At 38.3% G+C, this 144,179-nt stretch overlaps 1 protein-coding gene across 2 annotated transcripts; it reads left to right on the top strand.

The window, feature by feature from the left end:
* The first annotated feature begins 74,725 nt into the window (after positions 1–74,725).
* Positions 74,726–135,461, top strand: LOC128863467 (GTPase-activating protein CdGAPr). 2 transcript variants are annotated; one of them, XM_054102632.1, is made up of 6 exons: positions 74,726–75,594; positions 124,545–125,851; positions 125,991–127,886; positions 127,963–128,395; positions 130,336–132,863; positions 134,947–135,461. In XM_054102632.1, the coding sequence occupies exons 1-6, from the start codon at positions 74,977–74,979 to the stop codon at positions 135,020–135,022; spliced, it is 6,858 nt and encodes a 2,285-aa protein (XP_053958607.1). In that variant the 5' UTR covers positions 74,726–74,976; the 3' UTR covers positions 135,023–135,461. The 2 variants fall into 2 exon arrangements, with proteins under 2 accessions (XP_053958607.1, XP_053958608.1); XM_054102633.1 differs by having other exon boundaries at positions 74,727–75,594; positions 130,339–132,863.
* Positions 135,462–144,179: the final 8,718 nt, after the last annotated feature.

Here is a 144,179-nt window from a genome sequence, read left to right as displayed (position 1 = left end):
ACATTTGCGCATTCCATCAAATTTGGCACGCACGCAATGCAATGCTCGAAAATTTGTTACAAGCACACCTACACATGTGTACATACACGTACATACATACATACATAACTCTGGGTGCAGACAAAGGTGACACCAACCATAAAGTAAAGAAGATTTTCTTGCCAAGAAAAGTTGCCAACAAAAATGCACACCTGTTGCAGGCGGAGGCGTGCAAATATGCAAACGAAACTTTGCAATTTTTTAATTGATGTTTTTGGAATTTAACAATTTCATCACAAATATAAGCAAACACTTTTTAGAAAACAATGCACACACAAGATTTTAGGAGGTTTGCAATAAATTACTCTTCTACATATCTAAATTATAAAAATAAATTAAATTTTTCAAATTCAAGGGGAAGTAGTTTATTTGGTTTTTTTTTGTGGGTTTTTTAAGATGTAAATAGTATGCAGGGGCGGCATGCACGAGGAATGGAGCAACATTTCGCGTTCTCTACATACCGCCGTCGAAGAAGAAATCGGATTCCGGCGAGCCCGAAAAAACTGTTGGTACGACGAGGGATGTCATGCTGCCGCGGAAAGAAAGGATGCCGCCTATAGAGCCACGCTGCGATGGGGCGTAACGCGAGCCATGTGGGATCGCTACAGAGAGCTAAAAATGAAGAGACACGTATTATCCGAAAGAAGAAACGAGAGACCGAAATACGTGAGTGCGAGGAGATTGAGATGTTGGCCAACAGGAACAATGCCCGAAAATTTTACCAGAAAGTTCGGCGGCTTACAGAAGGTTTCAAGCCCTATAACAACAAAGACGGCGAACTGGTGACTGACATCCAGAGCAATCTTAAATTATGGAGGGAACACTTCTCGCACCTATTAAACAGTAATAGCTGCGCATGTCACAGAGAATGTGAAGATCCCCATACCCCAATCGTCGACGACGAAATTGTCGTTCCGCTACCCGACCATGACGAGGTGAGAATAGCGATAACGCGGCTAAAGAACAACGAAGCCGCGCGCGCCGACGGACTGCCGGCTGAGGAGCTGGCGGCGAGGAGCTGGTAAGGTACATGCATCAGCTTCTATGCAAAATATGGTCGGATGAAAGAATGCCTGCCGATTGGAATTTAAATGTGCTCTGCCCAATCCATAAGAAGGGCGATCCTGCAATCTGTGCCATTGGACCTTATCAGTGTTGCTCTAGATCTGAAAAGTCTACCACCGACCAAATATTTACAATACGCTAAATCTTGGAAAAGACCCACGAAAGGAGAATTGACACACACCATCTTTTCGTCGATTTCAAGGCTGCATTCGACAGTACGAAAGGGAGTTATCTGTATGCCGCGATGTCTGAATTTGGTATCTCCACACGCTGTCAGAATTGGGAAGGACCTCTTCGAGCCGTTTGATACCAAACGAGGTTTCAGACAGGGTGAGCCGCTGTCGTGTTACTTCTTTTACCTGATGTTGGAGAGCATCGTACGAGCCGAAGAACTTAATCGCTCAAGCACAATATTTTATAAGAGCGTGCAACTGTTGGCGTATGCCGATGATATTGGCTTCATCGGCCTTAACAACCGCGGTGTTAGTTCTGACTTTTCCAAACTGAATAAAGAGGCAAAGCGAATGGGTCTGGTGGTGAACGAGGACAAATCGAAGTACCTCCTGTCTTCAAACAAACAGTCAGCGAACTCGCGTATCGGCCCCCACGTCACTGTTGACAGTCATAATTTCGAGGTTGAAAAAGACTTCGTTTATTTAGGAACCAGCGTTAACATCGATAACAATGTCAACCTTGAAATCCTACGTAGAATCTCTCTTGCCAACAAGTGCTACTTTGGACTAAGTAGGCAACTGAGCAGTAAAGTCCTCTCTCGACGAACAAAACTAACACTCTACAAGACTCTCATCATGCCCGTCCTAACGTATGGCGCAGAAACGGGGACGATGACAACATCCGATGAAGCGACGCTTGGAGTGTTTGAGAGAAAGATTCTGCGTAAGATTTTTGGTCCTTTGCACGTTGGCGAATATCGCAGACGATGGAACGATGAGCTGTATGAGCTTTACGACGACATATACATAGTGCAGCGAATAAAGATCCAGCGGCTACGTTGGCTGGGTCAAGTCGTCCGAATGGATACAAACGCTCCGCCTCTGAAAGTATTCGATGCGGTACCAGCTGGTGGTAGCAGAGGAAGAGGAATGCCTTCTCTACGTTGGAAAGATCAGGTGGATAAGGACTTGGCTTCACTTGGTGTGTCCAATTGCCGCCGTTTAGCAAGAAAAAGAAACGACTGGCCCGCTTTGTTAAACTCGGCCAAAATCGTCTAAGCGGTTATCGCTCCAATTAAGAAGAAGAAGTATGCAGGGGCGAGTGTTCACATCCGGGTAGGTGATCGGCTTGCAAATAAAGCCCAATTATGTCTGGTAGGTGTTGTATTTAGCAGGAAAACTTTTAACTTGCATGCAAGGTAGGGTAAAAAGTATCACCCTATTTGAAGGCGCTATAATTCGTTCTTTTGGCGGTTAAAAATACTTAAATCTATAAATTTGTCAACCTGTATAAAAATATGTGACAATCTGTGAAAAAATTTTGGTCAGGTGAGAAGAAAGAGAAATTTTGAACCAGGTGAAAGTTATAAAATTTATTGTGTTCCAAAATTGTATAGGGTGCCTAGAGTATTTGAGGACAACTTTAGAGTAAAACTAATTAGCTCTTATTTTGAACAAAATTTCTCGATCCGGGACCGGATACGATTGCATGCCCGAATCAAAAGCTCTTTATTCGTATTCACCATAACGGTATTAATAAATTGCAGCCTTCAGAAAAGAAATGGTGTTATGAGGATGCTTACTGGTTTCATTCTCAACTACACCTCATACGTTGTACTCCAAGGGATTAAGGTCTGGCGGCCATAAGTACGGTGTTATGTGATCGTGGAAAATTTCAGCCAGCCAATCTTGTGTCGCCATGCCTTTGTGGGAAGAAGCAGAGTCTTGCTGAAAGATGTATGGGCTGTCACAGCGTACACTATCAATCGTGGGTTTCACTACTATCTCTATAACCTCGATATATGCAGCAGAATTCACGCGAATTCTTTGAGTCAAGAAGTTTGGTGGCATGACTTGTCCTTTGTTGCTCACAGCACCCAAAACCGTAACCGTGGCTGGAAACTTCGTGTGCATGACAACAGGAACCTGTGTATGATTGGATCATATCCATCTGTCATTTCTGCAGTTGGTTTTTGGGTTTTGGATAACACTTTTTTTCGTCAGAAAAAACCCATAACATCTCAGACGCTTCAGGGTGTTTAATTTTCTATAGAATGCGTTTTGATCGGATAACTCGCTGTTCTCGTGTATGCTCCGACACAAACTATCTTCTGCGCGTTCAATGTTTGCTAGTAGTGCATCGGATCATTAGATAGTTCGTTTGCGTATCCCGTCAACTACGCCGCAGCGAAACCTTATCGCATATCAAGAAGTCGTTTCTCTTCCCTAAGCAGGTGCAGGTGATGTTTTGGCGAGTTCAGAGTGCAGCATCTTGTATTGGTATTTCAATGTGGTTTTTGAGCAACTCTTTTACTAAATAAAAAAAATTAGTTTTGTATGATGTAAATCTCTATTTTTACCTTTCCGCGCTCCATAGCTTATCTGTTTCTATCCCTCTGCTGTCTAGTTGAAAGTGTCAAATATGATTGACGGACAACGCCTGCCCGCATAACCATTTTTCGGGGACTGTAGAGTGGAGGAAGAAGTAGAGTAAGTAGGTAGATGTCAAATGGTTGAAGTACCACTCTGACACTCCCCAAGTAGCACTAATGTGCTATTTTGATATTTTGTAGGACTAGAACTATAAAAACCTTCCCTGGGATCACAATTGGCCTTTGTGGCCAAAGTGGGAACTTTTTTTAAGAATAGCCTTTCCTAACATAACCCAGAAAAACAGAAGATAATTTAGCTGATCTACCTATCTATTCATATGAAAGTGTTGAGAACCACCAGAAGCAGCAGCAAACTGGAAGCTGTTGTTTGCTTCCTTGATGCTGCTTTGATTCTAAATCCTTGTTCCTGTCTTCTAAAATTAAGGTCACCAACTTTCAATCGTCTCTTAAAAGAGAAAGTTCCAGGGTTAATTGTTATTGACAGGTTGCCGCAGTGAATGGTTTCATTGTGGGCCTCGCAAGCGGCAAGAGGTGCAGAAAAGCTGCCCAACATTTGGCAGGGTACGCGATTTAGGCTCCTGCTATGAGAGACATATCTGCAGAGTTTGCCATTGTAAATGAGCCATGGAAATTACTCCTCTGCCTTAAAAGAAATAAAAAAAATAAAAATTGGCACGTACACTTCTGTTAGGTCTTTGACCGAGGTCCTCCGCCTATTTTTGGCGTACGTCTTGATGTTGTTCGACAAATGAAGGGACCTACAGTTTTATGCCGGCTCCGAACTTTGTTAGACAACACTTTTTTAAGCATTTTGCTGTTTCATGCACGGATATTTTACATACTACCGAATGGTAGTCACGCACCAAGCCAGGCTACGAAATGTAAGAAGAAGCTTAATTCTGTCGCAAGGCAAAAGATGCTTGTACTTATATGGGTTCCGGGGCACTGCGGTGTTCAAGGAAACGAAATCGCCGACAAATTGGCCAATCGTGGATCAGCGGTGCCCCCACAAGGGCCAGAGCCAATAATCGGAATCAGTTCCACAGGAATCAAGAATTGGATCAGCGAATTTGTAGGCAATCTACATAAACAGCGATGGTCCGGTCTGGAACGCTGCAGAACTGCAAAGTGTTTTGTGACAAGTCCGAACAGAAAACTGGCAAACTTTCTAGTAAAACTTAGAAGGAAAGATATTCGGTTGATGGTCGGCATCATTATCATCGAGGACCCGGTATGCCTGTCATGCTTGGAGGAAACGGATAGCACTGAACACTTTCTCTGTGAGTGTCCTGCCTTTGTTAGAGCACGGCTACGAGTATTGGGTTCCGATGTCATGAGAGTGAGTAATATTCGTTCTCTAAAACTGGAGGATATTTACAGATTTGCCAAAGAATCTGGAAAATTCTCACAGGACTAGCTATCTCTATCTCTGTCTCTTTTCTTTCCTATCTCTTTCTCTGATACTTTTCTCCTTCCCTCCTTGACTATCTACCCCCTTTCCAGAGCTTTAAATACAATGAGCTTTTTAGCCTGAGTGTTTCAGGAGCCATCAAATCTCCTGGTACTCCTTGGCTCGACCTTTTCTAATTTCAATTAATTTCAAGCCAGGCTGCGGCGACCGCTGCCTCCAAAAGCCAGCTATATTTCTCAGTATTGCCATTGTCTTATAAAATGACATCTGGGCGAGTTCTGGGAACACTACTAACTTAACCTACCCTAACAAACGCGTTCCGTCTTAGTGGCCATATCTGGGCAAGCCAGTTCAGCCTAACCTATGATCTGAAAGGAGCCTTAAAATGCTAAAACTAATATTATTTTTATATTTTATTATCACATAAAGTTGCACTTTATAATTTTTTTAGATTTATTTCAATTGTTCCCCAGCGTATAAAAAGCCATAAATCAATTAAAGGTTAAGCTTCGGTGGCAAGCTGACGACGGCGACAAAGCAACGCTGTAAAGTACGATAAATCTTCGCGCGAAGAAAACAACTAGTTACTTTAAATTTTTTTTGTTGGCTTTTTTAAAATTTCTGCAAACTCGTTATGAGTTTGTTCGTTATTTTTGCTATTATCGTAATTTCCCTTTTCCCTTGTGTTGCATCTTTTGATTTTTAATAGATTTTTAATTTTGCCATTTTAAAAAGCTAAATGCAACAATAAGAACAATGCAATATACACATACATGCATACATAGATACATAAAAAGTCAATTTATCATTTATCAGCGCTTGCGCATCGCTTCATTGACAAAGCGACTCACTGACTGAATGACTGACTGAGCGCATAAATGATGATTACATGGCTAAATCATGCACATCCGAACATACTCGGACATAAGTGTCTGCTGTACTCAAGTACTTATAATTAGGTTCTTTGCTCGATGCGCATTGGTTCGATGCCTAATTTGTAAATGAAACATTAAAGTGTGGGCTTAAAGAGCTTTTGGACAGACAATCAAGTGGATTTCTGCCATAAGAGATTTTCTAATATTTACAAACGATCTTCCCATAAGAAGTAGCCTCTACATAGCCCTCCACTCGAAAGAAAAATTATTACTCCTACCATAATCTATAAAAGAATATCGGCCCAAAACTATAAAGACTACATGCGCCAAATTATTCGATTTATTGTTGTACATGTGAGTTCAAAATAATAGATACACTGACCTTTTAGACAAGTTAAAATAGAAAATATTGCCTTTGGTATGTTTTAAAAGTTTTTTGGAATGGATATTTTCTAACACACCTATCAGTAAAATATTCACGAAGAGATCTATATGTAAGCATATCAAACCATTTAAAATCCTTGAAAATTCGTTCCCAAAACCCGGGTTCACTCACTAGACTCTCGAGATTACAAGTCGAAAACGCCACTGTTTGATGGAATTTAAGTCACGAGACTCTGGAAATCTCATTACATCTCGAAAACATCATTGTTTGACGGGATTTACAAAACTGGGAGTTAAAACTGAAGCTGATATAAATTGTACCATCTATGGTGAGTGGTACAGGTTCGCTAAGCCAAACCGCCGTAAGCGGAGCTCTTTTAAAACAGAGAAGCTACAAACCTCGATCCGATCTTGTACTAAATCTCCGGACCGGCATTCAAAATCCATCCCATGGGGGTACCTTTCGCAACTTGTAAGCTTCTTGTTATGGACGCACTAATCGATTCTGTAAATCAATACCTTCCAATACCTATGAAATTGCTAGCAAGAATACTACAAAATTGAGTAGACTTCAAATTAAGACCTTAGTAGAGGTCCTCGCAGAACATTGTCTCACAGGAAATCATGCAAGGAGATTTGGTGTTTACATGCTTGATTTCTGTCGTAGCTGTAGGAATGAGTTGGTAACAATTCAACACCTTTTCTACTCATGTCCGGCTCTAGCCAGGTATCAACAAACTTTTACGCTTTGTTCAAAGCTCAGAATGGTTCAATCTGGAAGGGGATATGTATCTCAAGCCCTGTGGCTCACAACGGAGCCATTTCAAGGTCTAAGTGGCGTCGCTAGGTGCTTATCCTACCAAGAAACTATTACTTTATCACGACGAACTTCAGGAACGGAATGATGATAGACGAACGCAGTAGGAAGAACAACTGCCGTATTGATAAAATGCAGTAAGACGAACAGCAGATGAATGTAAATGACGATTGAGCTTATCGCTGCAGATGTAACTACCAAATGGGTATCTCCGCAAGATGAACTGTTGGACTTGTGGTGTGTTTAGTGGCGTTAAAGTCCCACACCACTAAGGCTTTCGATTTCTTTTAACACCTCGTATAAAAAGCTCTGAACTCTCTATGTAGTTAAGCATGTTTCCTCTTTGATACAGCCAACTTAACCTTATCTAACTCAGCTTCTGTAAGTGACCTCAGATGCATATAATGCGAAGCACCGAATGATGACGCTGATCACATGTTCTTTAATTGTGAAAGATGGCTCGAGGAAAGATATGCGAAAGATTGACGACATCGCGCCGACCTATGTGATCGGCAAGATGCTTGAATGCGAGGATAATTGGAACGTTGAAGACGGGAGTCTCACCAGAAGAAGAGGAGGGATTGTTTTAGTGGACACACCACACGACGCGGTAGCCGAAGCTCGCTCTAAGTGCGAAGGCATTTTGAAAAAAAAAAAAAAAAAAAAAAAAAAAAAAAAAAAAAAAAAAAAAAAAAAAAAACTCAGCTTCTGAAATATGATTTAATCTCACCCTATAAAACGCATTTTGGTCAATTTCCATATATTGAGTTTTTGAAGTTAAAAATAGCTCATATCCAAATTGGTCCTATTATTTTGAGAATTTGTGTATTTATATATAATACATACATATAATATATACTCGTATTTGTACTTATGTGTTTGGTCCCAACAATCTTGCCATGCCTGCTTGGCTGGCCTGCCGGTCTCGACACTCCGCATCCGTCATCCATGGCCCAGTAGATGCGACTCGATGCGCCGCGAATCATGCAAACATTGGATATGCCCATACATTATCAGCTATGTTGCACATTTTCTCAATCTCCGCCTCGCGCACACCCCCTTTTTTCCTTGCGACCATCCGGTTGCTGTTGTTTGTTTACTTTGTTGCTTCATTTTTCTCCCTGCCATTAATTTTTTTCTTCTACTTATATATTTCTTCTGTTGTTTGTTGCATGGTCTATAAATTTCGCATTCATTTTGCTTGTCTCTGTGACTCGTCTCAGCCGCTGCAATCCCTATGCAATGCGCGCGTCCCCAGTCAAGCGGTACATTCACATACTCGTATGCATATGAAAACTCGGCGTACACATTCACATGCACGTGTGTTTTTTCTACTCTACTCAATTCGTCGTTATCTTGCGCCCATCGCTTCAAAGCGTACACTACGTAGTAGTTTCACATTGCATGATAGGCTAGGTGGCCTTCCCCTCCTACTTTTTCGCCTCCTTCACAGCTCGCTGTCTCCTTGCGACACTGTCGCTATCGCTGTTGCTATTGCTTCTGCTGCCGCAATCATTTTCATTTGGCCCCGGTCGGCAAACGCCATTTGCTTGGTCTATCGCGGTTCTATAAATAAAATCGTCTCTTTGCCATGCATTTCCAATGTCTTCGAGGTCTTTGCTTTATTACCTGCTCAAGCTTTTGCCTCCTCTTCCATTTGCAAGCATTCATATATTGTAGTTGTCTCACATGTTTTTATTGTTGTTGTTGGTTGTATTGTTGTCATCGTCGAAGTAGTTGACTTTTTGTAATGACTTTTTCGTACTCACATACATATCGCCTGTTGTTTTGTTTTTTGGTTTCCCTTCTTATTGTGTTCTCAGTTTTTCCCTTTTATTTCATTTTATTTCAGTTTATTATAGTTTGTAGCCCTTTATTCATTTCCCATCTTCATCCATCGTTTTCAATTGCTGTTGCTTCTATTTCGATGCAGCTTTTCCAGTTCTTGCTTTTCCTTAACCCCAACCAGTAATTCTTTTGTGCAAAACCATTGAGTCTGACTGCGCTCGCTTACTCATTGAGACAAAGTTGTCGTCTATAGATAAGTTTACAATTTATTCGCAATTCAATTAAAAGATAGTCAAGTTATTTTGTGGCAGTTGCAAACTTGCCTTAATGACGCTGAAGATGTTCCGATTGAGTAGAAATTTCTTCATTGTTGTTGCCGCGAATGTTTGGGCTTTTTAATTTCCTTAGTTTGACGTTTGTTGGAATGTAGGTTGATTGATTGGACAATTTATTGTAAAATACGAAAAAATTAACCTTCTCAAATTTTTGATTTGTACTGTAGCCGTTCAGCAACATGCTTACTGGTATAGTTTTGGAAAATAAGTTCTAATTTCCTCTCTCAAAACACTCATATATGTTCCTTATTTACTGAAATGGCCTAGCGGAGTTAATTCGGATTAGACCCCGCCAGGGCAATCAGTCGATAAAAAAAAACAGTCTATAAAATTTTTTGTTTTTCGTTCCCACGAGAGTCGGTTCTGCATTACCGAAAGGACCTTGGCTTTTATCCGGCAGAAGACTGACAATCCAGCTGCATTCCCCGTACATGCAGGGCGAATGTTTATGATGCCAAGAACAACTTAATATAGTTCCTTATGGACTTTCCCGTGGGCTTTGGGCTTTGGCTCATCTGGTTTGGCTGAAGTCTCAGCAGATCATCCAATAAAACGAGCATAATGAGAAACTAACGTAGATTGGCTGTAGTGTTGACTAAGCTAGCCTAGGACGCGTAGTGGGAGTTTGTAATAATTGGACGAATACATCACTTTACTACACTTTCTCGGAGAACCTCTGATTTCAGAGTTAAATCCATAATATTTGGACTCGCCTGTCAAACCCCAGAGGGTTCAAGGATCAATTCTCGGTCCCGGATTGTGGGGCCTTAACTATGGGGGAGGCAGACGATATCGTAGCAATCATCACAGCACGAAAACTTCAAGAAGCTCGTAGAAAACTTAACAAAAACATGATATAGACATTAACGTGCCTATATTCACGTGGTCTCAAATTAGCCACAAAAAAAACGGAGTTAAAACTTTTAACCAAGAAGCACATTCCACTAGAAGTTTGCATGCAAACTTGCTTCAATACGACAACTACGAATAATGGTTTAAAGTACCATGACTAATTTTCTGGCCCAAATAAAACGCGTCTCAGAGAAAGCCACTAAGATGGCATCCCAGGCAAACCTAGGAGGATCAACCCAAAAGAAACGAGAAATAAGTATGGCCACCACGCTCTCCGTTCTCTTGTACGAAGCTGAACTGGGAGCAAATGTGCTAAAGGCAAATCGCCGGTGCAAGCTCCTAGTATTGGTACAACAATCGGCAGCTCTGAGAGTTGTATCGGGTTCACTTACTAGCCTTGGAAAGGAAAAAGTAGTCGACATTAAAGAACGAGAGGATGGATGAAGGAGATATTAACCCTACAGAGCGCGAAATAAAAGACGAAACGCTAAGGCTATGGTAAGACCGCTGAAAAAACACGCGACAGATGGACGGCTAGTCTAATAAAAGATGTCGCTACATGATACAATAGGATCTTCGGTGAAGTCAATTTTTATACAATCCAAATGCTTTCGGGGCGCGGGAAAAGTAAACACCATACATACCCGCTGATGCAGCCAAAAACTCCGCTGAACACACCATTTTCCATAGCACGCGTTGGCAACAAGAACGTCAAACATTGGAGAGTGCAATCAGTCATAAAACCACCGAAAATATAATATAATTGACAAGATGCAAAGCAGCAAGGAAACTTGGGAAATCATCAGTGGATTCCCGGAAGATATACTCTGGGACAGCGGAAAAGTTCGTCTCGAAAAGTAGGACCTGGACGCAGGCACATAAGTACATATTTTATACTCAGAAAGATGGAACGCTACTCTGAAATAATGCGAAAGCGGCTCCAGGGTGGCCGATGATTCCCAACGAGGTGAAGTTTTGGGACTATAGTGCATACCATTACCGCGAAGCCAGCTTTGATGACGTATTTTAAAACTCACTATCCACGAAAAAATAATAATATTCGGGCTTACCGATGAAGCTTCAAATGTCAGCCATGGAACAGATATAGGGGATGTGGCATTCTGCTTCACTTCACAAATTGACAGTCCTCTAACCACTAATTATTTGTCTAAGAGTAGGAATAGAAACCTTCCTAACATTGATGTACATTTTTTTATTTTTATGGTGCTTTTTGTTTGTCAAGCTGATGACAAGCCCGCTTCTTGAACATCTGAAAATATGTTTTCTTTTTGTTCCTCTTCGAGATTAGTATTCTACATCGGTAGTACTTCTGTATAAAAGTGGCTAACTGAACTTGAAAATTGTAACTAAAGAGGCTTTGATTTGTCGAGCCATTGGCATATGGATTTCGACCCTTTGGGATATGGGTGGATATTTGATAAGTTTGATGTGGATTTTGACATACTTTTGAAATCCACCTTTTCAGAATGGCTGATGAAAGAATATCCCGCAAAGTTTTGGATGCACACATTTTTAAAAGATGGTTAGATGCCCTTGAAGACGATATGAGAAGTATAAGGGCTACCAACTACCGTAGTATGGCTATGGAGGAAACTAAGGCTCACACCGAGCAGTAGTGCTATGCTATGTTCGCTGAAGAAGGTGTTACAAGCTCCTCGTGACGTTTTATCGTTCCACGTCCATCTCATTTCTTTTTAAGCGTTGATATTGACCCCTATTTTTGCAAGTACTATATGAGCTTAGTAAGGGAACCCGAACTCTATGCGGACACACAAGGCATTCTTGAATCGTTTGGCTAAGTCATAAATGTAAAAAAGGGATCTTTTTATAACTTTGGTTTTTTTTTGTACTTTAAAATCTTCAAAATTTCGTATTACTAGAATTTATTTATTTAATTCAAATAATTTATTTATTTTATTGTCTTTAGCAGACTTCATCTAATTCTATACCTTCTCTTATTTCAGGTCTAATTTGCCATGGTAAGTATTACAAAATGATTCCAGTTTTTACTTTGGACTTAGATGACTTAGTATTAATTTCTATTTAATAAAAAATATACGGTTCTACATATTTGAGCTGATACTTATTATCGTCTTCCGTATGTAGATTTTAAAGCTTAACCATAAATAAGAAATACAGGTTTTGCTTCCCATTAAATATATTTTTTTATCACTTCCAAATGAAAGAGATTTAGAGAAATCACTTTTAAAGAAGCATAAAATGTATATAAGGTGCGGATACTTCTAGACGATCCAACTATTAGTCGATATTAGTATTACTATATTACTTTCAGGTTTTTCCTGAGTTCTATCCCAGAATTAGGTAAAAATGATCCGCATTACGGAAGGACATGCCATGGGTCTTCCACCAAGACAATTCCGCTTTGTAGTTCAAGAGGTTTCTAGCCAAGTACAACACCTCAGCCCGTGTTAGATCATCTGCCTATTCGCTGGATCTCGCGTCGTTCGACTTCTAGCTTTTTCCCAAATTGAAGTCTGCATTGCAAGGAACAAGATTGAGTCCATTGAAGCTGTAGAAGAGAAAGCGGTAATTATTCTAAATGAGATGAAAGGATAATGAATGAAAAGATTACCAGCGGAAGAATCGGGGAGTGGTTCAACATAAGCTATTTTATAGTGTCAGCTTCGTTATTTATTAGCTATTCCACGCATGCTGGATAAGAGATTAATTTAGCGATGCTTTGTTTTTGGGGAAAATAACCTTTTTACGAGCAAAATGCGGTAGGTTTAACTTCAAATCGACGTTCAATCGATCATGCAGCTGTGCACCAGATATGCGTTGGCGATCATCGTTCCGTTTACAAGATAATCGAAGTCAATGACACCGCGCGTGTTGCAAGGAAATGTCGCTGTGAGCTTGTTTGTAAAGGGTTTTCCAATAACAAGTGTTACAGGTGAATGGATTGCGCTATCGAGAGATGATTAACGATTTTTTATGGCGGGAATTGGATGGTATTGATCTGCCCTTTAGTTAGATCCACTATGGCCTTCTTCTGCTTCAATTTAAAAGGATGAACTACAACTTTTATAATATTTTTCAAGGTCTAATTACTATTGCTATTGGGCCATAATGCACTGCGACCTCCTCTGATGTTGTATTTTGTGTTTGACCCCAAGCCTGTAATTGGAGACTTCTGATGAATTTAGGTACCTCCTCAGGCTTTTTGTTCCATATCACTAATTGTTTTACAGTCGCGCCACTTAGGTGTACGATCTGTAAAGTAGACTGGGTGTAGTGTTGCCTAAATGCTTACCCTTGGACGCGTAGTGGAATTTTACTATACCGTTTTGTAGAACATTTAAGTGCTTAATCTAGCACCTAATGGGGACATTTTATTACAGTTTCTCGAGAGAATCTCTGCTTTCAAAGTTAAATGTAATTTCAAAATATTTCAGGCTTATCGATGAAGCTACAAATGTCAGCCATGAATAAATTAACTCAGCAATCTTGCACTGTTACCGGACCTCCAGCCAAATTATACTGCTATTTGCCCGAATTATATATCAGTGAGTGAGGACCCAGATATTCAAAATACGCCAAGTCTTGGAAAATACCCACGAAAAGAGAATCGACACACACCATATTTTCGTCGACTTCAAAGCTGCATTCGACAGTATGAAAATGAGTTATCTATATGCCGCGATGTCTGAATTTGGTATCTCCGAGAAACTAATACGGGTATGCAAGATGATGTTGCTCAATACCAGCAGCGCCATCAGAATTGGGAAGGACATCCCCAAGCCGTTCGATACCAAACGAGGTGTCAGACAGGACGACTCGCTGTCGTGTGACTCCTTTAACGTGATGTTGGAAAGGATCGTACGAGCCGAATACGCGTCGAACGATCGTACTTAATCGCTCAGGCACAATATTTTATAAGAGCGTATAAGTGTTGGCGTATGCCGATGATATTGACATCATCGGCCTTAACAACCGCGCTGTTAGTTCTGTCTTTTCCAAATTATGGTGGATTATAGTTATGATTTCGACCTTGTAAGAGTCTTTGTTTATCTAGAAGCCAGCATTAAAACCGATAACAAGGCCAACCTTGAAATCTAGCGGAGAATCTCTCTTGTTCACATCTGCTACTTTGGACTAAGTAGGCAATTGAGTAATAAAATCCTCTCTCGAAGAGCAAAACTAACACTTTACAAGGATCTCATCATGCCCGTCCTGTCGTATGGCGCAGAAGCTTGGACTATGACAATATTCGATGAAGCGTCGTTTGGAGTGTTTGAGAGAAAGATTCTGCGGAAGATTTGCTTTGCTCATTGGTGAGTATCGTAGGCGAAGGAATAATGAGCTGTTTGAGCTTTGCGGCGACCTTTACAGAGCGCAGCGAATAAAGATCCAACGGCTTCGTTGGCTGGGTCAGGTCAGTCGAATGGATGCGAACGCTCCGGTTCTGAAAGCATTTTATGCGGTACCAGCTGGTGATAGCAGAGAAAGAGGCCTGCTCTGGTGCCGGTTAGCACCAGCAAGAAATTACTGGCGCGCTTTGTTAAACTCGGCTAAAATCGCGTTAGCGGTTATCGCCCCAAACAAGAAGAGGAATAAAGCTTATCGTCGATGAAGCTGATGACAACCTTGCTTTTTGGTCATTCGAAAATATGTTTAACTGAGTGCGAAAATTGTAAATGGCGTTTCATCATGCAGAAGCTTGTTTCCACTAATTATAGTTTTCTAAAATGATAATGAAGGTTACACCGTTCCTCTTAATATCCAGTGAAAGTCCGTAAGCTCACTCAATTCAGGTTTAGTAGCCTATTTGATGATTTTCTGGAAAGAAGTATAAACTATTTAGCCTGCCGCTGTCCTGGACTCTGCATTACTTCAGCTTTTTTTTATTCAACAACGAGATCGGGCTTCTTACCTTGATCACTACTAAAAAAATTGTTAAGTTCATTCACCTATCAACTCTAAATTTAATAGCACAAATTGCAAAAGTAATCAACTCGATCAAGTCGCAACATCGATCTTATTTCGTGTGTGCATTTCTTTGCCTCGATTTGCTAAGGAAATATTTACACTTAAAATATCAATCGATTACTTTTACCACTTGACAGTTTGACATGTTTTTAAATTGTTTTGGCACATCGCAATGAATACTTGCTCTTACGTGCATATTTATATAGTAAATATGTATATGTATACTCAGTGTGCATTTAAGTAGCATCTGCCTGTAAGTTTGTATGTGACACAGAACGGCGCTATTTTTAGTGGCTACGCACTGGAATTACGATTTCTTCGATCGCGATCTGTTACGATAATGCCACACAGATGCATAAATATATAAATATGTATATACACACGCATACATACATACATACATGCATGCATCCATATCGTATTCTAGGACATAAATGATTGTTGCCGATACTTCGACGATGCGGTGAGGCTGTGCTCTGGTTACAAATTGTGGAATTATCTCAAGTGTTCACCGCTGCTCACACATGCACACATCCAAGTGTGCGCGAAATTAATCGGTCATGCTAAGTGTTCGCTATTTATTCATCAATTTACATATAAACCGATTTCTGAAACCGAAAACTATTGCGCGCCGGAATTTTGTGTTAATTGGCCATTGGCGCACCGAGCGGTAGAGACACATGAGGAGTCTGCCCATAGCCACTACAAACATACATACATACATAGGTATATATGTACGAGGGTGGCTTGAAAAGTCCGAGCTAAGTAAGAGAAGAAAAGTCGAACCAAGAAGCACTCCTAAACCACTCAGGCTAAAAACCCATTGCATTTAAAGCTCGCGAATTTGAAAGGGTAGATAGTCAAGAAGGAAAGGAGACAAATAACACAAGGCTCAGTGCTATCCGGGCTCAGTGCACGGGCATCAGCTGTCTGTTAGTTGGCTAAATGACAGTCCAAAGTATTGTTTTTAAGCGCGCGGAAGCATTATGTCGAGAGTAATTGCGAAAAAAGAAAATCAGTAATGGATTTCAAACGTAATAGTGTGATTGCATTTTGCTGTAAAATCACATCCAGCGATTGTTCGAGAGCTCGAGCGATTCAAAGTAAATAAAGTTTTTGTTTATCGCACCATTACTCGTTACAATGATACTAGTAGCATCACTAAACGTCATGGAGGTGGTCATCAAAAGACTGCAACGTTATGTGAAATGGTTCAAAAAGTGAGGAAGTGACTTGAATGAAATCTCCGACGAAGTGCCATTCAAATGGCGAAAGAACTGAAAATATCTGACCTTAACATCACTCGCATGCGGAAAAATGATCTCAAAGTGAAGCCTCACGAGATCCAAAAGACGCGTGGTCTCACACCAAAGCAGCAACAATACGGACTTGAGAGAGCAAAGGAGTTGCTTCTCTTGGCCGAAAACGGTCAACTTCCGAACATTGTGTTTTCTGACGAGAAAATTTTTAAAATTAAGCAATTCGTAAACTCCCAGAACGATAGGGTTTATTTGACCGACCGTTCATACGAGAATATGAGTAATCGATTGGCCACCAGCAGGCAGCACCCGCCACAGCTAATGGTTTGGGCCGCCGTAACCGCAGATGTGCGCTCTCCAATCGTTTTCTTCGAGTCTGGCGTCATGGTAAAGGCGAAATATTATCGGGAAAGTATTCTGGAGGTTGCTTTGAAGCCGTGGACAGACAAACATTCGGTGGCAGACCATTGACGTTTCAACAGGACTCGACACCGTCTCACAAAGCTGGAGTGAACCAAGAGTGGCTAAAAAACAATGTTCCGAACTTCGAAATGTTCACAAAATGGCTATCAAATTCACTAGACGTGAATCCGATGGATTATTCTCTTTGGGCTATTTTGGACAGCAAAGTCCGACCTAAAAAATTCACCAGTCTCGAGGCGCTGAAAAAATCCATTTTCCGCACGTGGGCTAAAATACCTGCAAATCACATTCGAGCAGCTTCCGATTCTTCTCTGGAATGTCTCAAGGCCATAGTGAAGGCAAAATATGGTCATATTGAGCAAAGGTAAATTGATTCTTAATTTTGACTTGTTTTACACATTTTTTACTTTGAATAGAATAAAAGAAGTTTTCGAAACTAAATTTTTGGCCATTTTAATTGGTTACACTTCGAGTGCCGGAACCTGTATTAACGACCATCAACCGAACGTCTTTTCTTTCAAGTTACAAAACACTTTGCAGTTCTGCAGCGTTCTTATTTTTGGTTAGTAGCATCTCTGAGAAGAACACAAAGCACGAAGTTTCAGCTGGATTGGTCCATTTCTTTGTGTTTGGCATTCGTTTGAATCGAGAAAGTGGAGTCAATTTTCCATTTTCATCACCGCCACTAACATCCAGCAGTTGTGGTCGCAAAATTAATAGAAATGGGGTTCCAACTTGTTTTGCAGACTTGGCTCCTTCGGAACTACGATTTGTTCCCCAATTTGAAAAATGGCTAGTGGGAAAAAGATTTTATTCAAACCAGGAGGTAATTACAGAAGCGAATGGCTATTTTTCAGATTTCGCCAAATCCCAAATCTCGGAAGGGATCAGCAAACTAGAACAGCGTTGGGCGAAGTGTATAAGCCTAAAAGGCGACTATGTCGAAAAATAAAAAAAGGCTTACCCCAAACAATTAAGAAGCATTTTTTTTCGACGAACTTTTCAGTGGACCCTCGTACATACATAAGTAGTAGCTTCGGAAAATGTTTGTGTGATAGCTCTCCATATTTTCCTAAATAGTACTTGTGCGTGCTTATAATGCGAGGGCCAGTAAGCCAGTATTGAACTGATAGACGATTCCTTAAAATATGTACATTATTATATCTTCTACATATCTTCATACAAACACAAACACGTACATACATTTGTATGATATATATGTATGTATGTGAAATTGTATTTTCTCTCTCACAAATTTCCTCCTGCTCTTCTCTCACTTCAAAAAACATTTTTTGGCGCTTGTTCAAATTTCTAAATTTGGCACTTTAATTGCCAATGACTGATGTGTTCCATTCTTCCCTATCGCCGCCTTCCATACCGTCTTTTAACACGTATTGTTGTTCTGCTTTTCTTGTTCCTTCTGTTCCCTTTATTTTCAATTCGATGCTGCCATTTTTGGTATGTTCCCCCTTTACGGCGAAGAAAATCACGTGTTTTGGTGTTGAAAACACACTTCTGACTGTGTGGAGTGGAGCACACACACACATATGCAGAGTCTATTAATGAATTCGAAATCGAAGTATTTCCTGCAGGAAAATCCATGGGCAGCGAATTGGTTCATTTCCATTTTTCATAAAATCAACGGATGAATGCTACACGACGATGTACTTGGAACTGGCAATCGATTGTTGTTGTTGTTGTTGTTTTTGTTGTTGTGTAAACCTAAGTTTATTTAGCTAAGTAAAACATGAGTTATCCCAAGATTCTTCACTATACTTTTCTCTTTCTATACTTTGCAACTAGTAGTTTAGATTAGATTAGATTTTCTTCGAAGTTTGCCCACTGCTCAGCACAGTACCTCATCCAGACCCGATTCCCTTATGAGACTCAGGATCGAGCTGTGTTGGATTGAGCGTATGTGCCTTTCTCCTGACTGCAGTTGGCCGTGATGTTTCAACCTTCTCCGCGCTATAGCGTGAAAACATTCGATGAGAAGGTGCATTGGAGTCTCCGGGGATTGGTCGCAGAAACGACAAGAGGCAGTGGGTCATATCCCGATCATGTGCACAAGACCACGCAGTCTGCAGTGGCTTGTAAGAATGCCCGTGAACATTCTCAGCTTATCCTTGGGGAGGGTTATAAGTCTTTTAAATCACTTTTGGTTGTACCCTCCCAGTAAAGATTTCGTTTGGCGTAGCTCCATAGTTTGATGCCACAATGTTTCACCGCGTTCTTTGATCCCAATTAGTCGGATACGATTGTGCATTCCTGGTAGATTCAGTTTTTCGATACACTTAAAGACTAGTGAGGACTTAATCTTACAGGACGATAGAGCCTTGAGTGCCGCCTCACTGTTGCTCAGAATGGCAATTCGCTCATTCTGGAAATTTCTGTCTAAGTTTATCTCTGCACATAGACAAATGGCATACATCTCCGCCTGGAAGATGCTTGAAAAAGTACCCATCGGCGCTGAACGCTTGTTTCTGAGGCCGAATATTCTAGCGTCTATGCGTCTGGACTCTTCGAGCCATTTGTGTACCAGAGCGGTGTACACTCGTGGAGTTTTTTTTCAAATGCAGGTCTATTTTGGTTTAACTTATCGTCCAGTTCATTTCTGAACTTCTTTTCGAATTTGATGACTTAGTGATATCATCACTGGGTAGCTGGGTAAGGGGTAGCTGAAGCCTCAGCAGTTATCGGCTACACCTCTGCATTCTGTACCCCAAGCAGTGGATGAGATTCCTATAACGCGAAAAGTATCCGGAATTTCAAAAACCGTACTTACTTTTTTGATAACCAGATAGCTTTGCAGTAAAATTGATTTTAATAGTTCAAGTTTTTCCTGCAGGGTGCATTCAAAATTTGCTACATAAACGTATTGAAAGAATTTATTTTTAATTAATTTAGTAACAACTTGGTGTCGAAGAATGTATAGCATAAATTCTTGTTATCATACGAGTCTCTTCAACTCTTTGATTTTGCTTTGTTCTTTTTGCTTTAGCTTCCACTTCAACATGTGTTTGGTTTTCATATTTGATATTTTTTTTATATTTATTACAGTGGGTTTTGGGGTATTTTTCAATATAATTGAATATGAATTTTTAATAAATTTGCCATCGTGATTAGATTGACTTCTGCTAGGTTATGTTTTACGTTTCTGCAAATAATAAAATACTTTTGTAAGTTGGGTTTGGAAAAATCGAGCCTCAAATGTACTTCTTATTTTTTCTTGACATCGAAGGTAACAAATTTAGTTTACCGGATCACTGCTGAGTGTTCCAAGTAGCGCCAGCCGCAATCAAAAAAGCAGCTGGTTGACGTAAAAACTGTCAAGGAAGTAAATATTTACTGCGGTAGCCAAGCTCAATGACGGTGCATTCGGAACTGGTTAGGGAATGCCAGTCTGCTCATCTCACTCAGCTCATCTGGATACTTGGTCATAACTACATTGAAGCAGTGAGTTAAGGTTGCGAAATCATTCTAACAACGTGTGGATCGGAGTCGTTAGAGTGATCTTCTGAGGATGACAAAATCTCAGTTCTCAAACTTCGTGGGTGCTCTCACAGATTACTATACACGCGTGGTATGCACACCATGGGATTTGGAATTACTTCGAGTCCTTTTTGCGTCAGCTGCATGCTGATATAGCAGGCCTTGTTATAAAAAATCTGATGAACTTCATCAGGTGCATAAAGCGATTAACACAATCTCGAATCATGGAGGTGGTCATCAAAAAACTGCAACGTCATGTGAAATGGTTCAAAAAGTGAAGAAGTGACTTGAGCGAAATCTCCGACGAAATGCCAATCAAATGACGAAAGAACTGAAAATATCTGACCTTAGCATCCGCAGCATACTGAAAAATGATCTCACAGTCAAGCCTCACAAGATCCAAAATACGCATGGTCTCACACCAAAGCAGCAACAAGACAGACTTGAGAGAGCGAAGTAGTTGCTTCTCTTGGCCGAAAACGGTCAACTTCCGAACATTGTGTTTTCTGACGAGAAAATTTTTCAAATTGAGCAATTCGTATACTCCCAAAACGATAGAGCTTATGTGACCGACCGTTCATACGAGAATATGAGTAATCGATTGGCCACCAGCAGGCAGCACCCGCCACAGCTAATGGTTTGGGCCGCCGTAACCGCAGATGTGCGCTCTCCAATCGTTTTCTTCGAGTCTGGCGTCATGGTAAAGGCGAAATATTATCGGGAAAGTATTCTGGAGGTTGCTTAGGAGCCTTGGGCAGACAAACACTTCGGTGGTAGACCATGGACGTTTCAACAGGACTCGACACCGTCTCACAAAGCTGGAGTGAACCAAGAGTGGCTAAAAAACAATGTTCCGAACTTCGAAATGTTCACACAACGGCTCTCAAATTCACCAGACGTGAATCCGATGGATTATTCTCTTTGGGCCATTTTGGAGAGCAAGGCCCGAACTAAAAGATTCACCAGTCTTGAGACGCTGAAAAAAGCAATTGTCCGCGAGTGGGCAAAAATACCTGCAAGTCACATTCGGGCAGCTTGCGAATTATTTCTTGCCGTCTAAAGGCCATAGTCAAGGCAAAAGGTGGTCATATCGTCCAAAATTAAATTGTTTCTTAATTTTGTATTATTTTCACACACTTTTTTTACTTTGAATTGAATAAAAATAATTTTCCAAACTAAGTTTATGGCCTTTTTAATTGTTGACACTTCGTGTGCCGGACCCTGTACATATAAAGTTTTTATTATTTGTGTGTTGGCTATGCTTTTTTTTCTTATTTATTTTCTGCTTTTAACGGGGGCTTTTTTAGCTATTATCTTTTTAAACAGTTGGTTTAAACAGCTGACGCACGTTTCGTGTTTTGTTTCACTGTCAAACATCTTCAGTTTGGTCTAATATATAATTTAACCATGAATCATCTTACAAACGAACAACGCAAATCGCATTGCAAACGCATTGCAAATCATTGAATTTTATTATAAAAATGTGTGCTGTGTTAAGAAAGGTTATCGCGCGCTTCTTCCATTTTATGGTCATTTCAATCGACCCACTGAAGCGGCTATTCGAGCTATTGTGACTAAATTTAGGATTAAATTTACATTATTGGACATCAAACCACCAACACGCGTAGAGTGCGAACTGAAGAAAATATCGCAGCTGTATCGGCCAGTGTTAATGAAAGCTGGTGCAAGAATTGAAGCCGAACGACCTACCGCAACGCGGAATTTTTGGTGAATGGGCTCTTGGAAAGTTGGCCTAAGATCCACTTCTTTATCGAAAAATTGTGTTCAGCGACGAAGCTCATTTTTGGTTCAATGGTTACGTAAATAAGCAGAATTGTCGATTTTGGAGTCAAGATCAGCTAGTAGAATTGCAAGAGCTACCAATGTATCCAGAAAAGGCCACGCTTTGGTGCGGTTTATGGGCTGGAGGTATCATTGGACCGTACTTCTTCAAAGATGCTGCGAATCGTAACGTAACTGTGAATAGTAAGCGCTACCGTGAAATGATATCCAACTTTTTTTCGCCCAAAATGCAAGAGTTTGACTTGCATGACATGTGGTTTCAGCAAGACGGTGCCACATGCCACACAGCACGCGTAACAATGGACTTGTCGAGAGGCGAGTTCGGTGAACATTTTATTTCACGTTCGGGGCCTGTCAATTGGCCACCCAGATCGTGAGATATAACGCCTTTAGATTATTTTTTGTGGGGCTATGTTAAAGCTCATGTTTATTCAGACCAGCCTGCTTCAATTAACGCATTGGAAGACAACATTAAAGCATTTATATGTGAGATACCGTCCGAAACATTGGAAAGAGTATGCCAAATTGGACTAAGCGGATGGACCATTTGAAGCGCAGTCGCGGTCAACATTTGCATGAAATAATCTTCAAACATTAAATTATATGGACTGTACTATCGATTAAAATAAAAATTTCATGCATTTTTCTGAATATTACGTGTGTTTTTTTGAAAAACTTTCCTATAGCTCTTAAAAAATCACCCTTTGGTTTGTAGTATTTTCTTGAAATTAATTTGTTTTCCCAGTATTTTGCGTTTTTTCGCATGCACGTTTTTGTGTTGTGGGCATTCTCATTATCAGCGCCCTGTAAGATTTTTCTTTATTTCTACTTAGTTGATTCTTTTGATTTCGTATTTTGTTTCTCTCATCATTGTCATGTCATTCAAGCTAAATGTCTACGCGTTTTTTTGCTAACTTTTCTAGGTCAACAGCAAGCATTGTTTCCATTTTTTTTGTGACATTTTTTCTGTAATGCTGCTTAATTATTTGTCAAAGCAGAAGTTCTTGCAGTAGACGCTGTTTTGCAGGGCGACATTAATTCTGAATACATGTAAATTTTCATAATTTTTATTTCATGGATATTTCATTGAAATGCAAAGTATAAGTACACAGACATACATATGTATGAATATGCAAATCTAAACTCCGTATCTGAGCACAGACTCTCGGCTTGTTATATACACAAGCAAACTACTCAAAAGGAATTACATACTAATACGTTTTGCTCTAAATTTCGCTCTGATCATAAACATTTAATGCAAATATCAAATTTTCCGAGACACATGACTATATAAAAATACCTACAAGTTGCATCCCTCCACCCTCAGTTGCTGCGCCTCATTCTGGGTTGCATTCATTGCGGTATCGCTGGTCGCCTTATTCACCCAATACGTATTTTTCTGAGCTTTTGCAGCTGGTGTTTATTCGTTTAATTGATTCCACCTTCAGTTAAAATTTTTGCATTTTGTTTATTATATTTGTTTTTATTTCTACGTTCACACTTATTGTGCTTTGCTTATGTTTCTACTTATGTCGTTTAAAGCGCAATTTGTTAGAAATATTAGCTTACAGAATGTTGGAATGTAGACAATTCTTACGGTAGCTCGAAGCGGTTTGACTTGAGCTGTAGTCGGTCTGTCACTCAGTGTGAGATAATTTTAATTAATGATTGCGAGTAGTTTGCATATTTAAATTGTATTATATGAGAGTAAATTTAGAAGTGTCAAGTTGAAGTTTCTAAAATGATTCTTAATGATACCGAATGTGGTGTATAAGTTTTTTGGCCGAGCCAGTCATTTCTTTCTCGTGCTAACCGGCGCCAGTTGGACATACCAAGTGAAGTCATGTCCTTCTCCAACCGATCTCTCCAACACAGAGGAGGCCTTCCTCTTCCTCTGCTACCACCAGCTTGTACCGCATCGAATACTTTCAGAGGTGAAGCGTTTGTACCCATTCGGACGACATTACCCAGCCATCGAAGCCGCTGGACCCTTATTCGCTGCGCTATGTCTATGCCGTCGTAAAGCTCATACAGCTCATCGTTCTATCCCTTGCGATATTTGCCATCGCCAACGTGCAAAGGTCCAAAACCTCCCACAGAATCTTTCTCTCAAACACTCCAAGTGACGACTCATCGGATATTTTCATCGTCCACACTTCTGCACCATACGTTAGGTCGAAGATAATGAGAGCCTTGTTCGTCGTTGATGTTCGTCGAGAAAACACTTTATTGCTCAGTTGCCTACTTAGTCCAAAGTAGCACTTGTTGGTAAGAGAGATTCTCCTCTTTTTAAAGATTTGGCGTATTGGGAATATCTAATCGATTGTGGATTTTCCAGGTCGGAAGCCACATTGTTAAGGTCCAATCAACCAACTGATGGACTTCAGCCTTTCACACAATACGATCGCTAAAATCTTATATGCGATATTTAGAAAACTAATTCCGCGGTAATTGGCTCAGATTACATAATCACCCGTCTTATAGATTGGGCAGCGCACCCTTAACTTCCAATCGGAAGGCATGGTTTCATTCAACCATATTTTGCATAGAAACTGATGCATGCACCTTACCAGCACCCGCTGCCATGTTAGAATAGCTCAGCCGGCAGTCCGTCGGCTCCCGTGGCTTTGTTTTTTCGCGTTATCACTATTTTCACCTCCTCTTTCTGGGCTTTACAACTTCTGCAGTATTAATACGAAAATATTCCTAGCCTAGAAGAGTGACACAAGCCACGATCTTCGAGATGTTTTCTCTTGAGAGGCTGAGCAATTCTCTTGAGCTTTTCTTATCTATTTGCGGCCAAATTAGTCTGGTTGTAACACAAGGATTTTCTTCTCTCCATGAGCTATTGGCGTCTTGGATAATATTATTTTTTATCCCAAATTTGCAACTTGCCATAGGAATTCCAATATTTCCGCTTTTTTCAAGCAGTTGAAGAATAGTACTCTTTCTGGCAAGCTCATCGCCCTTGCAATTTCCTTCAATATCTCTATGTCCCGGAACCCTTACAAGGTTAACCTTCAAGACGGTGCTAATATCGCTTACCCTTGATATTAGAATAACTGCCTCCATTAGTTTTATGGCCGCATGGCTATCCGAGAAGAAATTTATCGTTGTTTTGTCACGGCGTCTATGTTAAGGTACACAGCTACGAGTACATACCTCCTTTATGGCTAAGACTTCTGTTCTTCCGTTTATTTAGTATGTATATGAGAAAATGCGTGAGGGATTCTCTAACCACAAAAAAATTTGAACGTGAAAAGATGTTTAAAACTGATTTATTTATTAAAAAAGAAGAAGCGGAAGTAGTTATTGTATAAAAAAAAAATCAAAGCCAAAGACTTTGTGCAAGGCATTTGCTTGCAATTAAAGACATCTTTGCGATTGTGATTATCTCATTTGCTGCCTTATTATTATCAATTACAATTTACGTACATATATATATGTATGTATGCATGCACATATACATACAAGCATATATTCCATCCAAAGGTAGAAAACTGAAGAAAAATTCCGCACCATTAAATTTATTTGTGGTTTTGTGATTTTCGATGCCATTTACGCCACATTAATTTCGCATATGATTGCACTACTTTTTAGCGCACATAGTACATCCATTCATATGTACATACATATATATGTACATTCGTCTTTACTAGTACTAACTACACTAGAAACCTTTCAGGTCTTTGTCAACATTAACAATAATCGTCTCTCATTTACTTTTATAGGAGTATTGTACGTAAGTATATATGCACATATGTATGTATGCATGTGTGGGTGCCTTTTGTCATAGTTAATTTATTTGCTACGCTTGCAATTTAGTTTTTTTCTTACAATTTGTTACGATTTCACTTCACTAAGTTCTAATTATGCTGTTACCTAAATATTTTTTCATACTTCATTTTTTTAATTTTGTTTTTTTGGCCACATTGCGCTTCGGAAGGTCGTTTCCCTTAAAAAATAGAATAAGAAAGGGGATTTTATTGAAAATGCGTATGCAGGTACTCAGCATATTACTGCAGCCAAACCCAGTTTCCTTCTTAAACTTAAGGGGTTATATACAATTAGAAGGCCGAAAAAAGGGAATTTTCTAGAAGTTTTTTCTGAGGAAACTTTTAAATTTATTGATGTAAAAATTTGTACACATAATATGTTATCTTTTAATTGTATTTTAAGACTTAGTATTAGTAAAAATATTTATTTGGAAAGGAACTAAAGCTGATCCTCGGGAGATCCTCTCAAAAAAGATGTTTTGCGGTGACCACTATGTCTGTGAACTGGATCCTCTCAAATTAAAAAGCCAAACAGTTTCGTTAAAGTAATGTTAAATCTAGTAATTAATCGAAAGAACAAGCCAAAAAATTTTTTTTTGACAAAATGGTGGTTTCTCAAACAAAAAAATCGATTTTTGACCAAAATTTCGGCCTTAAATAGTTTATAAAAAAGAAATATTTATCGGTGAGAAAAAATCTTCAATTAATTACTAAAAAATATTTTTAAAAAGCTCGTGTAAAAATTTGAAACTAATCGGTTTGGCCGTTTTCGAGTAATGTTCGTCATCGACTTTGAGAAAAACGCGTTTAAAGTTTGAAAAGCATTTTACAAGCACTCTGAAACTCCTTTTCAAATTTGGGTGTAACTTCGAAAACATTCACCGGAACGATATAAAATTGGCTGTGTATTTTTCAATATATATATATATTTATATGTACGAGGGGTGCCTTTTATATTTCGGGATTTGGCAACCCTGATGTTGCAATCTGGCAACTGACAGCTGTATCGCAAAGTTTGACATTTTTTGGCTTTTACGTACTCAGAACGTTTTGAAATACCAGCGCTATTTGTGTTGTTTACAGTAACTTAAAAGATTCATCTCGGTCCAAAAATGGAATTAAATCGTAAACTTTCGACGTGGATTAACTCAGCAACATTGCATGGATGAACTTAATTCATTTTTTGGCGATGAAGCTCCATCAAGGACCAGTGTTTATCGATGGTATGGTGAATTCAATCGTGGTCGTAGTTCACTCCAAGACGAATTTCGTGAAGGTCGTCCAAAATCAGTTGTTGTTCCGAAAACCATTGATGCTGTGCGCGAACTGATATTGCAAGATCGTCATGTGACCTATCGTGAGATTGAGACAATCTTAGGCATTAGTGGGACCAGCATACATTCAATATTGCATAAACATTTGACTGTCAAAAAAATTTGTTCGCGTTGGATCCCACACAATTTGTCAATCGCTCAAAAAAAGGCTCGTGTCGATTGGTCGTAGGAAATGCTCAAAAAACACGATCGCGGGGCTTCGAAACACGTCTATGACATCGTGACAGGTGATGAATCATGGATTTACGCGCATGAGCCCGAAAGTAAATAGCAGTCGACTGTATGGGTGTTTCAAGATGAGCCAAATCCAACAAAAGTTGTTCGCGCACGAAGCACTTTCAAGCAAATGGTCGCGTGTTTTTTCGGAAAAACTGGGGATGTCGCAACCGTGCCACTAGAACAACGCAGAACAGTAAATTCTGAGTGGTACACAACCATTTGTCTTCCAAGAAATTGAGAAAACCAATCGCCAAAGACGGATCACTCTTCACTAGGACAATGCGAGCTCTCACACATCGGCTCAAACAACTGCATTTTTGAGCACCCAAACAATCGAATTAATGGGTCATCCGCCGTATAGTCCTGACTTGGCACCGAATGACTTCTTTTTATTCCCGTACGTAAAAAACAAACTGAGAGGTCAACGTTTTTCGACACCTGAAGAAGCGGTTGCGGCATTCAGAATGCATGTTTTGGAGGTACCTCATTCAGAGGGGCAAAAGTGCTTCGACCATTGGTTTAAACGCATGCAAAAGTGTATAGATCTTCATGGAGAATATTTTGAAAAACAATAAAGTGATTTTCGATGATTAAAATTTGTTTTTGTTCTCTAATCCCGAAATATAAAAGGCACCCCTCGTATATATAATTGGTGCGTACACCCTTTCTGGATGTTTGGCCGAGCTCCTCCTCCTATTAGCGGTGTGCGTCTTGATGTTGTTCCACAAATGGAAGGACCCACAGTTTTAAGCCGATTCCGAACGGCAGGTATTTTTTATGAGGAGCTTTTTCATGGCAGAAACACACTCGGAGGTTTGCCATTGCCTGCCGAGAGGCGACCGCTATTAGAAAAATGTTTTTCTTAATTTTGGTGTTTCACCGAGATTCGAACGTACGTTCTCTCTGTGAATTCCGAAAGGTAGTCACGCACCAACCCATTCGGCTACGGCGGCTTTAAAAAAAAAACTCGATTTTTTGAAAATTCTAACTGTATATAATCCCTTAAGATAGAGCTGGGTTGGGATGAGCGTATGTGTCTTTATTCTGGCTGTAGCTGGTCGAGATGTTTCAACCAGGGAACCTAAGCAGTTGATGCGTAGTTGCAATAACTCAAGAACGGAGCGTTTATATGAGATATTTCTGCTGCTTTCTGAACAGAGGTTGTATACATACATACCTTTGCATGTGTGTGTTTGGAAATAAACTTAAGAGATGTACGTCAACGTCCACTGAGAGCAAATATAATTATACATTTGGAAATTTAAACGAGCATTTAGCGACAGGTAAGCAGAAGACAGCTGATATTTAGGTGAAGGTGAAAATATCGAGGCCGCCGTGGTGTGCTTGTGTGTGACATAAAACCTGTGGAAAGGAAATATTCTTAAGGAATACAGGAAAGAAAAATTTTAATTGAACAATTTTATTACAAGTTTTCTGCAAAAGAGAAATACATTCCCGCATTTGCTATAATTTTGATATGTATTAGAAACTGATTGCAAACAATATAAAAACAGAATTTGCATCATAAATCCAAGTAATTCAATTAACATCTGAGAAAATCCAACCACATTTTTTATGTCTTTTCATTTGTTATTTTTTTATATATTTTTTCCCCCTTTAACTCCCCATAAATTGACCCAGTTTAGAAAATATTGGCAAATGGTACGCGCTTTACAAAAAAACAAAAATGCAACAGCCACGCTGTAAAGCTCGAAAGAAAAAATATGTAAAACAACAACAAAATTGGCATAAACAATGCACAGCAGAAGAAAAGCAAAATTTTATTAGCCATTAAAATAAAACATAAATTATACGCGCACACAAAATGCATAAATGCACAAACTAAGCGAAATTTGTGTCCAACTTTTTCTTGCTTTGTTTTTGCTTTTTTTATTTGCTTTTGTCTTTGTACTACTATAAATCGCCTTCAAATTTGAGTAGCCATAAAAAATGAGAAAAGCAAAAACGAGCGCATAAGGCCACAAATATTTTGTAAATATTTGGCTTATAGCCAAAATATGCGAGGCTATGTACGAACGGCCAGTCTGTCAACATTAAGTTAAGTCAAGTCAAGACGAATCATCATTATGGACACTGGCGAAACAATTGACAGCCCAGCTATACGTGATGTGTGATTGTGTGTATGATTGTATGTACGTATTTACTATATTATAGAAAAAAAGCAGTTCTGGAAAATATTTACAAAAAAAAACAATAAGTTAGCTTTTCATTCGAGTGGCGACAATTGGGAAGGCAAAAGAGGTAGAAAGGAATGAAAGTACAAATATTCAATATGCAAGAAATATAACTCCAGGAAGGATAGAATACAAGACTACGTACATATATTTAAGTGAAAGGGTAAAAGTAATTTTAGTATAAAATAGTGGCGGAAACACTTCTTGAACTAGTTAAATAGTGATAGCTGCGCATGTTGCAGAAAATGTGACGATCCCGATACCCCAATCGTTGACGACGGAATCGACGTTCTGCTACCCGACCATGCAGGCGGCCATCAAATCAATGGAGGCAGTTGAACTAAGATCAAAGTGTGCTTAGGAATGCAGCTCTAAATGATATTAGTGCCGTCTTCAAGGTCAGTCTTATAGGGGTACCAGGTCATAGAGATCTTGAAGGAATGCCAATGAGCTAGCCAGAAATGGTACTAATCTTCCACTGCTTAAAAACAGAGGCAATATGGGAACTTGCAGATTAAGGATATAAAGTAACACTTTCCAGGAGGTCAATAGGTCATGGAGAGAAGAAAATACTTGTGCTACAACCAGACTAATTTGGCAGCAAATAGATAAGAAAATGTCAAGATAATTGCTAAACCTCTCAAGAGAGAACATCTCGAAGATCGTGGCTTGTGTCACCGGTTATTGGCTGTTAGGTAGGCACTCTTCTAGGCTAGCAATATTTGCGCATGAATACTGCAGAAGTTGTAGAGCCCAGGAAGAGAAAGAAACAGTAGAACCCTTCCTCTGTAATTGTCCAGCCTTAACTAGGCGTAGAGCGAGGTTGTTAGGAAAATACTCTTTTGATTCTCTTACTGAACTATACGGTGTTGGAATAAAACCTATTCTACGCTTAATAAGAGCGTTTAAATGGTTCATTGATGAATAAACATTGAGTCCCCCGTGTTGCACAGTGGTACCACAACGGACCTACGTAGCCTAAGTGAGTTGGCTACTCTAAACCGACTGCCACAGAAACCTAACCTGACCTAAATGAAGTGAAATATTTTTCGCAAGATTTTGAAATAAAATTGCTGTAGTAAAATTGTATGTGTCTTCATCAGGTGCTGTAACATTCGAATTCAGTTAAGCCCTTTTGTTCCGAAAGGAGTGAAAAAAGAAATTCAAAAGCTAAGCGTAAGCTAGCGATTCACGGCGGGATGAATATTAATTACCGTCTATATAAAGAATTATATTATCGAAAACTATTAAAATACCAAACTAATATTACAAGATTAAATGCTTAAGTATGAGTTAGAAGTTATTCACTATTTTTCAAATGTGAAAATAAATACCTACTAATTAAATGTTTTATTTTATTTTTTTCAGGTATGCAAAACACAAAGAACTTTCCCAGAAATATGTACTAAGTGGTAACTGTAAAAATAATAAATAAAATTTATTTATATTTTATTAAAAAATGCGTCCAAATTAATAGACGTAGCGCTTGAAACCATTTGGAGTGAGATTAAAAATTACGAATCTTGACATTACGATATTTACTTTTTTCCGCTAATATTTTAATATATTACAAAAAAGATATGTTGAAAAATCATAAACACTTCTGTTCTCACTTGTACTTGGGGAGTTTTATGACACGAAAAATTTATTTTTGATAGTTTTTTTATGTAAAGAACAGCTAGATAGCGGTGCAAGCAAATTACATACACTTAAAGTATCCTTCAAAAGTGGCGTCTAGATGTCAGTAGTAAATAAATCCTAGACGGTACCTCTTTTCATGTCATCTTAATAATTTTGTATCTGTAGTATCAATTGCCGGCACTGGTCATCTTTGACATTTGCGAAGTAGAAAGATGCCCAATTTTACATGATAGAACAACGCGTTAAAATTGTTGAAACTGATAATGTAAACGTTCGATGTTTAAGAAAACATTTCGCAAAATTACTGATTTTTTTGGTGGAAACTAGAGGTTGAGGGACGTGCTAGGGCAACCTTTCCAAATAGGCAGAATTGGAACAAGGGGAAAATCTGAACCGAAGCTGGTACCTCTGATTTCATTTACGACTCCAGGATGGAATCGGGAGTGGGAGCAGGGGTTTTCTCTAAATCAGCCAATTTATCTATCTCCTTTAAACTGCCGAATACTGCTAGTGTTTTTCAAGCAGAATGTTTAGGGAAAGTGGGAGCGAGGGAGATATTAACATTTTCTCCGATAGTCAAGCCGCGATCAAGGCTCTGACGACGCCATGGTGCAGAACGAAACTAGTAAACTCCTGTAAGGAGGAGATCAAATCTCTTGGGTGTGCAGGTAACTTTTCTTTGATCTGGGTTCCGGGACATAGGAACATAAAGGGAAATGAAATTGCTGATGAGCTTGCTAGGAAGGGGCTGAATTGACCTCAGAGACCTCCTACCCTATCATCGGCATCCCTTTGACAGTTGTTAAAGGGGAACAGCACAAATTATTTCTCAGGAAAGCGTAGACTAGATGGAGCTCAATTTCTTCATGTGCTATTTCGAAAACCCCTTGGCTCCAGTACAATATACGAAAGGCTCAGAAAGTCCTTTGGACTTCGCTCCATTCGATTTCCAAACTCGTAGCTGTGTTTACCGATCACTCGACGATCGGTACACACGCGGAAAAGCTAGGGCTACCATTTAACACCCATTGCAGAAGGTGCGGGGACCTTTCAGAGAAGGAGACTGTTGAGCAGTAAATATCTGTAAATATCCGGGTTTGACAGCTAGATGATGAAGGGCACTGGATACTCCTTTCTTGAAGGTCTTATAATGGTATTAAAACGGCGCTTTAGTGCTACTTGAGGAGTGTCATTTCAATTAACTACCTACGAGGTGTGTTCAAAAAGTATCGCGAAATTTGTGTTTTTGTTTTTAAATTATGTATTTATTCATTAATATCTATTTTGTCCCCTTCAAAGTAATCCGCATGAGATATTTTGCACTTGTGCCAACGTTTTTTCCAATTTTCGAAGCACTTCAAAAAATAATTTTTTTTATCTTGTTCAGCTCCTCCTTCGATGACCTCTTCAGTTTCGGGAACAAGAAAAAGTCACAGGGGGTCAGATCTGGGGAATACGGTGGCTGTAGCATCATTAGTGTGTTGTTGTTGGCCAAAAAGTCGCGCACAAGCAACGATGTGTGAGCAGGGGCGTTATCGTGATGCAAGAGCCAATTTTTGTTCTTCTACAAATTCTTTCGCAAATTGCGCATAACTTACAGGTAATATTTCTTATTGACCGTTTTACCCTGTGACAAGAACTCATGATGCACTACGCCCCTGCAATCGAAGAAAACGGTAAGTAAAACTTTTACATTCGACCGAACTTGGCGCGCTTTTTTCGCTATTGGTTTGTGCGGCAGTTTCCATTGAGATGATTGAGCTTTGGTTTCAACGCCATAACCATAATCCAACCATTCGTCACCAGTTATGACCGCAAAGCAGCTGTCAACAATGAATTGAACATTCGAAATGGCCGAACTTGTCGGCATGAGTGAGAGACATAAGTACCAACATATCGCCACAAAAAAATCGAAATTCGAATATACGTAACCTGCGAAAATTCAAAGTTCGTGATACTTTTAGAACACACCTCGTACCTAATAGTCCAAATGAGTTGAAAATTCTAAGGTTGGTAAAGAAAGTCCAAGAAACTGGTTCTGTCGAGAATTGAAAAAGTATTGAAAGACCAAAAACTGGACGTTCTTGTGAGAACATTTCTACTCTAGTAACAACCTTCAACATCGATATTTCGACAATCCCAACAATTAGGCATTCATCGACTGTTTGGCGCATTTTTCCTGTGGACCTGGTCATGGTGAACATTCAAATGATGTAATTTTTCACATATACCTAAGTGTTGAGACCCGTATTTTGAATAAAAATAGTGACACCTGAAAAAGTAAATTTTTACATACTTTACTTCAAGACAACATCTAGACGACCCTTTATGTAATATTTTAATAAAACTTCAACTAAAACTTACAAAAATAATTAAATTGTGCAATATTTAAAAAACTTATTTTCATCATGTTTTTCCTATTAAATAATTTTTTTACAATTAACCACAACATTTACAATTACTTTTGTTTTAGATCAATATTATATCAAAAACGGGTGCCTTTTTCTACTGCCTATCTGCAGTGTGAAACTGCCCTTCTATTTTGGTATTAATTAAATATATTTTTGTTTTAATTTTGGGGGACTTGAAATTGACTTTCCATGCTCTGGTGAGCTTCTTTTCTTAGAATCCAGCAATGCTAGGAGCTGTGTCGGAAAAATGAGTTCCATACAAATTGCTGACGTTACCAGCGGCTGTATGAAACTATCCATTTTATGTTTTTTGTCGGCTCTCGGGCTGTTGAGACTCAAAAGGCATAAAATCAGGGTGAATTTGTGAAATCTCTCAAATTGAGTTGTCAACTGGTTTGTGTAAGAAGAAGCCTTAAAATTAACAATAAACAACAACAACTAATCTGCATTTTGCTTCGAAAATTTATGGGGAGAGATATTTCCTACACCAAAGGATGATAGATTACCAGGCTTGCTATTTAGCTATGGTGAAAATAGGGATTCGGCTGCCGAATTCTGCACGATCATTTCACACATACTCACACATTCTCACACATTCGTTCAAACACATATTCACAAACACGTTCAATCAGTCGTTGTTCAGACGGCAACGAAGTGTTATTATTGATTGATTTTTTTCGTGTATCACTAACGCAATCTCAGTTCTTTCGTAAACGAACCGCTTCGTGACACAAGTGACGTCAACCTATAAGCTGCTTCTGTCAAATTCACTTAAAGCCGAATAAAGGTCTGTTATAAAGAGCTCACCAAATTTTTTCTCCATCTCAAATATCTGTTTTGACTTTGTCCCGTTTCCTCATGTGAGTAACTTGATTTCTTAACATTTCATTTTCAAAATGGCATCAAGCAAATCAGATCGCTGTATTCGCGCACGCAAATGACGCAATAAAATAAAAATTGACTTGTCAAACTACAAAATGATAGTTGATTTCAAGACAGTAATGACAAGAAATTCGGCGAAACAGATATGTTTTAACAATACAAATTCGTGAATTCCACCTGAGTTGTCTGTTTTAAGAGAGTTTTTTTCACAAAATCTACAGAAGGCGTAGATTTGGGAATTGTGATGGGGCATGAAAAAATACAATATTTTCGAAATAAACTCACTTCCTATACAAACGTTTTGTGGGAAGTAGTGCGACGCTCATTTGAAAATAAATGTAGAAGTTTGATGGATCCATTGCAGCGTACAGTTGCCGCCGTAATCTCAAGCAATAGCTATGCGATTAAATTGCAGAAAATCTTTGTTTATTTTGATCAAACTCACACTTTGTTTTAGAACTAAGTAAGCACTGCTATAAGTATGAGCACAACTGTACGTATTAACAAAATAAAGAATGGCATACAATTAGAAGTTTTTGGCACTGGCGTAAATCCCACTCGCAATTCTGCCATAAATGTCAAATTTAACAAATTACAGCAAAAGCTTCAGTTAATTGCCAAGTATTTTAACGGCTCTTACTACTCATTTTACTGCTGCTTCGATGATTTTGGCTAGTGTGAACCGACCAATTTTTAAACAGTTTGTCATATGAATGAACTGGAAAGTCATCATGGTTTTCAAGCTTAAAATTTCATTGGCTTGTTACATACAGTTCGCTGTCAGTTTCATATTTGATTTTGTGTTTTTTATGAGTTTTTTTATTTTATTTTTATTTTTTTTTTATTTTTTTTTCTATGCGAAGCCAGTAAGCGAGCCAAACTTTCGCTCTCCATTGACCCACTTTTGTTTTAGCTACCAAATTTTGTTAATTTTTATTTTCGCTTTATTTTTGATAGTATTTAACTGTCATTTTCTCGTTTGATGACACCACGTTTTGCATCCATTTTTGTTTTTTTTTTATTACTATGTTGTCTAACTACCTATAAGATTTTCAGCGTGGTTCTGCTGTCTTGTTTACATTAATAATTAAACAAAAAAAATTCAAAACATGATTTCGCTCTTGTTTTCCGCGCTTTACGCGCTCATGTGCGCAGCTGCTCCGCGGTTGATTCTGCTTTGCTTCATTTTAATGGATTTAATCCGCCAAACCAGGCTTTCTTTTCATTTCGGCTTAATGTGAAATATGAGTATGAGCGTTTGCGAGTGACGACTTTCCGTTCGGATGGCTACAGCTGCAGAAAGTTTTTCATAGATGATAATTTTCACATTGAAATGAAAAAAAAAATTAAAACCCAACTCGTGCTTTGCATTTTCAGATGCATAAGAATTTTCTTCTTTTCACATATACCCACATGTATATATACCCTTGTTTGCTGGAAAAACGTCATAAGCACAAAAACATCTTTTCTTCGTGGAATAGTTGTGATGTAGTTGGATGTAAGTTTTGCATAGGGGTACCACTACTTGGCGACACAATACTTCCATATAAACTAAGCTTTGATAAGAAGAGATTCATTAAACTTTGAGAGCAATAAGACAATCGGAAAGAGATCATAAACTATGGAGAAAATTTAATTTCGAACCGTGAACCACTACCACAAAGTAAGGTTAACGATTGGCTTGTGTAGGAGCGCACTGGTCCGATCAGCGCCTTAGGCGGCCCTGGAAGTAATCCTACATATCCCACCCATTGATATCATATGTTAAAGGGATATCGGCTAAGTCTGCCTCCAGGATTAAAGCAGAAGTCATAGGTTAGATTAGGTTTGGCAGCCGCATCGCACATAGAGACAGCGATGCCACTTAGATCACGAAATGGGTCCGTTGTGTGCCGCAGGGGCTGTGCTACATTTCCCCTTGGACCATCCTGAGCTCTTGACAAAGCGTAAAAGGTTGTTGATACCTAAAGTGCAGATATTATCTATATTCACTAAGAAGTGGGATCTTAAATATCGGTTCCCGCTTCTGGCTAGAGCCGGGCATGTGCAAAAAAGGTGTTGAATTGTTACTAACTCCTTCTCATTCCTGCATGTAAACGCCTAATCTCCTTGCGAGATTGAGACAATGTCCTGTGAGGGCCGATACTAAGATCCTAATTTGAAGTCTACTCAATTTTATAATATTTTTGGACAGACGTAGATTTAGCCTTGGTCATTTTTGCCTAGCAATTTCACAGATATTGGCACTAATCCAGCTTTGATTTACAGAACTGATTAGTGCGTCCATAATAAGAAGCTTACAAAGTGCGAGAGGTACCCCAATAAATTTATGTTTGGCATACAGGTACCTTCTCTTGCAAGTTGGTCAGTCCTACAGTTCCCTGGTATATCTCAGTGGCCCGGAACCCAGCATAAAATAATACGATATTGTTTGGCCATCTCATTAATAGATTGGGTAAAATGTAAGACACTCCTTGATGTTATTTGGAATGCGTCCAGGGCCCGTAAGCCAGCTTGGCTGTCGGATAGAATCTGTTGATGATATTCTCTAACCATTGTAAGGCTCCACGAATAGCGTTTATTTCCGCTTGAAAAACAGTATAGTGATTTGGTAGTTTAAAGGATTCACTGATAAAAACCTCTTTCCAATATAACCCTGATCCTACACCGGTGTCCATTTTAAATCCGCCGTGTAGATCTTGACGGGTGTGTTGGGTGGTAGATCTTCTTCAAGTCATTCCAGTCTAGAAGGGATTTTCATTAAGAGAAATTCATTTCGAAACAGAGCATGGGAAGGTATACCACACCGACAATCACTGGGTATATCCGCATAGGAGCTCGCTCTGAGCCTTGAAGCGGAACAGGCCACTGAGTATTTGCAGAAGAGATCTAGGGGTGGCAGATGTAACATGATATCCCAAGCCATGAATGGCGTGGTTCTCATGACACCACATATTGCTAATTCCGCTGATCTCTGCACCTTATTCAATAAATTAGAATAGGTTTTTTCTGGACACTCAATAGCACCACGGATTAAGTAAAAACTGAAAGATAAAGATAGGATTATTCTCCTGCTCTGCAATGATTTTCAGTTGATCAATAAGCAACGCGCTTCACATGTAGGAATAGGATCCAAAAATCGTAAATTACGCAACGCGAAATGTAAGAATACTTTCTGGATTCGTTCAATTCTAGCAGCATGGAACGTATAATACGGAGACCAAAGAAAGGATGCGTACTCCAGTTTTGAACGCATAGACTATAAAATAAGAATAGCCGACAGAAAGGGTTGGAAGACCAGAGTCATATTAGATGATAGTGGTCACCATATTTTTAATGACGGATCAAAGATTGACAGAGGCACTGAATCGGGAGTGTACTCGGAGCAATTATTATTAAATTATTCCCTTAAACTCCCAGATCGGTGTAGCATCTTCCAAGCTGAGATCTACGCTATAGATAAAGCAGGAAAAACGAGCCGTCAGTCGTCAAATGGCAACGAAGTGCCATTGGTTGATTGTTTCGTATATCACGGTTATAATCTCGGTTTTTTGTAAACACATCGTGACAAGTGACATCGGCCTATCAGCTGATTCGTTAAATTCGCTCAAAGCCGATCTGTTAAAGAGCTCACCTTTGAAATCTTTACACCACGCTTCTATAGGCCTTTCGATAGGCGCAATCGGACTTTGACAGTGCATAGTGTCCAAATTTGGTAGAGCTGTAGCTGTCAGAGAATATAATTTTTTTTTCAACAAAGTATTGAAATTGTAAAAATTTATTAGCAAAATCAGTGCTCCGTTCGTTTTGATCAATTTACGTTGTCCACGGCGGTTCGATGCTCATTTCTGCTTAATTTACTCTGTAGAAAAGCAAAATTTTTAAGCGAAGAAAATCCACCGGACCTTCAAGTTCCTCTTCTCCACCTGATATTTCTAATTATAAATAAGTTGTTTTTTGTAACAATGAGCTTCAACGAGTTGCTGATAGAGGAAGTGCGAAAATAGTAGTGCATCTACGATTTATCTCTGAAGGAATACCGAAGCGTGCGGAAGGACCAAATTTGGCAGGAGGTTGGGAGGGAGGTAAATGCAGGCTGTAAGTATTGCGGGGCTTAATGCAGGCTGCACCCAAGGTGGTGTGCTGTCTCTATTGCTTTGGTGCATGGTGATCGATCCTCTACTCACCACCTTAAATGATGCTGAAGTCTACGCACAAGGAGATGCGGACTACGTTGCTTGTTTGTTAACAGGCCTTTCGCCTATGAATGTCTGTAGGAAAGTGCAAAAAACTGTGGATATGATTGCCACTTGGTGATGTACGAATGGGCTATTGGCCAACCCTTCCCAACTGGTATTGTCTTCTTTACCAGAAGGAGGAAGCTTGATAGACGCAGCTATCCAAATAAATGAAGTAATCCTCGATAGTAAACTTCTTTGGAATTGACACGTTGAAACAAAGACATCCAAAGCTCTGACAGCCTTCTGGCTTTTTGAGAAAACCTGGAGTCTTTCTCCTAGTTAGATCCTATGCATCTACACAGCTATGATAAAACCTATTATCACCTATGCATCAGTGGTCCGAAGGAGTAGACTCTCTCTCGTGGGAGTCAAGAGGACGTTGTCGAGACTACAACGCACTGTGGCCATCTGCTGCACCGAAACTACTTCAAGTCCGGCATTAGATGCTCTGGTTAGTCTACCATCACTTGATGTTTTCATCCAAGGAGATGACTTGAAGGCCATTCGCAGGGTGAAACACAATGGGAATTGGTACGACCCTTGTCCGGCATTGGACAACAGAGAAGGCATGGATTTCGATCCAACGATTCTCTCCATGCCGTTAGGCGTCGTACTTGAAAAGAGACACTGGTCCTGCCAGAACCTCAATTGTGGCGAAACTCGGAAAATTAACTCGCCAAACACTGTTTTCGCCTTTTCATGGATGGCTCCAGGACCGAGAACGCTTCCGGCTCTGGTGTCTACGTGGAATCAGTGGGACAAAACTGCATTTTGTAGGTTCGACTGATAACGGCCCACTTTCTATGGGCGAAGCACACGGAAAAGCTAGGCATCTCAGACAGTGCACTTTGCCCAGTATGTGGAGACGAGGATGAGACGGCGGACAGCTTTCTGTGTGTCTGCTCGGCTTTCGCTCGAATCAGGCTTGATGTCTTTGGGACTGCGGACAGCTTTCTGTGTGTCTGCCCGGCCTTCGCTCGAATCAGGCTTGAGGTTTTTGGAACTGATGTGTTAAGAAGCGACCACCTTGGTTCCTTCCTATAAGAATTACTCACATTTCTTTGGAGGACGGGTAGACTTAAAGAAAATTGAAAAGGGAAACCCAGTGCAGTGCAATGGATTTAATGTCGACTGAGCGATGTACTTGCTAGTTGTCCCAACAAAAAAATAAGAACAGAAGTATTGTGAAATACAAAATATTTTCATTGCACGTACAGCAAATTTAAGTATTTCACTACAAAATAATTTTATTGTAACCATAAAATGTCAGGTAAAAACTGTCCCGTAGCAATTTTGGTTTAACCGACCGAATTTTCCGAAACCCGCCAACCCCTTACCCGCTGTCTGCTGCAATCCCGTTTAGGGCATGATACAGCTACCCTGGAATTGCCTTTCAAGCTGCTCTCTGCTCTTGCCCTCTTCCATACAAAATATTCAAATAAAGTAATCAATCTAAACTGCTCAAATTTGTCATCACAATGCAAACCTGCGCTGCTGAGTTTTGGGAATTCCTTTTGATACATCGAATATCTCAGAGACACACGCTTCGAAATAAAAGGAGATGACTAATATCCAATACCTACACCTACCAATCTTCAACATCTGCAGCCGATACAACCGTGGAGGTGCTCGAAGCAAACAGTGCGCCGCTGCTGCACCATCGAAGCAACCAGCAACATTACAGTTACTGCAATTCGAACGAGACAAACCAAAACAAACAGCAAAAACTCAAAGCCATAATATTTTAGTGAAACACGCAACAATAACAATTTGTCGTTGCGCACACTAGGCCAGGGATGTTGTGAAAAAGTATGGTGTGCTGAAGTCGAGCTATTTTCTCTTTGTCATTTTTTTGCTTTTTATTGCTCTTTATATATCAAACGGAGAGAGAGAGAAAAAAAGAGATGGAAAGGGAGTGAGAAAGCTGTCGGCTGAATGCGTGAATCAGAAAATATTACGTGCTCCACAAGTCAAAAAACATATAGCAAAATAAAGCAACTGACTAAATTTACGTATAGCCGCGGCGGCAAAGTGTCGATGATGTTTATATGCGATGAAGGCGATGGCCATTGTAACGCTGCCTTTGTTGCTGCGAGCTACTACTGTTGGCGGTGATGTGAAATCAAAAACCGCAAGAAGTCGTCGAAACGCTATTGATGGTGAGTTCGCGCCACACGTACGCGCAATTAAATACTGTGGTATGTACTCTTTCGCAGTGACGACGCGCAAATGTGAAATGATAAAAATTTATTGAAATGCGAATTTTAAAACGACGACAGCTGGGTAGCGGGCGAGGAGTGAGTTAGGGCATAGCTGAACTAAAAAGAGAAAAAAGTAGCTGAATAGAAATGAAAAGCAAAAATACTAATAGAAATTAAAAAGAAAAAATACCGAAAATAAATATTTTGTATTAAAATAGCTGCCGCGCTGCGTCAGTCACTAAGTTTGTGGTAGTCATAATAAAAAAATATATGCAAGTATAGCAAAATCTGTGAAATAATAGAAAAACAAATAGTCAGCTTTTATCGGTAGTTGTTTATTTACTTTCTTAACAGCAAGGCGTCGAGTCTACTGCATGACAAGAGCGTGGAGAGAAAATGCGCGAATCTAAGAATAATTTCAAATTTTAGTTATGTATGTGCTTGAGTGTGTTAACTTTTTCTTTACTAACGCACATACGTATACATACATTTATAGTTTCATTTCATACTCCTGAGCTATATTACATATGTATAGAAAAATATGTTTGAAGAGCATAAAATATTTATTTTTATTATTTACCTTTCTTCAATTACTTCGAGCTTTCCATACTTCGCTGTTGGCTCTCACTTACGCTCTTAAATTTTCGTACTTTTCATATTTTCTACACGAAGAGCGATTGTATGCTCTCTCGCATGCTCGTTGCTCTTTTTGTGCGCTACGCTTTTTTGGGGGGCTTGTTGGGCGTTCATTGCTGTCGCATATATTAGTTGCGCTTTTAATACGGTTCATTGTGGTGCTTTGGTTTGCTTTGTCGCGCATCGCTACGATTACGACTGACGCCACGAATGCGGTCTTAACCCTGTGCTATTCTGTATTGCAGTGTATTTCACTACTAATAACGAGTTGGGCGTGAAAAAAATGTATAAAAAAATTTCGATTAAATTTTTAGCAGTTTTACCAATAAAAGTGTGAAAACTCGACTATTAGGTTTTATTTTTCGTCTCAAAAGATAACAACTCGTTTCTGTTTATACAATTTAATGCTTTCGTGTGTTGTTGAGCTGCGCGGAAAGCAAAAAATATCTGCAACATGTGTTTATTGTGTTAATGGAAATGAAATAAAGCTAAATATTTATTGCAAAAATATAATTTTAAAAGTGCGCCACATATGTTAGTCATATGTTGAAATGTTTTTCAAGTGTTTGCAGCTTTTATAATTATAAAATTTATGGTTAAAGCCCAACAGCTGTGTCGCTGACTATCTCTTCCATACTCCGGCAGTTGCAGACCGACCGTATTTGTCACTCGTTGAATAACTTTTTCTCAATTTCGCCAATTACTACAAGTGTAGTAAATTATTAAAGGAGGTCAGTGGCAATGGATGATTTGAAAAAATATTTTAAATATGGAAATAAATAAATAGACTTTGTATATAAAAAAATATTTATAAGTGTGAAAAGTTGGAAAAACAAATTTATTTGAAATATTATTCTAAATTTAATGCGCTGCTGATAACCTCAAGCGCCCAGTCTGCCCTAAACGTAAATAAAAGCTGCTAATTAAGCTCATTTGTAAATCTTGTGCCGTTATTTAAATATCATAAAGTTAAACAAGTGCCAGTGAACACAATTATGTATTTACAAATGTCTGTCTGTCTCCAAACTGAACAAAAACAAACTTTTATTACCTATTATCTATGCATACTAGGGTGTTCCAAATATTTCTTCATCATTTTTTAATTGTGCTACTCACTTAATTTATTACTTCTAAATTTTGTATTAATGTTGTAAGTTCGCAATGGGCTAACTTTGGTTGTTATTTTTGTTGTAATTGCCTAAAATGACCCACATAAATGAATGCCGGTGAAGTGACTGCCCTTGCGTGGATCTTAATTAGTTTGTCTCAGTCCGGTAACTTCGAGACAAACTCAGCCGCGCCAAATGCTGCTCAAGACATCTTCGTTTATGACTTCTTAAGCGCGTTTGGGGAATGCTATTGGAGTGACAGTAATGTAGAAACGACTGCCTCGTAATTTCTTGAATTCAATTTTCTTCAAAAGCGTAAATTGATGCAATTTTTCACGCGAACTCTGAATATCCAAGAAATACTAAATATATGTTATAACTCACCGAGTGATATGACACAATTTGCGTGGCAAATGCAGCTAAGCAAACCCTGTCCAGTGTGGTGAAGTCATCAGGCCTCGTCGTCTGTCACATCAAACGGTAAGCCCCCGGAAACCAACTGTTTCGATGGGGTGGAGTCGGAGGGAATGGGGTGTTAGATGATTGGATTTAAATGGGCATGTGAAAAGTTTTTGTTTTTTGATGGGTGAAGTAGGGTTGAAAATGCCTTCGCACTTACAGCGACCGTCGTCGACTGCGTTGAGTGATGTGAGCACTAAAACAATCCCTCCTCCTCTTCTGGGACTCTGTTACCGTAAGTACTTTCTGCATTACTTCGGGAGGGACCAGAACGTCGCCCATGAAGTGGACCAGTTCTATTCACCAATATCTAGGCCCTCCATATGTGTAACCAGCTTCCTGCTATAGGCTCTTCTTTTTATGTCTCTATCTGTGTCGCATTTGTGTATATTGACCACAATTAGTTCCGGCGTCCTCTCTTTTTGACATATAGAGTCTTATGTCATCGATAGTCTCAATTGAGAGTCGAATGCGGTCGAAAATTAATAATTTATGATGAATATTTACAGATCTTCTGATGCTTGCTGGCATCCAATTTGAATAATGTCAATGGAATATTTGAAGTTCCTTAACGAGCTGGTCATATACTTTGAGCGTTGTATGGGTTCCTGGACATAGAAGCATCTCCAGAAATTGCATCGCTCACTAGCTAACAAAGAAATTAACCAAACTACTCATCTTAGACAGTGCACTCTTCCCAGCATGTGGAGAGGAGGGTGAGACGGCAGACCATTTTTTGTGCGTCTGTCCGGCTTTCGCTCGAATCGGGCTTGAGGTCTTTGGGACTACGGAGTACTTTCTGTGCGTCTGCCCGGCTTTCGCTCGAATCGGGCTTGAGGTCTTTGGGACTGATGTGTTAAGAACTGACCACCTTTGCTCATTGGCACCACAAGATCTACTAAGATTTCTTCGGAGGTCGGGTATGGTAGAAGAGGTGGCTGAGAGAACCATGAAGACGAATTTTACAATAGTGCTTTTGTAACATATTTTTCCGTAGTTCCTAGGTAGAACAAAGGGCCCCAATAAACAAGTTAAAAGTATATTTATTTAAAGCTAAGAATTTGATTTGTCGCCAAGTGCGACCTGCTTGTAGCGCTTCTGCTTCCACTAGCCGCCTCACATCTCCGACTGCCTTGCGAGTTTCAGTCTAGGGCTGCTTTTGTGATATCTCCATGTGGTTAACGCAGTGTGGGATCGATCCAATTCCACTTTCGCCGCAGAATTTCAAAATGAATGGGTATCTGCTTAGTTAATGCCCGGAGGTCGGTGTTAGTGATGGTATCTGACCAGAAAACGCGCACAATTTTGCGAAGATCACCCGAAAAAAACCCCCCTTCTTCCGTTTCAAGCTGTTTAAAAAAATAAGGAATTCAAAGCGTGAAAAAATTTCAATATTTTGAAATAATCATAGATCCGGCGAGCCTCACAGATAAAAACTTGTGCTTGTAACTTTTTGATTTTATGTCAACCAAACAATCGAAATCGTGGTCGCGAATGGACAACTTTTTTTATCAAAGCGTGTGACTCAAATGTGACTCAATAGATAGTAAAGAGTTTGAAGCTCTAAGTTTTCAATATTGTTTAGAAATAATTCCCAAAAAATGCTAAGAAACCGCAGCTCCACGGCATGAACCTTTTTAAAAGTTGAGCTGGGCAATGTAATAAAGGGGTTTTTAATAAGAGGTGTTATTTTGATATTCAAAGAAAAATGAAATTTTTTAATAAAAATTATCGGATGGTTATTTCATTATAAAAAGGAAGTTATGCCATTAATAGTGGAAAATAACATCAGGCAAATGACCACCACGGCCACGCTTACAGGACAATATCCTTTTCATGTAATTTTCTATAACCGATAGCCTATTTCCTCGATAGCCTCACGAATTCCATCTTTGAGGTCTTGAATCGACCCTGAGCTGTTGGCGTAGACCCTTTCTTTTACGTGGCCCCAAAGAAAAAGTCACAAGATGTCGGTGGCTAATTGTGATCACCTCGTCGAGAGATAACACGGCCCGGAAGCTTTTCCCGTAAAAGATCAATGGTTTCGTTGGTTTTGTGGGACGTAGCGCCATCTTGTTGAAAATAAACGATGTCCAGATCAGTACCATCCAATTGCAAAATTCGTTAATCATCTCTCGATAGCGCAATCCATTCACCTGTAACACCTGTTATTTGGAAACTCTATACATAAGGGATTGGGAATAGAAAGAAAAATGTTAACAAAGCTCTACAGTTACGTCACCTCAATGTGGATTATCTCAAATTCATTGAGAGTCGAGTGGCAGTGCTGTGCGTGCACAACCTTTTATATTCCCCAATTATGTGTGTCTTCTGTGGGTTTAAATAGAACCAATTGCATAAAATTCATGTATTAATCCGACCAATATAGGACGAGTAAGTGCTTTATTCGTAAATTTTCGAACTGCAGTCGCAAAACTCAACACTTCGTTGGTGAATGTTGATAATTTCCATGCGTCATGGGAGCAATTCGAATTGAGTTTACGAATTGCTCGGAAATTGTCCTCTTTCGGCCTTGAGAAGTAACTCCTTCGCTTTTTCAAGTCTGACTTGTTGCTGCTTGGGTGTGAGGTCATGAGTCTTATAAGGCTTGACTTTGAGATCATTTTTCAGTATGTGGCGGATGCTATGGTCAGATATTTTCTTTTTTCTTTCGCGATTTGATTGGCACTTCGCCGGGGACAATCACTGGTTGTGATTCTCGAGCCAAATATAACGCAATCACAGTCGCAGTGCTAAAGGGCCAAACCTTAACCCCTTACTACCTTTAACCATTAACCATTACGTTTGAAAATCCATTACTTATTTTCTTTTTTCGCGTTTACTCTCGTCAAAATGCTTCCGCACGCTTGTAAACAATACTCTGGACTGTCGTTTAGCCAACTAACAGACAGCTGATGCCCCTGCGGTCTTAAGTTGGTTACACTTCGAGTGACAGATCCTGTAGATTCCTTAAAAGATTTGCACTTCGACCTCATAGTCATTTTGTTTCCTACTTTGTTGTATATTAAATATGGCCCACCCTAAAGCACATAAATCTATTTACTTGTTACATATAATATAAATACATTCACCTGTGGCGTGCAAATTATGTGTCGGGCGCTCGTTAAATAACCTTTGCCGCTCACTCAATCACATACCAAATACATATTCGCTTTAGTTTGCATACATCTGAATTTTATTTTTGTATGTTAGTTTATTTATCCAGTGATTTATTAACTTTCCACAGGTTGAGTTTGTGGCATGTTAGCGGGGTCCATTGAGTGAAGCTTATCGGCTAAAGTTTTTATTTTATTCAAATGATCATTTTAATGACCATTTTCCGCTTTCATTTTTTTGTAGTTTGGACAGCTGTTGTTATTATTTTATTTGGTTTATGGTGCAGTTGGCTTAATGCTATCTAAGAGTTACTGGCTCGACTTTTGTTGGTCTCAAAATTAATGCATTATAAATGTTTGATTTATAGTCATAAAAAATTGTATAAACTCCATTTAATACTTTTCATTTCCATGTTCTAATGTCTATATGGAAATTTTAAACAACAAATAGCAGTACTTAATTTGTGAGCTTTTATGAGTCAGCAGTCTATCCGCTGTAGTAGTAGGATTTGCTACAAAACATTACAGAATCTTTCTCTATTATGTAATAACAAGATTGCTTTATTGCCTGAATAAGAACCATTTAAATCGATGGCTTTAATCAATCCGCATCTATTGAAACTCAAAAGTTACTTTTTCGGTACTTAACTACAACCAGAAGCTGCTCCATAATATTATTTTATATTCTTTTCGTTCTGTTTCGGATCCAGCTGACTTTCGGATAAATGGAAGATTTTGGGGCGTGAAAAAGCTCAGTTTCGTTTCTCAACACAGGTTTTCTAAACGCTTCATAGCTAATCTTAGCCAGTGTCAAGTGTAGACACGAGAATTATTGAGTTTGTGTTTGCTCCTAATGAGAGTCAAGATTACACCCCATAAGCGCAACTATTCATACTTTTCATTAATGCCGCTGGAGCTGTGTTTCGAGCATTCATTTACTCTATGCAGACGAGAAACCCTTTCACAGAATCTCCTCTATCGGATACATTGTTATTACAGGAAGACTTGAATGCTCTAAATGACTAGGCTCTGTAAAACAAACTATATTCTTTAAAAAGCTACCGGGAATTTTTCAATAAAATGCAAAATAATTGTTTACTCATCAAAATAAATTTTGTCGCCTTTAAAATCGGCTCCATTCGAAGCAATACTCATCTGCCAACGATAGAGTGCAGTCATCAAATCAGCTTTTAAACGCATTTGAAGAGATCTTCTTCAGCAAATTCTCCTTAATGGCCACTATTGACTCAAAGCGGCGTCCGCGGAGTGGCGGTTTAAGTTTTGGGAAAAGGAAAAAGTCACAGGGGGCTAAAAGCGGTGAATACGATCGTTGTTCGATGATATTTGTCGAGTTTTTGGTAAAAAAAGTGTTCACAATATGAGCCTTGTGAGACGGTGCGTTATCATGGTGCGAGTTCCATGAGTTTTCTTTCCGCAAATTGGGTCGTTTCCTACGCACATTCTCTCTCAAACGCCGCATAACTTCCAAATCATATTCTTTATTTACAGTAGAACCATTTGGAATGAATTCTGAGTGCATAACAACAGGATAATCAAAGAAAACGAGTAGCATGACTTTCATTTTTTACCGACTTTGACGTGGTTTTTTGCGTTTCGGCTCATGTGGATAGCGCCATTCGGCCGCCTGGTTGCGTGTTGACTGGTTTGCATGTCAAACTCATATACCCACGTCTCAGCACCTGTTATGATGTCCTGGATAAACGTTGGATCCGAATTCACTTGCTCGATCATGTCTTCAACCCCCTTCTTGCGATGAATTTTATGAAAGAAATTCAACTCTCTTGGAACGAGTCGGGCAGCCACGCGTCTGGACGTCTCATGCCCAATTGATGGTGTAAAATGTTGCGAATTGATTCGTGAGACACGCTAAGGTCTCGAGCTACGTTCCTCAGACTTAAATGATGGTTTTCCAGCACCATTTCCTTGATAACTTTGTCGACGTTTTCATCCGTTCTTCCACGACTTTTCGGCCCTCAGCAGAAGCCCTATCCCACCTCTACACCCGTGCTTTTGATAAAGCACATTCGCCATAGGCTTCCTGCAACATTTACAACGATTCGGCATACGAAATCCCGTTCAAAACATGAAGTTTAAGATAAATTCTTTGTACGATATTTTATCCATAGTAAAAATCGCAGAGCACACCTGCGGTTGACTGATAAAATATAATGCCAAAAACAAGCTAATTGACAGATCAGGCTCAAACTCTGCGACACAGACCAACATTCCAGCAAAAAAAAAAATTTTGAAATATGCGTAACGTGCGCTTTTTAAATGAACAACTTATTTATTTTCTTAAAATTGCCAAATAATGCTAGTGTTTTTCAGGCAGAAGCCTATGCCATTTTGCAGGCATGGAAAATGGTGAGGGAACGTAGGGCAAGTAATATATTAACATTTTCTCCGATAGGGAGGCTCTGACGACGCCATGGTGCAGATCCAAACTAATAAACTCCTGTAAGGCGGAAATCAAAATCTCTTGAGTATGCAGGTAACATTTCTCTGATCTGGGTTCTAGGGCATAGGAACATAGAGGGAAATGAAATTGCTGATGAGCTTGCCAGGAAAGGGATTCAATTGGTCCCAGAGACCTTCTACCCGTTCATCGGTATCCTCCTGACTGTTGTTAAAGGGGAATTGTCGCAGGAAAGCGCAAAAAGATGGAGTTCCACTTCTTCATGTGCTATTACGAGAACCTTTTGGCCTCAGTTCAATAGAAGAAGGACTCAGAAAGCTTGGTGACTCCACGCTATTCATTTTCCAAACTCTTAGCTGCGTTTAGCGGTCAGACTATCGGCTCACAAGCGGAAAAGGTAGGTTTACCATTTAATCCCCATTGCAGAAGATGGGGATGAGGTTGAATAGAATGGGCGTCTTAAAGACTCGTTAGGACACCCTTCGATTACAATTGAATAGTGTGAAAAACATCTGCCAGATCCATAGTGAATTCAGAAATGTTTGTAATGGGCAAACATTTCATTTGAAGCATAACAAATTTTGCTCAGTCTTGCACGTGTAAAAAATAATTATGATCTCAAAAAATTTCACTATTCACTCAACTGCCTATCCTCGACACTCTCAGCTGTGTGTGTGTGTGTGTTGAAATAGCAAATTAAGATTTCACAAATGTTTGACACACTTTTACGAAAAGCTGCTAATGCTGCGATTTATGTTTTTTTTTGTATGCTACATCGACTGTATATTTTTATAAATATATATTAGTTTTTCACCGAATTCCTTGGCAAATTTACGCACCACCGCAATGTTGTCTAAACAATTTCTATTTAAGCATTCAATGCATTACTCGCCGTCGAGTTCGTTGGCTTATATTTCTTTAATTTAATGGATATTCCACCAACGCGCCAACCGCCGCCAACGTCTTTCCGCATTTTGTATTTCAAGTCACACAGAACCGAAGCAGCAGCAGCAGTCAAGCGTTAAGACTTAGACAAACAAAAGTTTATTGTCAAAATAAATGACAATTTTGGGGTACATACAAATATATGAGATTCTACATATAATGTTCCGCTGCTACCACGCCATTGTTGCTGCACTGCATTTGTTTGCCGTTTCGCGCTTTATACCTTACAAAAGTGTTTTGTTTGCCTTCGTTCTAATTTTGCTGCTAATTGCCATTTAGTTGCAGTAAAAACCATAGACAAACCAAAGTGAACTAAAATGAAAAGTGCCAAAGAATGGGAAATCATGAGACGTGAAAAAAATTGTTGTGTAGAGAATGCGAAAAGAATATCTTTTCTTCTTAAGTTATTGTAGATCTTAAAGATTTCATATAAATATTACAACCAGTTGTTGGTTGGTGGCGCACCTCCTATTGCCTTGTGTAACTTTCACCTGCCAATTAACACTTGAATAAACTAAATACGTTTGCAGAATATTAAACACGGAAAACAGTGACAAATGCAATGCACTGATGTTGATGGAAAGGAGCAGATGAACGAATAGAAGAAGTAAAAGTAGAAATATGTAGGAATAAAAGCAAAAATCTAGCAAAGTTGTGATATGAAAAAATGGGAACTTTTTTTTACATGACTGAAGTTTATTTTAGAGGAAAAGAGACACTTTATGTTAAAAAAAAAAACAAAAAAAATTTAAAAAATCAATATAATCCCAATAATGTGGCCAAGAAATCGTCAGGCCGTCAGAGTGCGCTTAAAATTTAGGTGGGTTGCAAATAATATGTTTTTAGACAAAACTAATAAGCTCGTATTACTTACTAGGAAACATCATTAACCGGATGTAAGACCCCCGAAATTGAATGAAATCACCTGGTCGTTCAGCGGAAGTGCTCGTTGCCTAGGTTTGATATTAGATAGGAAGCTAAATGGAGACAGAGTGAGGAAAGTCTCAGCTCAGCTCTGTACTCATACCAGAAAACCATAGGGTTAACTTGGGGTTTATCTCCGAAAATAGTAGGTACACTGGTTGTATTCGGCAGTGGGAAGACCGATTGTACCATAAGGAGTATTAGTATGGTGTCAAAGGACCTGCTATCGAAGGTAACGCCCTTCACATGGTTTGACTAGGAGCGGAAAATATGGTAGTCTGTCGGTATAATATCCGGAGAATACGGCGAATGCTGAGCTCTTGGAGTGCAACTTTGACGTCCTGTGCAACATGGGGCCTGGCGTTGTCGAGAAGGAGTATGGTTTGACCATATCGATTAAGCCTTTTCAGTCGTATAGCCTCATTCACGCAGTGTAGTTGGGCAATGTAGAGCTTTTTGTTGACCATGACATTCTTTTTTAGCATTTCCCAGTGCATCATGCCTTCCCAGTCCCACCAAACACATATCATGATCTGCTTTGGATGAATCTCCGGCTTGAATCTCGGCTTTGGCGTATCTTCTGGAGCCACTCACTCCTTTCTTTACTTCATATTAATGTATATAGGCACCATTTTTCATCCCCTGTGACGATTCGGCACAAAAAGCGCTGATAATCACCGCGTTTTGCTCGATGGCGGGCGAGATGCTGAGAATCAATTTGAAGGTGATTTTCCTTTTAATATTCGTTAAGCTCGTGAGGCACCTAGGCTCCCAAGTTTTCCGTAAATTGCTTTGAATGAAGCTGATTGAGAATCGTTTTATAATCGCAGCTCATTTTTTTTCGACTGGTTTGGCGACCCTTCTCCTGTTATTTGAGACATTCTTCATCGAATTCAGAAGACCTTCCGTTGCGGGTCGTCTCATCGACGTCAAAGTCTAACCATTGCCGTTCTGCCACTGCAAGAGTGCTGGTTGGCGTATACTGCGCTGATTGTAGCCTTCCGATGGCGGTATTGGAGACATCCTTCATCTGAATGCTGTTGTTACTGTCCCCGTTGCCGTTTGCGGGGCTATCAGCTTTGACATTTTTGAACGCAGTGCGGGCTGGTTCGCTTCCAGCTGCATTAGGGATTGGTGCGTTTTTTGCTGGCGGGAATCTTAGCAGTAAACTACTTTTTCTGAAGGCTGCTCTTGAATCCACATTGTCATTGCGACCATCTCTGATTCCTTCATCTGTTGTTTACTCGGTGGTTTGTTTCTATTTTGGGTATTCATTTTCAATTCCTTTGAGTCCCGAATTCAGGTCGCTATACTTACACGAAAGTGCAGTTTCTGTAAGTGTCCCCATGGCTATCTATGCGAGCAGGGTTTCATGGGCAAAAGAGTTCAGAGCCAGGACAGGAACTAGTCATAATTTCTCAACTGAGCCTGTACCACCAACTTAATGGTGACGTGTAAGGAATGTACCCGACGGCTTGCCAGAGTTTTAACGGGACGAAGGCGATTGTAGCATTAGCCTTTCAGCCATTTCGGTGAGGTGTCACCCTCCTGTACTGAGGTGATAGAATACTAATTTCACCAGCCCATTGAATTCCTAATCTAATAATATTTTTCCAGTATACCGTAATCAGGATCTTACTGGTCTCGATCATGATGGCGCTGGAGGTACTCGGGGGAGTATGAGGCCTTTCGAGCCGAGCCCCTTCCTCTCCTACTGGATTTTAGTCGCCTCTTACGACAGGCATGCCTTACCGCGGATGTATTCTTTCCCCCGAGCCGCTGGGGATACAGTTTTGTTGTTTGACTGGGGTCGATAGATTTGATCTCGTTCTTACAGGAGTTTACCAAATTGGATCTGCAGCGCTGCTAGAAGCTAAGTCGTGGCTGACTGTGGGAAAAAATGTTGATTTCTCTATCGCTCCCGCGATCCCTAAACATTGTGCTTGCCTACAGGATCGCAAAGATCTCTGGCTGAAAAGTGCTAGCCATGTTTGGCAGGTTTAAGGAAATGGATAAGTTGACTGATTTAGAGAAAACCCCTTATCCGCCTCTCGTCTTGGAGCCTTCAGAAGACAAAGATAAGGTACAGATTTCCACCTCGTTCCAATCTTGCCTACTTGGAAAGATTGCCCTGGTACGACCCTTTAAACTCCAGTTTGCGGATAGACAGATCTGTACAAAGTTCGGAGAAATGCGATGTTAACTGCCCAAAAGCGCTACCATGGTCCTTGAAAGATTGCCTCCAGAGACCAACCTGCTTTAACTTGATTGTACTTTGAGCAGCGTTGGAAATAAGGCGAAAGTCGATGGGAAGTAGGTGCAAAAAGCTCCGGTAATGCCAATACAAGCACTCGTTTGAGCTCTCTCCAACTTAGTGGTATTATAGCCCTTCCTTGAGTGCCCATTTTTAGATTTAAAAGAAATATAATGTACTGGTGTTGTCTGAGTAACACAGCCTACACCCATTCAACACAAAAAATGTCAATTTCATACTCCACTACTTTTTATTAGGCGAACCATCTTGATTTGACTTGATTATTAAGTCATCTATTTTCTTTTTTGCAATTTCTTTCAAGTTGATCGAGAATTCCACCAGCATTTTATGTCGTAGAGCACCAAGACTTTAGCGCTCACACAGATAGTGAAAGACTGTTTCTTCTTGATTGCAGCTTCTGCATCTATCGTTGTACGGCCACCCCATCTTCCTGGCATGGTTTCTCAAAGGCCAGTGGGCGGCTATTGTTGACATAATTTTGGATGTCTGCTCGTGGCTTTCTTAAGAACTCGTCAGTTCTGGATTTGTTGAAATTGGGCTTTAGTTTGTTTAGTTATTTTGCAGATATCCATGTTAGTCTACCTGCCAAAGGCCAGCTTCGAAAGCCTTAAAGACAGCTGCTTTTGCGTACGCCTTGAGAACAGCCTATTTCTACTACCACGGATTCGTTATAGGACGCCCCCTTTAATCAATTTTTTCACCACCTTATCGGATCCCTAATTTTTCCGAATTTCATCTGACTTGACCTCTTACATCCGCCACTGATTCCAACGAAGTGCCGCTTTTATTTTTTTTCTATTAATTTTTGGCGCTTCATAGGCTTGGGCGTTGTCGGATACGCTACTTCCTTTCATTCAGTAGCATTTTTATTTATACATACTTTACATTTGTATGCCATCACCTCATAAATTTACGCTGACCTCCCATTAGGCATGTGTCACATTGCGGTAATGCCTCTCTTTTAACACAGAACTGAAATTATAAAATTATTAACACTAAAATATTTTTACTATATATTTCCTTCTGCTGATTTCATTGTGTTGCAAAAAATATACGATTTTAATATAAATTCCCCTCTCTTCCGTTCGGTTCTTGAATTTTAATAACTTCATATTGCCAGAGGGCCTAGGCTGGTATGTGCTTGCCGCCCCCCAAATTTTAATATCAGCGCGTGTTAATTAATTTATTCAAATGACTAATTCTCGAGCAGTCAAGCAGCAATAAATTTAAGCATGTATACATACACACACACACATATATATATATATATATATATATATATATATATATATATATATATATATTTATTTGTGTGGCGCTATCAGCTCTAAACGGAGGCCTTTCACAAGTATAATTAGTATGATGAAAATATTTTTGAATGAATTTGTTAGTAATAATTGTTTTTGCATTCGTTCGTGCTTGTGTGGGCGCGTTTTAAAAACTTTTTTTTTGTTATTTTTTGTACATTGGAAAATTCCACATTAAAATGAGAACTTCTTATCTCAATAACTTATTCAAAAATACATGAAAAAGTAGACTTTTTCTAGAGCTTTTCAGTCTGCAGGGAGTTTAACTGAGAATTGTTAAAAAAAAAAAAAAAGTATTTCTTTGTTTTGTCATATTTCTACTTTGAAACTATGCAAGCTTACTTATGGGCCTATTTTTCGTGTATCGACTTTAACTTTGACGAAGGTCAAACAAAGAAACAAAGAGAGTCAAAGGAACTTAAGTCACATTATTCGAAGAAGGAAAAAAAATAATCCAAAATTTTGTGACTCGACTCGGTTCACTTAATATTAAGTGGGTTTGACAGTTTGTGCGGTTATTAGTTGTTGTTGTTGTAGTAACTTAAACATGCACCATACATTTACGGGGAAAGCTGCTTTGGTGATGGTCCTTAACTGAATATAAATCCGGGTCATTTGGGTAATGTAGAACCGACTGTTTTCGCAACGAACGAACGGTGGCTTGCCTGTCCAGTTCAGTTGGAGATGCAAATATCCATTAGGCAGGATGGGTTGCGAATACTTCAAGATATTCTTTTTTGTATTATAGAGTCGAGCAAAATGGAATTGGTAGATTTGAGCTAATTTAGCACACCGACAGGTGGGAAGTGGTTCATTACACTTTCCTAATTCCCAGATATATTACAAATGCATTTGTGGGCAAACATCTGCATCTGGTTCATTTCCCCAAAACAAAAACAAAAGTATACCAAACAATCTCTGGATGTGGGCATGTGGGTGTGATACGACCAATAGGCTTTTATTATTTGAGTTGTAAAAAAACTTAAAATTGGACTTGCCATTCAGAAAGAGTTGTTGCATTTGCATCACCTCTTCGACAAAGGTTCACGATCTATCGCTTTGAGTAGTTGTTTCCACTAGAGTTTATAAGATTTGAGGGAAGTAAATGATTTACCAAAATTTTGGGAATATTTTCTATAATTTTCCACTTTTAGCTTGGCTGGCCAATACAGTTTCTCGATTGTAAGCTCTTTCCTTCCATAAAATACAAATTTAACGATTAAGTTAACATTTTCTAGCAGATAATAAGGAGAGATATCAGTTCAGTACTAACTCTCCACCCAAAGTATTTTTACAATTTTCCGAAATGCTCTTGAGTGCTCTAGTGCTAAACGCAATCTAACTCTATCAAATAGACTTCTTTGATAGGCTATTCTTCAGCTAGTTTTGAGCAGGCATGCTAAAAAAGAGGAAGGGATAAGTTCACACAATCCTCATCTGCCAAAGACTGGCAACATCAAGCGCTCAGCATTGAAAAGCCTTGAAAATTTTATTATCTCGTGTGCCCAAAGGTTAGGAGAGGGACGGAATTCAAACTTGTACTGAAATGAAAATGCGATAATGTTACGACAAATACCGTCTTGTCACTGTATGATTTAGTCGTGAGTGATGAACTCAGTCGTCTGTGATTGCCGTCAGTTCGTCTCTATTCGACCTCCACTGGAACTCTGCTGCTAAATGAATACAGACTCAGTCGTCATAGCTGCCAGCCTCTACCTGCTGCTATTTCAGTAGCTCTCTTCTTCGCCTCTCTCCATTGAGCTCACTCAGCTTGACTACCATTCTGTTGGACATTTGATTGGTGCCCACTATCGACAACAAAATATCAAATCTTAGAAAGTGTTTCTTAGAGCAGCAATCTTCGGCAAACCGCGCCATAAAAAAGCATCTGTCTGTCTGGCTGTTTTACACTGTATGTCCCTGCATGTGTAGGACGCACACTGCAAATGGAAAGATATTCTCGTTCACATACTTAGGAAACTATTTTCGAAAATGAGGGTAAACCAGAAAGCCACAAAATACTCTGACCACTAAGAAAGAGGCGGAAATGCTCGGCCTCAAACTGTCAAGTTAATTTGAACTACAAATTATTACAGACATTGAGGCATTGTGAGAGACTTTTACAGTTTCTCAGCTATTTCTTTTATTGATATTTTTACCGCTCGTTTCTGTTTTTTTTTTTAATCTCCCTCACCTAACCCAATTACCACTTTCATTTGTATACCTTCCGGTACGTGTCGCAAACATTTCCTTTAATTCCTATTTCGATAGCAAAATGGTCTTGCAATTTTCCGCTAATTTCATCAGATGTCAAATTGAATTTTCCTACAGTGAAAATGGGAGAAAAATAAATTTTGAATTGATTTCCACTGGTGGACAACCGAATGAAGATTTGTCTGTAAAAAAATGTGCACCACAAAAAGTCAAATTTCCTGGTAGAGAGCTGTTCATTTCCGTTTGCATAAGAAATGTGGAGTAATGAAGGAAAATTAAAAGCAAAGCGAATTGAGTAAATATGGAATCAAAAAGTAGAAGAAGAAAAGTAAAAGAATTGGTAGTTGAATTATGCAAGCAAAAAATGCAATGAAAATATTTGACAAAAAGCAATAAACTGACTTGAAAAAAAGCATTTCAAAAATAAAATAAAAATGTAACTTTTTTGTGGTATTGGCGAATTGATAACTCGAGTGAGAGAAAAAGTGCCATATGTGTGGGTTGGCTGGCTGGCAACGTCGGCGGCGGGTTAGGTTAAAAAAGCGCCAAATGCAACTTTCAGTGAAATGAAATAAACACAAAAACAAAGCATTGCATACATGCATACGTACATACATAGAAATTAAGGTTGGCCGGTTGATTGCTGAGTTGCACATAAAACATTTTTTTACCGTGAAATGAGCGCTAAACAGCAATAACGATAGTAACAGAAAGCAAATGTGTGTGTACCTATGTTTGACGGGATACAACCGCTCCAACAACAATGCAAAAGAGAAAAAAAATACAAAACCAAATAGCAACAATACGAAAGTAGCGGAGGCCTAACAGCCTAAAACCGGTCGCTGCAATCAACAAGCAACACCAATACCACCAGCAACATTTACAACAATAATAACGACAATAGTGAATCCAGTTGGCATCCAGTCGCATTATATCAAGCAGCCACCCAACCAACCAACCAACGAACCAACTTACCAATTGACTGCACGACCAGCAACAGACTAAACAGTAGTTAGGCAGCCGGCTGGCCAACAACAACAAATCGAAAGTTATTGACCGGAACTAATAACGTTTTTCTACGACTAGCCGACTTGATATGGGCGCCCATGCATACATACATATGGACACGTGTGTTACATTGTACTAACAGATGCACATACATACATACACTTGCATATATGTATGTGTGTGTATATGTTTACATACAGCTGTCGACAATGAAGTCCTAGCAGCTAAAGAAATGTATTCAGTTTTTTACTATCTTTGCGTTTTAGTAGGTTTTCAGTCCAATTTTCGAGATTTCAATTTCTGCCAACACCTTTAACCTTTGAACATAAATTTAACATAATTCTATTATAGCTAACGAGTTGAGCTAACAGGTAGCTTACTTAAATTTAATTTTCTATCGATTTAAGGATATAATCTTTTAAAAAGGATCCTTTAACAGGACGAAAAAAGGCCAGATCCGTGTGCCCAACTGAAGGTTTTAAAAAAAGTGTCCAACGGAGTCAAGAGAATAAAAAAAAAAATATTTCAGAATCTTTTTTTTTTGCATATTTATTTTAGATATGTTGCAGTTTTGGGATCAAATATTTTTAGTTTCTAATAAAAGTAGAAAAGTCATCTTGAATTGTAAAATTTAGGGAACATAAAAATGTATAAATATTGTGTAGAGCATCCCGATTAGCTTAGGGAGAGTAGGAGCCGAAGATAGTGAGGAGAGCGAAATATTACCAGAGTTTTGGGTTGAGCTCGTTTGTAATTTTAGTTTAACTTGGGTTTTATAGCACGTCTTGTGATGGGGCTAACTATTTGTTATTAAACTTATTCAGCCATGTAGCTTGAAGTACTCTCGGAGTACTCTAATGGAAAGAGTCTGACGCAATGCGTAGCTGTAATATTCACGTTTTAACTTCGAAAAAGGCGAGCCAAGAAGCGCCGATAGAATGGTAACTCCGAAAGCACTCAAGTTTAAAAGTCCATTCACTGCATGATTTCTGCAGAACTGATTTCGATTATTGGCTCTGCTCTCTGTGGAGTAACCGGTGATCCACAGTTGACCAATTCATCGGCAATTTCATTGCCTTGAACATCGCGGTGCCCTGGACCTCATATAAGTACAATCTTATTCACTCTTGCAACAGAATTAAGCTTCTTGTTACATTCTTGAGCAATATTTGAGGTTTGCTTTGCTTCAATCTGTTTCCCGCTCCATCTTCTCTCCAGTGTCCATTCTGCTACTTTTAGAATGGCACAAATTTCTGGTTGGAAAACAATTGCTATTACCCCCATAGCGTAATGATACTTACTACAATAGTTTAAGTACCATCCGGCTCCAGACCCTATTTCATTCTTGGACCCATAGGTAAAGACAATATGCGTCAAACCTCTTTGAATGCACTCTGGATTTCTCCATTGTTTCCAAATGAAAATACGGGCATAAAATTGTCCTTGGGTGCCAAAATTTGTGAATACTGCTCAGATAACATCTTTAAGATTTCTCTGTATCTCATAGTTCTGTCTTCGTGCTAGAAACATTCGTTATGGAGGCTACACATTGCTCCCTGCTGCATCTTAGGATTCAGGGGGAGCAAATCAAGCATAGCACATAGTACATCGCCGGAGGTTATATTCGTGCCATCCGTAATGCCAACACTTACATATATGTATATCCACACGACCACATCTGGTTTCAGACCCAAAGTTTTACTAAATGCTCTGCGGCATTGTTGAAAAATCTTTAATACGCGATCCTCCTTCATGTGTCTTCCAAGCCAGTATTTTATTCAAGATTACTTTGAGATACTTAACTTCATCAGCAAGACTGAGTGTCATACCTTTTAGTGCTGGAAAACTAAGTCTATCCAATTTCCGTTTTCTCGTGAACAAGACTAAGGTAGTTTTGTACGGATTGATGGGAAAACGTTAACGAAGCAACATAACAGCTGAAACAGCAACACAGCTTTCAATTTAATAATTGATAAACCACTTGAGAGTTGCGGCGATTTGATTGCCTAAATGAAATGACAAACAAAACAGGCGCCTACTTGCAGGCGATAAGAAAATTTAAGGCAACTCACTTAAGCACTTTCTTTACTTTCTAAGGACTGCTCCACATTATAGTGCCGATCACGGTTCGGCATACCTTCGGGGTATTTGAACTCAGGCACTTCACTCGCAAACGAAATGTTTTTTTTCGCTCAATTTTAAATGAAATGCACATTTTAAATGGGTGTGAAAAAATGTTGCTGGCATTTTGCGCGGTGTTTTTACGCCGTGAACTTAGTACTACTTTTCCATATGAAATTTCGCGCATATTTCATGGCAATGTAAGTTGAATGGATTTTGACAGGCACGTGACCGTGAACTTAGTAGTTACTATGCTTTACTTGACAATATTTTACCAGACCGAGGTCGGCCCGTAGATCGAGAAGAAGGTGATGCATTTGTAATAAAAAAAAGTCGAATTTGTAAGCGAATTGACGTTACTTTATTGGTGTTTCACTTTTGTGCACATTTATTTGTTTACTCGGATTTTCTCCGACCAAGGGCTGCCACCCCAATAAACTAGCCTTGCCTAGTGCGCTGAACCTCGCCTTTGGTCCAATTCTTCGTTGATGCGCTCAGCCATTCTCTTGACATACGACTTATTAACCGTTCAGGAAGTGCTGATTTTTGAAATTTTAAAATGAATAAAAGAATTGGTTTTTGCTTGTAAGGGTGATTTGAATATTTCTTATTTTTTTGGAAGCCGTAAATATTCTGAAGTCTTCGACATTCAAATCTCGTAGTAATTTCGACGGGAACGTTATTTTGTAAATCTCCTTCTAAGCAGCTTGGAAATGATCGGGTTAGATGTTATGCTCTGCTAATATTTCTTCTTTTAAACAGAACCTTTGAAGAACAATTCACGCTCCTTTTTTTATTATTTGTTTGTATTTATCTAAGAAGTAATGAATTGAGTTAAAGTTGGAGTTTTAGTATACCACCTTGATCAAAAAGTTTCTGGAACAACTCCCAGGTGATGCTCTAAGTCAACTGATTTCAGTTCTGTTAGTCGCAAAACCTGAATTTTATGCAAAAAAGCGACTATCTAAGATCTGATTTCCAAGGCTGAATCCGACCCAACATTCATCAAACGTATCATTACTCTCTAATTGAGGAACCCAAACTTCTTACGATTAAAAAAAACAACACATCGATGACAAAATTGTTGAGCTCAAGTTTTCAGGATTCTCAGTTTTTTTTATCCATAAGCTTAAAGTTCCGTTCGGATTTCAATAGCCGCCACTGTAATTGTCAACACTTAAGTACCCACGTACGTGTGGGTATGCATATAATCAGCTTGGCAGTTGAGTTTTTGTAACCTATTGCTTTTGCTTTTCATTGTCGTTTTTTATCGCTTGATTTTGTTGCTTCTTTCCGCTGTTTTTGTTGTTGCTTTCCCCTTTTTTGTTATCCGTTTTGTGAACTTAAAATTTTATTTTATTAATTTTTTTGTCGCTGCCACGCAATCTTTGCAGTTGGTTAATTTGGTCAGTGAATTAAAACAGACGTCGAGTTGTGCGTCTTTTTTTTGTTATTTTGTATTTAAATGCATTTATGATGATTGGCAGTTGTTGCTGCTCACAAAAAAAAAAAGGAAAATAAATTGAAATTAAGCTGTGGCGTTGATTAGAGCATTACAAATGATTTAAAGTAATTTTAAAATTCATTAAAATTTTTCGACGTTTTCCCTCACTGCATCGCGTTTTTTTTACTATTTCATAAATTTTGTTTCCAATTTATTTTTCTTTTGTTAAAATTGGGGTGGAAAGCTGGTTGTGAACATGCCTCTTATTCATCGACAACTCAAAGTGTGTCTGCTGGGCTAGAAAAGCCCGAGTTTATTTACCAAACTATAGGCTTTAGTTATGCCGGCTTTCAGTCAAGGTTCAAGTCCGTGTTGCATCTGCATTCGCATTTCATATGATTTCTCCATATACCTGATTAGAACTGTAAACTGAAGCTTCAGGACTATAAACTGCTGTCTGTGGAACTGGGAAGGGCTGAAGTGACAGTCTTTTGTCGGATATAAATCCGGGTCGTTTCGGTAGCGTAGAACCAACTGCCGTGGAAACGGCTCAAGGACATTCTCACAGGTTACTTCAGTTAGCGCAGCTATCTGCACTGGCTTGCCATATAGTATGATTCTTTCTGTGACTAATCCTTGTATTTTCTGTGATTATTCCCCAACTTTCTTTTCGAATGTGATGCTATGGCGAAAAAAAGGATTAGATACCCTACCCTGCTTGATCTTAATTGTATTGAGGGAGCTGGGTATAGGTGAGGTACTGTGTTGAGTAGAGGACACAAAAGGCTGTGCGGTCGAAGTGCAGTGTATTTTACTTCACTGTTTGATATTAAAATTGAGTTGAACCTATTTTGAAATAATTAAGTTACTGAAAATGTTCAGCCCATCGCACTCTATATCATATAAAAGATTTCCAAGATTTAAAAAACAGTTCACACACGTAAGGCCGTTTATGCTGGCCGCAACTCCCATACTTGCAACAAACACTTCTCGCCAATATTCGGATTTATTGGCAACTAGAGGAACCTTACCTCAGAGCACGTACAAAGTATTTTGTATTTTTAATCTTAGTCCTGCCATAGTTCTGTTACTGTACTCTTACACTTCTGCTAATGAAGTTAGTTTTATTTCATCGTGTAAATATTAAAAAAAAAATTTTATTTTCATTCGAAATGGTCACCATTTGCGATTAGGTCATTCAGCTATGCAGTACGAAATGGATATTGACGTCTCTGCTCGAACCCACGATTGTTTGAGACTCGCCAAATTTCTGTGAGGCCTTCGACATGCCATATTCTCATCAAACTATAGTCCAACGGATTCAAATCCGGACTTCCAGACAGCCAATCTTCTGCGGCTATGAACGCAGGAATATTGTTTTTTAGCCACTGTTAGTTGTTTTTTGCCTAATAGGCTGGAGCGAAATTTTGCTGGAAGATCCAACGCTGTCCATTGAAAAGAGTACTGCTCAACTGTATCACCACGCCGCCTAAGACATCCTCCTGGTACACTTTTGACTGGGGGGTCTTAACCCCTCTTTTCTGCGAATTTGTTCTCGCTGTATGAATTCTAAAATATGCCATAGAATTATGGCACGACTAAGCATATGTATGTATATGAGGAGGCGCAAAATTAATAGTCACTTTTGTGAATAACTTTTTTCTCTTCGACTAACTTTTTTACTAAATACAAAACCAAAGTGATTTTGAGTGACCTTTAGGTGCTCTATTGCTTATCTTTGTATATACTGCAGCTGTTTAGTTTACAAGTGCCAAATATGATTGATGTACGATGCCATTTCAAAAAATTATAAATTCCTGTAGGGTGAACCTTGTATAAATTTGTATATATACATATATATAATTGGTGCTTACAACCCTTGCTGGGTGTTTTCTCCTCCTATTCGCGGTGTGAGGTGTCGTGAGGTTTTTCTACAAATGGAAAAACCTACACTTCTATGCCGCCTCCGATTGGCTGATCGTTTTTTATTGGCAGCTTCATGGCAGAAATACGCTCGGTGACAGGGCCTGCTGAGCAGCAGCCGCTGTTACGAAAGCGATATTCTATTACTTGGCGCTTCATGCCCGGAATTTTGAGGTCAGCCACTAACGAATGGTCGGTCACTAATCGACTGCGATGCTGTAGTTTTACACTTCGGAAATAAGCGAAATTAGAAATTAAATTTTAAATTTTTTTTTTAAATTTTCCCAAAAAAAAAATTTTTTTTCTTTTACATTTCTCATGAAATGATAAATAAAAAATTATTCTTAAAATTGGGGTTTTGGTGGTGCGAAATTCTAGAGTCTGTTTAATTGCCATTCCATTAATGTGGCGACCGAGAAGTAACAATGCCATTAACTGTGGCATTGTCATATTTTACATATTCGCGCTGATGTTGCCATATCTCTGCAGCAGGCCTCCCTAAATAAAATATTAGTTTGGGGAAATTCATTATTTTCTCGGTAGATGGCTGTAGTGATCGATAGCTGTAAATTGTCGATCAAACAATTTAAAGTTTATGCTCGTTTTCAAGGTTATATTTCACACTAAAAAAATCGTTTGCTGTTGTTTGTTCGTTCCATTCAGTTGTGAGTTACAATGGAAGTTAAGGCCAGCGGGCCAATTAGATGTCCTAAATTCAGTAGTTTTCGCGAAGCGTTGTAGGATGAGAAAAAAAACAATTAGCCAAATGAAGTTTTGGGGATAGTTTAGTATATATTTGAACTAAAAAAAAAAAAAAAATTAAAAAATTTGTACAATCTCCAACAATATATTGTAAGCCGAGTTATCAATAGAATATCATCAATCAAAAAAATTTGTACAATCTCCAACAATATATTGTAAGCCGAGTTATCATAAATTCCCAGAGCGCCTTGCCACTGAAGTATACAGCTTCTGTACAAGATACAACTTGCAATTTTCATCTGAAAACAAAAAAAAAAAAAAAAATTATTAATTTTGATGTAATTATCTTCGAAGTGAACTAAGAAAATTGGGAGAACACGTAAAATTCGAATTTTTGGGGAAGGTAGAAAAAAAAAGTGGTTTTTCAAGGAAAAAAAAAACTCTTCAACTGGGTAAAAAAGTCGCTTAAAAAAAGTTTTTGGATGTTTTTTTTAGTTCACATAGAAGAGAAAACAATACTGAAGATAACGCATTTTGAATGAAATGGATAGCTCGTTTAGTTTTTTTGCAATCGTGTACATAAATTAGGTAAAATCGTGAAAATGAAAAGCCGAGAAAACGCGCTTCAAACTACAACAATAAGCGCACGGTTGCTCGACGCCGCACTACGCTCGGCTCTGTAGCTCTGCAAATACTTGGAATTTAACTCTGAAAATTTGTGTCTCATGTTCTTGAATATCTAAGCTATTGATTTCAGGAAAAAAAAAAATCGATTTTTTTGACCTTTTAATTGGCCCGCCGGCCTTAACAATGAGAAAATTCGCTACATTTTACAGTTTTTCTTTGAAGGCGAAAAGGCAAAAATGAAAGCCAGGCCGCTGAAATTGTGAATGGTGTTTATGGTGCCTGTTAACATGGATATACTGTAACAGCTAATTACGTGCAATTTTGTTGGTTTCATTGTTTCAGTAGCCAAAGATCGACCATAAAACAGTTTTAAACCATTTGCACAAACATTTTACGCAAAAATAATGGATTTCTTTTTTCCCCAATCTAATATAAAAAACTTTGCCCCATAATTACGTGTTTCCTTAGCCTGCAAAAACGAATAAAAGTTGCTTACAAAAGTTCCACCTGCTTTCAAAAATGCCTTTCATATATCACGAATATTAACATTTACACAAACCGTAGGTTTGATTTAAATGCGATATCTTAACTTTGCATTGACCTTAATTTTGAAATGCTTAATTTGTTTATATAAATTAACATTCAGTTGCTAAAATTTACCGCCTTTGTGTTTCATGTTTTTTCTACTATTTTTTCTTGAACCTTTCAACTCTGCAGTGATTGTATTATTATTTCCTAATGAAGAAATGTAGATATGTGTATGTATGAGTAACTATTTATCTATTATTAAAAAGCACGTTTGGTTTTCTGTTGTTTCCAGAGAAAAACACCTTCCCTTCTGTTTCCTCTCCAAAAGCACGCGCGTTGTCATGATAAAATAGTTTGTTGATGTCAATATGAGTTATTTTTGAAAATAATTCAGGATTATAAAAAGTCAAATTAAGTAAGAATAGGAATCAATAATCAATAATAAATAATGCTGCGAAATATGGTTTCATAATGGCCTCTATTTTTGACCTAAGAGTGCGACAGCAGCCACTTCAATTCCAATTCAAAAATGAAACAAAAAGAAAAAAAAATAAGCATAATCTAGCAGCGACTAGACGTTACAACAATATGTTGTAATTACCGCTATTTTTTAAAAATCAACTTTTCTTGCTATATTTACCGTTTTACATAACTGTTTCTCACATGTAAATCGGCCCAATCATTCAAATTAGTTTCTGAGACTTCTCAATAGGTTTCATGCAAATTTTTATTCTTAGCTACAAGTTTAGAAAAAAGATCTTTCTTATATTCTAAAGGGTGGTTAGAATACACTGTTCTTTTTAAATTGAGAGTCACTTTGATATTCAAAACTTTTTCCCGCGGAATGAAATGAGGTTGGTAATTTATTTTTGAAGAATGAAATAAGTCAAGTCAGGTCGGTAATTCATTGCGATGATTGGTCGTCCTAGTTTGTGCGAAACAATTTGTAAGCTGCTTCTTAGTATACCAAATTCAAAACCCCTGCTGTTGTTGTTGTAGCAGCATTAACATTCTTCATGCATGTATGGGGAATGCTGCTGAAGTGAAAGTGCTTGGCCGGATATCAACAACAATGGAAGATGTGACCGAGAGTTATTTCTTTTCACGTAACTTATTTACCAAGTATATCTAAGCGGTTACACGCTGCCAAAATATTGGGCCAATCGCTACTGCATTGAAACCAAGGCGGGTCAGGTCGTCGTCGACTTGCTGGAGCGTTATGTTCCATTCGCTCAACGTGACCTAGGCAGCGCAGGTCGATGTAGGCGTACAACTCTGTGGTTCCATCTTATTCGGTATGCATCATTCATGCAAATTAGACCATAGATCTTACGAATAATTTTTCTCTCGAAAACTCCTAATAACCGCCCATCGATGTTTGTCAATGTCCAGAACTCAGCGCCATACTGTAAGACCAGGAAAAAGAGTAACTGTTAAAGCTATAGTTTCGAGCATCGAGAGAGGGATCTGCTTTTCAATTGCCTACCCAGCTCAAAGTAGCACCTGTTGGCAAGAGTTATTCTTCGCTGGATCTTTTGGCTGACGTTGCTGTTGGTGTTAATACTGGATTCTAGGTAGGCAAAGTCCTTGACTACGCCGAACTTGTATTTGTCAATCACAACCTGCTATCCAATGCGCGCAGACTTTTGGTTGTGACACTCAGCCTTGACTATCATTGTACATCAGCCAATCCATTGCTTAATTTGCTTTTTCGAAAAAGCAGCTAGAAATACGACATCGCCCCATGATTATCGACTTTTTGTGAACTAAAATTTAAGAAATGATCTGGGACGATTTTTGCATTCAGTGGTTTTACGCTTCAAAAATGTTCTTTGACAGTTTTGTGTTAGAGATATTTGTATTGTAAATGTGTAAGTTTCATAGATGAAATAAAGCGAAGAAAACATTGACATCTTTTCACTTCATCCAATATTTTACTTTTAAAAGAAACCTGTGATTTGCACACCCTTTATTTGTGCTTCTTTATTTTTTCCAATTTTTACTGTTTAGTTCTTTTGTCGTTAACACCTGTTGCTCTTGAATACAAAGCCCATATAATTTTCCTCTTTTAGATAAAATGCTTTATATATTGTTTTTAATCTTTGAATCCTATTATAAATCAGTTTTTGTATGCGTGTTTGTCATCTTGAAAATTTTTAATTACGTGCTCTTCTGCTATATTTGGTTTACCTTCTATGGTTGTTTCTGTTTATGTATTTTTTTCTTTGTTTTTGCCTCATCAAGAGTTTTTAAGCGCCGATTGTTGGCTTTAGTTGTAACTCTGCGCTTAAGAGTTTTTGTTGCTGTATTTGTTTTTTTCTTATTTTTGATTTCTTTACTCATTTATGCGCATATCTTTACTTACTCTTTATCTGTTTCTACACATTTCAAGCTTAGTTAGCATCTGTAGATTTACCGCATTCTTCGCACATTCCTTTGCCTTCTTTGCACACCCAAATAAGACTTTATTTGATTATATAATTAATTACTGTATGTGGAATTTATATATCCACTTAAATATTTTAAATATCGCATCTCAAAGTGATCCCTCTTATAAAAATATATGCATTTATTCTCATCGCTTACTTCTTCACACCCATTCGAAGCGATAAATTGGTTTTAAATGCGGTTAAATGCTATGAAAAATTTATTATTATTGATTGGCTATTTATGATTGCTATAAATTGGAATTTTTTATGTATTGATAGTTTAAGTAGTTGGCTTAGTTTAATAGACTTAACTGCACTGTAGACCAACTGGTCCATTTTGGTCCTAATCAAACTACTTCACTCCGTCCATTCAAGGTGAAGATCGTAATTCTTATAAGAAATGGAAATCCATGAAAAGTTTTAAATCTCAACATTTATCTTCTATATGAATAAACAAAAACCCGAAGAAATCTTTAAACTGAAATTTCTTAACAGTTCAAAGACAAAAAAAAAAGGAAAATGATTTTGGGAAACATCACTTGCTAAAAAGGTGTTTAAGAAAATAGTTTTATCATAATTCTTTAGTTGAAGTAGAGGGTGATTTTTAGAGACGGATTAAATTGCCGGTCATGTTTTTTATGACAACCGAATTGACAGATCGATTAGCCGATATTGCCCGATCGATTCACAATGGGCTGCCAAAAGTCCTTTTTTTCTGATAGATGAGGGTGTTTGGCCCCAACGATGGAACGTTTCGAATACGCTACAACGACGAGTTAAATACATTAAATCCCAAAGGCTTCGATAGTTAGGACACACTGTGCACATGGAAGACAACCGCTCTTAAAAATTCTTTTTAATATTGTAACAAACTCCCTAACGACCCGGGCCTGAGGATGCCCAAGGTTAACCTGGCTTGACCAAGTCATAGCCACCTGAAAAGGCCACCAGTTAGGAGCTGGAAGTCTATTGTGGATTGTGGACGAAGCTAAAGCTCACCCAGAGCTGTAATCGGGTCGAGAACGACGTCCTTGAAAAGAACCGTTTCTATTCGCTCACACCTGGATCGACCATGTTTTTAGCCAGCTTCATGCTATTGGCTCGTCTTCTTATGTCTCTGTCTGCGAGGTTCACTTGGTTGCACTGCGTCGAGCTCTATCTTTTTTCTCCGTACTACACTTTCAACGTATCTTTTGACCGCATTCCAGTTACCCTCGCGTTCAAGTATCCTGCCAATCACAATCATCTGTCGCAACTAAAGAACGTGTGTTCGACGTCATCATTCGGTGCTTTGGGTATAATATAGGTATTTGCGGAAGTATCTATAGCCCAAGAGGAACCAAGTCATGAAATAATCCAATTCACTGAAGTTCCGTTAAACCCATTTGCCTACTATAGGAATCAGCTTCACCGTTCATTTACCCCTCGGTTCAGTGTCCCATCGGTTTTGCCACCCGCTGCACGGTTTGGCATCTCAGTACCGCGGCGTTAATGGTGTTGTGTTTTTTTGTAGAATCACACGCAGCCACTTGTTTGCGGGTCGTGAGGTCGATAGGTATCTCCCCGTTTATCGCGGTAGGCTGGAGCAACTCTGAGTGTCGCTGTTCGCTGTACAACCTCCAGTGCTTTCCGCTTTGTTTTGCAGTTTAGCACATCTCCCCATATTTGTGACCTCGTGTCATTAGGATGATTTCAGTTTTATGTTTGGTGAGTGTCAGGCCATGGCCCTCAAGCCAAAATTGGGTTCTCAATATGACTTGGTTCAGCTCCTCCTGGCGTCCTCGGTATTCTGCGCTGATATACCGCAGCTACATCGTCCGCATATCCCACGAAATATGTATCCAAAAGCCATTTATTGAAAGCAAGTAGGTATTGATAAAAACGAAAAAAACAGAAAAAAATAGTCCAAGCTCATGATGAAAATTCAAGTTAATTTGTACGCACGATCTACATCCTCGTATTAGTGATGCCCTGCCCTGATATTGCGAACTTTGTCGCCGTTCATACAAGGCACGCGCTTCTTTGAAAGAGTATTTATTTTGGAAATAGAAATGCCTGCTGCAGCCAAGTCGAGGCTGTAAGAGGAATAGGGAAATCATCACGATGCCGTTATGCGTGAAGTGAGAAGTCACTTTGAAGCAGGTATGACAGAGTCCATTTTGAGCTAGCATCGAGTCACTCGACAGGGATTCACTAAAAACTAGATCTAGCTTAGAAAAATATTCGCAGACGTCTTACGATGGGGCGTTTTGAAGGTCAGACGCCAATAAGTGCTACTGTGGACTAAGTACATTCTATAGGGCTAGACTTGTCGTCCGAATGGATACGAACGCTCCGTCTCTGAAAGTATTCGATGCGATACCAGCTGGTGGTAGCAGAGGAATAGATCAGGTGGAGAAAGACTTGGCTTCACTTGGTGTGAAAGAAACGACTGGCCCGCTTTGTTAAATTCTGCCAAAATCGTATACACGGTTATCGTGCCAATTACGAAGAAGATATTTCCAACTCTAAGTAGGAAACGGTGAACCACTCTGGGAGAGTTTGTTGACAATGGCAAATGTTTACATATAATACATTTTTAGTACATTAGTACTGATGCAATAAAAATTTCTATAGCTAAACAATCTGGCATGTCTGTAAGTGTATATACAGAGTGCCAAAATAAAGAGCTTTTTACTTCTTTGAAAAAATAACCTCAAAATTTATTCGTAACTCACCTCAAACCTCATTGATTTTGTGTCGAATTGTTGTATAGTAAAAGCGTACAGAGAATTGAATCAGTTTAAGGTCAATAACTTTTGTCAACAGGCAACGACTTCTACAATTTATGTGCATTAATCATACTAGAAAAATAGAGGAGCAGCAAAATTGCGAAGCGACACAAAACTTGAAAAGTCAAACAAAAGCAAAAAGCAGTGATTGACTTTAAATGAGAAGTAGTCGGGCCTACAGCACAAGCTTTCGTGCGCACATCTTGATAAATAAAAAAGCATAAATTCATATAATATTTACAAACGTATCAGTTCGCTTATTGTCTGAATATATAAGTATGTTAAATATATAAATAAACTGTATGTATGCATGTATACAAAAAAACAATACCATTTAAAAAGAACTAATCAAATCACATACAGTCGACAAATAATGATAAGCCAGCAAAGCACTGACGCTAAGCCATTGACTTTTATTTTATTATTCGTCTTCTTTTATGTAAATACGCGCATGCGCAACTATACAACCCACTTATGAGGCACCCCAAAGCAAGTCAACAACAGTTACCAAGCGAAAAATATTTACACCAAAAATTAAAAGAAAGTCAAGCGAGAAGCGCATAATCAAACGGCTCACGGTAATAACCGGCAAAAAAATTACACAAGAATATGGGTGGATATGTACGAGGGGTAGCTGATGAGTACGCACAATTTCATATCTTTTTTTTTTCATTTTAATCACCCTCAAGTGCTCACACTGAAAATTAGTTCATTAGAAACGCTTCCAAATCGCCTTCATCTTTTTATCGTACGAAAATCATCATCACCTCAAACTCTATTTTGAATTGGCGAGAACGAAAATGTCGCTGAAAACCAGGTTAAAGCTTTAGGTTGCATGGCACATTTTTTTGAATCCCATAGCTTTTATGGCATCCCTAGCAGCTAACCCGAACGGTGTTAACAGACGCGTTGGCATGCAGATATTACGCTACGGACGGATGCCAACTTGTCTTATTTCTTCTGTACGACAGGCTCGGGTATCTGAACCAGTGACTGTTACTGTTGTTTTTGTTTTAAACCTTTCCAATATATTTTTGGGAGATGTTGCTGAAGTGAAATCAGCAAACGCTGCACAAGCACACAAACTTTTAAGGTCGCGAAATCTATCTTGCCACGAGTAGAGATGAGGAGCTCGAGGCATCTTCTGAGGCTAATAAAGTCTCAGCTCTCGAATTTCGCGAGGCATACATGCTGTGAGACTTCGAGTTCGTTTTGCACCAGTTGTATAGTGGATGAGATGGAATCATTTCAGCACCTTTTGCTTAGCTGCCCTGCTTTCGTAGAGCTAATATTAAAGTATCTTGGCTCTAATTTCTTCGCTACGCCTGCTGAGATATATATAATTGGCGCGTACACCCTTTTTGGTTGTTTGGCCGAGCTGTGTGCGCCTTGATGTTGTTCCACAAATGGAGGGATCTACAATTTCAAGCCGACTCCAAATGGCAGATATTTTTTTTTTGCAGAAATACACTCGGAGGTTTGACATTGCCTGCCGAGGGGCGACCGCTATTAGAAAAAACCTTTTCCTAATTTTGGTGTTTCATCGGGATTCGAACCTACATTCTCTCTGAATTCCGAATGGTAGTCACGCACCAACCCATTCGGCTACGGCGGCCGCTGCTGATGTAGCAGGCATTGATATTAAAAACCTGATGAACTTCATCAGCAATGCGAAGTGGCTAACACCACCTCAGTCATCGTTCGGCCGTCTTCAACGAATACGCATCCAGCCCCTCCTTCCTTCTTACTATGTGATTTTTCTTATCTCCTTTACAAGGCCGATTTTTTAATTTTCATTTGCGTCCAAGTCTGCCCTCTCCATGGGCACATTTTAACCTATCCTGAAGTGATAGTTTTCGACCAGATTTAAATTTGGCTCGTTGCGGTAACATAGAACTGACTGTCAGCAGACCGGCCTGACTGAGTAAATTAGAGAGGGCCGTTCATTGTAGTTTCTTTGGACAAGTAATCAAGTAACAAACCTCTCTCTCTGGCCCATAATAAAATCGTAGCTGTAATCTTTGACGATGTCTTTGCCAGTCCCAGATACACTCGGAGGTTTGCCATTGCCTTTTTCTGTAATTTTGGTGTTTCATCTACGGAGATTCGATCCTACGCACTCCCGAATGATAGTCACGCATCAACCCATTCGGCTAAGGTGGTCGTAGCTAAGTAATGAAGTAAGTAATAAAACTGCCTCTCTTACCCAGAAGAATATGGTAGCTCTAATCTTTGACGCCGACTTTACTACTTTGATGTTCTCTGGTGGGCTTCCTCCGCTTGTTATTCATCCCTTTTTTGCATCGCCTCTTGAACTCCGCATCATACTGGCCAATTCAGGTGCCATCAGCGGCCAAACAAATTTTTACAACTGTTTACTCGTCAAGGCTTGTCGAGCGGTGTAAGAATTCGTAGTAGCCAATTCGTATTAATTTTCTCATGCGGAAATGTTCATGTAAAATCTCTCCAATTCATTATTTGCCGATCTTTTCTTGATTCACAGTTTAATTTCTCGATCGGCGAGAGATAATTTTTTGAAGCTTTTTCGGTCACTACCATCACTGAGCGACCTTAACCGCGGCGTTCGTTTTCACACAGCTTTCTTTAAATAGCCGATACTATTTTTTGTACTGCTTGTTCCAGGGATAATTTTGAATGAACTAAATAAAAAAGGGTGTGTAATTTGTATTGAGCTATGCGTCATGCAATTATTTTTGTCAGTAACGAGATGATGAATCGGAGCGCTCAGTACCTGAGGTCGCGAACTTGTCAGCCATGCCTCGTATAACGGGCAGTAAACGTTTCATCTACGTGCTTCAACAAAACAATATCTGCTGCTTCGTAATCCCCAGCGTTGTGAAGAAGATTGAATTCACTTGACTGCACAGCGCAGCTGACAAATGAATCCGGCAGCGATGTAGAAAAGTTGATCATGGAAGAGCGCAATAAAGTCTTCGGCGCACGTTGACTCACGTTCTGTCACTTGACAATGACATTTACGAGGAAGATTCTGTTTATTCATTTCGACGTTTGCGTGTGCACATTTGACGGATGAAGCATAAAAGTGTGATGTAATGCGATGCCGTTGGGAAGTATAGAAATTACGAACAGAATCGTCAAATGAAATTTTACCCCTATATAATTCTACAACAAAAAAATGTTGTGCGAGTAGTAGTAGTATCTTTGAGTGCTACTGCGGAAGAGTCCAATTTATTAATTATTTTTTGTTTGTTTTTTTATACTGATGGAATCTTCGTACCGACTTGCGAGTACGAGTACACACGTCTGTACGTACATCGTTTGAGCGAACGTGCTGCCATATAAATACTCCTACTAATATTTCATCGTGGGGTGATTCAGCAGCGTAACCAAATATTCTACATACATTTGGGTTGATAGCTTTTTTATTCAACTTTTTATTGGCTGCCATCAAGATTTGGAAAAAAATCCCAAAACTACTATCAATATGTGAGCGGTAATTTCGGTAGCTGTAATAAAGGTTTTTTTTAAGTCTGTCGTATAAATAAATGTAATATGAAGTTTCGAGAGTGCAGTCAGCTGAAAATGTCATTGAACTACGAAATTGATCTAATAACGAATTGGATGATTGATTATGTGATGACGTGCTATTAAAAAAAGAGTATTGTTTCTATGATTGTCAGCACGCGATTGAAATACAGATAAGAAAAACTCAATTTGATTAGCAACACAGAAGAAAAAATTAATAAAAATAAAGCTTAAGGGGTTCGAAAAAAGTAAAAATAAAAAAAAACTGAAAACAAAAAAAATTGAATTTAAAAAAAATATTAATTAAAAAAATAATTGAATTAAATTTTAATTTTTTTTTTCAATTAAAATTTTTTTGAGTTTTTCTTGTCTTTATTTCAATCGTGTATTCACACTAAAAAAAAATTTTTTTTGTCAAATTTTTTTTTTTTGTCAAATTTTTTTTTTTTGTTTAATTTTTTTTTCAGTAAATTTTTTAATTAATTTTTTTTTTTAATTCGTTTTATTAAATTTTTTTTTAAATTCAATTTTATTGCGTCTTGATGGAGAAACCTACAGTTACGCTGCCTCTGAACGGCAAATGATTTTTATAGGAAACTTTTTCATGGTTTTTATCACCTGCTGAGAGGCCGTTTCTATTAGATGGTAGTCGCGTACAAACCCACCCGGCTACGGCGGCCGCATTCTTGGTCTGCTAAGTGAGGGCCTTTTTACATCCTAGATCGTTTAACAGACGCTTTGTTCTCGGTTTGGTGAAATTTTATCTTATACAGGCATACTCAGCGTGTAGTAGCATTCACACTAGAAGCCGTGCCGTGCGTGGTTCTATTTCGCTCAATCGAAAATCCCTTTGTAATTGATGCGGGCTCGGACTGAACCTTCACTGTTATATGAATGCGAATATTGTTTTTTATTTGATAATATTTTACCGGACCGAATCGTTTGACCGGCACTATGGTGTGGATTAGCCCCTAAGCTTAAGCAGTCCTCTTATTTATGAGTTTTTGAAATCTGCAATCTGGATATTTTGAATGTACTTTGCTAAATTATAATATATTTCAGTCTTAATCTTACTAATTTCTCAATCTCTCAATTTCTCTCTCTCATTGCAGATGATTTACTAAAGTCTCCTACCTTGCAACAGTCTGACGACGGACAGGACTTGTGGACAAACGTAGATAGTGAGCATTTAAAAAAGAGAATTTGTTATTTCGTCAATTGCTTGGTATTTTGACGGACGTCTGCTACAATTACAAAGGCGCTTCTCCATAAATCGTGAATAAACTTTTTGTGGCATACAACAAACACTCTAACATCGCCTTAAATTTGAGTAAAGTAGTTATGTGAAGTGGTGCCAGTGGTTGGCTGGGCCTTTGCTGCACGCACTGACGCGTCTGACACTCCCCTGCGCTGAAGGATAGCAGTCACATTCACACACACATACCCATCAACTACACAAGACACGTCACAAACTAAAAATTTTCGCTTTCTGCCCTACCGGATTCAGGCGTGTGATGTCAGAAAAATTGCGCGCGTTGAGTTTAACAAGCGGAAATGTACATGGACAGACAAAAGCAGTAACAGCAAGCAGATCGGGCAAAGCAACAGCAACAGAGTTACAGAATATGGCAAACAGTCACACCAGCATTAACACCACCACCAACACAGTGCCACATATTGGCGCACCCACTTTGATATCGACTACATTGCAGCAATTACCGCCACCGACGACACCCACAACACCCACCCCACAGTCTTTAGGTGGTGGCGGCAATGATGCGGATGCAGCCAATTCTCATACAACAACTAATGCTGTAATGCTAGCGTCTGGCTTTGCTGGCAGTGATACCGAGTCCACGTCGGACTACAATGTTGGAGCTGCTGGCACAGGAGCTGTAGGCGCTGGTGTACAATTAAACTTTCATCTGTTGCCAGATGGAGGCGCCGTCGGCACTGCTGGCGATGGTAATTCAATAATGAACTCATCACAAATATCTGCCAACTCCAATGAGTCGATGCAGCTGTCGAGCAGTCCTGGTGGTGGCGGCGGCAGTGCTAGTGGAATGGCAGTGGCGAGCATTCCTGGAAAGTCTGTCGGTGGCAAGCATTTGACCGCACACAGTGTGGCAGGGGTAAGTGCAATCATAGATTTCAAATGTTTTTTCTGCTCATTTTATTCCAAACTTTGTTTATCGATGCTGTTATTGGCTATTAAATGTGCAATTAAGCGTTGTGTGCTTTTAGGCGTATGTAACTGAATTGAGTGTGCATGGGCGCGTGTGTGTGTATAACTAAGAAGAGTATGTGTTTTATGGGTATTATGGAAAAACGATGAAAGTCATTAGGGATTTTCGTACAGTTGCTTGCCAATTTTGGTAGAGGAAACACAAATTTAATTCTTGAATGGGTTTTTAATACGTTTTTGATAAAAATATATTGTTTTCTGCTTGAAAAATAATATTTCAGAGTTTAATAATCACTTATATGCAAAATAAAGGAGTGCGATATGTTGGAAAGTTGTGACAATTAATTTTTATAAGAAGATTTCGTTATATAGGATAAAATGCCCAACTCTGCCTATAAAAAACAAAAAAAAAGATTATTTTACTCTTCAAGCTTACACTTTTTACACTACGCTTCTTAACATTTTAATTTATTTTTATTTATTTCATTTAATTTTTTATTATTTTATTATTGTATTTTAAATTTATTTTTATATTTTCAATTGTTTAATTGTGCACGCTTTTTTCATTTGTTTCTTAATTTTAAAAAAATATTTTTAAATATTTTAATTTATTGGTTTTTTTATTATTTTGTTATTATTAAAATTTATTTTTATTTGTACATGTTTTAATAATTAATTTATTTGTATTTCTTTTATTTAATTTTTTTATCATTTTAATATTATTGTTAAAATTTATTAATTTTTTAAATTGTTTAATTGATCATGTTTTTTAATTTGTTTGTTAATTAAAAAAAAAATTTCCATATTTTATTTTATTCAATTTTTTTGGATTATTTGTTTACCTATTATTTTTTTAATTTATTTTTATTTTTTAAGTTTTTTTAATTCCACAGGTTTTTTAAATTGTTATTTTTATTATTTTTTTAATAGTTTTTGTTTTCTTTTAATATTGGGTAGTCGAAAAAGTCTTTTCGTATTTCTAATCAAACTTCAACTCATTTTTTTATATTTATAATGAACTTTATTAAACCAAATATGTACCATTTTGGTCGACCACCTTTTGCCATTTTTCTTCTAGAGACATTATTCCATCAGTGTAAAACTTTTGTGGTTTCTCGGCGAAAAACTGCGACAAGCAATTTTCACAGGCGTCTCTTGAAGCCAACTTTACTCCATTAAGGGAGTTCTGCATTGACCGAAACAAATGGTAGTCCGATGGTGCAAGGTCAGGGCTATATGGTGGATGCATCAAAACTTCCCAGCCAAACTCTCCCAGTTTTTGCCGAGTCATCAAAGATGTGTGTGGCCTAGCGTTGTCCTGATGGAAGACGACGCCCTTTCTGTTGATAAGTTCTGGCCGTTTTTTTTTTCAATTGCTTGCTTCAATCTCATCAGTTGTTGACAGAAAAGTGTAGAATCAATCGTTCGAACAGGCTGGAGTAGCACATAGTGGATGATTCCTTTCCAATCCCACCAAACACACAGCATAACCTTTCGCGTCAATCCTGGCTTTGCGACCATTTGTTGAGCTTCACCACCCTTGCACCATGACCTTTTTCGCACATTATTGTCGTATTTGATCCACTTTTCGTCTCCTGTTACCATTCGTTTAAGAAATGGATCGATTTCATTTCGTTTCAGCAAAGAATCGCAGATGTTAATTCGGTCCATTCAATTTTTCACAGACAATTCATGTACCCAAGCATCGAGCTTCTTTTTGCAACCAGCCTTTTCTAAATGGTTCAAGACCATTTGATGATGAATGTTTAATGCCTTGGCGATGTCATGGCAGCTTATGTGGCGGTCCTGGTCAAGCTTTTCCATAATTTCATCGACTTTTTCAACGAAAGGGCGACCGCAGCGAGGTGCATCTTTCACATCGAAATTTCCAGAACGGAAGCGAGCGAACCATTGTTGTGCTACACGAACTGATACAGCATCGTCTCCGTAAAGTTCACAAATTCCATTGGTGGCTTGCGTGGCATTCTTTGTACAGCATTCTTTTATACAAAAATTTCAAAATATAGCGAATTTCTTCATTATTTTCACTAATTTTTGAACAGCTATTACTTTTTTCAACTTCTCCGAATTTAATTTTTTTTTTGCTTAAATGAAGCTTAAAATGTCACCTTTCTAACACCATATGATATGACACAATGTGATTGGTAGCACTGGAGATAGATGACTCCAACGACATCTATTGACAAAAGACGCCAGAGACCCAATATTTCAATTAGTTTTTTTTTAATTTTGTCTTTTTTTTGATTATTTTAGTATTTTATTTTCATTTTTTAATTTTAAAAGGTTTTTTAAATTTTAATTTTAATTTTTTTAATTTTTATGTACGTGCGAAAAACTTTTTTTTAAATAGTTGAGTTATTTTTTGATATATGTAGCTTTATGTATTTTATATGTCATCCTTTATGTCGACAAAATGACTTCATTAATTTGTTTAATTGGTGTTCAAAATCAGAAGAATAATTTCTCTCGGAGTCAGAATTTTTTGAAACATCTTCATAACTGGCACTATAGGATGATTATTTTTGAAAGTTGTTTGCTACACTGATTCAGCCTTTTTGAATTTTGGAAAACAAACTTCAGATTCGTAGTCAGCGACCTTGAAGATTCCTCAATTCAAAGTTTTATTAAAATTTACCAATGGATTGGTCTTTTCCCGCAGACTTTCAAAAATTAGTAAAAATATTATGCACCTTGCAACAGGTTTTTAAAAGTGCACTTGAAAATGTCCGCTGCTTATGCAAAACTAATTGCATAGCCTCATTGCAGAACAGAAGAATAATAATCCTGTCTTTCGCTTCTGAGAGGATTTTCTTTAATATTCCGACCAGAGCTCTGCGTAGTTCGGAGTTCTTCTGTATTGGTCTTTCAAAATCTCTTTATGCTCAAAATGCTCGTATTACCAGAGCCTTAATTCAGTTTAATAAAATCTCCAAATTTGTTGAGATCGATTTTTCATTTTCAAAAGCTCACCTATTGAAAGGTTTGAATATTTATTATAAATTGTTTATTTGTAGTTTCTTTTAGTGGCTACTTAGCTTAAAATATGTCTATTTAGCCTATAAGAATCTATTATATTTATTGGCTTAATAAATTAATAAATAAATAAATAAATAATTCGATCTCTTCAGACATGACCAATTTTCCTTTTTGAGCTTCGATTCGTCCGTTTATTTGATGAATGATATGAATTTTGGTGATACACAAGAGGCTTGATTCACACCGGATACCTCGTAGCTATCTAAAAATATTTTGCTTTCCAAGCTACTATTATAATTATTTTGATTTTCGAATGTATTCCTACTAATCTATCTTTTTACTTCATTTCTTCTTCAATTTTGTATTCATCATCGTAATAAATATCTTTGACCATTTTCTTTTCATGCTTTAACACTTTAACGCGTTAATGCGTATAATACGTGTTTTCGAATAAGCGCCTTAAACTATGCAACACTTTAATTCCATACCCATAAAAGCACAAGAAAATAACTGGTATAAATAATCACGTTTATTGCAAGTCTTGTCGCTTCTTCTTCCTCAATCGATATGCACCCACAATCCCAATTTGCCATCCTTTGCACACAAGTCCTAAAGCAAACGCATGCACATAATCTAATAATTTTCTCTCACCCGTTTTCACCCTCCATATTTTCCTTTATGTTTTACTATCTCCAACACATTTTAGTATTCCATTGGCGTTTAATTTGTATTGCCGGCTCTTTGTTTTCTTGCTATTTGTTTGTGTTGGGCTTTTACTCCCGTCCTTAGTTGTTTTTGCCAAATACTTGCGCGCTGCTTTGGAATTTCAATTCGCCTTGCCATACAGAAGAAAATACATAGCAATGCAAATATGTACTTGCTTGCTTGTAGTTGCTTCTCATATTTATAGCAATTTATTTTATATCTTTGTCCTCTGCTCCTAAGCCTTTGCAAAAATAAAGTTTTATTGCATTATACGAGTTTCTGCAATTTCTTTTCTTGGCTCCTTTAACGGAAATTGTAGCACATATAAGTTCAAAATACTTACGTAATGTATATCTGCAATATAAAAATCAGATGCTTGTTGAATATTTTATACGCCCAAAACTATGCATCTGCTTGGAATTTCGCAATTTTCGTAATTTCATAGTAGCCTTGAAGCTCGGAATTAGAACGGAATGAATGATTTTGAAGAGTTCATTGAATTCCAACGAAGCAGTTAACTTGGCGCTGCTTAGTATCGAAAATGTGTAGTTGTCTACAGTGACGTATATAAAAATTCGGGCAACTGAAAATCAAAGTTATGAGCAGAGCAAATTTTTGATGTAGAAAATCTAATCCTCGAAGTACACCAGGAGTAGGCGACTTTTGTAGAACAAAGTTATAGTCCAGAACGTCTCAGTTATTTGGTTTTTCAAGCGCGTAAAAGTTACCAATATTCGGTCATTAAAATCTTTATATTATGAGTATTATGTTTAAAAAAAATTAAGAGTTCTGTTGAAAATATTTTTGTCGCTGTTCTGTTGCAAAATTTCGTGATGATAATTTTTGTGTAGCATTTTAACCCCGCAGCAGGTGGGGTTTTACCCCGAAGAACACCGATATATAGGACCGTTATCGGACTTATCCTCCTTTACGGGATTATAGCCTGGTGGACGGCTCTTGACAAGACCACGAGTAGAAAAAGGCTTCAGAAAGTTCAACGCATACCGCTTATATGTATCATACTCTGAATACTATTTTCTGTTTACCTCCTCTGGACTTGGTTAGTAAGCAGAATGCAAGTAACACTGCTACTCAACTTGCCGCAACTTATCAATGGTGCGAATCAGATATTGGACATCCGCCCATAACACTTGGTCTAGGTCCAACTAACCCTGTTGATTAATGCTTGGATGAGCCATATTTTAATAGGTTATTTATTACTAGAATTCCAACTAGACGTAAGTGGGTTGACAATGTATCTTACCTGGTCGGAAAAACTGCTTGCATTTCTTTAGGTTGGTAGGTAGGTGAAATAGTTGAAGTACCACTCTGGCACACCCCAAGTAGCTCTAAAGCACCGTTTTGATGCCATTATGAGACCTTTAACCGGCAGATATCTACAGCCAGCGAGAGCTGTAAATGTAATGGAGAAGGTTGATGGGATTTAGGTTGAACACTACCATAGGCTGTCGAAGAAAAGAGCACCCTTAATCCTCTAGCTGCCAAATCCGGGCATTTACGGAGAAAGTGTTCAACAGTATTCTTCTCTGAATTGTCCCGACAGTTTCTGCAATTGGAAATAAATAGTAAACCTACCTTTTTTGCGTGCGGGTTGATCGTCTAATGACGGGTAAACACAGCTCCGAGTTTGGAAATTGAATGACGTGATGCCAAGGGGTTTTAGAAATAGTACATGAAGAAACGGAAGAAGCGATTTCCAGAGAAATAAGTTGTGCAATTCTCCTTTAACAACACTAAGGGAGATTCCGTTGATCGGGTAGGAAGTCTCTGAGACCTATTCAGAAATTAGTGTAAGAGGTGTAACTGTTCTAATATAGGTATGTGAAACTCATCTACCTGTATTTATTTTAATGGCGATAACTGTATACACTTAATTGGTAAAAATGCGAATATAAAAGTATTTTGATTCGGTAAGTGTTGTAAACAGCCTCAAGGCTGCAAAAATTACTTTCGTTTTAATTGCAATACTTGCGAAGGCTTTTGCAATGAGAACAGGGGACTGAATTAGGGCGCGAAAAGGGTATGTGATTTAAATAGCAGAGCGTGAATACTGTAGGTGCAGTAAATTTGAATCAATATGAAGATATTTTGAAGAAAAATACTGCTGTTCTTTTAGAATTAGAATTGTATTATTTCCAATAATAGTCAAAAAAGAATAAATCAAGTTGTTTGTGAGGTATACGCGAAATTCTTTTTTATTTTAAAGGCCCATGTGTGTTATTATGTTTGCGATACATTAACCTCGTTGAAATGTCTTTTTCCGCATATCCTAGGCCTGAAATATTCAATGACTCTACAACTTAGATTCGTCTGAATTTAAACAATGGCTTGGCAACATCGGCCTTGTTCCCAACAATATGCAATAATTTCCAATGATGTAAATAGACAGTAAAATTGGGGTGTAGTAGTAGCACAGAGGCGACGAGTGGGACCAAAAAGACCTCCCAATCACGTCAGGAGGCATACCTTCGCCTTTCCTGACGAGATTCAGGACTTAACATAATATCCACTGGACCCATTAGCATATCAACAGCTCAAGAACGGCATTGAATGGGAATCTCTTACACCACATCTTTAAACGCCCTCCCGCCTCCTGAATCGGAGTCCAACCATTCGCAGCCATCGCAGAGAAAGAGCTACAGATACCTCGTACAAAACCGCGTTATATTGGCACAATCACGTTCATAATATTGCCTCAGGTTAAACTCTTACGTATCAACAATCTATTCCGACGTATTCAACATATTTCCGGCATGTGAATACGATACTAACTATCAATTCACATGCCCCTTAAATCCACACACCTAACATCCCTCTCTCTTTGGACCCACCCCATCGCAATAGCATATTTCTTGGTCCTAATATGACCCTATGCCTTATATGAATGTCGCCTCCTTAACGATTGGAAAAAGGTCTTTGGTAGACGTGTTCTTAACACTTTGGTGTTCGCCTATACAGTAGTGGCTTCAATGTGTTTCAAATGTCTTGATGTTGGAGGGACCCACAGTTTTAGGGCGACTCCGAACGGCAAAAGGGTTTTTATGAGGAACTTTTTCATGACAGAAATACACTCGGAGGTTTGCCTTTGCCTGCCGAGGAGCGACCGCTATTAGAAAAAACGTTGCCTATCATTTTGCTGTTTCATGCACGGAGATTCGAACCTACGCACTCCCGAATGGTAGTCACGCACCAATGCATTCGCTATGGCGGCCATCGTAATACAAACATAATTTGTAAATCGATTTCGTATAAAGCTGCCTATCATTGATTTTGATTGCGTTAAACCTGGCTGATTGTCCTGTTATGATCTTCTTTGTCTCTCCTTGAGCTCCTGAATACGAGAGGATAGGTTGGTTAAATCCCCAAAGAACACACAAGCAAGAGCTTGGCTACATGCTCCTTCGGATTTTGAACGTATGGTCCAGAAAAATGTGTGGAATTGTCTCTGTTTTACCTTCATTCTGGAAAGCTTTAACACACAACTGGCTTCCCCAAGCACAAAGGTTGCAAATAATTGTTTTTGAGGTGTAATGTCCACTTTAAGTCGCTGTATGTGTGTATACGCTGTGAAATATGGCTCACTAAAGATGACTTGTTGGGATTTGTTAGCAGTTTTTACTTCACCAATACATAAAATTATTTGTCCTTCGAGCTAACTTGAGCAGCTCTTCTGTTGCTTACACCCTAAATTTACCGGCGGCTTACATGTCTCGCCAAACCGCAATCATAACTGCACATACATATCCCTCTCTCAATTTGTACAAATCGATTCGTGTCTGACTGGCTAAATTGCATTTCCGTTTCCAATCAGACACAGTTCGTAAAAAAAGAAGAAGATTTCTTCTCAACTCCATCCACCTGCAGGCTGGTGCTACTCTCATAACTACCTATCTAAATGTCTCCATTGGTTTGCCAATGTATTCACATAAACTCCGCGCTATATGATTTAATATATATATATATATATAGATTTAATATATAATTGTTTTATATAAAATATTTCAAAAACAAAAAAAAACGTAGAGCATTTGAATTATTTGAAGTGACATTTGGCAATTTGAGACGTTAAAACTGGCATTAACTTACCAAAGAATCGATAAAACCGCTAAAGAGTACTTCGCACGCCGTTTTACGGTTTAAAGTGTATGATGCTCTCACGCCCACAACCGCCTACTCTTTCTGCTACTCCTCCAAACCACGATTTTCTTACTCCCCTGTTTCATACTCATTTATGCCAACATCAAATGAAGCGATGAAGTGGTTATCACGTACACGCCAACATAAGTTATACTTGTACGCGTAACCTTTTTGCAACAGCAATATCCTGTCTGTCTGTCGGTCTGTCTGTGTTGAGTGAAAGTCGACAGCGAAATTTCATGTTTATTGCTTTTCATTTGACCCCTACCATAGCTCCCGTAGATAGGAGTGTAGTATATTTTAAGGCGTTGGGTGGTAAAAATTTACATTTAAATAGCAAAATACGTACGCGTATGAAATTTAAAATAGTCAGCCAGTAAGTATTAAAAATGGCTGCTGAGCAGCCAAACATTATACACTTGTCAAGTGCCTGCTTTAAAGTATAAACAAAAAAGTGAAAGTGGCATGAGCGTTGATGTGTTACTTGCAGTTTTTAGCGCATATTTGGGGGGTTGTTTCTGGTTGAAATTTATCGCGTTTTATTTAATGGTGTTAGAAGCCGTGAGTGTGGCCAAAGGAGGCAGGCGAGCAAAAAAAAAGAACAACATGAAAATGTTTAAAATTACACGACACTCACACCAAAGTCAATTTTAAGCGTATACATATAGGTATGCATGTGTTGTATATATAGATATAGCAATTTTTCCTACCATGCGCCTGAGGCTAGGCAATCCCAAATTGACACTGAAACTCTACACCATATCGATGTGTATGTATGGTGTATGCAGTGAGCATGTGAACAAGGCGAAAGTTTAGTTTAGCAGAGGTGTGTGCAGCTAGGAGTGAGTGAAAGTGAGGACGCAATGTTTTTGTAGGGAGAGTAAACAATTGAAAGAGCGTAGCGGCCCTTGGCAAGGATAAACAAACCTTAGAAACTTTTACAAATGCAAAGTCAACCCGCCAAGTTTCAAGTGGCTAGCAGTGCTCCGAAAGCAAGTAAGGCTGGTAAGTCAATCGGTGTATTTGCAAAAGTAACCCATTATGAGCGCATGTATTAGTTGCTTATAAACAAAGAGTGTGTCGCACATGTGAAGCATTTGACGCGGTCGGCACAAATGACAACGTCATTGACTAACTGTCAGCCTGGTTGTTGTCGAGTTGCCACTTAGCAACCTTATTGAGTTGTTGGAAAGCAGTTGTGAACTTGAATGTTATTTTCTGGTTTCATTTGATACTTGAAGGGCTGAAGAAACAACATTGCAAGCTACAAGAAATATTGTGAAGGTTATTCACAACCTTACCAAATCGGCAAAAAAGAAAAAAGAAACAAGCACCTCATATACTGCTCTGCCGACACAAGCAATCTGCTACGATACACAACGAGTAGCCCTTCTTCACAAATGAAGAAAATAAATATTAATGGCAGAGGAAGTGGTTTCTCGTTTTGCCGGGCTTCTCGGTTGGAGTACGTGCTATCTGCCGCTATTCAGGGGTTACTTTCATGCTTCCTTGCGCTGCACAAATCAAAGCTTTCATCCAACAAAGGAAGAAAAATGTTGCATAACAAGCGCCCCAACTTTCTAATGTGTTTTTTCTGGTGTTGTACGAAATTATGTTTACCACACTTGCCGTACTATTTGTGAATGTTTTTTGGGGTGATCGGCTGCCCCACCGAATCTTGTGCACTTCATTTGTCCTAATCTGTCTAATGATCACGTAAAACACACGATTTTATGTATCGATGTTGTTGCGTTGGGAATTCGCAAATGGTGGTAGTTATTGCTAAAATTGGTTACAATGAGTGCCACTGGGTTGGGAAATAATTATGTTTGGGGACGAATTTAGTTTTTGGCACAAGAAGTTAAGCACAAAACCAGGGAGCGGGAGTGTAAAGAATTTAAAGTTTTTTAATTTTAATTTTTATTAACAATTACAACTATTTTTGTGGCAGATTTTATAAGAAATAATTGCTTTATGTTAAAACCTCCTCTATCGAAAATGTAAATTATCCATTCGCTTCACTTCTTACACGAAATACACCATCTTGTTTTTTTGTCGGGGGTAGACTAGCAAGTACAGCACTCAGACACAATTAAATCCATTGTACTGCACATACACCACTTTAATTCAGCTAAATTAGAGCAGAGACAGACAACCCATGCGATAAGTCCGTTCGTGATAAATCCTACTGAGGATTGTACATCCTTCATTCTCAGTTCGATAAGAAAATCAGCTACTACCTGACCTGTTTTTTTCAAGAATCAATTACTTTTTTTTTGGATGTGCTCATGGTTTCTATTTCAATCTTCGCGACACTTGCCCCTCAAGTTGTACCCACAGACGGTTCAGAAACGAGTAATGGAACTGCAACTGTTGCCTTTTTTAAGTAACGCTAATTTAATGACGCGTGCAGACCCCGAGATTTGCAGCGACTGATTTATTAAGTGAGATACAGAGAACTGAAGAGGTGGTCCGCGACCTATCTGAGTAATACATTCGCTCATAATTCATCAGTCATGTTTCGAGAGCAAAGCTGAAAACAGTGGAGAATAAAGCAAGGTGTACCGTAGAGTGGTGTCCTTTCACCTTTACTTTTCAACTTCTACATCTCGAAATTCCCCCAGCCACCACAGGAAGTTTCACTGGTCTCTTACGCTGGTGATTGTTCGATAATGAAGTCGGTCAATGACACTGATGACTTATGCTCTAAAATGAACGTTGATCTCGCCAGCCTTCTCTCTTTTTCACTTCGAGGAAACTCCATCTTTCTCCCCACTAAATCCAGGACGAGTCTTTTCACTATCTGGACGAAGAAGGTTAAACTACAGCCAAAGGTAAAAGCCGACGGCAGACCAATACCCCAAAATCTTGGCTGGCACCTTCGACATAGCGCATACAACTGTGCTAGGCCACTGGGCATAATGTTGTTTCGGAAAATTAGAGCACACAAGTTTGCGAGGAAAGTCTCTGATGCAGGACTTTTGGAATTGAGTCCCTGTATACAAGTTCCGTTGTGCTCCGAGTTTTCACAAATTGAAACAGCATAAGTAACAATGTACAGTAGGTGAAAGCTTGCAGACTATGTCGTTTACTTTGTCCAATACCCGATGAAAGAAGAAGACGCTCAAAATTCAATATGACGGGCCCTGCACTTTTAGCCAATTGGCTAATGATTTCAGCGGGAGCTGTGAAGATGATTGAAGGGCGAGAAGAAGGGATATGCAAGCTTGAAAAATCTTTATGGCCATGGGTGAACTGGAGATCGTCTTAGAAGGTTCTAAGTTAGTCAAAGCCGAAATGCTCTTTAATGGTGGAAGCCTTAACTAGAAACTATCACATCGGAAGTAATGCTGCCACGCTATTGCGAGAGGAAAACTGAAACCTTTTGGCTTTCATGTTTGTTGCTGGCTGCTTGCGAAATTTTGTGTTTGAAAATAGCTCTTTCTCCTTCATTGTTTTTAACTCTGCCTCTCCTTCAGTACTTTTCTTGAAGTCAGAAGTTATCCGTGCCATCTTCACAAATAACTGACGTCAAAATGATACTATTCCAAGACACACATTTTGATAAACCTGCTGCTACTACAGCTTTTTTGTTGTCTCGCAATAAGGCCACCTAATATGGCTCGCCATATACATATGTAGATATGAGGTGTGACTAACAAGTAACGAGACCGATGCTGTAAACATTTGATTGTGACTTCATACATTTACTTATCACTTTCAATATACCCCCTCCTCCAGGTATTCCTACCAAGCTCTCTGCAAATCTTCCATCGTTCAATGCAAGTGCCGGACATTTTTTTTATTGAAAGCGGCTTTCTTTCATAGTTTTATTGAACTCAAATCTCATTTTGCTTAATGAAGATTTTATCTTAGAAAAGCGGTAGATGTCGTAAAAAGCAAAATCTGACGAATAAGACGGAGTGTCTGCCATTACAAAGCTTTGCTTGCCTAGAAACCTCTTCACAGACAATATGGACCGAGGCGTCGCATTACTCTGGTAGAGAACCCATAATTCGCAATGTGTTTTTCTTCATCTTTAACGAAGTTCACCAAGCTCCACCGAAGGTTAAAAGGTTAAAAGTCATATGAATAAATCAACGTTGTTTCCAACTTGGATTCTCGAATTCGAGTTTTTTGGGTTTTCGTAAAGCTGTACTTCTCCAGTGCATGAATTAGTGTTTCATTTCATTCTTTTCAGCAGTTTTGGTTAATTTTAGATGGTCTACAAAGGAGCTTATTGTTGTTCTTCTTCTTCTTGATTGTCGCGATACTCGATTAACCGATTTGGCCGAGTTTAACAAAGCGCGCCAGTCGTTTCTTTCTTGTGTTAATCGGCGTCAATTGGAAACGCCAAGTGAAACCATGCCCTTCTCCACCTGATCTCTCCAAAGCAAAGGAGACCTTCCTCTTCCTCTGCTACCATCAGCTGGTACCGCATCTAATACTTTCAGAGCCGGAACGTTTGTATTCATTCGGACGACATGACCCATCGAACGTAGCCGCTGGAATCCTATTCGCTGCTATGTTTATGCCGTCGTAAAGCACAAACAGCTCATTATTCCCTCGTTAGCGATGCTCACCGTCACCAATGTGCAAAGGATCTTTCTCTCAAACACTCCCAGGGACGCCTCATCGGATATTGTCATCGTCCAAGTTCCTTATAGAGTTTAGTTTTGTTCGTTGAGATATTACTTTACTACTCAATTGCCTTCTTAGTCCGAAGTAGCACTTGCTGGCAAGAGAGATTCCCTGTTGGATTAAAAGGCTGGCATTGTTATCGGTGTTAATGTTGGTTCCTAGATAAACCAAATCTTTTACGACTTCGAAATCATCAACTTCGAACTATCAACAATGGCATGGGTATCGATACGTTAGTGCGCCGACTGTTTGTTTGGTACTTCGTTTTGGACTCGTTCACCACCAGACCCATTCGCTTTGCTTCTTTATCCAGTTTCTAAAAGGCAGAACTAACAACGCGTTTGTTAAGGCCAATGATGCAAATAAACTTTGTTTTATCGTTAGAATCTCAGTCACCATTTTGGCACACATCAACATTTTTCTGTTACCTCAAAAAGTAACTCTGATACTACTGATATGTTTAAGAAGCGAGATGTACTGCATTTGAAAGAGAGGCTTTCGCGCTAAACAGCTGACGTTTGTCTCATGCCTAATTCTCCTCTTTTATCAGTATCAATATCTTTATTTAGTAGCCTCACCTCGTATATTCAGTTGAACATTTCTGATATGATTAAACGTTTCTTTCACAATATCCCAGAATGGTAATTAAACACCCCAAAAGTATAATATTATTAATCATCGCCTATTTTGAGCCATGTACAGTGCATTGACCATTTATCAGATTTTCCAACGTCAATGTCGAAATGATTCAAATACTCAAAGTCATTAATTTGCCTGCTGAAATGTTGAGATTATCTGTTACTCATACCTCGATTAGTAAACATTTGCTTTTCCATTACAAAGTGAATGTTCTTTTCAGTTTCGCACTGTTAGCGTGGGCTGCGAACTTGTCATATTTGACAGCCAATTGAGTCTTTGAGTAGTTTGAAAACACTTTCTTTGCGAGATTTTTTTTGTTTCGTGCGAACGGGGTTGTTATTTAAAGCTTTTACTCATATGCAGATAACTTGAACAGGTTGGGCGGTTGGTATCTATATGTAGATGGTATATGAAGAAAGTAAATAAAATTATGTTTGTAGAAAAAAAACCAAAAAAAAAAAAAACGCAACGACAATAAATCACTCGAGACACCTTAATGATTGACAAATACAAAACACTCACTCACCCGTTTGCCGTTCGTTCCTACATGCTTACGCTATATGATTACTTGAAAAACAAATACGAAGTGAAAGAAAGTGAAAGAAGAGAGCTACATATAGTAAGCGTTAGGGTGGAGTGTCGCAAACGAATTGCAACTCTGAAGCGTGAAATTACTGGCAGTGGTCAGAAAGGGTGGCTGTGTAGATTGTTTGGGTTGCAAGTACGCCATGTAGTCCCCCATGGAGTTCCGCTGGGGGAAGAAGGAAGGGGGTGCACATGCGGAGTTACAAAGGGGTTGTGCTCACCACCTCTGAGTTGTTTGGTATGTGCAGGCGTTGTTTACAGCAACAGCTTAGCACGGCTTAAGAGGGCGTAAAGCGTATATTTATTAGACGAATAGCAGTCACTTCATGGGCATTCAGACAGACAAACAGACAGAAAGACAGAAAAGGCCATTATTGGGCAGACGCTACGCGGACATCCATACATCTTAGTACTGCCAAAGGTTAGTTAGCATAAATATTTTTCATGTTTTTAATCGGCTTTAAGGCGTTGTCTGGCTTTGACTTTTGCGCAAAGCTTATCAGCTGACGCCAGTGGGTGTATTTTACGAAGGGGTGATTTACTAGGAAGATTACAGAGGCAGATTAAAGCTGCAAGCTGGTTACTTTAATTAAAAGCAAAGGCTGATTATCGCGGCTATTGAAACATTGCAGGCAATACGTGTTTTTTTGTTTGTTTTTAAGTTCTTAAATTCTTGAGGGCTCGAGATTCACAATGTTTGTTGTTTTTTATTTTTAAGATCTTAGATTCTCGAGAGCCTAAGAGCACAAGACTCAGAATGTTTGTTTTTGGCAATGCAAACAAGCAGGTACGTGTACGTATTAGTTATTAGATAACATTGAAATGAAGCAGTGGAAAAACAAATTCTTTCAGAAAGCAACAACTTCAGAACTCGAAACCGGAGGTCAATACGTTGGTGGTGTTTTTTATAGAGAAACTTAAAAAAAAATTTTCGGAAGTCACGAAAACAATATATGGATGGATATGAGTAGGCCGAGAGGTCTTAAATAAAAACTGAGGCACTCAGGTATAGATAGTTTTTTTTACTTGAGACCTAAGACAAAAAATATAAATTGATGGGAAACAGTGGAGGGTGGGACGTTATTATTACAAAGTTAACTCCATTCATTATCAAAGATGAACCGATTGATTGGTTTTGAAGAATCCGGGCGACCACAATTGAAAATCCAAGCAGGCCAGCATAGATGATTTTACACTTGAGACTAAGACAGGAAATATGGATGGAAAACAGGGAGAAAGATAGAATATTGCAAGGTTAGCACCTCTTCAAACCTCCCTGACTGCTTAATCAAACCGATAAATCTGTTGAAGAACAGAAAATTTTGCTGATTTATTCCTCAATATTTTGGAACTCACAATATACCACTTCTGGGGGGCTCAACTCATGCTCTCAGAAAGAGTATCTCCATGCGAAACGAGCTACAGCTATAAGCAGTAGGTTTTGAAGCTATTAAGCGTGTGTGTGATTTCATATCCCTGAATCGGCGGCAAAAATTTGAGTTAGGCTTGCGAAAAAATTGTATCCGCATTCCACTGGGCAGAGCTTCACTGCTAATTTACTTACTTACTTATATGGCCTGATCAGGGATTGCAATCCGTTACCGGATTAAGGCCGACTGCAACAAGTCTCGCCAGGCGTCTCTGCTTCACGCGCGCCTTCTCCAATTTGTTACACAAAGCGATGATAGGGCTTCCCCGACATGGTCTTTCCATCGGAGACATGGTCTTCCTCTACGTTGTTTTTAAACTTGTCATTTGAAAACCTTCTTTGATGGAGCTTCTACATCCATGCGCTCGACGTGGCTCAACCAGCACAAGCTCTGGATATTGATGCGAAAATTTCCCGCAAGTCGTTTCTTCCTCGTGCTAACCGGCACCAGTTGAACACACCACGTGAAGCCAAGTCCTTCTCCACTTGATCTTTCCAATGTACCATTAACTGATACCGCATCGAATACTTTCAGACTCGTCGTAAGGCTCATACAGCTCATTGTTCCATAGCCTCCGATACTCGTCGTCACTAACGTGCAAAGGTCCAAAAATGTTCCGCAGAATCTTTCTCTCAAACACTCCAAGGGACGCCTAATAAATATAATATAAATATACAGGGAAGATCGATTTAACTAACTTACTTTAAAGGGTTGCGTTATTCAGAATTGTAGTTGAGTCTGTGTGTCTCATTACCATAATCTTATTTAAAGTGTGTAAGTTCATTATTTTTATTCAACTTCATCCTGACTACTTTGCAAAATAAATTAAATTTGTGCATATGCTGGCCGAGAAGGCGGCAAAACAAATACAGCAGCAAGTGCACAAAAGTAAGTACATATGTAGGTATTTAAATATGCAAATGAATACTGAGCCATGAGAATATAATGTGGCTTGACATTCAAATAACTGTCGTCTTTGCCGCCCACTCCGGAAACTTTTACTGGAGCGACTCGAGCAGCTGTTTGTCAAGATGGCGTTGATAATCATGAATGAAATGTGTCTGGCTGAGGTCTTTTGTTGATAAAAACGCAGAGCGAATACAAACCACTCACATGTTTACACACATACATACATGCATACATACATAAATAAGCGCTGGCTGCCTTTAGTAGCAGAAACAAAGTTAAAAAATATTAAAACAATGACGCTAAGTAATAAAGAAATTATTCGAAATGTGAATCTGAAATAGAAACAGAATTTAATGCCAACCGGTTCAGAAATGCATACTCAAGCCATTAAAGATGAGAGAATGGGATTCTGTGGTTTGGAACTCTCAGCACGAGCAAACTCCCACCGATTGCTACTTTGTTGGGCGTAAAGGCTTCATATGTAGGTATATAATTCAGTTTAAGAGGGCTGATACGTCACTCAAATTTTAATGAATTTACATATCCTCGTATACCTTTACATTCATACATACAAATATACATGTACACCCGTTGACAGCGAAATGGAAATGCGATATTTTGACTGTTTTTATTTTTTTTAATTTTCGCTAATTTTTTATAAAATACAGTTCATCGTTAGGGCGGCGCAAAATTAATCACCCTGTCGGAAGATTTTTTTAATTTTTGTTATTTTTTTTTTTTAAATACAATTCCTTCTTTAAGGTGACGCAAAATTAATCACCCTTTCGAATTATTTATAACTTTTGCAAATAGCGTCGAACGCCAATCATATTTGACACTTGTGATAGCTGTGACCCTAGACATGTGCAGTATACCAACACGCAAGCAATGGAGCGGGCGAAGGTCAAATTAAAGATTTTCATCACTAGAAATGATTTTTTTATTTAGTAAAAAAGTCATTCTAAAACAAAATTGGATGATTAATTTTGCCCCACCTCGCCCAACAAATATCATATAAATCTACTTTTTAACCTTTTACAAGATTTATAAAATCTCGAGAAATTTTCATAAAAAATTTGTATTTAAAAAAAATTTCTGCAAGCAGTTTTATAACTTTTTAATTTTAATATAATAAAGTGCAAAGTGCTTTTTTTAATTTTTGTTAATTTTTTTGTAAAATACAAGCTACAAAAATAGATTTATATGATATGTCTTGTATAAGTTGGCGCGAGTCACACATCGGAAGATTTAAAATTTTTGCAAAATAGCATTTAATAAAAAAGTTATTCAAAAACAATAATGGATGATAAATTTTGCGCCACCTTGCACAAGAAATATCATATACATTTATTTTTAAATTTATTTCAAGGTTTATAAAAACTCGACAAATTTTCAAAAAAATTTTTTTTTCTTTTTAATTCGGGTGCACAGTTTAAACCTTATTAAATTTTAGTATGAATAATAAAGGGCAAATTTGAAGTGGCTCAAAAGTCTCATTCATTTTAGATAATTTTTTCCCTAACGATGTTGCGCACTTTCTCCATACAAAAATGTGGTCCTTTGCCGAAATGCTACTTCAAAGTAAAACTTTGTTATGCTAAACTTAATGGACAATAAAACTAATCAAAAAATCCAAATCTTTTTTTTAGAATTTCTGATGAAAAATTTTGAAATTTTGATGAATATTTTTCGAGCCTTTATAAATCTTGTAGAGACTTTGAAACTTTGATTTATATATTATATTTGATGCATTCATAAAAGTTGCATGAAAATCAAAAAGCCAAAGAAAAGTAGTCAAATTTGATCAAAATATCGCGTTACTGCTTAGCTATCAACGGCTGTAACTCTTTGCATGCCACCGCAAAAGTACTCGCCATTAGTCGCTGCACTCCACAGCAAGCAGGGGAAAATTGTATAGGTTGTGCTATGATTGGACGGAAGGCACCCTGCTAAGTAAAAAATTACATATGCAAATTCAATGTTTGATTCAATTTATTTGACAAAGTTACATGCACGCATACATATATACGTAGTATGTACAATACACTTACATACACATACATATGAATGTGTTTTTACTTGGCACACCGTCGTTTGTGATGGGAAGTTGTCAAGAGCAGTCACAAATTCGTTTGATACGTGGAGTGATAACAGTGTTGCCAGTTAATATAAACACAATTTTGAGTGTCACTGAAAATAGTACAGGGATTGTTTCTTTGCACAAAAGTTTGCTACAAAGTTCAAATTTCTCGTTTATTATTTAGTTTCTCTAAAAATTCTTATAAATTGAAATAAAACCCTCACAATCCAGGAAATTTAATGAACATTTTTTCAATCGACTTTTCCAGCAGTTTTATGTAGTTTTGTAGCCCATTAATTTTTAATATATAAGTAGTAATTGCGAGGCGGCCGTCGTGGGCGAATAGGTTGGTGCGTAACTACCATTCGGAGTACGTAGATTCGAATCTCCGTGCATGCAACACCAAAATGAAGAAAGAGGTGTGTCTAGTAGCGGTCGGGGCAATGGCAAATCTCCGAGTGTATTTCTACCATCAAAAAGATTCTTATAAAAAATATCTGACGTTCGCAGTCGGCTTGAAACTGTAGGCCCCTCCATTTGTGGAACAACATCAAGACGCACACCACAAATAAGAGGAGCTCGGCCAAACACCCAAAAAGGGTGTAAATGCCAATTAGACACATCTATTTCGTTCTATGCAAATATGCTATTGTTTAACAGCCATGCTTTTGAACTAATAAAGGTAGAGTAGAAGAATGTACCAGTATTTGGATCACCCTGTATACTATATTATATTTTTTGGTTCCGGGGGGATACGATAATGAGAGTAGAGGTGAGTTGCCCTTAATAGTTTCCACGCCTGTAGGCATGTAAGGCTACCATTTTATTCACTTAGTACATGGCTACACTTCTCAAATGTCTTATAGAATGGTAAATTGAAATCTCATTGCATCGGGCTTTTCCGAATAAGAATGAAACTCTTTATGAGAGTTCCATTAGCTGCAAATCTGAAAACGTTTTGAAAGACAAACGAGTTTTAAAGCACAAATATGTAACTAAATTGCTTCAAATTTCACATCGAAGCTCAAGTATTTATCCCGCTTTGACTCCTTATGCGAAATCATTTATGTTCTCTATGCTTATTACTGAGCTGTTGCTACTTTTTTAACGCGAGTTGGCTGTCAATGTGGAAGCAATATGGGATTTGAAACAAAACCAACCGTTGGTTCACCCTACATTTCTACTAATCAAACGCTGTAGAGACGCTAAAATTAAACTTGAAAGAAAACGCGGATACGCCTGAACTTAAATTATAGTCGTAGATTAAGAATCTGTGTTCCGCTGCATCTGGTAATTTTTCCATAAACGTTTTGCATTGATTGCAAAAAATCAGCAATCTTTGGGAAGAGGGACTGTACTATATACCTGCCCAATTCTGTTGGTCAATTCTAACTGATAAATAAAAAAGAAAATAAATAAATAAAATAAATACAAAAATTTAACTATAAAAATTTGATAGAAATTTGTAGGTCAAAAAGTGCCCAAAATTTGGAAAGAATTGCTTTTAGTCATTGAAAATGGAGTTGAGTTTTTAAAAGATTGGAATTTCAAAGCGGACTGCGACTTTTTTCATTTAGAAATATTAGATAAATCGCTCGAAGGTAGATAGGTAGGTAGGTGAAATGGCTGAAGTACCAGTCGGACACTCCGCAAGTAGCACTAAGATGCCGTTTTGATACAATTATGAGATCTCCAACAGGCAGATATCTACAGCCAGCCAGAGCTGTTCATGTATTGCAGAAGATTGATGGGGAAAAGCAGGCTATCGAAAAAAGAAGCACCCATCGACTTTAATCGTCTAGCTGCCAAACCCGGGCATTTACAGAAGAAGTTTTCAAAGGGGGTTACATGGGAAACCTAGCTTTTCCGCGTGTATGCCGATCGTCCAATGACAATAGAAATTAGGACTATGAATAAGTTCGTGCGGTTTTTTTCGAAATTTGAAACTTTATTGACGTAAAATGGTTACAAATTTAATATTCAAAATATTGTCCATCGCTTACTACTACTTTTTCCCATCTTTCTGGCAATTCACGGATTCCCTTTGTGAAAAATTCGGTCGGTTTTGCCGCAATCCACGAATCGATCCATTTTTTGACTTCATCGTAATTACGGAAGTGCTGGTCAGCCAGGCCATGTTGCATCGATCGAAAGAGATAGTAATCGGATGGCGCAAGGTCTGGACTATACGGCGGGTGGGGTAGGACATCCCATTTGAGCGTTTCTAAGTATGTTTTGACCACTTGTGCAACATGTGGCCGAGCATTGTCATGTTGCAAAATAACTTTGTCGTGTCTATCGGCGTATTGCGGCCGTTTTTCTCGCAGTGCTCGGCTCAAACGCATCAATTGTCGTCGGTAGACATCCCCCGTAATCGTTTCATTCGGTTTCAGTAGCTCATAATACACAACACCCAGCTGGTCCCACCAGATACACAGCATAACCTTCAGGCCATGAATATTCTGCGCCGACGTCGATGTTGAAGCATGGCCAGGGTATCCATACGTTGCCCGACGTTTTGGATTGTCGTAATGGACCCACTTTTCATCGCCAGTCACAATTCGATGCAAAAAACCCTTTCTTTTGTGCCGTTGAAGCAGTTGTTCGCATGCCATAAAACGGCGTTCAACGTCTCTTGGCTTCAATTCATACGGCACCCAATGGCCTACCTTTCGGATCATTCCCATGGCTTTTAAACGTTTGGAAATGGTTGATTGATCAACTCCCAAAGTTTTTGCAACCTCTTCTTGCGTTTGAGCCGGATCTTGATCGAGCAATTCCTCCAATTCGGTATCCATGAACTTTGGCGGCGCACCCTCGCGTTCTTCGTCTTCCAAGCCAAAATCACCACTTTTAAAGCGTGCAAACCACTTCTGGCACGTTCGCTCAGATAGAGCATGCTCACCATAAACTTCCACCAAGATACGATGACTTTCGGCTGCTTTTTTCTTCATATTAAAATAATGAAGAAGAATTCCCCGCAAAAACACATTATTTGGCACGAAATTCGACATTTTCAAGTGTGGTAAAAATATTGTTGTTTACGCTTCAAATAAAAAACTTATACTGACGTTTGGCCTTACGACAGTAGCTCTCCAATGAATGTTTGGAAATGTGGATCGATGGAATAATAATCAAGTTACGCCATCTGTTGTAAAACCGCACGAACTTATTCATAGTCCTATTATTATCATATTATTAAAAATATTTTGAGTAAATTAACTGAAAAACGGAACACTTAACAAAATGAAGTTTACATGCCTCCGAGTTTATTGGTGTCTCTTCAGAACTTGATATTAAATCCACTGTTATTACCATTAAAATTTATTTAAAATTTTTTTGTGCAAATGCAAGTGGTCAAATAGTTGTTCAATATCGAGCGAAATGAACTAGGCCAACTTAACATATTTGCTAACGCATTTATCCATTGCTCATACATTTACTTTTGTTGCTATTTTATCGTACACATTGTGCCCACTCTAAACAACTACAGCAGCACACGCTGCATCTGACTCTGACTTTGGCTTCTTTTGGCTATAATCAGCGGCACACAATGAAATAATATTTGCCAAACACTCATAAAACTCTGCACCAAAGAGTTATTGGGCACCGTAAAAACATACTCGCACACCTCCATGCCACCATATTTACACACATATACACATATAACGTTGGTCATTTTGTTGCTGTTGGATATGTATACATACAGCAACACAATGATATGACCAGCAACAACAGTGAAAAGCAACAAGAACAACCAACAGCAGCAGCAACAGTAACGCACATGTGCCCATATTCATGATGTTTATTGTTCTCCATTCAACATTTTGTCGTTGGCAGCGGCAGGTGTACGCTCGCAGGTATAAAGTCAAGGAGTAAAGTGTTCGGTTGGATGTAATTGCAAACGTTTTCGTTGCCGCATTCTAAATACAAGGTGGCGCAAAATTAATCACACTATCAGAAGATTATAATTTTTGCAAATGGCGTTGTGAACAAACAGCTGTGGTACACAAACAGACAAGCAAAGGAGCGCGCTAAAGGTAAAAATAGAGATTTCCATCACTCAACATTATTTTTTTTATTTAGTAACATAGTTATTCAAAAAGAAAATTCGATGACTAATTTTGCGTTATTTTGTACATACACACATATAAATGCTCCTGTGTTCAGAATGATAGCAGGGCGACATATTGCAACGTTTTGACTATTAATTTATTTTTTATATATATTTCTTCTTAGTCTTTTATAAAAATATAGTTCATAATACTACAAAAACTCTATAGCTGAAAGCTTCGCTCTTTCAAAAAAATTTCAAAAAATTTCTGTTATCAAAATCGAATACTAAATTTCAAAACAGCAAAATACTAAATATGAAAAAATTAAAAAAAAAAAAATTACAGTTCTAGTCAGAATTTTTCAAAAAATTCAGTTTTTTAGCCAATTCAAATTTTGGTCTTTGTACAGAATTTAGAAAAAATTCAAAAATATTGTTAAAAGATTTCAAACTTTTTAATCTGAGTTTTTGGAAGAATTCTGGGTATGCAAAAAATTCTTTGTTCGAAATTTCAAACTGTTTATCAAAATTTGTAGAAAAAATTTGGGTATGCCCAGTCAATTTTGGCGTTTTGTACACAACCTGAAAAAATTCAAAAAATTTGAAAAGTTTTTTTTAGAAGTTGTACAGAAATTGGAAAGCATTCAAAAGACTTTCTTTAAAATTTGAAAATTTGTAATCTGCATTTTTAGAAAAAATGTGGGTATGTATTTGGAAAAATTCTGGGAATGTTAAAACTTCTTTGTTCATATTTCAACCTTTTCATCAAATCTTTTAGAACAAGCCTTTTTAATTTCGGATTTAGTCCAAAATTTGAAAAAAATCAAAAAACTTTCTTAAAAATTTCAAACTTTTTAAGCTTAACTTTTACAAAGATTTTGGGTAGGCAAAAAAATTCTAACTTTTTATCAAAATTTGTATAAAAATTCTGTGTACACAATTTTGTAGCCAATTAAATTTTGGTGTTTGTACAGAAATGTGAAAAATACAAAAACTTACTTTAAAATTTCAAACTTTTTAATCTGAATTTTTGGAAAAATTCTGGGTATGCAAAAAATTCTTTGTTCAAAATTTCAAGCTCTTTATCAAAATTTTTTAGAAAAATCATTATCAAAATTTGTAGAAAAATCCGGGTATGCAGTGTTGTAGCCTATTCAATTTTGGTTTTTTTTACATACAGAAATTCGAAACTTTTTAGAAAAATTCTGGGTATGGAAAAAATTTTTTGTTCAAAATTTCAAGCTCTTTATCAAAATTTTTTAGAAAAATCATGGGTATGCAGTTTCGAAGACCATTCAATTTTGGTCTTTGTACAGAAATTTGAAAAAAATTCAAAAAAATTTAAAACTTTGCTATAATGCTTATATTTTTTTGTTTTATAGAGAAAATCAACCGCCACCAAAAAAAAAAAAATGTGAAGCACATTTGAATCGCTTCAAACTTGTCGCTTAATGTACCATATTTCAATGGGCTATAACACTACATACCTTTTTTTTCTCTAAATTCTGAATAAATAGTTTGAAATTTTAATAAATAATTTTTTAATGATTTAAAGTTTTGTAGAAAGTTTGCAGCTTTATGTTATATAATTTTTGATATGGAAGAATACAAAAAAGTTAATTAAAAAATAAATAAAAACCTTGCAATATGCCGCGCTACTATTATTGTGAGCACAAGCATACACACACATATACTATGTGTGGGCATACACAGTACAGTTTGAAAAGGATTTGTGTTTCTCCATTGTTGTTGGAAAATGTTTGCATGTGTCTGTGTGTTTGTACATATTTGTGTTGACAACATATTTGCCACTTGCATACAAATTTGGCCATTACTGTTGCTGCAATTTACAGTTACCCGAACGCCAACTAAGCAGTTGCTGGATGGACAGCAGCACTTGCTTGCTAGTTGTGACCACACTAATACATGCATACATACACTTGCAAACAAATACTCTGGCCGGCAGTCTTTGTTGCACATCAATTTCATGCTTGTGAAACACAAACTTTGTCTTTTTTGTTGTTATTCCATTTAAATGTATTCGCAATCGTTGTGCACTTTGTTTGCGCTTATTGATTTTGCTGTTTGTCCACTTGGCGCTGAGCAAAATATGGGTAAGGTAAATATGATTGCGCAGAATGGCGACAATTTGAAAATCACTGTGCCTCTGTTGACATGAGAATCAAAATAGTATACCACAGTAATCGCTCATTGATGTGAACTAATTAATCCCAATGGGCCTTGTTCATTTTAGTGAAAATTTTATATATATATTTTATAGGGTGATCGAATAAGGAAGGCAATTTAACTAAAGCAACAAAGGTGATTCTGGGTTTATTTTGAAGCTAATAATCATGGAATCATCTTTCAAATAGCCGTCTTGGCTGTTCTGGCTGTGTTTCAAGTGATCAGCCCAATTTTTGATGACTCAGTGCAGTATGCGAGGCGTTATTCGAATGTTGGTCTAAAGTTGCTGGACTTATTGGCTTATTATCGTAGACTAAGGACTTGACATATAAAACAAATTGGGGCGTACACTTCTTAAGCCGACTCCAAACGGAAAATGGTTTTTATGAGGAGCTTTTTCATGGCTGGAATACACTCGGAGGTTTGCCATTACCTGCCACAGGGCGACTAGCAGAGATTTCACTTTTTCTATTATTTGACGTTCATGCATGGAGATTCGAGTCTACGCACTCTCGAATGGTAGTCACACACCAACCCATTCGGCTACGGCTATTTGACAGAGATAAAATCGAGGAGTGTGAAAGTCACATCATCACGCGGCGTCCGATCGATGAACGTTCACCGTGAGATAACACAGTCGTCAAATTTCTTCTTCACAACTTCGAACATTGCGCCACTTTTATGGCATGTGAAACCGAAGCTTATGTATATTGATGTTGTCGATCTCAGCTTACAAGAAGTCGATATATACCGATTCAATACCTATAACCATTTACGCTAACGGTGCCTCCTTTCTCATTTCGAAAGGAATCAGCTCCGAGGGCGCCGCCAAGCCACAAACAGGCAATCTTTGTGGATACTTTGAGGCTTGATGGAACAATTGAGAATATCGTTCGCTCCAATAATGATTTTATTTAATTAATTTAATTTTATTTAAATTTAATTCAATCGAAGAAGCTAATTTTTTTGGTCAAAATCCGCATCTGCGTATTTACCACTGAGCTGGATTTTCGATACTATTTTTTTAATAACTTCCGAGTTGGTAGTCCGCGAAACGTAGCGTCGATTTTTGAGTTACTGAACGATTTCATCAGCTAAATGGGTACGTATAAAGTTAAATGAAAGATAGAAGAGGGTGTAGATAGTTTATTAACGTTGAAAAGCGAGCATACGATACGATTTTTCCAACCATATCCTGGTATTGGGCGCTGTCTGCTTCTAGTTTCGACTTCAATTTAAATCACCGTTCACTATTTTGGGGTTTTCGGATACCTGTAACCATATTACAGAATGCTGACTAGCTTGGCCCAAACATGACCTTTCGCCGCCTGCCGCCTTAATGCCCGTCTCTTTTATTGGAAATTATAATCGTACCCTCTCGATGCGCGATCTCCGAAAATGTAGGGCTATGGTCTTTCGCTACTATAGGAGTTTGCAATACTGTTGTTGGTTGTTGTTGTAGCAGTTCACTAGGTCCTACCATTGCAGTGTAGTCACCGGTCGTCATTATCTAACACATCTAACGATGGACCCAGGAAATGTGTTGTTTCCACGGGTTGGGTCCAGATGGAGAGGGGTGTTAGGTTAGTATCTGTGAGGGATGATGTAAGTTATTGTCTTGCGGTATACCTTCGCATGCCGCGAAGTTTAACTTACTACAATAGCCAGATCGTAATGAAGCCAAAGTTACGCGGGTCTCACGAGGCAGCTGAAGCTATTCGTTTGCAATGGGTGACGGTTGGACTCCGATTACAGTCGTTTAGTGCCGGTCTTCATACTGTCCGGTCCAGTAGTTGCAGTTGTGTTTGGTCCTGAATCTCGTCGGCGTAGTTGAAGAGATTCCTCCTGACTCGCTCCAGAGCCTGTAGTATAGTCAATCATAGTAGGTTAGTCATAACGACCGTTTTCAAGTCGCATCAGTAACTGGAAGAACTTTAGATTTTTCTCATTTGTTTTGATAGCTCAGAAGCGTTGCCTTTTTCTCCCTTTGCACACACTAATTTAGATAAGAACCACTTACCCAAATATTGGATGCATGCTCAGCAACTTTTCTCAAGAAACCTCCACATGCACTCTTCATATTTCTTAAACGGTGTCATGACAGTATTCTGATTTTTCTCATACTGTCTGAGATCCCTCTTGACATTTAATTATCACATACCGTGAAGCAAAACTGATTTTTCGCATAAATGTGGCGAATAGTGAAAAAAAAATTGAGGTGGCATGCAACATGTTAGTAATTGAATATTATTGCATGCGAGTGGGCACACATATTAATATATGCACATAAATAGATGTAGTATATGGAGTAAAAAATAAGAGGCAAATGCTCAAAAGTGCAATAACCCAAAGCAATCCAAAGCAGCAAACCATTCATGCCATGTAAGTTATGGTTGGCCAATTGGCCAATTGCCAACAATGAAACAATTTCATACCACACTATTCATGCACATACAAACTCTATTGTTGTCGAGTGCTACGTAATACTTTGGGTATACAGCATTTGGTACTTGCAGCATGTACGAGTAGGTGCCACAAGTGCCCGAGAAAGAAAAATGTAATGCATACATTGATGTGTGTGGGATAGCAGTTAGTTACTGGAAATTGTATGCAATTTGACAATAGACAAAAAAGTAAGAAAGGTGCTGAAGGTAAAGGGCCACAAAATCACTTGGCCAGATACTTCCAAGTATGCCTGAAATGGCTATATACATATTTACATGTACTGGACGCTGGACACTGGACACTGAATTATGACCAGTCATGGCCAAGAGCTCCTGAAAAGTACTTTAAAGAATGTATCGACGTTTTGACAGAACTATCACAGTACTTTACAATAAATCTGCTCTGGGTACCGGGTCCCAGAGACATAGGAGGTAACTGCAAAGCAGATGAACTAGCGAGATTGGCTACCACATTACCGATCCAACCAGATAAAGCGAACATACCCTTACCTCTACCAACTTGTAAGGTACTAATGGACAAACATACCATCAACGTACTATGGACGCAGTCCCTGTCCTGTACTACAAGTAGGATGACGTGGCCAGAATGGAACATGGGCTGCACAAAGCGACTGTTCAAACTGAACAGGAAGGACGTAAGAAATCTTTTTGGGGTTCTAACAGGGCACTGTCTTATAGGCAGACTGGAAGCGCCATATAACGACTACTGCAGAAGCTGTAACGACATTGAAGAAGATCAGACTATGGACAACTTTCTATGCGGGTGCATGGCTCTGGGTAGAAGAAGGTTCAATATTCTAGGGAATAGTTTTTTGAAAAACTTGGCAGAAGTAGCCAGTTTAAAACTAACAAAGATTGTTAGATACATTAAAGCCACAGGTTGGTTCAATCAGGACGGTGCAGAGTGGGCAGAGAAAACAGCCTTGGTGGTATCACAATGGGCCTACAGCCGGCTTAGGTGTCATTATTACCGAATTTTTTATTTTTTATTTCTTTTAATCTTCCTAAAAACCCCGAAATCCATTGAATTTTTTTATTTAGCGACAATGTAGTACGGGCTGTTTTCTCATAAGCTCAAAGATTGTTTAATGAAATTTTCCTTCAAATTTTCGTTCTTTTTAGAGGAAATATATTGTTTGGAAAAACATAAATAATAACAATAAGTCACATAGAATTATTAATTATACCCGGTGGCAGGTTTGTGGCAAGGTGCGACGTTTAACTCTCAGTTGGAGCATAGGGCCTCTGACTATCCGTCCGATGGGAGACCGACAACTCCACACGGAAGTGAGCTACTAATTGTCGTGGTAATTCCTTTTTGCATGCCTCCTGCAATAAAAGCATCCCAACTTCGTATGTAATATCTACCTCCCATGCCCTAACATATGGGACAATATTTCACTGTAGTACGAAAAATTTTTATTCAATCATCGCTGAATCGTTTACCTTTTGTTTGCGGCGTACTCTTCGACTACCAACTGGTCCCATGGGGCTGATTTTGTATTTTAATCTTTCCTCAATCGAAGGATGTAAAATTTAATCTAAAGTAGATTAGTGCGAGACTACCATTCGGTTCGAAACGTCGGGCAATTAACACGAATGATTGTTTTTTTACATCCTTGTTCGCTCCGCTCAGGAGCATAGGACCTCGACAAGACTCTTCCACCGTACACGGTTTTTTACTGTTGTTTTTGCGCCGTGACATGCGACATCTGCTAGTTCGCGCAAAATCGACCATTGCCAAGAGATCTTTGGCCGATCGCGGCCATTGCTCCCTTGCGGGTTCCAATCCGTTCGATTTGTCATTCGTTGATCTCCACAGCGCGTCATTGCTGACGGTGTTCTACTGGCCAGAATATTCTAGAGATGATGCAAAGGCATTTGTAGATGAAATATTGTAGCCTTTGTGTGATGGCGTTGGAAACCACCCATGTTTCATTTCCATACAACAATACTGACTTCACTCATGAGCCGAATATTCGCCGTTTAGTGCGCCTGGAAATTTGCGAACTCGCCCATACTGTATGCATTCGCCCCAACGCCGCCCTGGCTTTGCTTAACCTGCAGTTTACCATACATCTTCATCTGCTCTGTTCTGAGGTAGCAGAAGCTTTTGACAAACTCCACCGAGCACCCGCCAACCATTATAGGTTTCCCTTTATTGTGGTTGTCTCTCATGGCCTTGGCGATGTTGACCTCCAGTCCGTCAGTGCGTACCAGCGTGACTAGCCTGTCCGCCCACATCGACGCACTCCACAAATAGGAGGAGGAGTTCGGTCAAGCATCCAACAAAGGGTGTAATCCCCAATTATAAATACATATATGTATTTAGTCTTCAAGAGGGCATTTTTGTGTTTAACAAAAAGTTTTTTGCGTGCTGACGTGACTTGTGCCCTCTGACCATCGTCGTTATTAGTCTTTTAAGATCACTTTGGTAAAAAAATAGAAAGTTTAAACAGAAAAGTCAGTAAGTTTTTGTTACGGTATCTGTTGATTTCTGCCAATTCAATTTAAACTGCTGCTCATTTTTAATTTCTTTTTTAAATTTTTTTTTAATAATTGCCCAGTATTTTCCAATGGGTCGCAATTGTGGACAGTTTGGTGGGTTATGGTCCTTTTGAGCAATATTTACCCCGTAATTTTCATACCAGTTCTTGGCAAGACGGACGGCTATACTAACGTGATGCTAAATTGGGACAGTACAGAACAGAGTCTTTATGTTGTTTTATGAATAGCAGCAAACGTTTTTGTGAGCAGTACTTCATATAAATTTAAATATAAATTTCTTGATTTTTAGTGCCCGCGGTAATGAACGTTTTGCTTTTCATACCACACTGGCAGATGGCCTGCCAAAACCAAATATTTTTTAGGGCACTTTTCCAATATTTTCAGCTTAAAGGCACCTAGGACTCCTTCTCTCTTCGTTGGAATATAAAACTCAGCGTCTTGAACCTATTAAAAATCTGCTTTGATGTATGTTCTATCGCCCAGAACTACCCAGTCGTATTTGTAAATGACTTGACTGTATAATTTTCGTGGACGTGTTTTATCACTCTTATTTTGTTTATCATTTCGATTCGATGCTACAATAGCTTTATATGAACGTAAACCTTCACTTTTGCATACGTAACCTTTCGTTATATGAACCTGTTTTGCAGCATCTCGAAGTAAAAGGTCAGCTTGTTTCAAAATAATTAAATAGCTTAAATAACCGACGCAAATCCCTTTTTGCTTCCACTGCCAGGTCATAGTTCCTCCATACTTTTCGGACAATTTAAAGTTTTTGCTTTGGCATTGCCCACAAATTTCCATCACTGAAAATATGTTTTTTTATTTAGTAAAAAGTTATTCAAAAACAAAATGGGAAGCTTAATTTTGCGCCACATGTCAGTAGGCTTTTATCCTAAATTAAAATACGAAGTCGAATAAGTCTATGTAAATAATTTTTACACGGGATTACATCCCTAGGCCGCATGCATGCAAGCCTGTAGATAGAGAAATAAGTAGTCGGTGAGTTACATTTGCAAGTATATACAAGGTGGCGCAAAATTAATCATCTAATCTGTTTTTGAATAACTTTTTTAATAAATTACAAAAAAAAAATTTGTTAGACCTTACCGCGCTCCACTTCGCAAAAATTATAAATTTTCCGAAAGGGTGATTAATTTTGCGCCACCTTGTAAGATGTATTATTGCTTCATTGTGTGTCTTAGGAAGCTTCGCGCATAGTTGTTGCCACTCATTAGTGCGCGTCTAAAAATGTTCGTGCCGCATCTGAAAAAGAAGAACAGCATACACAAAGAAAGGCCAATACTTGGATGCTAGTAGGGGCGTAGATGCACCAGTTAAATAAATTACTTAAATAACATTATTTAATGGCAGTGCAACAGGCTGCATAGTGCATACCCGTAAACTTAGTTTGTACCTTAGCCCTACCAACAATACCAACCACAAACTCCTTTTATGACGCTTTCTGGAAGAGAGACAGTGGAAAATTGTGCACACAAATCACTTTGAAAGTCTCAAAAGTTGCACTCATTGTTCGTGTTGTTGCATGAGTTGTCTTCCTACTTTAGTGCAATTAGCTTTTTTTTTACTTTGCTTTACTTTTTCTGGTATCACCTTTTTCAGTTTGCTATTGCAATCTTCAGTTATCCCCTATTTCATATATTTTTTCTGCTTTACGTGTATTTGATTTATTTTTTTGCAGTTCTTTCTTTTTCTATTTATTTCAGTTTATTCATTCATTTTTCTCGTTGTTGCATTTATGCAGCCAAGCATAAAATCGCATTTGTGCCAACATTTAAACAATTCAGCCCAAAACTGGCACTACTCTAGAAAAGCACGATTACTTGTAACGCTTGGCTGCATGTTCCATTCTCACATTGTTTCCATGCAATTACTGTACGTACTTGCAGATAGCCGAGTATGTTTTAAGAATGTATGTGTGTGTGCTTTAGTCTAATACAACATGAGTCATGCACTACTAGAATTACAAGCCACTGATTTTTATATTTTGCAAATGTTTACCCCTTTTTTCGAGACAATTCAATTCTTAGGTTGCACAAATACACTGAGAAAAAATTTGGTTGCCTATTGAAAAGTAAAAGTTGTAAATGAATTCGTGGTTTATCTACAGTTTTCAAGTGTAAATCTATTTTGTCCACATGTTGCATTTTAGACTGTCTGTCTAACAGTCAATGAACAAAAATCATTTCCTTTTAGATGTTAGTATTGCATGACGTAAAAACTTTCCCCACGACCATATAGAACGAAGTGATTTTTATAGGAGCTGCCGAAAAGTGACTTGAGATACTTCGTAAATCTTGATATTGCCGGTGACGAATACGGATGATAACATATGAGCTCTTCGGCTGTATGCTCAACTTTATAAGCTCTTTGTCGAAATATGCTCAATGATGATACTGGCTACCAAGGATACAAAGAGGCAAGACGACTTTAACAAAATACCCAAACAACTAAACCTTTTTAAATTGATTCTAACATTTAGTTAAATTTTAGGGTATAGTTAAAGGGATAGACTGGAATTGGTGCAGTATCTTGTTGTTGTAGCAGTTCAGCAAGCCCTATCAGTATAGTGTTGTCACCGATCGTCAACGTCTTTTTCAGAGAAAGGTATTAGGTGAGTGGGTTTAGGGGGGCATTTGAATAGGTCGTTAGTATCGTGTGGTGTACTTTCATATGCCGGATATATATTGAGTGTGCCGGGGTCGATTTGGATATATAGGAGTTTAACCTGGCACAATATTCTGAACGCTATTGTGTTAAGATAACGCGAGTCTCGCGAGACAGCTCAAGCTCTACGTCTGTAATGGGTGGTGGTTGGACTACGATGACAGCTTTCGAGGATCGAAAGTTTGAGAAGGCTGTAAGAGACTCCCGATGAATGTAGTTTATTTTCCATCTGCAAATTTTTTGATCCAGTAGTTGTGTTCGATCGTAGATATTGATGTCGAAGGTATGTCTCCTGACTCGCCTGGGAGGTGGCTCAGCCTCCAACAAGTGCCTGCAGAGGTGGTTCCTGCGGTAAAAATCCAGTAGAGATTGCTTGTCGAGCATCTTATCGTGCTCCTCAACAGGGTAGATGGTAGCCTCGTTGTGAAGATATTGCACCCTGTGGCTATCTCGATGGGATTCACTGAAGCGGGTAAAAAAAAAGACAGCCTTTTCTTTATTGGACATAAAGCTAAGGAATCTAAGGAATCTGAGAGGTTATACGTACTTCTTTGTAATATAGCTCACCAAATGATAGCCGAGACTGCCTCAAGTTAGTTAAATATTAAAGCGTCAGTTAAATGAGCATCTATTGATTTTAAAATTTAAGCAGGTATAACTCTAAATTTAATATTATGTTTGAATGGAACGTTTTGCATTGACTAATCTTGTGTCGTCGCGGCTTTATGCGAAAGAACTGGATGCTGAAGTCTCAAAAACTGTTTGTAAAACCTCAATGAAAGCGGCGCCATCCACTCGTAGTCTTTTGGGGGGAAAGTAGTTTAGTGTCATGACATGTCTTTCATTGGTTACACATTCATGACTGGTGTCGAAAATTTTGTAGGCATGCCATGTAGAACCTCCTGAGAAACCGAGCAAAACCATTACATCGTCATAGCATACTTAAAAATTTCTGCGGACTTTATAAAAATTCCTTACTTCTAAATCGCTTTGATTTCCTTGTTTTCAGTTAGTTTATTTTTCTCCTTGTTCACTCCATGCGACAGTAAATGCTGCATATTCAGTTTTTCATTTTCTCGTCAATATAAATTTATAAGGAGCTTTAATAAGGAGCTGTATTAATATCTGTAGTAGAATTATGTCTTTTGAGAACTGTATCCTTAAATATTTTTGATATTTTCTAGTAAATTATGTTAAAAGTATATATACCCTATGATCAAAAAGTACCGGGAATGTTTAATTTAAACGAACCGCGCACATGGGAACCGGTCCATATTTTTTGCTTATGTGTCTTACAGTCCACACACATCTGTCACTTTTTAACGTCATCGGATCATTAGCATCTGCCTGGCCGGCCGGAAATGTGGGCAAACAATTCTTGAATTTTGCATGATGATAACGCGCCATAGCTCCGAGCTGGATTGTGCTGGATTATTTCACCAAACACCAAGTAAATACCATCGTGCAAGCACCGTATTCACCTGTTTTGGCCCCGTGCGACTTCTTTTTGTTTCCCAAGTTGAATTTACCACTTCGTGGAAGGAGATTTCAGTCGATAGAGGAGATCAATGAGAATGCGACGAAGAAGCTGAAGGCCAGACCTACCAGGGGTGCATGGAGGACTGGGTTAAACGTTGGCAAATGGCATCAGGCAAATGACCACCACGACTACGCTTACAGGACAATATCCTTTTCATGAAATATTCCATAACCGAATTGCAAAGTGGCTGCCCTATGTCCTCGATAGCCTCACGAATTCCATCTTTGAGGTACTGAATCACGTGGCCCCAAAGAAAAAAGTCACAAGGTGTTAAATCACAAGATCTCGGTGGCCAATTGTGATCACCTCTTCGAGAAAAAACACGGTCCGGATGTCGAGAAACCGAAAACAAATTGAACTTCATATCCCGTGACATTCTTTAGATTAACAGAAAGCTGATTTAATTTGTTTGCTTCCACCTAAATTTTTGGCTGTGTACTTACATGAGTATGCACGTATTTACATTTCCCTGTGATTATTTCACTTTCCTTTACTGCAATTGAGACGAACAAATGTCACAAATACGAGTAATAGTGCGGCATGCATATGACCCAGGCTTGAGCTTTGGTGGGTACTATGCCAGGTTTTGGCTGCTTTGGTTGGGGTAATTGTTAATATGGTATCTGGTTGTTCACAGACTGATGCAAATGCGAGTGCTTGTAAATACTTGCGCTGCAGTAAGCATTGCGTTAGTTGCTGTTAGCAGTGGCTTCTTTACCACGTTGAATGCATTCATGCATATGTATGTTTGCATGCGGATACTTGCACATTTCGCTCCACCAATTCGCTCAACAACCAAAACCACCATTCATTTGTTTAGTTCTTTGCTCGCCTTTCAACCGAAAACAATATATTTTATTAGTAAAGTATAGATTTCAGCGCGCTGTAGACGGTTAGTTGTTATTGTGAAAAAAAATAATAATAAAAAAAACAATGGACTATTTCATTAATTAATTAATTTAATGAGTTGCTTACAGTGTTACAATTTAAAAATTATCACAATAAATATAATAATTACTAAAAAATATTTATAAAATGGAAGAATTGAGTGCCAAATTCTGAATATCTATAACTAACTATCCCTGGAACTAAATAAGTTTTTCAATGCACCAGAAAAATTAAACAAAAATCAGTGAAACATTAAGAATTCGGCGTTGCATCAATCATACGGTCATACATTACAACCAGCAACGACTCTAAAACTGAATACGTACTAGCTACTGGGGAATATGTCTTATGGAATGGAGATAGGCATCAATTTTCGCTAGAGGAGTTTTCCAAGCCGTTCGATATTCCAAGACGCACAAGCACAACTTTAAGCTCTAATGTACTTAGTTCGGGATAATAGGTGGAGAAATAGTGCCATAAAGTCACGACTTAACCATAGTTTGGTCTAACGGTAGTGCCAAGTATCCTTAGCCTAGACATTCTTGAGCCCGCAAATAATTATTCACGATGGGCTTGAACATGAGAGAGGTTCATACAAAACGGCCACCGAGGACTCGTTACGGGCTACTCATAACTGTGACATCAGTTTATGGCAGTTTGAAATTCTACGCGATTCTAAACTCAAAATATTAGGGTTGGCAAACAAAAATCGCAATTCATTATTACTGACAGATGTGAAATCAGCTTCATAATACAAATTTGTGTACCACAAATTCTCAATTTCCGTTGGGCATATGCGGATCTTGTCGACTCGCTCTTCTTGAATTAGAAAAGAAAGTATTTATAGACCTTTACAGACTATACCAAACTATACACAAATTCTTCTACTAAAGTTAACTCGAACAAATTGTGATGTATGCAATATCTATATTTGTCGAACAGGCCGATCCCATAATTACCCTCAAATGAAGAAAAGAAGAGAAAATGTACGCAATCATTATTCTGTAATTGATTCCACAAACGATATCCATGCCATGTCCCCAGATTCGCCGCTTCCTAGAGAAAAAAAATGAATACAAATCTACACTAAAAATATAACATCTTCTTTGAAAAGGAAACTTGATTTACAAAATAGTAAGAGTCAGGAAAATAATGAACTCAATTGCAGTAAAGGTGATTTTAAATCAACTGTTACTATGAACCCATAAAAGGGGGACCAATTCAGTTTACAACTAAAGGATTAGATAATATCCGAGTCACCGCTCACGCATCATCGAACCTCATGAAAAAAATTACCAATTTCATCAGAAGTGAAGCAAAAAATAATAATAAATATTCGACATTTTCGGTTTTTTTCACAACATTTGAGATATTTTGAGTTTAGAATTAGAATTTCGTTGAATTTCAAACTAAACTGGTTTCACACATATTTTTACGGCCTACTAAATTTTGATGTCGCGGCCCAAATTGTTTTCAAAAAAGTGAAAAATTTATTAAAATATATGTCTAAGCAAAATGAGAGGTAAAATGTTTTCATAGAATATTTTAACCCATTCTATCACCCACCAATAAGGATCGTTTTGACACTTACTTAAGAAATTCCCCAAAAACTAAATTTAGAAAGTCGTTAGAGGATTGAATTGTTGAAAATTATTTTTCGAAATATTCCGTGCTTTCTAGAAACCGAAACGCTTCACCGACTTGTACTTGAATCGGGAGAATTTAAAATGTAAACGAGTTTTCAATAAGCTTATAATAATTGTAGTTTTAACAACATAATTGAGGCATCTATATCGATCATGCAGATATCGAAACGCGAATACAATTTCAGCGATTTACTGAATTTAAGTTGCAATTCATTTTGAACCCCTCTTCCTCAAATATCGGCCGGACATGGACAATTACGCATTCGATATTGTGGCTTCTCTAGCGCTGTTGATTTGCTGAAATAAGCAAAAGACAAGTAAAAGTAGCCTCACGAAAAGAAATCCAACAAGACTTCTTGGCAGTTAACTTGCCGATATCCGTTTTTTTTCCTTTACTAAAAAAATATTTTAGCCCGTTATGTGATCCAAAACATTCAATATTGGCAAAAAATAGCCTTCCAACACATCATGATAGCGAACTCTAAAAACTCAGCCTCTCATGGCTATAATTTTCACCGACAAAATTTTTTTTCAATTTCTTGTGAATGCACTGGAGACCGCGTTAACCGAATGTGTTGGTGTGTGACTACCATTCGGTAGCGCGTAGGTTCGAATCTCCGTCTAGGAAACACCAAAATGATAGAAAGGTTTTTTCTAATGGCGGTCGCCCTTCGGCAGCCAATGGCAAACCTCCTTCTGCCATGAAAAAGCACTTCATGAAGAAATCAACTGGAGTTCAGAGTAGGCTTAAAACTGTAGGTCCTCCATTTGTGAAAAAACATCAAGACGCACAGCACAAATAGGAGGAGGAGCTCGGCCAAACACCTATCAGAATTATACGCGCCAATTATTTATTTATTTTAAAGTGTTGAATCCACCAACCTAAATTCCGGATATTAATCCAATAGAAAATCTGTGCAAATTGATTGATTTTATGAGAAGCGGACTATAAGGTGTTATAGATAGATGCCCGGGATAGTCATACAAAGTACTGATTCACACATAATTTTTTTAAATATATATGTAAATGTAAATGTAAAAATATTTTCCTGGCAGGTGTTTTCGAAATCGATACGAGTATTGTTTTTGCTTCTTATCTTTGTATTATTTTTAAACGGAATAACTTTACTTTTTTCTATTGGCTTATAAATTGTTTATATTAGTCAAAAAAAACCAAAGATTGAAAGAAAACAATGAAAAAAACTTATTTTCTTAAGCAATATATCTAAATTTCGCTAAATTCGCGAATGTCAAAACACTTTCTTAAGAAACTGTGAATGTCTGAAAACTCAATGTCTTACTCAGAGACATTTTTTTTTATCATACACATCACGTCACTCGTTCACTAGATCCACGAGCACTGCACAATATTCTCGATATGACCTACCTTTACCGACAAGCCAGTCCACCTTGGTCTTCTGCGACTTTGATTCAATAGAAAGCCTAACGAGTCGACGATTCCTTAGCCTCTGGCATGTTACATTTAATGAATGCCTCGTCCTTGGGTACAAAGAAGGGCCAAAACTCACTCGGACTGATATTGGATATCGCCAAATACTACTTTGAAGTTGTCAAACGATTGGGTTTGTTTAACAATTGCGATGGCTTTTTCATATTCAAGTATTATATTAGTCCAATGCTGAAATCATAATCTATGGGATCAGAGTGTTTCATACTTTCAAGCCGTGTGTAGTTTTATTTTTTTGTGTATAATGCCGGTGTGGTAACCTGAATAGGTACCGACCAGAATGTTTGGTGCCACTTGTACGACCTGGTATGTGCACTTTGAAGTTGTTGTAAACTAATTCCATAGACGCAACTTTTCCAACTTTCTTTTTGGTTCACTTGATGTTTTTTTTGCACGAAAAGTAGTGTTTATTCGCTACAAAGAGTTCACTTTTCCTCATTTTGTCGCAAAACTTTTTGACAGATTAGTCTGGATAATAGATATGCTCTTTTGAAATATACTTCAAGGTAAACAAACTGTTGGAGTTATAGCGGCAATGTCTGCTCTTCTAATTTTCAAATACTTATTGACTGTGACAAATGAAAATATGAAAATGCGTACGAGAGTGGCATTTTTATGGAAAAAATACTTATTGCTGAAAAAAAGAAATGTAGTGTCACCTTTGTGGTGATTAAATGTAATATGAATGTGTTGTTAGTGTACTGGTTGCGGCTAAACTTAAATTTTTTGTGGCTGAGGGATTAAATGTTAAGCATTTAAGAAAATTAAATTGTTGCGGGTTTCAAGTGCACTCGGTACCAGTTATTGGCGTTAACAAGTCTGTGGGTTTGAAATTAATACGAAACTGATTGCGGAGAGATAAACCTTAAATAAATAGTAAAAGAAACCATTGAGACTTGAAATCGAATACTGAATACCTAAATTTTTTGTGTAAGCATTGCTGTAAGTTTCTTTGTTGCTCGCAGTTAAGTCGTGGTCAAAGTGCCAAAGTCATTAACGACGCATTAACGACGCGAGTAAATGGTGCAGGGGGTTGTTTGCAGCATATTTTTTCGAAAAGCGTTAAACTTTAAGCTTTCGGATGCGATAGTCATCAGATAGTAGGATAGGTTGGATAGAAACGGCTAGATAGAGTAGCTCTATCCTACACAAGGGCGGGGAAGAAAACCTAGAAGGCTTTACTAGTGCTGCCTTATTTCATTCTGTAATGTCCCTGTAAGCCTTCGTAAGCTAAGATTGCTGCAAGCGTGCAATCTTCTTCTGCTTAGTGCCTATCAATGGCAAACTAATTCCTATAAATCTTCTTCTTCACATCTGCAGCGGGAACAACTGTTTGCTGATTTCACTGCGAAATTCCTGGGATGTATGGTAATCATATAGAGTGCTTAAATAGTGCTTTAGTGGATTCCAAGAGCATAGACGTGTGGTGTTTGTTACCGGTTTCTCGGTACACACTTCGCGGTTTCAACATTTTTTTAGTTATTCGAATAATATATAATTTTTAAATTTATTTTATTACATTACATTATATTTGATGTAATTTCGCCCCAAGCGATGCTCAGAAGTGTAGGTACTGTGAATTCGTGCACTTTTCGGCCAGGTAATCGCATTAGACTCAAAAGCCAAATGCTCACTAGCAACCAAGGCCGTTGGGCGATTTGGCAAGAGCTCACCTGTGTCAATATTATCCCTTCGCAAGCAGGCTTAGTAACACTTGCTGCATAGTTACTCGCAGTCGCACTAATGATAACAGTGGATGGCAGGGCGCCAGTTTAATTTGATACGCATTGCGGTATATTAAATACATAGTTGACTGTTTTCTTAGCTCATTGCCTGCGAGAAATGAATTAGTGAAGTGAATGGGTAATAAAGAACTGGTTACGAACTAGGCTCATAGGATATAGTTTTTTTTTTGTTTTTTTTTTTTTTTTTGGCGGTGAGGTTGGGTTAAAAATGCCTTCGCACCATATAGTAACCGTCGCTCCTACGTGTGTGGTGATTCCACTAAAAATATCCCTCCTCTTCTCTTGGATTTTTCCCTCCACCCCGGGACTGCTTCCGCATTGCTTCGAGGTAGAGGGCCAAGACGGCGTCCTAAGAAGGACACTTACTTACTCACCCTGCGTCCAGGGTCGCCTGGTTTGAGAAGCCTATGCTCAATGCTCTTCAGCATAGCTTTCCATTTCGCGCTTCTTTTTTCGGATAATATCCTCCACAAAATTTGCGACGGCACTCCATTTTTCTTCATCTATCATCATTTTCTCGATAATTTCTTCAGGTGTAAATACCAATAGCTCGCTGCAGACCTGTTCTTTTTACGTTCCACCTCTCGCATTTAAAGACGGTGTGTTCCGCATCATCATACTCAGTATCTCCATATATGCAGTTTGGTTGGGTCACTTTTCCCATTCGCCACAGATACTTACGAAAGGACCCATGTCCGGACAAAAACTGTGAGTGTTTGAACTCTATTATCGGAGAAGTATGGTACTGGGATTCCTGTGTTTTTTGCCTCCCATCTCCGTTTACGCTCTTGTGCTAGAATATCTATAGGGATGGTTCCGCTGATAACTAACACCGCTGCTTCAGATACTGTTCTGTATGACGAAGCCACTCTGAGAGCACAGGTGCGTTGCTCAGATTGCAGAATTTTCCGCCGGCATTGCACCTTAAGCGAATCTGACCATATTTCGCATCCGTATAAGAGAATCGAGTTCGTCGTGTCCATTAAAAGTTTGCGCTTGTTCTGGGTTGGACCTCCAAGGTTTGCCATGAGCTTACTTAACATTCCGCTTACCTTGGCAGCTCTTGTGGCAGCATGGTTTATATGCGCCCAGTAGGTTAGCCTTGTGTCTAATTGCACTCCTAGGTACTTGACCACTCTTTTTGTGGATAAAGTGGCATCAAGTACTTGTATGTCTACTTCTAATGGGATACGTCTGTTCGTTAGAAGGATTAGCTCTGTTTTCTCTGTGGCCAGCTTTAATTCATGGTCTTCTAGCCATGTCTGGACTCGGATCATCACCTGATTTAACTTTCTTTTGGCTTCGTCGGTGTTTCGAGCGATTATTACAGCTGCAATGTCATCTGCGTATCCCACTAAATGCACATCCTCAGGCATCTCTATTCGAAGGATTTCATCGTAGCTTATATTCCAGAGTTCAGGTCCAAGTATTGATCCTTGAGCCGCACCTGCTGTTATTTGTTTAGTCTTACACCCTTCTCGCGTTTCGTATAAGAGCACGCGATTGCTGAGATAGATACGAATAATCTTCAATAGATTATTCGGGATCTTGAATGTTACCTTTAAGGCTTCAATTACGTCGTTTCAGCTTAAACTGTTGAAAGCATTTCTAATATCCAGTGTGGCTAGTAATACTAAGCGTTTGGAGTATCGATTACCCGCCTGGGCATGTTCTACGCTAGCTATTACATCTTGGATGGCTCCTAAGGTGGATCTGCCACTTCTAAAACCATGCTGCCTATCGGAGAGGCCGCCACTGTTCTCTACGGCTTCGCTAAGCCTATGCTTTATCAGTTTCTCAAAGAGTTTTCCTGCGCTATCCAGCATACATAACGGTCTATAAGAGGACGCTAATGTTGAGTCTCCCTTTCCCTTACTGATTAGTACTGATTGTTTTTTCCATATTTCTGGAAAAATTCCTTCTTTTAGGCATGTGTTGTACATGTTTAGCAGCAAAAGAGGGCGTTCGATTGCCAATAGTTTCAAAATTTCTGCAACTATGCTATCAGGTCCTGGCGCTTTATTGCATTTCATTGCTTTTGCAGCATCCATTAGTTCTTCTTCTGTGAATGGGACAGGTTCCGTTGCTTCATGCTTGAGTTCTTCCCTCTCAGCACAGTGTGTTGGGAAGAGTGTGTCGACTATTTTGCTTACCACTTCGGTTTCCATATCAGCAGCAGGGGATTTGGCTCCCAGCTTTTTCATAACGGTTTTGTAGCCCAGCCCCCATGGGTTATTGTTTAGATCGTTTCGTAGCTCTTCCCATTTGTCTTTTTTGCTTTGGCTTATGGCTTTCCTCCATTTTTTTCTGCTCTTCTTGTATTCTTCGGATTCCGGTATCGCCGGGCCCAATCTCCTGGCTCTAGTATACTTTCTACGCTTATGGATGCACATATCTCTAAGTTCTGCGATCTCATGTGTCCACCAGTATACAGCATTTCTTTTTTTGTTCTTATCTATTTTAGTCATAGATGCGTTGCAACCTATCGTAATGCTTTGCATTGTGGTCTTGACTAGGATATAGTTGCGAATGAACCACAGTTGGGTTACTTAAAATTACAAATATTGTGAATTAGTGAAACACATGTGTAATGAAGAACTGAGTACAAAGTTGTCTCATAGTGTCGAGTTACGAATGGACCACAGTTGGCATACTTAAATCTACAAATATTGTATATTATATTTGTGAAACAAATGTGTAATAAAGAACTGGGTACTATATATACTATACCGGACTATATATATGTATGCTCATGTATTCAACTATCTACTATATATCGCTCACGAACACCGCTACTTACAATACATCGCTCTGTCTTTGCCATTTCACTCTAATATTATTTTCATTTGATTTGATTGTCTTTCTCCAAGGCTATCGAGTTAATGGAAAAGGCAAATATTGCTGGAAATCAAATCAAGTTTCATCTTAAAAGAACCTTGTATACAACATCTGTGCAAAATATGCCCCCGGGTGGCAAAGCACAAGCAGCTCTTAAGGACATGCGCCGCTGATAAAACAATCAACTGCAAACATAGTGTACAGCTCTAAGCTACACGATGTATCACAAGCATATAAAATCTGGTAACTTCTTTCAAAGCCAAGCGATCGTAAACGCAAATGCATTTGGTGAAGTGCATACGAACATACATACATAGATGCATACAAACATCCATACATCCATCTATATGTGATGCCATAAAATGCCAAGAGTATTGGGGCTACATCGCTCCTGACTTATCTCGTGTTAACTTCACTAATGGACAGTAGTGTTGGAAGTGATGTCATCATCATCGAAATAATACACATACACATATATGTATAGTATGTCGTTATATACTCGTATAAGTATTGTATTACACTACTGTTTCGCGTAGCACTCATACGCCGTGGATGCCGCTTCGTTGCTGGTAGCAAAACAAAAAGGAAATGTATGGCCATAAGCTTGCGTGCGTACATATGTACATGTATTTATATTCGTGTAAAAGCTTATTAAGTTGGATTTCTACTTTGTTCATATTTCACTTGCAAACACTTATCTTTATTCTTCTTTCTCTAAAGCCTCTTCCCATTTAGAGGGTCTATGAAAACCTATAACAAGTGCAGATGATTTGAAATTCTAGTTTGTAGTTTTATTACAATCATCGTCAATTGGTCTCCGCCAGTCAATATGCGGCTCATAAATTGTGAGGGAATTTGAAGCGGTTGAAGGTGAAACATCGCTAGGGTTCTTTTACGTCAAATGTTATTTTCACTTTCGTTCTCAAAAAAGTAGCACTCAGTGCCATGTTTCCTCGCTGCAAAATTGAGATTTTACGTTTGAACTAAAAAAAAAAGTAATAATTGACGCGTACACTTCCATAAGGTGTTTGACCGAACGTTACGTTTGAACTACCTTGCGAAATAAATAATCTAACTTCAAAAGTGAGTGTTGTGTTACCGGGGTAGATGTTGCACTATCATCAGCGCTTTAATTAGGTACTTAAGTTGTTGAAGAAAATTCGAAATTCACAACACATTCGTTCATTTGTTTCATTCAGTCTACGTAATCAAGACTATTCCTGCTTTTGCCTGAGAACATCAACTCACCGCATATTTAGGTAACTGAACATTGATCGCACTATCCTGACAAAAATCCTACGTACAGACAACTCCGCTTAGACCCTTATAAAGATCAATTGACTCTGATATTAAAGGCCAATGCTGTTGATTTTGCTTAAAAAAGTTATATTTTCTGTTGAAGGATATTATCATCTCGTTATCATGCTAAGTTTTCGGTACAGAACGCAAAGACATTATTGGTTCATTTTTATTTGGCAACAATGTTACGGTCAACGGTGTACATTACAAAGAGATGCTAGCCAACTGTTTTTGGTAGCGCATTGAAGAATTTGTCACCGTAGCCGAATGAATTCGTGCGTGATTACCATTCGTAAGTGTCCGAGTTCGAATCTCCGAGCCTGAAAGCGGTCGCCCAACGGCGGGCAATGGCAAACCTCAGAATGTATTTCTGCTATGAAAAAGCTCCTCATAAAAAGCTGTCTGTAATTCTGAGTTATCTTAAAATTGTAGGTGCCTCCATTTGTGGAGATTCAAACATCAAGACGCACATCACAAATAGAAGGAGGAGCTCGGTCAAAAACCCAATAAAGGGTTCTCATCATCATGTGGCGCTACAGCTTCTTGTGAGCTTTGACTAACTAAATAGTACACCTCCATGCTGCTCTGTCCTTTGCCGTTAACCTTCCAGTTCAGCAGTTCAGCAGTTTAAGTTGTTTCAGATCTTCCTTGACTTCATCTATCCATCTCGATCTTCATCTTCCTCTTTCTTTATGTGTGTATGCATTTGCTCCAGTATGCTCTTTTGGGATCTTATACTGTCCGTTCTCATAAGGTGGCCTGGGCATCGTATCCATTGCGCTTCACGTACAACATTTTCGTCTTTAATTAGTTCCTCCAGTTCATCATTTCATCATATGCACCATTCGTCTTGTGCGATTGTGATTGCGCCAAATACTTTTCTGAGAACTTACCTCTCAAATGTTTATTTGACAAGAGTCTTATCTTTTTCACTCAATGTCCATGTTTTAGCTCCATAGCACAGGACCGGTCTAACTACGGTTTTATATAGTATTAGCTTACAAGGTCTGTTAAGGAGTTTTGCTTTGAAAAGTTTTATAAGTGATGTGTAGGCCCTATTAGCTGCTTGAATTCGTTCATCTATAGTAAGACTCATTGTATTATCTGGCCTTAGTTTTTAACCAAGTTATGTGAGAGTGCTTACAACTTCAAATTTGTATTTTCCAGTATCAACCTCTTTTGGTGGCAGTTTGTTTCTCGGTCTTGTGGTTCCTGTGCTATGCGTCTTGATGTTGACACCCCTCTCCCTCTGGACCCGAGCCGTCGAAACAGCACGTTGCCTGAATCTACCGTGAGATGAGTTAGACGATAACGATCGGTGGCTACACCGCACTGGCAGAGCCTACTGACCTGCTACAATAATAGCACCATCAGAAATTTAAACAGAGATCGCGAGTATCCACCCATTTTCTCAATATTACTAGACACCAGTTCCGGTTTAGGTCCAATCACTACGAGCAGTTTTTTCTTAACTGCAGTTCCATTTGCACTTCCATGCGCCACTGCGACTATTTCTCCTTTTTGGGTCAAGGAAGTTGGTATACGAGAAAAAGAGCAAATAATACGAGATAAAACCAAAGCAAAACACAAAGTACGCGGCGATAACCAAACAAAATTCTTGCTCTTCCAAATTTGACTACTTGCAATTATATTTTTTTTTGAACGCAGCAGTAATCGTATTACGCTATAGCTTGAATTATATACAACGTTCTACATACATATATGTATACCAATGTATATCAATATGTCTGTATACGGGATATTCATGTTTAGTCGCGTTCATGACAACTTTTTTATCATTAGAAGACTGGGCGGCGTTTGCTGCTTTTTTTGTTGAATATGAATTTGTGTCAGCGCTTAACTATTCAGCTAATTTTTGTATAAGTTACTTGGTTATTTTTTAATACAGAAAGTTCATATTAAACTAAGAATTAGAAATTCCTATGCACTAGAAAAGTTAAGCCATTGCAGAAAATTCAAAAAACCATTTGCACTTAAAAATGACGCATTCAAAAGGTTAAGATAGCACAAAAAAAGCTTATTTAGCTTTCCCTGTGATTCTCTCACTACAGACGTTTGCTTGAATCTCCTTTCCCTGCTGTACAGACGATATATACTTCATTAGATCCTTATCGAAAATATTTAATTTAAGTAACTATACAAAAATTAGGTTAGCAATTTACTATTTTCAATCGAAAAGTTAACATCTCTACAACCTAGTTGCCATGTCTGCTGCAACATAACAATGCAAGGTAACCCAATTTTGTTTCTTTTGCCACCAACGCAGTTCTCTGCGCGCCACTGGTGCCTGGCACACCCTGAATGAAACTAAATCCCTTTTTTTTGCAGGAATTTCTAAAATTTGTAATAAGCAACTGGTTGGCGAGTGCGACATCATCATTGTCTACAAACTAACGCCAACACGCAATTACTGCTATGTGGATATTTTTTGTTCTTATTTTTTCTTATTATATTTAATATACTTTCTCCTGCCAATTACAAAACCACAAGCGGGCAAAGTGGCAGCAACTAAACGTTAACTGCATGTATGTGGCAGCGGCACAATAAAAAGGACAGTCAGTCGGTTAGTCAATTGCGAGAGGCAACGCCCAAAAATATAAAAGGCGTGTGTGTACATACATACATATATGTATATTATATGTATATATTTTTTTTGTGCTTGTGTACAAATAAAAGCGCTTGGGCACTAATACACACACCCACGAATTGTCCTACTTTTGTTTGTGCATCGCAATGCTTGTGACAGCGTCTGAATTTACTTTGTGCATCCCCGTACAATCATCTCTGTTGAGTTAAACGCGTCATCGGCGACAGGAAAGCAGCCATTGCCAGAGCGCCGGAACATTGGAGCCGCCGCAAAGGAAGCTTCCGCAGCACTTCTATGCTACTGCCTGTGCTTTGAAATATTTTTATTTTTTATATTGTTTTTTATTTTGTCTCTTTTTGTGCCGTAATTTTTTGCTGTTGCGCTGTGTTGGTTAGCATGTTGCGGCACAAATGTGTTGCTGATGCTGTTAGGGCAGGGTGGGGAGCCTCTCTTACCTCCGCAAACACCGAATTGTTGGGAGAACATCAAAATCCCTGAAGCAAAAATTTTGCGGTTATGAGGAAAAAATCAATCCTCTCAGCAGCAAAACAGAAAAAAGACCAAAAAAAAAAGCGAAAAAGGAAAAAATAAGAAGATAATAACAACCGATGCGTTGTACCGGCACTTACGCAACTCACACTGAATTAGGTCAGTCAAGGCAAAATATGTGTTGGAAGTAACTGACAGCTGAATATGGGCACATGAAAAAAAAACTAAAAATGTGTGATTGTATAAATTACAAGAGTTTGTACTTACATACTTACATGTAGTCACATGTTAGTAGGGCAGTCGTGATGCGATGAGCCAGTAAAAATGTCGACAATAACCACAAACCACGAGCTTTTCATAACCAGCCCAACTATGAATGTTGTTACTGTAGCAAGTAGCTGGCAAAAACTGGCGCGGTTATCCAAGAGCTAAATAATGAGAAATTATTCAATTGGGAATAATGAAATGAGTAAAAAAACAAACATTAAATTAAATTAAATTACAATTAAAAAAAAATAAATATTAAATACAACGAAATAACAACAAAAAAAAAACAAATTTAAAAATAAAAATAATTAAATTAGTAAAAATAAAAATTGAAAAGTAAAATAAAAAGTCTAATTCGAATAAACCAAAATGAAATAAATTAACATAAAATAAAATAAAATACAATAAAAAAAGAAAAATTAATAAACAAAAAAAATTTAAATGAAAAATTAAAAAAGTTATAATATAAATACATACGTGCCCCCTTTTGGGTGTTTGGCCGAGCTCCTCCTCCTATTTGTGGTGTGCGTCTTGATGTTGTTCCATAAATGGAAAAAAGTTATAATAGAGTAGAATAAAATTAATTAAAATAAAATAAAAGGAAATTTGAAAATAAAAGTAAAAATAAAAATTATTAAAACTGCTTTAGTGGCCTCTACATAATAAAATAAAAAAATCATTATGAAACAAAAAATAAAAATGAAATAGTAAATCAAATTTATATAAATTAAATAATAAAGTAAAACAAAATTAAAAAATAGTAGTAAAATATAATAAAAATAAAATTAATTAAAATAAAATGAAATAAAATTAATTAAAATAAAAAAATAATTATTTAAACAGTTTTAGTGTCCCCCATTGAATAAAATTCTTTGGCTATCCGCGTTTTCTGCTTCCCTGAGGATTCCAATCTGGGGTCATTCTTGTGATGTTTTGAGGCAGTTTTCTAAGAGCGTGGCCTATCCAACCCCATTTCCTTCATGCTAGCTGGAGTAAGATGGGCTTCGCGTTGGTTTGTATGCAGAGCTCTTCGTTACTTAATATTTTGGGCCAGAATATTCTGCATATTATCCTCTAGCATTTGTTGGCGAAGCATTGAAATTTCTGCGTGATCGTTTTCGAAACAAGCCACGTTTCACTTCCATATAGCGCCGTTCACTTGACTGCAGCTCCTGCCTTAATCAATGTATTGCTGACGTCCCAGATTGCATAAGCTATTAAGATCTCCACTTCTTTGCCATCTATCATGACATGGTTATTGTGTTGATACTCATTGCCTTAGCTTTTGCGACGTTTACTTCCAGCCCGCCTTTGCGTGCCAGTGTTACTAGTTCGCCCGCCTTCGCTTGCATATTGGGCAACAGTAAATAAATATCGTCAGCAAGTCCAAATCCTTCAGTTGTCTGGTGAGAAACCATGTAATGCCTCTGGGACGCGAAAATGAGCGGTGAGAGGGGATAGCCTAGTCTAACTCCAGCTTTGGTTGAGAAAGTGTCACTTATGGTACCATTGTGCAGAAATTGCCGGTTCAGATCTCTCATACAGAGCTTTGAGCAGGCCGATTATTTTCGATGGGATGCCTCGTCCTCTAATACCAATACTAATAAGATTAATAAGACAGCTTAATAAGAAAGCATTCAGAACTCACCGAAAGCATTTCTCATTTTGTAGCATCTTCACCCTAACAACATCGTGCAATGTAGGCCACATCTCGCACTACAAAAAAAAGAAGCATTTCGAAAGAGATCGTGTTTATTTAAAATAGTGAAATGGAGGTTCCTAGCTGGAGTCTTCTTCCATTCAACTACGGTTAGTAATTAAATAAGTTTGATGGACCTCAATTCATCCTCGAAATGAAGATGATAGATTCTATTAGAGATGAACTGTAAGTTTCTAAAAAATTTGGATTTCGCGTCATCCAAGCTAAATCTCAAACCTACAAATAACGCATTTATTTATAAATATATTCATTTTTATTTCATAGCTTAATGTAGTATTCTTATCCAAATTTTCCCATCAAATCTAATCGCCACTTATCTGTTTTTTTTTTTTTTTCATTTCAGAAATCCTGTCGCTTTCCTAAGCTAGAAGAATGCGCACACTTTCACTATGAGCGCGTACAGCTGGGCGCATTTTCGGTGCGCCTGGTCGACGATAAATCCGAACTACTCAATAGCAGCATAGCATCACAATCGATTGGTGGCGATATTGCCGGCAGTCAACTGGGGCAGGCGCTCAGCAGCAGTGGCACCGGCCCGTCATCCTATCGTTCCTTCTCGCCAGCGAATTGTTGGTTCATTATTAAAGTTTTTCCTCACAGCTGTGATCCGTTTCTAGTAAAACGTTCCTTTGACAACATGCAAATGTTAGACGAAATGTTGCATCGCTGCGTTTATGATCGTAAAATAAGCGGCCTAAAGAATTTGGAAGAAATGGATTTCAAGAGCGAAGAAGATGTGGAATATGCGGTAGCTAAATACTTGGAGCGCTTCTCAAAGATCGCTTCAGATTCGCTGACATGCGGCACTATCCTCACTTGGCTGCAATTGGACAATAAGGGTCGACGATTGCCACTAGCCGATGGCGATACTATGCGCACGATCAACACACCCGCTGTAGGCGCAGCCTATGGTGTACGTCGCTATCAGGCACAAGCTTCCGATGAGATTTCAATTGAAGTAGGCGATATGATTTCCGTTATTGATATGCCCAGTCCGGCTGAGTCGATCTGGTGGCGCGGTAAGAAGTCTCATTTGCAAAAATCGCAGTACGAGGTCGGTTTCTTTCCGCAATCATGTGTGGCCACGATCGGTGATAAGGTGCCACGGCATTTTCCTTTGCCCGCTCCATTGGTGGGTCAGTTGGATGTCTCGCCAACGAAGCCAGTATTGCGTAAACACGGCAAGCTCATCGCTTTCTTTCGTTCGTTCATACTGTCACGCCCATCACGACGTCGTCTCAAGCAGAGCGGCATCTATCGTGAACGTGTCTTTTCGTGTGATCTGTCGGAGCATTTGCTTAACAGTGGACAAGAGATACCGATGGTTCTGAAGTGTTGCGCGGAATTCATTGAAGAATATGGCATTGTTGATGGCATCTATCGACTTTCGGGCATTACATCGAACATACAAAAACTGCGAAGAGCCTTCGACGAAGAACGTATACCAGATTTGGGTAATCCAGAGATGAAACAAGACATACACGCAGTTAGTTCTTTGCTGAAAATGTACTTCCGCGAATTGCCGAATCCTTTGTGTACATACCAGTTGTATGATAACTTTGTCGAGGCTATACAAGAGAAAAGCGAGTCGAATGAACGGCTGCGTCTGATGAAGGAAACGGTGCTGAAATTGCCACCACCGCATTATCGGTAAGTGAAAAATGTTTGAAATGAAGAGGTGGGTTTGATTGCATAAGAAAGTGCAGATGGTGTCGCATTTTTCTAGAAAACTTTGGGACACTTTTTTGTATCCTCTCTTCTAATATGTATATCCCCTTTTTCATCTTAGCACTCTCAAATATTTGGCTGAGCATCTGAATCGAATCTCGCAGCATTCTGCACGCACCAGCATGACTGACAAGAATCTTGCGATTGTCTGGGCCCCAAATTTACTACGCTCTCCAGCACTGGAGTCTGGCGGAGTGGCCGCTCTGCGCGGTGTAGGCGTACAAGCCGTTGTCACTGAGTACCTGATACGCAATTGTCACAATATTTTCGACGCCTTCGATGACATGAATGTGCGATTGAGTTACATCGCGACAGCAGGCGCCACACCGGCCAACGAGACGCGTCTGGATTCTTTAACAGATTGTGAGAGTTTGCTGGTTGAACAACGAGAACACGATCAATCGCTCACCTATATGGAGCGTCCAAAAAGCCTTAGCACAGGCGGACCGAAACTAATAAGTTTGGAAGAAGCACAGGAACGCCACTCACGCATCGATGGACTCGATATGAAGACTTCGATGCCAATTAATATGGTGGCCAGCAATGCGGCCAATATTGGTTCATATATTGAGGTTGGTGGTGGGCCCTCCAGCCTGCCCGACAAATACCACACAGTGTTATCGGTGCCACGTAGCTGGCAAAAACGGAAAACGCACTCATGGAAATCGCTTTTCACACGCAATCAGCGACCGATAAGTAATGGCGGGCATGATATGAAGACTGGTGTCGCTGTGGGTGCAGTAGGCGTCAGTGATACGCCGCCAGCGCGTCATAAAGATGGTAGCCACACACAGGTCACCTTTGCTGAGGCGGATTTAATCATTACGAACGCTGTTAAGGTTGGCAAAGCATTGCACAAACAGGAAAAAATGAAATCGATTGAGCTATTTGAGACTAGCAGTCGACGGGACGAAGTGTCTGGCAAGCCAATGGAAGTATGTGTGCGCTCGAACTCCATCGACAGCCTGCGAACTGCTGGCCACTCGCGCTCAGTCTCGCATGACTCCTATTTCGATCTGCTGCAGTCGCCACAACGCGGGCACGTAACCACTTGCCCTTCGCGTGAGCTCTCAGAACTTGGTTTGAACTTCGACCGCGAAGAGCCAGAGATGCGCATCTTCTCCGAGAGTGAGTCGCTGGTAAGTTCACCGCGTGTTGGCAAGGAGAATATACCACCATCGTCGGGCGCAGCTTCGCGACGCATATTGCGTGCGCGTCCCGAGGAATTTTCCAGTCAAACGAATAGCGTGAATCCGAGTCCCAAAAAGCAACCACGTCTGAATTTGCATCTATCGCCAAGCGCTGCTTCGGCACTCGCGCACAATTGGGCACAACAAGGCACCGGTGTAGCTGGAGTACCAGCAGGGGTAGGTGTAATGCTCGATGCTGCCGGCAACGAGGTGGCCTGTCACGAACATCACGCTCATCTCTCCAGCGATGAGAGCTGTTGCAAACGATACAAGCTGGAGGATCAATTATCCGATATACAATTCATTGACTGCGGCACACCCGAGCATGCCATAGCCAATCCACAGACACTGTATGCTAGCGTTCAAGTGCATGCGCCACCCAAGTCAGCGTTATCCAAGAACTCACTGTATAGTTCAACGGAAAGCACCAATAAATTGCAAGATGCCGTCAGCGCTAAGGCGGCTCAATTCGAAAAGAAATATGGGCTTAGTACCAAAAGCGGTGATAAGAAAACATCCGCCGGTGCCGCAGCGGCCGCCGCAGCCGGAGGTAGTATCATTAATACACGATACAGCTATCCAACAGTGCAGTTAGGAGCAAAACGTAAGGATCAGGATTCATTTAAAGAACGTTTTAGCTATCCTGGCTCGGGTATAAGCAATGAGCGCCGCTTTTCGTCGAAAGATGCCGCTGCGCGCATGCAATTCGAAGACGAGCTGTACGCCAAACGTGAACTGGAGAGCATTACACAAGTACCTTATGGCAGGTGAGTGGCATTGACATAACAAATAGTTACGAATACATAAATTCATAAGAAATACTATTAATTTTTCTCTATAAAGAAACACAAATTACAACCATCATACCCATGCTCTCAAGAATCTACCTGATTTGATGCGTCCAAAAAATCGTAACAGCTATTGCAATGCTCATGCCAACGAGGCACTTAATTCGCTGATATTACGCAGCAACTCCAATGAGATAACCAAAGATGCCAAATCAGAAATGGAACGTTCAAAAATTTCGGTTACACCTTCGTCGCCGATGCAGAGTCCTCGCTACTCACTTTTAGTTGGCGATACCAGTTCGGAGAATAGTTCGGCCGTAAATACACCACAGTATGATTTAGAACCACTGATGGTGACCTCCGCAATGTCCGGTTTGTCGGCACTATCTGGAACATCTTCACACCATCAGCAACAGCAGCCATTATTATTAGGTGTAGACTCTAGTAGTTGTATGGGCACCTCGCACGAAAGTCTTGGCAGCTGTAATGTGAGTAACTTTGTTTTCGGTATTTATTTTTGTAAGTTGTTGCCACTAGCAGTAGAAGTAAGCACATTTCCGTTCAGCGACAGTCCGATGAAACTTATTTTTTTTTTTTTTTTTTATTTGAAAATTGGAAAAGTAATGAATTACAATCACAAAGAATTAAAAAGCATTAGCGACTAGGCCATCAGCTTTAGCGACAGTCCGATGAAACTTATTTTATTCTGGGACTCCTCCACATAATTCATCAAAATTCTAACTTCTATTTAGGTAAAGTCGCCAGCCCTAACTTATTTTATCATCTATCCTCAATTCGCCGCCGTAGCCGAAAGATTTGTGCGTGAATACTATTCGATAGGGATCGGGCTTGAAACTCACTGTGGACATGAAACACCACATGAAAGAAAACGTTATCTAATAGTGGTCGCCCCTGGGCAGGCAATGGTAAACTTCCGAGTCTACTTTTGCCATGAAAAAGCTCATAAAAACCATCTGCCGTTCGAACCCGGCACAAAAACCTCCACAGGACCTTCCATTTGTGGAACATCATCAAGATACACAACAAATGGAAGAGTAGCTCAACCAAACACTCGAAAAGGATGTTCGCGCCATAGCTATTCTCAATTCAATAGGATCACAGTCAACAGCTGTCCCTCTACCTTAGTGCATAGCTCTAATTTAACTAATAAACTCTGTAGTAGGAATGCAGTCTTATTATTCCATGAGTCGAGAATAAGGAAACCATTTTACGGTACTTATATTAGAAAGCGATAAATTAGTTGTAACCATGTAGTAACCATTCTAGTCCTATTTGGTTCATTAAAATCAGTCCCTTTCAAATACTACTCCTTGAAATACCTACTCCTCTCAACAATAACTTGATCCACCTTGAGTGGGCTCTAGAAAAGGAGCTTTAAAAGCGTTCAGGTTCTAAAAGCCAACAAAAACACTTCGTCACTCCGAAAACCATACAACCAAGCCCAAGCTATCCTCAGCACGTTTCATAATAATATTAAAAAGGACGTACACTCCCAGCAAACGATTGCATCCGTATTCTTTCATATAAGGCTAATCTGGGTACCTGGTCATAGCGACATTATAGGAAACTGCGAGGCTAGACAGGGACCTGTGAGGTAGTTACCAGACGAAACGAGAGTACTGGGATCCCGCTGATTACCTGTGGGCATCGCGTCAACTCAGGTCGCGAAATCTTTCTGGTCATGAGTAGATCGGAGGCGATCGAGGGATCTCCTGAGGTTAACAAAATCTCAGCTCTCAAATTTCGTGGGAGCTCTTACAGGTCATTGGCCGCAGAGTATATAAGATATGAGACTTGGCATTACTTTGAATACTTTTTGCGTTAGTTGTATAGACGATGAGGTGGAATCATATCAGCTCTTTCTCCTTAACTGCCCTGCTTTCGCGGGGCTAATATTTAAGTATCTTGGCTCTCATCTCTTTTCTACGCCTGCTGATATAGCAGGCATTGATATTAAAAACCTGATGAACTTTATTAGCAAGCGGCTAACACCACCATAAATCAGTCATTGTTCGGGTGTCTTCACCAAGTGCACTGGAGTTGAGTTGGTGATGCAAGAAAAAATCAGCACAACCGATGCACATGTTGCTTCATTGCCGACTGAACAATGCTCGATTGGAAGAGCGAACCGTTTGTATTTACGAGTAAGCTTGAACGACTCCTGAGCTGAATTCACCTTATCCCCGTCCGACTCTGGCTCTACTCTCTATAATTTTAACAAAGCACAGGTTCTTCCATAATTTAACCAGCTCTCACAAATATTTCATAAACTTAAACAGTTAAAGAATTAGCTAAATTTGTCAAAAGATCAGGTACGAAGCAGGAGGATTAAGAATATTTAACTTTCAATGAATTCATTATAGTTAAAAAAATTTAAATTCAATATATGTCTCGCGTTCTCTCCCAGCAGTTCACCTCACATTCTAACATCACACACGCCTCACATCCAGAACGGCGTGACATGCATGCCCTCAAACGAGAACTCTCACTCGATTTACAGCCGCTGAGCTCCAAGATGACCACCGATAATGTAGATGCCGGTGGAAATGGTGGTGCTGGACATGCATCTACGCTACCCTACAATAGACAGCGAGAACTAGCACAACAACTCATTCCTTCGCCAAATAACTCCAATTTTACAGACAACACTAGTCAGTCGGTGACGCCCAGCGAATTCGGCTATCAGAACCTGCAACGCCAGTCCAGTATGCATTCGCTTATCGAAACCGAGGCGGACTCGCCAGCGTATGAAGAATATGAGAATACACCCAGCAATATGACTTCACCTTTATTAGGCGCACAAAAACCACCTCCAATAGGCGGCCCAACGAGCCCAATACGTGCTACAATCAGCATCACCTACAACATGCGCAGTCCACGTGAGGAATTGCCGACCAAATCATTTGCTGTGATGCGTGAGAAGACAAAGGCCAAGGGACCGTTATTGGAAACAAGCTTTGATGAGAACATAGTGTACGAGCAAGTGAAGTTCTTTCGAAATTCTGTGACCGAGGTGAATCAGCTATTGAGCGATGAGCGCAAAAGCGGTTTGGCGCTTGAGAGTCTGAAAGAGACCAATGAAAATGAGATGCAAGATTTCGGCGCTTACGAAAATATACCACTTTTGGGTAACAAAAAGAGGGACCGTGGAGATATTGAGACGAAAGACTGCGAAGTCGATATCCAAATGGGTGGCGAGTCTAATAATTTGGATAGTTTGGAGGAACCCTCTGAAACTGAAGAGGAGCGTTTACTATATGAAAATGTGGAAATGCGCAAGCCAAAAAGCATCTATGAAAATATGTTAGGCGAGCAGTTGAAAAATGCAGAAGAAAAAGCGAAACAGGAAGTCTCATCAGACAAGTTGGAGCTGGACAGTTTGGATAGTGTAAAAACGGATACGGATGTTGCGTTGACAACAAAAGCGCTGGGTGAAGAATTTGCCAGCGCAAACGCGCAAGAGCTTGAGCTCGAGCCGCCACACAGCGCAGGGATCATCGAAAACTCAGCACGTAAGTCCCCATCAAATTTTAGTGTCAAGGAGCTTGCTACCAAGTTCGAAAGTTCGCCCGTCGAGCAGCTGCCTGCCTTTGACTTCAGCTTTCGCAGTTCGATTAAGAAACATACAAGCGCGGTGGCTGAACTGAAAGCTTCGCAATCGAGCCTCACATCAAATGCCGAACAGTCTGCAGCAAAGGATGCCTCGAACCCGAACAACAAACAAAAACTGACGAAGTCACAGCAAATAACGCGTTCCTTAGATGAGAATGCTTTCGTGCGCGAGTTCGGCTCAAAGCATCTGCAAGAGTTGAGCACGCGTAGTAGCCAACAGCTACCTGATTTGGCTGAGGTATCTAACCGGCGCAAGAGTTTCGATTTTACGCGCCCGAAAACACTAAATCCGCCAAAGCGCTTGCCCGGCATACCAATAACAGAAGAGATTTGTTTATCGAAAAGTGAAAAGGCGACGCCACCAGCTGCGCTCAAGCCGGAAAAGAGTTACAATCACGCTGCGGCGGACGAAGCGTTAGAAAACGATTATGAAACAGCTGAGCTGAAAATCACGCCAACCACTGAGAATCGCATTTCGCTCATACAAAATAATGTGAATATGCCAACACAGCAATCTGTGGGCTCAGCAAACTCAACATCATCCGCCATTAATGCCAGCGCAAGCGATCTAAGTAACTCAAATTTGAATCTATCGACCAATAGCCTCAAAGTGCTATCAGGTGTCAAACTCGACCGCGAGCGCATTGACAAAATTAAAGAGGAACGTCGTCAGCAACTGACACAAAAGTATCGCGGCGATACGGCGAACTTCAAGTCGCGCTCCAAAACCGATCTACACACATCCTCACACAAGGATGATGACAAATTTAACGCACCTGAATCGTTGCGAGTAAAATCGAAATCACGCGGTGACATGCGTGCTCTACAACAGGAAAATGAGAATGTAAAGGAATTGCTGGGTCGTGCACGTCTACTCGCTGGTTCGGAGAGCACGTTGCATGCTCCTCGTGTGCGTAGCATTTCCGATGAAAAGAATCAAAATGATTTAAATACTACACCATCAACAACAACGGCTGCAGCTGCTACAAATAATTGCAATTCAAACGCAAATGCCCCCACCAACCTAGTGCCCACAACAAACGAAGTCGCACCTACAACCAATACGACAACATCGTCGGCAGTAAATGTGAATTTTTCAAAGAAAGCTCCGCCACAGGAGGAGTTTTCAGCGCGTGCTACTGTACAAAAATTTGAAAGGAAAAGTTTTGAGTTAGCAAATGGAACGGCGGGGTCGATAGCAGTAACGGCGGCAGCACGCGAACGTAATAGTAGGAGTGAGTTGGCGGGCGGCAGCAGTAATGGCGCTAGCGGAGTGGGGAGTGTTGCGGCATTGTCGACCAGCCGGCAAAGTCTGACCTCAACGTAAGTATTATAGATATGCTTTAATAATTTAATTCTCAAAGGATTTACACAATTTATAAAAAAAATTTCTAAGCGCTTGTTTCGTTGCAAATATCTAAACTGAGATCCTCTCGAAAATAACATTTTGCAAACCGATGGAAATTCATGTAATGGGACTGAATGTCATTTCGAGCTCTCAAGACGCAAGATGTAATAATCTAGCATATTGTTGTTGTAGCCGTGCCTACAATACCCAGAACGTAATTGACGCAGTGTTACGTGAGTGACTAGCTATTTGAGAACTTTATTGTGGCTATATGGTGTGGTTACGACTGACATTGCATATGATAAGAAAACATAGGCTATCGAAAGTAACCGCTTAAATTTCCGAGATATTTGAAGTCGATATTGGTGCGGCATTGAAATAGTTCAGATAGTTAATCCTTTACGCTCCTAAACAGAACTCATCAATGTCTTAACCGGATACCATTATCGAATAGCTATCAGCTATTGTTCCTCTTGGAACCACAGGAAATATATATAAAAGGTGATTTTTAAGAGATATAGGAAAGTTAAAAAAAAAAAACACACGTAAAATTCAGAAAACTGCATGAAATTTATTTAAATCGATAGTACAGTCCATATAATTTAATGTTTGAAGACTATTTCATGCAAATGTTGACCGCGACTGCGCTTCAAATGGTCCATCCGCTTAGTCCAATTTGGCATACTCTTTCCAATGTTTCGGCCGGCATCTCACATATAAATGCTTTAATGTTGTCTTCCAATGCGTTAATTGAAGCAGGCTTGTCTGAATAGACATGCGCTCTAACATAGCCCCACAAAAAATAATCTAAAGGCGTTATATCGCACGATCTGGATAGTCAATTGACAGGCCACGAACGTGAAACAAAATGTTCAACGAAGTCGCCTTTCAACAACGCCAACTTTCCAAGAGCCCATTCACCAAAAATTCTGCGTTGCTGTGGGTCGTTCGGCTTCAATTCTTGCACCAGCTGTATTTTGAAAGGCTTCACACCTAAATCCTTTCGCAAAATTTTCCACGTTGTTGAGTAACAGAGGCCCAATTGCTGCGAACCGCGACGAATCGATAATTGATGGTCATCATTAACACTGGCTACGATACAGCTGCGATATTTTCTTCAGTTCGCACTCTACGTAAGCGTGTTGGTGGTTTGATGTCCAATAATGTAAATTTGGTTCTAAATTTAGTCACAATAGCTCGAATAGCCGCTTCAGTGGGTCGATTAAACTGACCATAAAATGGAAGAAGCGCCCGATAAACTTTCTTAACAGAACACACATTTTTATAATAAAATTCAATGATTTGCAAGCGTTGTTCGTTTGTAAGACGATTCATGGTTAAATTATAGACCAAACTGAAGATGTTTGACAGTGAAACAAAACACGAAACGTGCGTCAGCTGTGTAAACCAACTGTTTAAAAAGATAATAGCTAAAAAGTCACCCGTTATATTATATATCAGCTTGAGAGATCCGTAAACTATCAGATAGTGGGGGAAGGTCCGAGATGGAGAAGTTCAATAGTAATGAAAGGCGTTTTGAAGCGTTTTTTTGCATCGCATTCGTCGAATTCGCCCTGAATACCCCGAAAGAGGAAGCTGGCGCTTATTGCCTGAAAATGCACCATCTGTTGTGACTGATTTTTTGATTAGAAATCACATTTTAACCATCAATCACTCACCGCATTCGCCTGATAGGGCTCCCTGTGACTTCTACCTGTTCGGAAAATTGCATTTGACCGTAAAAGGAAAACGTTTTGCGTCCATAGAGGCTATCCAAAAGGCATGTACCGACATCCTGCAGGACATTCCGGTCAATGCCCTGAAACACTCTTTCGAAAAGCTTTTAGATCGCGCAAAATAGTGCATCGAGGCCAGAGGGGAGTATTTTGAATGAACTCGAAGTTATCAGAACAAAGCTCCAATCGTTTCTATTTAGCTCAGTCTTGTTTATTTTGGACTTCACCTTCTATAAGCAAAATCTATGGCAATAATTTTGTATAATCTATTTAAGAGTAAAAAATCAATACTAATGTGTTCTTGTTTTTTGTATATTTGCAGACGTGAGAAGATCTCACCACAATTTTCCATACGTGATATGACGGCGATGTTTGAGTCACGTTCACAAAATTCGTAATAATAATAAGTTGAAAACGTTAAACGTATATTACTTTATGTCATAGCTACACATGCATACATACATACATTCAATATAATATTATACATAAAAAAGAACGTAACTACATACACACCTCTTCGAACTAGGTCTTTACTAGAATACAAGAACAACATAACAATCATGCTACACCATGTAGCACATAAATATTGAACTTGAAAACAAAAACATATATGAAGAACTGTGAGTGTGCGCGCATGTAATTTGCAAAAAAAATTATGATTGTAATTAAAAAGGTTTCTTTTTTTTGCGTAATACTAAAGGGTGAAGAAAGAAGAGCAAGAAGTTGTATGTAATCAAATATGATGGCTTGAAAACCATTTATACCACATTATTTCTAGCCAAATTTACTTTGACAAAGCAACAAAAGCTAAAAACAAAAAAATAAATTGCAAAATTGGAGTAATAAATTCTATGCTATGCTAAAAAAACTTGACATTTACTATGTAGAAAATTAAAATTAATTATTGTGTGCGACGATTTTCTGAAATTTTATGTTAAATTTGCTAAGAAACATGAAATTAAATTTTATGAAGAAAGATAATTAATTTTAAATAAATTTCATTTATATTATAAATTTGTATGTATGGATTGCTTGTGAAATTAAGCGTTGCGGCTAATAATTTTATGAAGAAAATAAACTATTTTTATTATTAATTTTTTTAATATTATAACTGCATATTAAAAATTATCCAAAGAAAAAATAAGACATTGATTAAATTTAAGAAATTAATGCATTTCGAATGAAGCAGCCAATTTTCGTTGGCAGGGTTATGTAAAACTTGAATGAGAATAACGGTAGAACAGTAATAACGAGACAAAAGAGCATTTCTGTTTATACATATGTATTAGTTGTGTTAAATTATTTTATAAAAATAAATTAGTTAAGATTAAAAAAAAAACAAAAAAACTATTTTTTATGAGACACCGTTATATAATAAATGTTTAAAAAAAGTGAGTTAAGATATGAAAATTAAAAATCGGAACACACCATAAAATCCTGCATTGAGTGAAATGTGTTTAAAGTTGCATTAAAAAAAATCGTATCAAATTATAGTTCAACTCCACTTCACTTAGATTTCACCCATACATGCATACATACATAAAAACGCGGAGTATACGAAAACTAGTAGGAGAGCCAACGATTGCATGCTAATTCCTAAATTTATAAAACTTAAAAAACATTTTAAATACTTTGTAAAAAGAAAATTTGTGAGAAAATGTTATTTTACAAAGTATTTAAAAAAAAATTATTTTTGTGGTAAAGCGTCTAAGATTTTTAATAAAACTTAATTCCTTTTATGTAAAGGACGATCAATTTAGAGGTATCGAAATGTAAATTGAATAAAAGAACGAAAATTCAAATTTATTGGGTAATCTTTATTAATTTTGTGTAGAACCAATTATCACATTTAGTTTTTAAAAATAATCTCTTTCAAATGTTGTCCGCAATTGCCAATTTTGAATGACTCGCGACTCGCTGGAGCATATTGGTCGGTATCTGGTGAATACATATAGTAATGTTGGCTTCCAATGCCTCAAACGAAGCTGGTTTATCCACAAAGCATTGAGAATTTACATACCCACACACATAAAAGTCCAAAGGTGTGATATCACACGACTTTGGTGGCCAATCCACTGGTCTGAGGTGAGACGAGAGATAAATTGCTCACCGAAACAACGACGCAGTAAATCCATTCTTTCGCGGGTTGTCTGGCTGTATGGCAAGTAGCGTTAGTAGCTTCTTGTTAGAACTAAATGTTGTGGAGATCACGTGCTTCAATTTTCGGCATCCAAAAGTCGTTTACCAAAGCGTTCGCCATTCACTGTTACAGTGGCGCCTGCCTCGTATTTCAAGAAATATTGGCTGATGATTCCTCCATCCCATAGGCCGCATCAAACAGTTGTTTCCAATGGAAGTAATGGCTGTTGTTGAATGTCTTTGGATTGGTCTTCAGCCTAAATACGGTACTTTTGCTTATTGACGTAGCCATTAAACCCAAAATGGGCCTCATCGCTGTCCATCATAAGTTGGCCTGAGCGCGATGAACACTTTTTGTAATTTCGTAATGCATTTGTACCATTTGTAAACGTTGGTAAAATGTTAATGAATAGTGGAGAAATTGTGTATTTAGTTTAACAGTAGTTACGCGTGATCTGTCACAAAAACCGTAAAAGTACCTCCAATCTGATCGCCCTTTACATACATGAAATTTTGTTTGAAGTAAGAGGCTTTTTAAACACATTCTTAGATTTTTTAGAACTTATTCTTCGAAATTTTCCAAATTGGTATATAATCAGAAAAAAATGTGTAGCTAGAATGCTTTTCTTATTGTATGCACATTAAATTAGTGGAAACTACAAAATTCTTATATTTTTTTTTAATTTTCCAAATCGGCATATATTAAAAATTTCACTTTTAGACGAAAATGAAAATATTGTTCAAAATCATTGATTTTCTTCCACAAAAATTAAAAAAAATATCTACAAGAGCTGGTTGCCTCGATGCCGGCAACTAGCAGCTAAACCCTGGGAAGACTATATTATGTTACAACAACAACGGCATGCTGGCAGTTACACACTACAACTATCACTCCATTACAGCGCATTACAAAAGTTTGCATATAGCAATTTTTTCATGCGCTAGTATTTATCTACAATACATAAATACAAGCAAACATATATAGGCATACGTACATACAGCCATGTATTCATATGTTACATTATTACTCGTATTTGCGGCCTTTTGTTAAGACATTTTATAAAATATTTTAAGTTAACCTCTGTGTTTTTTTTTTTCAATTAGATTTTTTAATATGTTGTTAATAATTGATGCGAATGTATAGCACTTTGATATATTTATTTTTAAAAATTTAAACATACCTACATATACATTTACATACATGCATATATACATACAAATGCATTTTTAATGTAAATTTATTCATTAAGTTCACATTATTAACTATTTGTATTCAGCATTTTTTATTTAATTTATTTCTAAGATGACAATATCACAAAATATATGCTTACATATATAGTTTTACACAAACAATTTGGCGTTCTTCATTTATTGTGCAATCACACCTTTAAGAACTATGGGAACATCCAAGCAGTGCAAGCTAACAAGCATCAAATTTTGCCAGAGCGGTCAATGCTGATTATTCTTATACATAGTATTTATTTCTATCATATCTCTCTTTTTTATACTGATCTGAAGTTTCACTTACGAACTCTACGCGCAAAATCCTGCATATACAAATTCTCAGCATTTATTCTTGTGGCAAAATTTTGCCGACCATTGTTATTCAAAGAGTAATAGGCCCGTCACAAGGGGTCCGTTGCGGCAACGAATTTGACTGACAGCAAAATAAATTATGTGCACTTGAGTCGAAGGCGTCACATACCTGCCGTATGCCATGCCGGACTGTACAAAAACTGGCAACTTTTTACGTTTGCCATTCCGCAAGTACGGCGAAATTGACAACTGTTTAAGGGGGGGTAGCTCCTTCAGCACTTTCAAAATTTCCATTTTTTCTGCTTAATTCACTTATAATCTAAAGAATATCTTTTCAATGTTGCAAGCGTGATAGAGAGTCTAAAAAGTCCCTATAAAGTGATGAGCGACGAACGAAAGATGAGTAAGAACGAAAACTTTAATCACGTTTTTTTTCTTCCGCGCTGTCGAATATAACTCAAAATGTAATCAAGATATCAACTTAAAATTGTACAGGAATATTCTTTAACATAATGGCCTTTGCATGTACCTCAAATTTTATATTATCAGAAAAAATATTGTTTTGTTCAATTTGTTTATAAAAAAGGTGTATATTTTTTCTTTCCACTTCAAATTTTCATTTTTTTTTCCTTGAGAAAAGGTAAGTGCAAAGCGGAATAACTTATTTTAATAACAAAATTTTGTCTAGTCGATTTCAGTTGATTACAAGAGGCTGTATATTCCACGGCACAAATTAAAGGAGTCACGCTTGAGTAGCTGTAGCGCCGCCTTTTTTTTGTTTTTAAATAAAATTTTTGTATATTCAGTTAAGCATGAGTATGAATATGTAATTTATTTTAAGATAAGAAATACTCTCAGTTTTTCGCAAAAAATGATTGAAAAACTCGTTGGGGTTAGAGGTAGTCAGAGGCCGGAAAAATGATGATTTTCAATAAAGTTTTTTTGCTGGTCAATTGATTTATTTTAGAAAAACAAAAACATAGCATTAATACTTCATGTTTCGACTTGACTTTAGCGAAATTAATAATTGAAAAATTTATCGCTGTTTGTGTGGAGCCCGTTTCTCCAGAAGTCCCTTGTGATCATCACAAGTCCTTGGCGATTCATCTAAAATCAATCGGACAAGAGAAATTAGTTTTATTAAAAGATAATCTTGTGCTTGATCGAAGCTTTTTTTCAAAATTAATAATATGCGGCCTCATATTTTTCAGATTTTCGAGAAAAAAAATCGAAATTTTTTAAAAAAAATCCTTCGATCAGACACTAGTTTTTTATGCTTTTCAATAGCAGTATAAATTTGATTGAAATCTACCAAGCGGTTTTCAAGTTACAGAGATCACCAGTTCAAGAAACATGGTTTTGAGAAAAACGCATTTAAAGTTTGCTGTCGCTTTATGTAGAGTTATTCGAATTATTTAATTACTTACACTATGCCATCTATTCCTGGGCCATATAATAGTTCTTCAGCCGTCATAGCAGCTTTCAAAATATCGATTTGCTGTTGCCTACGTAGCATTCTATCTTCTCGAGTAATATCGTTAGCGCGCTTATCTGCCACTTTCATAGCTACTACTACTGCTCCGGAGCGCCCCAGCGCCCTTTGTTAATTGTTAAATAACACGAAAAGTATTTGTCGGACTCGCTTCAAATTTTCTGGCAATATTTTTAAGATATAATATTATACGTTAAGAAAAAAATCCAATTTTTGAAAATTCTGACTCCCTTAACCTCTTAAGGAAGAACAATTTTGTATTGCACAAATTTTGATCGGTTGCTGATATCAAATTAAATGCATTAAATTAAATCAAATAAATGGAATTTAAATTAATTGAATCAATTCAAATACACCCCTATCTTTTCAATAAAAGCTTGAAAGTGTAGAGAAAAGGCTAGATCTAATCAAATTGTGTTGCAAAATGAATGGGCGTACCGATCCCGAACCGTCTACGAATATCATAATTTTTATTAAACCCCTTTTTCACTGCAATAGGCATTAATTTTATAATAAATATATTTTACTAGCAATAATAATCTGTTTATACACAACGAAATTCAATATTTACTTCCACGACAGGAAATCTGTCTTTTGTTTATATGCGGCAATACTTTCATTGTGGCACCACAGTGCGTTTTGTACGTCACGTCACACAGTGCGGCCGATTCCCGAAAAGCTGGTCAAAACTCAAAAAATTAAGTAATTGATTCAAAATTTCTTACTCGGGGGTTGTCGGGGTCGTTGATTTCGAATTTGATCTTAAAATTTTGAAAATCCACCCCCTTCCACCCCTATTGGCCACCCCCTCACGTGAAATAGCGTATATTCTAGAACATAATCAAGATGCATGTTAATTTATATGTTTTCGGGGTCGCTGATTAGCAAGTGGTAGCAGCTGAATCTTGTTTTATTCAGTAACCATTACTTTTTTGAGTAACCTTTAATAGGTTTCAAAGCAGCATATGACGGCGTTGTATTACTATACAGTTTGAAAACTCAAATTTTATAAAAAAAATTGCAAAAAATGTATCTACGTATTGCTGCAGCTAAAAATTTTGTGTCGAGGTATTGATATGTACTAAAGATTTCTCGTATTTTACTAACCTTCCGAAGATGATTCCATTTGGTTTTGTTCAATTTACTCCATTACAAAATCTTTCAAATGTGTACAACTTTCACTATTCATCGACAGTAATACGATGCTCAAACGAAGGCCACGTTGCGACTGAAAATACTGAGGATACTTAGGGTACAGGACGTTGCTATGAACGGTTTTCACTACTCAAGGCATTACTGTAGCCAACCCAAAGACAAAAAAACTCTATCTAGAAACTTTTTTTTTTGACTTTTGGCCAGCTTTTTGGGAATCGGCCGCACTGTGCGTCAGTCAAATTCATTGCCGCAACGGACCCACTGTGACAGCCCTATAACTTCGGCTGCCACCTTACCGGGTATTCGGCAGTAGAATTCTCCACGCTAATTTCACACGGATTCACACACTCGTCGAATCCATCGTTGTTTATTTGACAACGATGCAATATGACCCGAGGAGTGTTAATTATTTCCGTATATCTCCAATACAATCTCAGTTGGTGACGTCAGCCAACCAGCTGATTCTTTAAAATTCGCTGAGAGCCGATTAACGGTCCGATATTGACCACACCCATGGTCAAAAGAAAGTGTACTCCTTAAGAGACCGCTATTCGGCTCTGAGCGAAATTGACAGAACCAGCTGATACGAAGACATTACGATGTGTTTAAAATAAAAATGAAATTGTGTTAGGGATATGCCGAAAAAATCAACCAATGATACTTCATTGCCGTCTGAACAAACACTGATTAGACGAGTGTGTGAAATGATTGTGCAGAATTCGGCTGCCAAATCCCCAAGTGACGTGACAGCCAAAGTTCCCATCACAATTTTCTTTTCATCATCGTTAAAAAGTAATCCTGTAAATCTATCAACCTTGCATCCAATCAGTCGTTAGATCGAAAGTTTGCGAATTCGAAAGCTGACCACCGGATGTCTTCGGCCGATAGTAATCAAATAAAATATCAAACAAAGTCGTAGTACATCTTTGGTGACTTTGACTTTTTTGAGCGTGTACGAGGTTTGTTCCAAAAAATTCCTCATATTTGGTATGGGGGACTGTACAGTTTATTATGGTGTTCGAACTTAGTTTTTACTATTACGTAGTATTATTATTATATTTTTATTTTGAATTCAAAAATTGTCCGGGGATTCAGCATTCACGATCGATTCCTCACTAAATATTCACTTATAATGACTGATTGCTATTGTCAAGATAACGACTTGCATTTTTTATATTCTAATACAATTTTCTTCGCTAAATATATTTACCAAATTCTACATTTTTTTTTCAAAATTTTTAATAATGTCTTCCTTTTCCTAATAATGATTGGTGATTATTTTTAGAATACCGGCGTATATTTAACATTCTTTTTGTCATTAAATATTCACTTATAATAATTGATGCGTCTTGTCAGGGTAATGGCCTGAATTTTCTAAAGTTTGTAATACTATTTTTTTAACTAAATATTCACTAATAAAATATTTTTTTAATATTAATTTTTTTTGTTTTTCTCCTAGTAGTTTCTGGTGGCTGGTTTTAGAATACCGGTATACATTTTTAATTTTTTTTGTCAATAAATATTCACTAATAACGACTGGTGGTCTTAAATTTTTTAAATATTTAGTTCATCTTTTGTCACTAAATTCCTAATTGATTGGCGCCTCTATTCTTAAGATAACGGCCTACATTTTTAATTTTTAGTAATATTTTTTGTCTATTTCACTAATAAAGCATTAAATTTTAAAGCATTTTTAATAAGGTTTATTTTTTTTGTCATTATTGATGACTGTTGAATGTTGTCAGAAGACCAACCTACATTTTTTTTCATATTAATTTTTAATAATATTTCTTAGTCACTAAATATTCAATAATAAAACAAACAAAACTTTTTTATTCTTATTTGTGTATTCTTTTCCTAATAATGGCTAGTGGCTGTAGCCAGATATCCTGTTAAATTTTTTAACATTTTTAGTAGAACTTTCTGACACTAAATATTCACAATGGCCGTAAGCCCTGGCAGGCAGAGTTCTTTTCTTAATTGTAAAATATTCATTGTGTTATTATTTTTCTTTAATAAATTAATAAATAAAATATTCACTAATAAAATAATACAGTTTTTTTAACTTTTATTCATATTTTTCGTGTTGTTGTTGATTTTTGTGACACTAGTAACTGTTGGCTGTTCTCAAAATAGCGATCTAATTTTTTTTTTATTTTTTAATAATATTTTTTCACTAAATATTCATTAATAAAATAATACTTTTTTTTTATAATTTTTAATTATGTTTTTTCTTTCCCAATAATGTGTGTTTGTTTTTCGTATATCGGCCTAGTTTATGTTTTTTTAATTTTTAATAATATTTTTTGCCACCAAATGTTCATCAATAATTACTGGTGGATGTTGCCCTTAATCTTTTAAAATATTTAACTTTTTTTCTTTCGCCCCTAAATTCATAATAAAGACTGGTTTCTACTGCCAGAATACCAACAATTTTTTTTTTTTTGAACTTTTAATAATATCATATTTTTTCTCACTAAATATTTACTAATAAGACAGTAAATTTTAAAACATTTTTAATTAGGTTTTTTCTTAGCCACTATTGATTACTGAGGGCTATTTTTTTTAGTTGTAATTATATGTCCTTTTTCCAATACTTACCAGTGGCTGTTGCCAGAATGTCGGGCTGAATTCCTAAATTTTTATTATAATAATACTTTTTGAGACTAAAATTCACTAAAAAAATAATACAACATTTTTTAACTTTTATTCACATTTTTGGTTTTTTTTTTGCTTTTACATTTGCAATAACTGTTAGCTGTTCTCAGAATACCGACCTAAATTTTAGAAATTTTTTAATGATATTTTCTGACACTTAATATTCACAAATAAAATAATTTTTTTCTTTTTAATTTTTAATTATGTGTTTTTCCTTAAGAGGTCCCGGAGGTCTAGAATTCTCAAAAAATCGATTTTTTATTTTTTGATATTTCGAAAGTATAGGCTTTAAGAATATACTGTAAAATTTTTGGAAGGATATTCCCAGTATTTTCGATTCTGCAGCCGTTTTAGCAGGTAGCGTCAGATTCGTCACGCGGCGGCATCAATGGTCGCATTTAAATGGTCCAAACTTTAACTCAATTATCTCAAAACTACTTTTTTCGCCCTAATATTGTCAAAAAAAAAAAAAAACTATTCAACCGAATCATCTGAATTTTTAATTCATAACATCAATGGCTATCGTCCGTACAAAATCATATTATTACTTCAATTATTTCGTATTTTTTTTATTA

This window comes from Anastrepha ludens, chromosome 5, assembly GCF_028408465.1.
Source record: "Anastrepha ludens isolate Willacy chromosome 5, idAnaLude1.1, whole genome shotgun sequence".
In the NCBI taxonomy this organism is placed as follows: Eukaryota; Metazoa; Arthropoda; class Insecta; order Diptera; family Tephritidae; genus Anastrepha; species Anastrepha ludens.
Note: the sequence above shows the minus strand (reverse complement) of the source record. Positions and strands in the feature narration are given on the sequence as shown.

Bases quoted from the DNA above. Each gene is read 5' to 3' on its own strand.
- LOC128863467 (XM_054102632.1), top strand. From the start codon at position 74,977: ATGTCAGAAAAATTGCGCGCGTTGAGTTTAACAAGCGGAAATGTACAT. The intron at 127,887-127,962 runs GTGAGTGGCATT...TTCTCTATAAAG, and splicing joins ACACAAGTACCTTATGGCAG to AAACACAAATTACAACCATC. The intron at 128,396-130,335 runs GTGAGTAACTTT...GTTCTCTCCCAG, and splicing joins AAAGTCTTGGCAGCTGTAAT to CAGTTCACCTCACATTCTAA.